The sequence below is a fragment of the Eublepharis macularius genome, chromosome 1 (assembly GCF_028583425.1).
Source record: "Eublepharis macularius isolate TG4126 chromosome 1, MPM_Emac_v1.0, whole genome shotgun sequence".
Classification (NCBI taxonomy): Eukaryota; Metazoa; Chordata; class Lepidosauria; order Squamata; family Eublepharidae; genus Eublepharis; species Eublepharis macularius.
Genome location: NC_072790.1, coordinates 24,827,115 through 24,955,332, shown reverse-complemented (window position 1 = coordinate 24,955,332; position 128,218 = coordinate 24,827,115). Strand labels below are relative to the sequence as shown.

The window sequence follows — 128,218 nt, the reverse complement described above, 5'->3', positions numbered from 1 at the left end:
CATTAGAAGAATTTTCACTGCGTGAGTGAAGGTACACTGTGGCCATTCTTTCCTGGCTGGCTCACCTGTGTCTGCGCCCACCTTGGTGTGTCAAAATTACAAAGGGGCCTGCAGGCTCGAAAGGTTGAGGAGTCCTGAACCATTTATTTCTTAATGTTATTGGATTTATAGTCCACTTTCCCTGCAAGCAGGATCAGAGCGGATAATAATAAACTAAATACATAAATAGATAAAATAGTAATACCATAAAACAAGATAAAAGCATCAATACAGTTTGTTAACAGTTTGCAAACTAGAGTTTGAGATGGGATTTTTCACAGAGAGTCTAAGGAGGGTGCTTTGGGTCAGTGGTGAACACAGTGAGCAAAAGTGAGCAAAGAACTCAAGCAGGGTGTGACGCGTAATGGGAACAGGAAGGTCTGGAAGGCTGCAGAATTGGAAAGGAGACCTGGAAGGGGGACAAGGGCAGGATTTTTGCTTGAAAATAGAGGAAGTGGCTCATATCAAACTCATGAAAGCATAAGTAAACAGAGGAGCTGAAACGAAGGATAAATATACAGATGGAACTGATTCAGTGATAGCTACACATCTCCTAGAAATAATTAAAATTTAAACTATTTAATGCCACTATCTCTACTCCCAGGGGCTGTCTCACAGCCCTTCTCCTACCCCTAGGGTCCATCATTCCACTCAGGGGCCTGTCATTCCAGTGCTACAGCCCTTCTGCAATGCCCTGAGGATGTCCTTGGAACCAGGGGCCTATCATTCCTCTATCAGAGCCCTTCTGCTACACCTAGGGGCCCATATTCCATTCAGGGGCCTGTCATTCCTGTCCCAGAGCCCTATGACTGCACCTAGGGGCTGTCATTCCACTCGGGCTTGTCATTCCAGTCCCAAAGCCCTACGGCTGCATCCAGGGGCAGTCACTCCACTCAGGAGCCTGTCATTCCAGTCTCAGAGCACTTCTGCTTCATCCAGGGGTCATCATTCCACTCAGGAGCCTGTCATTCCTGTCCCAGAGCCCTTCTGCTACACCCGGGGGCCATCACTCCATTCAGGGGCCTGTCATTCCACTCCCACAGCCCTTCTGTTACTCCCAGGGATCGTCTTTTTACTCAGAGGCATGCCATTCCAGTCCCAGAGTGCTTTTGCTACACCCAGGGGCTGTCACTCCACTCAGGGGCCTGTCATTCCAGTCTTGGAGCACTTCTGCTTCACCCAGGGGTTGTCATTCCACTCATGAACCTGTCATTCCACACCCAGGCGCTGTCACTCCACTGAGGGGCCTGTCATTTCAGTCCCAGAGCCCTTCTGCTATTTCCAGGGGGTGTCGTTGCACTGTCTGGCCTGTATTTCCAGTCCCTATATAGTCTATCTGGGCCCAGAGATCTTCCTAGAAAATCCATTCCACATTTTGTTTACAATTTTTTTTTTTGCTGTAATGTATTTCAATGGAGCCCATGCAAGCAAATTGGCGTTCTTGTTTCCCATAATTTACAATGGGCCTTCCAGCCTCTCCCATTATCCCGCCAGGGAGCATCATTTCCCTGTAGGGGCTGACCTTCCATTCTCAGAGGAAGATTTTCCCACTCCATCCCAGGTTTTCTTTACAACTTTTGGGTGCTGCGACACGCGAGCAATACCAGCCAGTTCTCTTTTGCAGCTCCTATTCTCTGTACTGCTGAATTGGAATTCATATGTAAATTTGACTCAGTCAAGCTGGGATTGAATAGAGACTATGAATGGTTATCTCATTATGAGAAGTAACTGACTTCCTTAACAGAAGTAAACTGATCTCCACATCAGAAGCTACTATTTGCATCTACCCCTCCGTCCCCTCTCCTCCTCTATATCTGACCAGTTTCTTCTTGCCCTCCATGCATCTGATGAAGAGAACTGTGGCTCTCGAAAGCTTATGCTACAATAAAGTTGGTTAGTCTTAAAGGTGCTACTGGACTCTTTTTGTTTTTGCTACTACAGACTAACACGGCTAACTCCTCTGGATCTATTCTCTGTACTAGAAGTTTCCTTGGGGTGGCTGTTTTGGGGGGCTGTAACTCAGACATCCAAAATGCAATCTTAACCAAACTTGGAAGGTGGATGGAGGAGAGGCTGTCGAAGATTCTATGTGAGTTTGGGCTGCCTGGGTATGAAGGGGGCAGAGCCAGGGGCCCAGAAGTTATGTAACCCAGTTCACGAACCTGCTTCATGAACCGGGCTGGTCAGTTTAAAAGTTCATGGTCTGTGGTCCCTGAAAATCAATGGACCATGGACCAGTGGTCCATGCCCTCTCCCCGGTCCTTGCCCACCTCTAAGCATAAGCTAAACACAAACAGCCTTAATCAGAGAAAGTACCTGCTAACAGTTCTTCATCTTCCATAGACTGAAGTTCAGTTTTAGCCTCCAGTCAGCTTATTACTGACTTCACACACATTCAGCATGTGCCTCCAAAAACATTTGACTCCAGTGGAAGGGAGAACTAGATCGCAGGCATCCTGGTTCTGACGGCATCTGATTCCAAATCTCCAGACAACCTCAGCCTGTAGTTTTCATGTAGATACTGTAGCTTGGGAAACAAAAACAGAGCCCTGTGGAAATCTGTAGTATATCTCTCAAGGATCAACCAAACTGCTCCCATGCTTTTCTTTTGGCCTTTCAGTTTTCATGTTGGATTCAGCACTGATGCTGGAGGTCAGTAGAATAGCGATGTTTAAGAGAGAGGCTTTAAAACTCTTTAATTCGGACAACCAGCCTCTTGCAAGTTGATCTTGAGCTGAAGAACACATAAAGTCATCAAAGTAACTACATTATTAGAGCATTACTAATAGCATTGCTTTCTCCCGTTTATCTGAAATTTCACAGGCAGGTGGATCCCTTAGATATAGGAATATTAGTCACTCAGAATTTTATCCCAGCTGCAAATAATTAGGATTCTGATTTCTCAACTAAGTTTTTTTAACTGCGTCACAATGCTTTTGGCTGAGTCTTGAGCTGAAGAGCTTGTTTGCTTGCTCAGTCTTATTTTATTATTTTATTGTTATTATGATAGTATCTGACTGGATTGCCTGTGTGGGTGATTTATCCAGCGGATGGTTAACTCTCTGTTTACTCTCTCACTCCTCTGTTGGAGATGGGGAATGGAATTTGATTTATAAGCCGTACCATTCACCTCTGTTCTTATTCCTGTTCTTTTCTGTCTCCTTAGAAGTTTAGGCAGAAAGAAAGATCAACAGCAGTGGGCAGTAAGAAGAAGAGGGTACTTATCTAACATCTGTTTAGGAAAGAGGGGTGGTTATTGGGTGTTTCCCGGCTGAGTTTTAGCTAGCTTATTTTGCGGAGTCCTTTCCCCAAATTTTAAAGTTGATATGATGAGTTGCAAGAGAGTGCCCTTTTAAAGACAAAATCAAAAAGAGTCCAGTAGCACCTTTAAGACTAACCAACTTTATTGTAGCATAAGCTTTCGAGAATCACAGTTCTCTTCGTCAGATGCATGGAGGGCAAGAAGAAACTGGTCAGATATAGAGGAGGAGAGGGGAGAAGTAACTGATTTCCTTAACAGAAGCAAATGGATCTCCATATCAGAAGCAGCTGTTTGCATCTACTCCTCCCTCACCTCTCCTCCTCTATATCTGACCAGTTTCTTCTTGCCCTCCATGCATCTGACGAAGAGAACTGTGATTCTCGAAAGCTTATGCTACAATAAAGTTGGTTAGTCTTAAAGGGGCTACTGGACTCTTTTTGTTTTTGCTACTACAGACTAACACGGCTAACTCCTCCGGTTCTTTTAAAGACAGTAATTCTGTAGCTACTAAACTGAGTAAGTTTGATCAGGATTTTTTAAGTAATGTGAAAACATCTAATAGATTCCCTTTACTACAGGATCTAGAAGAAGACAGTGATTGCTCTTTTTGTTCTCAGAAAGACAAAGTTATTGATTCTCTTAATGAAGATCCTAACACATGCCCCCAAGGCAAGAGGGATCAGGCAGCATCTGAGAATTACTACCTGCTTGCAACACAAACAATGTTGGTTGTTGTGGCTCTCAAAGAAATTTATGAGAAGCTTGATTTTTTTGGCTTCTTTGGTCCAGTGTATTATGAATAGTAATGAATTCTGTAAAAGACTTAACTTGTCCTGGTGGGAACCAATGTTGATGTGTAAAAGAATAGTGAGAAATCACCTTGAAAATAACAGCTCCCAGCCAGGCTTTAAACTTTTTCATATGTTTGCGAATGTGTAAGTTATCTTCATGTTCTAGTTATGTATTGTTATATGGTGTTTCTGATAGTCATGTTGGGTATTGCTTAGCACACTCTTTCCACAATTAACCTGGTATAACTGATTGTAATTCAATGTTCTGTGTTTTGTTCCAGTGTTTTCTGTAAGCTACAAGTTGTAATCTTTATACTCTGTATTTTGTTTCGTCTCAATAAAATCTAACAAAAAAAATGCATAGTAATGAATCTAAAGGAGCTGTTTCCCAGGAAGACAAAGTTCAAAGAAATCCAGAACCAGCTAGAGCTGGGAAATATAATATACATAAGACAAGATAAATTAACCCATTTATACCTTACTATAGCGTTGTGCTGAATATCTACCCATTTCAAGGGTGTATTATCAACTGGGATAGCAAAACTGGGACCGTGAAAGAACATCCAGGAACCCTGTTAAATAGGCGCCCTGTGACAATTGATTTGTGTTATATCAAGAGAATTGCAAACTTAGCCAAAATGACTAAACTAGTTGTTTTTCCCCCATAATACTAGATTTCCACCCTTAATATTGGCGAACCAAGACTGGTTAAAGAAATATGGCATTGTGGCACAAAGATCATTTTAAAGTCTTAACAGAACTTCATTGCTGCCCACTAAGTATCCTTTAAGGTGCCTCGGCCCTTGAGATTTTCATGCTGGAAAGCAAATCACTTTTCTTTTGGCCTTTCAGTTTACAAGTTGGAGGTCAGTAGAATATTGGTGTTTAGGAGAAATGCTTTAAAACTCTTTAATTCTGACAACCAGCCTCTTGCAAGTTGATCTTGAGCTGAAGAACACATAAAGTCGTCAACATAAATACATTATTAGAGCAGCAGACTTATAACCTCTAAAAATGATGGCCCCCAGATTTACCTGGGGGGGGGCATATTGTGGCACACGGGGTGGTGGAGAGGCGTGAGGCATGGCGGCTGCCATGTCTTTCTCCTGGAGGCCTCTGCAGGGAGGCACACACCTGGGAAATTCAGGCTCCCCAGTAAACCAATCTGGTCCAGCTGGGCAGGCTGGCTGAGGGGCAGGGCCAGTGCTGGACTTTTGAGACATAGCTTCCTCTTAGGTCTGGAAGCACAGTTTTTAACATCCACTGGCCCCGCCCCTCTTCATTTCATGCTCAGGCAGTGAGGAGCTGCAGGCTGGTGCTGAGGATCTTATCCTGCAACTGGGAATTCGGCGGCAGACGGCAGCAGCTCCTGCAGTGAACATAGTCTTTGACCATCAGTCCATTAGTAGAAAGATTCCCTGGAAGTTCAAATAAAATCAAGCTTGATTATCTTTTGTCTGATCGGAATCACCAGACAACACGTCAAGTAGCAAGATTCTGTGTCCAGGTCTGCAAGCAACATAAATCACATAAGGCAGACTGAATGTATTTTAACCTTTTAAACAACTAATTTATGATGATCTTATTTTTTTTACTCATATATTTATTCATTGTTCTTCTCCTGTATCCGGTTTCAACTGTTTTTAAACTGATTTGCAAAATAGGTACTGGCCACAGACTGTAATAATAAACTTGACTTGACTTGAAAGGATGAGGCAGAGGCCTCCAGCAGCGTGCGGCGGAAGCCTCAGTGAGAGCGGTGGTATCGATGGTATGGTGCAGAGATCAGGCAGCAAGCAGTGGCAGCTCCAGTGGCAGCCCAGTGGGCTGGCGGTGGTCCCGAGGCCGCTTTTGTCAGCGAACCCTGCAGTCTCAAGCAATAGATTCTGGTGGGGCGGCGGGGAGGTGACTCAACATTGGCAGCAGAGTGTTTTAGTGGCTTTGGCCCCTTTCTTTGAATTTACTCATCCTATACAGTAAAGCTGATCCAAGCTGAAAGCTGCACCTTCGAAGACGAGGACTGAACTTAGCTCTTCCAGTGGTTCCACCAGGGCTGGTCCAACTCAGCCTCTACAGTAAAGGTGGGCACGAACCGGGAAAAAACTGAACCGTGCGGTTCATGATTTATCCCGTTTCATGAACTTTCATGAACTTGCGCCAGTTCATGAACCGGCTTAAATGGCTTAAACACCCCTTTCTGTGCTGCTGCAGTGGTATGGAAAGGGGCATTTCACCCCCGCAGGCTTGGATCAGCTGTTTGTCAGGGAGATCCCGCTATAGCAGAAATCTGATGGGAAAAAAAATGAACGTGATGTTGTTGTCGCGCCTCGGGGCGCCCCCTGGCGGTAGCGGCAATGGGTCTGGGGGGGTGGTCCCAGCGGGTCCGTTCTGGGCGCCTCGGCGGGGATGGAGGGTACCCTGGTCGACGGAGGCTCCTTCCCAGGCGGCCTCAGACACACGGGCGGCCCTTATCTGAACCGGTGGGACCGGTCAGCACTTGGCTCCACCCAGGCCAGCTGCACCTTTCCTGCTCAGGGCAGCCTGACCTCCTTCACCAACGTCAGCCACGCTCTCACTGGCAAACCAAAACCTTCCTCCTCGGCCCGCCTCCTTAAACCCCCCTTCACCCTCAGCTCCACCCCCGCTCCCAGGTGCCTCCACCCAGCGTCATGCCCACCACCTGGGCCACTTGTGGCCACGCCCACTGCACCCACCTCCCCCTAGCCCATTGGTGGGTAGCCTGTAGGGTTGTCTCGTCCCCCTCTGATATATTCACTGTGAATTACTACTTACCTTGTGGTTTTCCTTGGAAGCTCTACACCAGTTGGACTTTCATACAAATCATTGATTTTGTATATAGAGGGGATAGTTTTTGTATATCAAGATGGCATCGTCGAGATAAGCACCTGTTGGCGTTCTCCGCAAGTTAACTTTTATTTACTTACCTTTTCATCAGACTCCACTATTTTCTTTTTCAGCTCTCCAAACAATTTCTGCTCTCTTTATCCTTGCCTTCAAAAAAACTGCAGTCAACACAGGCTCTGAAATCTTATCTTAATTCTTATGTGGGAGTAAACGCCTGGTGTTTCAGAGGCTCAGAAACAGAGAGGCTGAAACGTTGAAGCTGCTGCAAATTAAAGCCACAAGCTATATACTCTTAAATAATCAACCTCCTAAAAGCAACATTAGTTGCAATATTAGTTTTTCCGCAACATATTTTATCAAGAGAAGAAACCTGTAAACTATCGAAAGATGAGTCCTAGTAGAACAACTAACAACCACCAGCAAGGTTCTCTGGCAGTCTAAACTAGCAAAGCGTCCGTGGGACTTGGAGGACAAAATTATAACCCTCCATGCAAGCAAAAAAAGAGTTGAAGACTACTTCCCAACAAAAGAGACTGCTGTATTTAGTATCCCCCCACTGCTAATCCGTATGCATCCCTGGCCAATGCACCTGCCCTTGAAGGAAAGCAAGATGGAGAAACAATGGCAGATGACAACATTCCACAAGCCGAGGGGGGGAATGCGGAAACTGATAATGTTTTGAAAGAGCTTTTAACATTGACTGCTAAGACAGTGAACTATATATTCATATTCTTGCACCAAATTAACTCCAATATTGAGCAGCTCACAAGGGCAGTGACAAAGGTATGTGGACTAAGGAGCCCAACAACGGAGTCCAGACTGATACCAGCCTAATGTCAACAGGATATAAGCCAGGAGCAGGCCTGGGACAACACAGCTTAAGGGAGGAGCCATTTAAAATGATTTTACAACCAAGAAAAGTCTGTCTAACCATCTGCCGATACAAAGGCCAGTCTATCATTTGGAGCTCCAAAAGGCAAGCTGTTAGGCACCCAAGAACCCTCTTTCCAAAATGCTCTTAATCACTACACCAAACTGGCTCCCTTATGCTTTTGTAATTTCCAGCTTCACAGCTGTAGTTCCTTCATTTGGGGGCTGTCTTTGAAGATGTTGCTGTAACTTCCTAATAGTAAAGAGAGGAGGTCTCCTTGAACATCTGTTCTTGCAGGAGAATCTTTGTCTTTCCTGCCATGCGCTCTCACGTGAGAATCTGATTCTTCAACTCCTTACATTCTCATCTTTTCACCCTCTCTAGACCCAAAACCAAGAAGGCGGTAGCTCTTCCGGAACAGGCCTCCTAAACAAAGCAGCTCATCCCAGACAAAGAGGATGAATACTGCCTATTGAAGAACAGACATAAAGATGCATCCCATTTTCATCTTACAAGAATGCATAAAAGAGTGGCTTGAAATGAACCATTTTTTTCCTTCAATCCCCGATGCTCTTACATTCTGCATTCCTCAATTTCCCAACATATTTGGGACTCTGACATGTCTAACCAACCAGCCTCTGTACAAAAGCAGGTCTTCTGCTTGTCATAACACTTGATCTCACCTGATGCTGGTTTCTATTGTAGAAAGATTAAATTGATATAGTATTCTGAATCAATACATAACATTGTGCTGTTATATTGATGCAAAGAAGGCAACAGTCTTGCTTCCCATGGAGGGGCTATATTTATGTTGGGCTGTTGTCTTTCATAACAGTTTCTTCTTCCAGAGAAATGAATAAAACTGTTTAAACACAATGGTATTCATCACTGTACACCTTGATGCTATAACAGTGCAATTGTAAGCAGAATCAAAAAGAGTCCAGTAGCACCTTTAAGACTAACCAAGTTTGTTGTAGCATAAGCTTTCGAGAGCCACAGTTCTTTTCGTCAGATGCATCTGTGCAGATGCATCAGATTGCAGTGTGAGTCACCCATCATGCATCTGACAAAGAGAACTGTGATTCTCAAACGCTTATGCTACAATAAACTTGGTTAGTCTTAAAGGTGCTACTGGACTCTTTTTGATTTTGCTACTACAGACTAACACGGCTAACTCCTCTGGATCTATTGTAAGCAGAGTTACTCCAATCTAAGCCCACTGAAGTCAATGAGCTTACTCTGGAGTAACTCTGCTTAGGATTGCAGTGTGAGTCACCCATCCTGACAAACTTATACCTCAAACCATCTTATAGTCCATCCTGTTGTGCAAAGCGTGGCATAAGTGTGATTACTGAAAATAAAGGGTTTTTTTGGTTTTCTTCCCTGGTGGCCTTTCTGATTTTTTTTTAACAACAAAGAAAGGGAGTGCAGGCTGCTCACAATCTAAGCAGAATCATCTTTGGTTTAAAGCCACATGTGCCACTGCAGATAAAACGGGTGCACAGATTTGATGTTAGTCCTGTGACAATAAGGTATAAGCGTACACATGTTAGTGATATGCAATTCTCCCAAATATCCAGTTACAGTACATTAAACTTTATCTAATGGACAAAGGTCATGAATTTGTGGTGTTTTTCTTCCCAATTTCTTCACTCAATTCAAAAAGGACGATAAAACCTTGTTTATAACCCGACACAGATTTTATCTAAGTTGTGTAAAACTGGATCTGCCACAGGTATTGAAATATATCTGAAGGTAGGAGGAGTCGAACTTAAAGGATTATTATTTTTTCATTGTTGGAGTTGGGTGTGATTCTTTATCCTGTTGGATTACTTTTAAACAAAGATTCACACCTGGTTCTTCACAGGTTTAAAGCTAGCAAATAACAAGATTAAGATATGATCTCATTTATTTTGGAGTTGTAGCATTGAGTTGTCTCTTTCATTCAGTTTTGGAGAATGAAACCAAAATGAGTATATTGTACATCTGGTTTGAATTCTTCATATTTGTTCATTTTTCAAAAGACTACAGATTAAATTTAAGTGGCTTTTCACAGCACTAGTGGAGATAGTGCCTTGACGTTGGGAGGCTGCTGAATGGCTTTATTTGTTTACAGATTACTGGTCTCTTTAATGAGGGAAATTAACTCTGGTCTGTAATCCGCAGAGAGCTCAATGCTGTGGTTGCTATGGATGGGACATGGAAGCTTGTTTTTTTACACAAGATAAGGTTTTGAGTTGGAGTAATTTTGTCTAGTTTAAGCTTACATGTGCTGCAAATAAAATCCCATCTGTATAAATTAATGAAACATTCAGGACTAGTAGGTCTCTCAGTCCTGAAAGCTTTACCATATAAATCTGCCATGTTTTCTCCTACACACTCACAGGTGTTTCACTCCAAGATTTGTGTTCACAATTTGTTGCATGTTCATGCTCCGGGGTGGTGACTGTAGATCTTGGATCAACACAGGGGTGAATTTGAGATGTGTGCCTGTTTGCTTGTTGTGGGTCTTCACTTGGAAAGGCTTTGTGATCTGACCTACCTCTGGACATGTAGCTTTTGAAGCATCATAGGATTTCCAAATGTTTCCAAATTTTGCTAACTTGCAGGTCATTTCAGACAAACAAGGTCATTCATAACGAGTCCAGTAGTACCTTTAAGACTAACCAACTTTATTGTAGCATAAGCTTTCGAGAACCACAGCTCTCTTTGTCAGATGCATCGTCAGCATCCAAGAGCCACAGCTCTCTTCGTCAGATGCATTGTCAGCTTTTGAGAACCACAGCTCTCTTCATCAGATGCCTCTGCATCTGATGAAGAGAGCTGTGGTTCTCAAAAGCTGACAATGCATTTGACGAAGAGAGCTGTGGCTCTCGAAAGCTTATGCTACAATAAAGTTGGTTAGTCTTAAAGGTGCTACTGGACTCTTTACTATTTTGTGACTACAGACTAACATGACTAACTCTTTTGGATCCAAGGTAATTCATGATCACACTGACTTTGTTCAGCACTCTGAATGGGCCGCTAATCTGTCTAGAAGAGCAGTATATAAGCATATTATTAATAATAAATTACACAAATGGAGGAAAAGAGAATAAGTCTTTTTCCAAGTAAAAGTAAAATTCTCACCTCTACCTCAAAATCCATTTTTCCAGCACTCTGGTAACTTGTATACTCAAATAAGAGTGTAAGGAGAATTAGAGATACATTGGTGAGTATTTCACATATTAAAGAAAAGAGGTGGTTAGGAAGGAATTTTCCTCCAGGCCAGATTGGCTGGGTATCCTGGAAGGGGTTTTTTGCCTTCCTCTGGGCATAGAGCCAAGATCACTAGGGTACATGGTGTGTGTGTGTGGGGGGGGGGGGAGATTTTGAATTTCCTGAATTGTGCAAGGGGTTGAACTAGATGACCCCTGAGATTCCCCCCAGCTCTATATTTCTATGGTTCTAGGTATTTGGGAAACAAGGAAGGGCACAGAAGTCGCATGTTTCCCAGAAGCCTCTCCTAATGTGTGCAATTTGACCCTCTGTCACACAGTGTAAAAGTCTGAAGTATAAATTAAGCATTGTATTTAATAATTCCCAAAGTACAAGGAAACCTGGTCATTTGTGGGAATGGATACAGGCGGATTGAGTGTCTCTCGGACAGTGAGTTTACCCCAGGATCTCTGACCTTCACTACGCCCTTTTTTAAAAGGCTGCTTCTTAAGCCTCTCTCTCCCACAGGGTTGCCTTTGCTTTGTTTCCCCTCATCCCAGAAGACCTGTTGGTAATCTAAGGCGTTACTCCTTGCCTGTTTCTTAGTGCCCAGCTGTATTAACGGAACAGGCTGGAAGGGCAGCAGCAGGTACGTGATCTCTCTATATGATAACATATGAATATATTGAGATGGCTGCATATTCTCTTTAGAAGGATTTTCATACACAACTGGAAAGGCTGCCAGAGCCAATCAATGTGCTTTTTGGAGCTACAAAACTTTAAATGACTTGTGCTTGCCTGGAGATGTAAAATGTCCAGAAATTTGGAAGCCATGGAAAACATTTTCCGCCATGGGGGGTGGGGGAAGAGGTTTGCAGAGAATGAATGGGAACTGAAATAAATGCAATTCTTCCCTACTGAAATATTTTACTGATTAAAAAAATAAAATGCATAATTTATAACTGAGAATCAAACCACACGAGACAAAATACACTTGAATTACACTCAAATACACTTGAATTACGAGTGTATTTTGTCTCGTGTGGTGAGACCCATAGTCAGCATATACAATTGTTCTCCTTGGCATATTTATGGAATTTTAAAGTATAAATATCTTCCGATTAGTTTCTTCATTTTGTATAAATTGTTAGTATACCCAAAACTTGAGAAAGTTGCAAACTGCTGCACCCCATGCTGCTATAGCACATAACCTTGCCCTAAGAAGTATTTTGCAAATTTTGAAAGAAAATATTCCATAGGAGTTTCTTCTCTATGCTGCTCAAATTTTGGAAGAATTTGAAAAAGGCTTTGAAGTTGGACTCCCCCCTGCCCTGCAAAAAGTTTCCATTTCTTTCTGTTCTCTCACATCTCTACGCTTTCTAATTCAAAGAGACTTGCCTTTTCACCTATACATGGTTGGCAGGAGAGTTACTAATTAGCTGATTACACAATATAGTCTTTGGATCACTAATTTTAGAAGGGCTTCCTTACATGCAGGGCTTTTTTTCTGGGAAAAGAGGTGGTGGAACTCAGTGGGTTGCCCTCGGTGGAAATGGTCACATGGCTGGTGGCCCCGCCCCCTGATCTCCAGGCAGAGGGGAGTCTCAACTCACCTCTGTCAGGAGATCAGGGGGCGGGGCCACCAGCCACGTGACCATTTTCTAGAGGTTCCAGAACTCCGTTCCACCGCGTTCCCCCTGAAAAAAAAGCCCTGGCACTCTGGGCCGTACTCAGAATTAGACATGGTTGCTGCTAACTTTTGTCCCCTTTCATAGATATACTGTTTAATTTCTGCCTTCTCTTTTGTCACTGAATATTTTCTAGAGAGGAGGCTGAGAAGTTTTATGAATTAGGCAGTTAGCCAAGGACTGAGTTAATGGATTGGGAAAAGGAAGTGGGCATACAATGATCAATCTGCCAATTGGATGGTAGACTGTGCTCTTCGCATTCACAGGGTCCAACTCCCAGGCTTTGCTATCTCCAGTTGAGGTATCTTGGGAGATAGACCTGGAAAAGCTGTGTCTTAGATCCAAGCTACAAGTGACAAATTACACTTGCCTGGAAAGTGAACAGACTCACGTGTATTCCTCCCTGTTCACTTGCCCTCCACTTGCCCTCCACGTGATCAAGTGGAGGGCAAGTGGAGGGCAAGTGAACAGGGAGGAATACACGTGAGCCTGTTCACTTTCCAGGCAAGTGTAATTTGTCACTTGCAGCTTGGCTCTTAGACCTTGGAAAAATGTTGCCAATCACAGGCATTGCTATCAGATGGATCAATGGTGTGACCATCTCACCTCTGAATAAGGCAACTTCCTGTGGTGATTTCGACTGCAAAAAGAGAAGGAAGCAAGAAGCTGGGGGCTGACAGAAGTCCTGTCCCATGATGACCTCAAGCAGTCCAGTTGGACACACCCTTACATTTTACAGGGTGTAGCAGGTGTGGCATGAAATTTCCTTGGCAGTTCCCCATCACAAACACACTTTTATAAGGAATGCACCAAGTCTGTTCTAGATATTTATATAGTCCTTTTCTCCCCAATGGAGGACCTAAAACAGCTTGTATTATTTACTTTGCATTGTGCTGTATAATGTTATTAGTGTATGTTCTGTTAATATATATATAAAAAATCTCTTCATAGGAATTTTATTCCTGGATGAAATCAATGAACTACAAGTAAATAATTTATTTAATGTAGAAGTACAATGGATGGGTTATTTCTGAGCCTGCTTCAGGCTTGCCCTTCTGCAATGCAATGCAGGCTTGCTTCTGTGAATTGCCCTTACCTGCTGACCTATCCTCATTCATATCTAGGTGGATGTTAACCACTTCCCAGAAGATGTTGGTGCTGAACTGTTCCACAAAGCTGCAGAGCCTGGAACACATGTTGATGAAGTATTTCCCTGAATCCCTCAAGGTAAGGCAGATGAGTCATTAGAAGGGCACCAGAATACTGGGCAAGAAGAAAGGCGGGAAGCTGTGAGTGGCCAACTCCATCCTCTTCCATTTGTTTGGGCCTTTGTTGAAAGCTTGAGTTGTGAGTAGAGATGGGCACAAACAGCAATTCGAACTAAAAAAAGCCATGAACAGCCCAATCAGCTCGTTGTGAACAAGCTGTTTGTGAGGCCCCATTCTAAACAAACTCTAAACAAACAGGTGTTCGTCAAGGCAGACAGTCTGGCACCTGCAATCAATTCCCTTGGCAGCTGGAGGCAGGGACTGCCTGAACTCTGTCTGAACTCCTGCTGTTGCCCTGGAAACCCCAATCTAAGCCCAATTTAGCTTGATAGGCAGGTCTTCCTTTCAAGTGTGGAGCTCCAAATTTGTTACAAGGAAGCAAAGAGCAGGAGGGAGGGGGGCTCCCAGCTCTGCTTTTGCAGACAGTGAGGGAGAGAAAGTCGCTGTTGGCATTTTGAGAGAGAGAGTGCATTGGAGCTTGAATTTCCTTTGTGTGTGGTGGGATAGGGATCTACTTCAAGTTCCAAGGCTGCTGCCAGGCTCTCGGCCAAGCAATTATTTATTACTAGTACCTTTCCTGCTGCCTGCTCAGGTAAGGTTTCTGGGAGTGGTGCAGTAGGGATCTACTCCTTCAAGTTCCAGGGCTACTGCCAGGCTCTCGGCCAAGCTATTATTTATTACTAGTACCTTTCCTGCTGCCTGCTCAGGTAAGGTTTCTGGGAGTGGTGCGGTAGGGATCTACCCATTCAGGTTCCGGGGCTGCTGCTGGGCTCTGGGCCCAAGCTATTATTTATTATTGGTACATTTCCTGCTGCCTGCTCAAGTAGGGTTTTTGGGAGTGATGTGGTAGGGATCTTGATGGCTGGAGGAGAGCCTTCTGGCTCCCACGAACAACAAACAATAAACATGTTCATGAACAGGTTGTGTTCATCAGTGTTCGCTGTTCATTGTTCGTGGATGGCAACGAACAATGAACACCATGTTTGAGTTTTTTTCTGTTCATGCCTGTCTACTTGTGGGTTTGGGCTTAGAGCAGCTGGAGTGAAAAAAAAGAAATCTGCAACATCGAATTGAAGATAGTAGTTTCAGCAAATAACAGGGCAAGGTTGAGGGTACTTGGCAAGATGCACCAAGAGCAAACAGTAGCAGTAGCAGCACCTCCAGGCCTCACTGCAGTTGCTTGGGTGGGAAACGGCTTTGTTAGCTGGGCAAAATGGGCAGGTGAGTCACTGCTCATCACATATATCTGGAGTTCCTTATTCCCTGATTTTTGCTCTTAGTATTGCTTTTGCTCCATTTATTTCATTGTTGTAATCAGGGCTGATATTGTAACAACAACAATATTTGATTTATATACTGCCTATCAGGACAACTTAATGACCACTCAGAGCAGTTTATAAAGTATGATGTTGTTATTATCCTCACAACAATCATCTTCTGAGGTGGCTGGAGCTGAAAGAGTTCTGAGAGAGCTGGGACTGACCCAAGGTCACCCAGCTGGCTTCAAGCAGAGGAGTGGGGAATCAAACCTATTTCTCCAGATTAGAGTCCTGCCGCTCTTAACCACTATACCAAACTGACTTGTAGATTCAGGCATGTTCTGCACAAATCCCAGAAGGGAAGCCATATGAGTCCACTGCAGCCAAACGACAGCATCTTGTGATTAAAGATGAATGAATTTTTTTGTGAAATAAGTTCACAAAACATTTGATTCATAAGATTATCACAAAGGGGTAGCAGTGTGAGGCTGTCATCACAAAATAAAACAAAAGTTCAGTGGCACCTTAAAGACTAACATTTATTTCAACATTTATTGCAATCATAAGATGCCGTAAAAATGTGTCAGTCTTTATGGTACTGCAAGATAGATCAAGAGCCATGTTAGTCTCTCTGTAGCAGTAGAAAAGATTAAGAGTCCAGTAGCGGCTATAAAACTAACAAAAGTTGTGGTAGAGTATGAGCTTTTGTGAGTCACAGTTCACTTCTTCAGATCAGGTACTGCAAGACTTTCACATGTTGGACAATCGCACTCAGACTTAATAATGTAATAACTTATATTCTGTTTTGCTGCTCACACCTGGAAGATAGCTGGCACAATTTTGCATAAGACAATTTCAATCTGTCCAAAATTATAACCCATAACAATTTATTCATGTCAATGGCGATGATAATCTGACAAAAAAACGTAGGGGTAGACTTGGACTTTTCTTCAAACACCAACTTTGCTGATAAAGCACTTTTAGTCATATTGTTCACATACAACATTTCTGAGCACTTTACTCAAGGTGATAAGAGCATATTAATTATTATTAAGCTCCCCAACTACCAGCTTCTTCCGCAGCTGCCTGGCTCTAGCTACTGACTCCGCCCTACTGGGCTAAACCAATTAGCTCATGGGGGTTACATAAGCATGAGTGGCCAGGATTTTCTAGGTAACGAGTGCCATTGTGTAATTGTTTACTATGTGATAAGTTGCCAACTGTAAAGAAGGGAGTGGATTCTAGTTTGCCAACCTCTCTTCAAGCAAAACGGCCCCATTCAATGCTATAGCTAAGGAAGCAAAGTAGGCCTCAAAGGCAGGTAAAATGTACCTTCTTGTTGAAACACTTCTGAAAGTTTTTTTACACAGGTATCTTTCAAGTGCAGACAAACTGGCCATTCCATGTCTCTTCTGTGAGAAGTTCTTCCTTTCAAAATTTTTCAGTAAACACAAAATATTATAAAGAATTTTGGAGGGTGACATTAAAACAGATTTAAAAGCTGCTTTTGTGGCTCATTTAATTTGTTGTTTTTAGAAAACAGTGCTGCCTTCCTTGTTTTCCCTTTGTTTTGGCTGAGCGCAGCATTTGATTGATGCCATTTGAAATGCTTAAGGTGAGAAAAAGTAGATAAATTCTGCTCTGTCTGCTCCCAGAATCAAGGATGAGGCTGCCACTAAGTTCCTAGTGAAAGTAGATCTTCATTTGCACGGGAGATTCGTAGGATGCGAAGGGAAGAGCATCTTCCTGGAGCACCAGAACCATACCAGTGTGGTATGTTGGTTACAGTGTTTAAGCTTGGGCAAGGAGACTTGGTTCAAGAGCCCTACCCTGTCACGAAGCTTGCTGTGCAACCTCAGGCAGTTCACATCTCTCCTGAAGCATCTCCTGTGGTGGTTGTGAGGTTCAAAAGAGGAAAGGAGAGCCAGGGCTTTTTTTCAGGGGGAACGCGGTGGAACGGAGTTCTGGAACCTCTTGAAAATGGTCACATGGCTGGTGGCCCCGCCCCCTGATCTCCAGACAGAGGGGAGTTGAGATTGCCCTCCGCACCAAGTGGCGCGGAGGGCAATCTTAACTCCCCTCTGTCTGGAGATCAGGGGGCGGGGCCACCAGCCATGTGACCATTTTCTCAACCCACTGAGTTCCACCACCTCTTTTCCCAGAAAAAAAGCCCTGAGGAGAGCCATGTGTGTTACACTGAGCCCTTGAAAGGAAGGGTAGGACAAAAATAAGTGAGTTTCTTGTCAGGATGATGATTTAAACAATTGTGATACAAAAAGACCCATACTCACACCCCAACCTCTGAAATTAGCTGATATTTTTCTCTGTGGAAGGTGTATGGAGCAGTGCTGAATATCAACCGAGGAAACCCTTTCAAGAAGGAAGTGGTGGTGGACTCATGGCCAGAATTTAAAGCTGTCATTACTCGCCGGCAGAGACAGGTACAGCAAGGGCTGCAGTCTAGGCTTGTTCCACCAAAGCACCTCTTATTTTTCTGGGTATTATGAATTAGAAAAAGTAACTAGAGGAAGCCATATCCAAGGCTGTCATTGCCTGAAGAACCAGCATAAAGTTTTTCTAAATAAATACATTCTCAGCACTAGGAGGTTGATTTCTGCGCATTAATTAATATGGCGTACGGGTGTAGACCTGCATAAGAAGTGTTAGTTCTTTGAAGTATGGCCCATCTCTGTGAATGTGGGTGGTGATTTATCTTCCAGATGTTGTGAATGCCCCCCCCCCCCCCGTATTTGGGGGAGGTAAAAGGAAACTTCAACACAAATTTCTTTAGAGGGCAACAGAGCAGAATATTCTAATATTACCCACTCTCTTAAGCACCAGAGGGAGGCAAATAGAGCCTCAAAGAGATGATCTTCTATGGTTATCATTTATATTCTGCAGTGTTTGGTTTATTATGGCCAGTTGTTCCCCACAATTTTTTTCATAGTCCTTTTTAGAGTTAAAATGTGATGGATGTTGGGTCTTTGATATGGCCAGGCCTGGGAACTCAGGGAGATTCTCCCTGTACTAAACTGTGGCTTGCCTTCTGAGCTGGAGGATCAAGGTTTGAGTCCAGGAGCAAAGAATTTCCAGAGTCTAAGCTTTCAAGAGCCAAGCTCCCTTCACCTGCTACAAGTAGGAGTGGTGATATGGAGGAGGGATCTGGCACTGCCCTTTACTGATGCTAAGGTGGTAAAGGCCTAGTCAGTGCCTGGACGGGAGTCTACTCAGGGACTCCAAATTTGCCACCTTGAGGTCTTTGATGGAACGAAAGTAGGTTATAAATGTGTATAAAATAACCAGCTGTTTTTTTTTTGCAAAGAACTATCTCTTGCACTGGATGGGATTCCTGGATTGGGAGTAAGGCAGAGAAAATCTGATGGCTTCTTTCTGCACCAAGTTGCCCAGCTGGATGGATAGCAGCAGCTCTAGAAACTTGTATCTCATACAGTGGCATTCGACTGCCCTCCTGTTGCCTGACTTTCCAGGCAGGGTGATTGGGATTGCCCCAGATGGAGCTGAACACAGTTCCTTTCTCTGAGCATCAGTCCTGGTAGTGCAGGGCCCCTGTTCAGAACCGTTTTGCTTGCAAGAACATGTGCGCAAGAGAGAGACTTATAAATTGAATTTAAGTGTGTTGTTTCTTTTAAACCTAGGCTGAAAGTGACGATCTAGACCCCTTTACCAATGCTTACGCTGTTTTCTACAAGGATTTACAAGCATATTGGGCATTGCTGGAGAACCCAGAAACTATAAACTGGGAGCAAGTATTCCAGATACAGGGTAAAGCCTATTGTTTGCTGGGCAAGAGACGCAAGGAAGCATAAATGCAACATCAAATTCTAAAGAAAGGTTTTCATATACAAGGCAAAGTATTAGAAGATCTGGTGAAGGAGACAGATTTAGCAAGGTGCTTCCTTCCTGTGTCATGGCGTGAGCATGTGTTCCTTTTAATATGGATTTAAAAGGGGGTTAGACAAATTTATGGAGCGGAGGTTGATGGCTAAACGGAGCCTCCTAAGCTAGAGGCAGAATGGTTCTCTCAGTTGCTGGGGAGCAGTCAGAAGGTTGACGGCTTTTCTGCAGCATCTGACTGCTCCATTGTTAGAATCAGTGGGGAGCTACAGGGACCTTTGGTTCTTAATTGTCTCCAAGCATTATCCAACCATGGGTTTGATTCTTTCAGCAGTTGGTTGGTAAGAGATCCTCTTCTTTAAATAAAATAGAGCGAGAAAACGGATTGTATATTTAATCTGCATAATTCAGTGAACCATAAATGAGGTTGTTCCATGTAATTGCTGCCAGTTTTGACCAGCCGACCCTTGCTGCCCCGTCTGTGGCACGTTCCACATGGCCACTTCGGTATAGTCCCAACTCATGAGATCGCGTCGAGTGGTCTCCCAATCTTGGGTGTTGTCGGCCCCTCGGGGGTCCCACTCCTCCATCTGATCTAATTCCTTATTCCACAAAAACCAGGGTTGATTGCTGGCCCGTGCCTCAATCGGCGTTTTGGACCATTTGGGCAACTCCCAAATGATGCTAGGTCCTTCTTCCATAGACGGATCGACCGTTCGTCTCACATCGATGAGCGACCGGGAGAACATTGTACTTGCTCTCCTCTCCCTCGCTTCTCTAGGCCTGGAGCCCCACTGCCTTGGCGTAGGCAGCGATATCAGGGGTTCCGCCGCCGCCCGCGGTCGAGCTCCCAACTCCCTCTGGACGTCCTGGGTGCCAGCTCTTGCGGTTACAAGGGGATACACTGTAACAGGACCAGCTTCCGTTCCCCCTGGAACGGGTTGACTTGTTGTAGAAGGTTCCACTCCTCCCGGGCTTGAGACATATGGATCAAACAAAGGGTCCCTGTCAGGCACGGCCTTGGTATCCGTCACCTCCGGCCAAGGCATTGGAACAGAGGTGATTCGTCACAAAATGTCAGACTGTGGCTTGCTAAAAGTTGCAACTCAGCCTCCCTCTTGCAATAAGACAAAAGTCCTTTGGTTTCAAAAGGCTTTACTAGAGATAGTCAACCATTAGAGTACACATTCCAAGATACACGGATCTTAGCTGAACTAGGAAATTGTTACGAATGCCAAGCAAAGGATGAGGTACAGAATAAGCAGTTCCCTGTAGGCCCCACCCTCCCCCACAGTTCTCAAAACAAACAACCCGAGGGTGAGAGAATGAAAATTTCTCAAGGGTATCAGGAAGGCAGATGTATGTAGACACCACAATCCTCTTCTCTCTGTAAAGGTTCCAGCAGTAGTTTCCCCACCTGCAAAAGAAACACTTAACACACACTGACAAGATTAAAATGGAGTCTCTTTGGCTTAAACACAATCAGAACCTGACAAAAGACAAGAGAAATGCAAAGTGAACTTGGGAGTTCTTTCTAGGCTGAAAGAACGGGGGAATTTCTGAAGAAGCCCAAGAGTTTTTGAGAACTCTGGTCAGTTTCGTACTTTGCGAGATAGTTTTTTCTAGATTTAAGGCACCAGGAATTAATGTTAATCGAACTTTTCTGCTGGATAGATAAAATATGTACTTTTGTACATACAGGGTTACAGGATGGGTTATTCGAGGTTTCCAAAGCTGTTGCTGGGCCCAAGCTCGTGGACGTGAAGCAGTCGTCTTTCCAAATGGTGATCCATCCGGACCCAGATGCACTCCCAGAGGTTAAACTTAAGTATGTCTGATCATTTCCCATCGCAATACTGATGCTGGATTCATGCCAGAGTAAAGAATTAAATGGTGTGGGTCTGCTGCATTTTATTTAAAAATCCCCCAGCCTGCTTCATTCTAACTGCATTGTATAAATACGCCATGTGACACCTGGAGTTTGTTCTTGTCTCTGCATATTGCTTCGGAAGTGCTGGGGAGGCACCAGAGTTTAAATCCAGCAATATGCCGAAGTTACAGCCTTCATTTCTGCCAAAGGTAGGCAAGAAAGCAGTGCGGAGAGAAGGGGGCTGTGTGGATTGGGAGGAGGCACATAGTCAGAGGAGCCTAAGATCCGGGGTGGGGGTGGTGGTGCATGAAACAGGGCAGGCGGCATAGGATGCTGAAGAGCATACAAAAAGAGGGTGGAGGGGAGGGACAACACAGAAAAAGTGGAAAGCTGGGGAGGGACAACACAGAAAAAGAGGAAAGCTGGGGAGGGACAACACAGAAAAAGAGGAAAGCTTAGAAAGAGGCACAAGATTTCTGAACATCTCACAAGAGGGTTCCAGGACTTATCTAGCGACTAGTTTGCAGCAATGGCAAAGGCAGGACAAAGGAGAAGGGTGGGTGCTACCCCATTCTCCCCTTTTTCTGTGGTCATTCTTGCCACACAGAGAGTCTTGGGGGCGGGCTCTTCCACTTTTGCCAGAGCAGCCATGGTGGCACATGCTGTTTTCACCAGACGCCCAATCACAGCCTGTCTTGGTGAGGCAGGAGAGGACTGGAATGGTGCTTGGAAGGGCTCATAGATATGACCTGGGCCCAGTATTGCCCACCCTCCTTCCCTCTGTCTATAGGTACATATAGGTCCAGGGCACTTGGTTACTAGTTAATTGCCTTGTCACAAGTTACTGATAGTTGTTTGGAGCTCTGAGTTGGATCCATTAGGGGAGAGAGAGTGCCAGCATGCTGCCTTACCACATTTTAGGGATCTGCTTAAGAGATCTTGGGGGAAGCCACTCAGGGAGTCACACAGCTCAGGGGCCATCACCCACTCCCAGGGGGCAGGGCAACCACATAGTGGGATTACATCACTTGCCATCTCATACTAGGCTCCCAACAGATGGGCTGGGAAGTGGTGCCATTGGACAGCAGTTAATCTGATGGCGGGATCCATGCCCTATGCCATACCAGTGGATATAATCAGTAAAGGTATGGCCATGTTTTCACGAGCCCTGTTTGTTCTCATAGAATCATAGAGTTGGAAGGGGCCATACAGACCATCTAGTCCAACCCCCTGCCCAGTGCAGGATCAGCCTAAAGCATCTCTGACAAGTATTCATCCAGCCTCTTCTTGAAAACTGCCAATGAAAGGGAGCTCACCACCTCCCTAGGCAGCTGATTCCACTTTTGAACTACTCTGACCGTGAAAAAGTTTTTCCTACTATCCAGTCGGTACCTTTGTGCATGTAATTTAAGCCCATTGCTTCGCGTCCTACCCTCTGCTGCCAACTGGAACAGCTCCTTGCCCTCCTCCAAATGACAATCTTTCAAATACTTAAAGAGCGCAATCATGTCCCCCCTCAACCTCCTCTTCTCCAAACTAAACATTCCCAAGGTCCTAAACATCATCCAAGGTTCTCCTTCACCTCCTGCCCTCCCCTCTTTGTGTCTGGGAGGGACCACAAACCCTCCCTGTCTAAAGCATACTGCTCTCCAAGTATATGTCTCCTCTTGCCTTTTTGGCACCATCCTCTCAAGTAGCATTCTTAATTTCAAACTACAGTGATCCTTGCAATGCAGTTAAAGTGGAGCCCTTTTTTTTTAGGCTAAATCCTGCACCAAGACTGGCTTCTCTTGACGTGTCCCATGCCAGCCTGCTGAATGAAACCTGGTCCCGCGGAGGCAGTGAACAGTGCCGGAAGTACCTGGTCAACCTGATTTGCTGCTTCCCTAGTGTCTGTGTCCTGGATGAAAATGGAAGTCCCGTTTCCTGGGGTCTGACTGACCAATTTGCTACTATGATCCATGGCTATACCCTACCTGAACATCGTAGGAAAGGGTACAGCCGCCTCATTGCAACAACCCTAGCTAAGAAATTGCATAGTAGAGGCTTCCCAGCTCAGGGGAATGTTCTGGAAGACAATCTACCATCAATAACACTGCTGAAAAGCATGAACGCTCAGTTCCTGCCCTGCCCCTTTGTGAGACTGACCCATACCCCATTCCAGTTTTTAGCTGCCTCTAACTTGTAGCTTTTGTGATTGTGGGGGCATTTCCTGACTGTGGATGGATGGTCACATACTGCAGTCATTTCTGGGTAGAAATCCCACTCCAATTTTTAGCCAGAAAATTAGAAAACATTAGGGCCCTTTCTCATCTTGTCCTGGAAATGCTGGGGCCAAAATTGCCTTTTCTGTAGTCAACAACAAAATTCCTGGCTGTTGTGGGTTTTCCGGGCTGTATTGCCGTGGTCTTGGCATTGTAGTTCCTGACGTTTCGCTAGCAGCTGTGGCTGGCATCTTCAGAGGTGTAGCACCAAAAGACAGAAATCTCTGTCTTTTGGTGCTACACCTCTGAAGATGCCAGCCACAGCTGCTGGCGAAACGTCAGGAACTACAATGCCAAGACCACGGCAATACAGCCCGGAAAACCGACAACAGCCATCGTTCTCCGGCCGTGAAAGCCTTCGACAATACAACAAAATTCCTGTTGATTTGATTAAAGTTCTGACTTGGATCCCTGCTAGTCCATAGCTCATCGGATCCATGAGCCTTGCCAGGTGTCAATGTATGGCTGAAAACACATCCCTATTTGTATGCATTATTAAGCATCATTCAATCGATGGATGTCTCTTTGGATGGAAATGAGATGGGCATCTCATTGGAGGAGAGGATGTGAACATCTACTCTATCACCTCAAACCTGGTGAGATTATAACACGTGCTACTATGAGTTCATATGACCACCCAACCCAAAAGATAAGGAGCACCTTTGCCCTTTAGGCTTTAAGTACCCTTCTGAGACATGTAGGAAAGGACTTTGCATCTTTAAAACTTCAGGAATGCAGGTAAATGCATTAACTAGGCAACCAGTGTGCATCTGTAATATTTACTGACATTTGTACATTTGTATAGGCGGTTGATTCATTTGGTTTATGCTGCTTGCCTTAATGATCACCAAGTGTATATGTAAACATATTGATCACCAAATGTATATTTATTCCAGGTGTTTCAAATACAGCCCTATGTGGCTCTTTAATCCCTTTGCTAGAAACATGTACCTTCAGGTATTTTCTGAAACAGAGCTACACTTTGTCATATTTAGTTGTGTGTTTACATTTGTATTCAGTCTTTCTGCTCCAGCCAATATTTTGCCCCATAGGGATCTCCAATGTTCAGCTAACAATGTCTGCCTCAAAGTCGGCTTTCAACACCCTTACCTTCAAACGTTTCCCTTTTTAGCACCATAAATTTTATAGGCAGATTCATTAAAATAATTCATACAAAGTTCCTTATTTAACTAGTTATATGGCCCTTGATTTGCATATCTGGTTACTTTATAGTCACATTTCCATTTTTATCATATTATCCCCAAACATAAAAAAATTGTAGATGCTCTAAGCATCATAATAGCTATACTTTTTTTAAAAAAAAGCTAAGGACTGTCAAAACCAGTAATGTCAAAATAACTTCTCTGGTGCCCGTATTTTCTATGGGCAAGCCAACTGGGTGTTGGTCTCTCTGCATCCTGTGGTTTAACCGGAGATCTTTTTGAACCAAACAAAGCCTGATCTAACTAAAACCCATCCCAGCTTAGAAGCTTGGTCACATCTTTGAGACTTTCAGTTGGTTCTAATAAAAAGTATTTGTTGGGCAAGGGTTTCTTTCCTAATAATGGAACAGGAGTGAACTTTAACATTTAGGGGCACTTTACTGTCTGCTTCGGCTAATATCCAGTACAGGCTTGATTGCTTTCAAGCCAACTAAAAACAATTAGCAGACGTGAACCTAACACTCCTGCATTGTTATATTTGATAAGATTTAGAAATATTCAGGATAGGGGAATAAAAAGGCCCATCTTAGATATGAAATGGTGCTCTGAAGGGAGTCTTGATAACAGACCTAGTACCGTTTCAGAAGTTCAGATATGCTGAAGCTGCTGTCTGACGAAGAGAGTTTAATTATTTGAGATAGCAGTTTAAATTACACAGCCTTACCAAGTCAAATTCAGTGATTCTTCCTATCCCGATGTGTTGATATTGTTGAAAACCTGTCAACAACTCACAGTATATAAATGGAAGATCAAAGATGTTCTTCACCTATGTGGAAATGAAAAACCTTACAAAAGGACATCCACTGTCCCTTTTTAGATTCTTACCAACGCAGGGCAAGAACTTATTGTCCAGTTGTAGAGACTGAGATTTGATTTTTCCTCATATGTAACAAAAGAATCTGAAATTATGCCAGGTTCTTTTTGTGTTTTGGAGGATGGTAACAATAAACAAATAAACAACAACAACAAAAACCTAAGCTTTCTTGTATAGTTTTAGGTGGGTAGCCATTTTGGTGTACAGTAGGACAACAGGATTTGATTCCAGCAGCACCTCAGAGATTTTTCTTTCCTCAGATAGAGGGAAGGGAGCTCTGACTCTCAAAAGCTTATTCTCTGAAAATCATGTTGGCCTCTAAGGTGCCGCTGGACTCAGATCCTGTTGTTCATGCATAGTAGCACATAAAACAAAAAGCATGCCCACTTTCTGTGCCAGGCAGGCTTCCAGAAGTCAGAAGTCAGTTCCCTCCTCTATTCAGTCACAGCTTAGTGAAACGAAGAAACAGAAGCCAGACTGGGCCTGGGCAGTTGAGGGGACTGAGGCTGTGAAGAGAGGCATAGGCTTGATTCTCAGTGGCTGGGGTCAGAGGTTGCGGATTTGTGACAAAGCATGGAACAATTTTGTCATGGGTCTACTGCTCTAAAACGGCAGGTAGGAAAGGCTGGTGATGTGCTACGTAACACAAGGATCAGTTGTGGCACCTAAGTAACATAGCAGCATCAGTCTTATGAACGTGGCAAAGCACAGATATGATAGGGCATCGGAGGTGTAGTAAACCCAATATCAGGGGTCAGGTCCAGATCTTCTTGAGATGTCCCAGAAGCTGGCTGGAAAGTAAATCTCTGCAGAAGACTTGCAAAGAAAAGGAAGAGCTCCATTTTGGCAAGGGTCTCACCAGCACACATTCGCCGACCTGTGATAATGCAGATGCAGGAGGGATGCTTGGTTTATTTAATTTCTAAACTTTTTCAGACTGCTGTCCCATGAAATGACACCCAACATAATTTGCCATAATCCTCCACGAGTTAAAAAAAAAGACTAAAATCCAATTATATATATAAAAGCAAGTGTCCTGATTGACTCATCAATGCCCAGCCCAAACCCCTGGACGTAGAAACAAGAAATTTGGGGAGAACATTCCTTTCATGATGTAAACACCCTCTAAGAAGGGGTTTTAAGAAATAACCCCCTAAGGGGGTAAAAAAAGGGTCAAATATGTTTTCCCAAAGGGATACCACTTCCCCATCCACTGCCAGCTTGGCCACTCTTCCCTGATTGGGCCAGCCTTTCAAGGACATTTGCATATGAGGCCTGATTGCTCCTTACCTCCACATTCTAAACAGTATGCAGTTGCTATTGGGAGTCATTCAATGTGTCCTGAGGTAAAATGCACCTCCCAGTCTTCCCCTAAAAGTTCACTAGGGTTGCCAATCTCCCTATGGGTCTTAGCTTTCCTGTGTGGCTGGCAGGCTCCTGCCTGCTTGCATCTCCCTCTCTCTGATTTGTCAGCTGTGGAACTCTTGTATTCTGAGGTAAAAATCAGGTCAAGGAAACTGCAGACAGTTGAAGAAAGGCAGTAACTGGATTTAAAGTAGTTAAATACCGTAGCGAAGCATGGGTATCAAGCTAGTCCTATTATATCTCACCCAGCTGAGATCAGATGCAAATAAGGTGGCAATATCCGCCCACCTTTTACTCAGTGGGATCAGGAGCAGAGCAGGTGGCAATGCCCATCCCCTCTTCACCCAGATCAGATCAGGAAGAAAGCAGATGGCAATGACTGCTCCCCCTTTTATCCGGCTGAGATCAGCAGCAAAGCAGGTGGCAATGCCCACACCCCACCTTCTCCCAGGTGGGATTAGGAGTTGAGCATGTGGCAATGTCCACCCCCTACTTCACCCAGCTGGGATTAGGAGTGGAGTAGTTGGCAATGCCTTCCCCTCACCATTACTCAGCTAGGATCAGGAGTGGAGCAGCTGGCAATGCCTGCCCCCTACCTTCACCCAGCTAGTATCAGAAGTATATGGCAGGTGGCAATGCCTGCCCCCCATTCAACTAGCAGGGATCAGGAGTGGAACAGGTGGAAATATTTGCTCCTCCTTCACCCAGCTGGGATGAAGAGTGGAGCAGGAGTCAATGCCCATTCCTCCCTTCATCCAGCTGGGATCAGGTACAATGCAAGTGGTAAAGCCTGCCCCTATTCACCTGGTCAGAATCAGACACAGAGCAGGAGACAATGCCCACCCACCCCCTTCACCAGTCTGGGATCAGGAATGGAGCAGGTGGCAATGCCCTCTTCCTTCACCCAGCTGGGATTAGGAGTGGAGCAGGCAGCACAGCCTGCCCCCCAACTTCACTCTGCCAGGATCAAGTGCAGAACAGGAGGCAATGCCCGCCCCCATTCAACCTGCTGGAATCAGGAGCAGAGCAGGCAGTAATGCCCTCCACCACTTCACCCGGCTGGAATCAGGTGCAGAGCAGGAAATAATGCCCACTCCCTCTTCACCCAGCTGAGATCAAGAGTGGAGCAGGTGGCAATGCCCTCTCTGCACCCAGCTGAGATCAGGTATGGAGCAGGCAGCAATGCCTGCCCCTTCACCTGGCTGGAATCAGGTGCGGAGCAGTAGGCAATACCTGCCCCCTTTCACCTGGCTGGGATCAGGCACAGAGGAGGTGGCCATTCCCGCCCCCCCACCTTCATCCAGCCAAGATCAGTGACGGAGAAGGAGGGAATGTCCGCCTGCCCACCCTCTCATTTCTAGAGCCCATTATATTTTTCCCCACAATGGGCTTTGTTGCTAGTATGATCAATAATATTTGGAAGAATATTAATAATAATGAAAGCATGAAGTGTTTCCAGTATGAATTATGCTATGATGGTAAACTAGGATGTATAAACAAGAAAAATCTAAAGGTAAATACGAAAATAGATTACAATAACAAACAAATGATAATTATAAAAGGAGTTACCTGCAGAGAAAGGCATGAAGGCATCTCTCTTTACAAAATTTCCTTCGGAATCCAGGAAGTGCTCAGGGTAGAATTTATAAGGTTTTTCCCACTGAGATTCATCATAAAGCACGGAGTACAGTAATGTAATAATATGAGTTCCCTGCAAAGTCAAAGCGATGAGTTATTAAAATGAAGACAGTATATCAAGCACACAGCTATCCCTCAGACTAAGAAAATGCCATCCTGCAAACTGAATCATGTGGGAAAGCAACTGCAAGGAAAGCAAGAGAAAAAACTAACTTGGATGGCCAGTGTTTTCAAAAGTTTGAAGTTTTTGGCACAGTCCAAGTAAAGTAGACACGTCCAATAAGAGAAATCAATGAGATGTAGAATCATTTCCTTAACTGGATCTGATATTCTGTGGAATTAAGTGTTGTTTGCAACTAATGCACAGATATATTCAACAATATTCAACTGAGCAATGTGTGTAAATGTCAGAATGTTCACCTTTGGAATGAAGTAGCCCCCAAGAGTGACATCCACTGTGGTGGCATGGGGCACGCTTGTAGGGAGAATATTAGCAAACCTCTGAACTTCATGAACCACTGCATCGGTGTATGGCAGTTTGGCTCGGTGTTCAATCCGTGGTTCAGCGGACCCAATGACCTTTGTTATCTCTTCTTGCACTTTCTCTGAGAAAACAGAACAATTTTTTTCTCCACTAAGGAAAATTTCTGTTTCAGATATCAAATTATTCCCTAAATATCCTGGGACCATCTTAATTACTATGGATGAATCTGGCATGCTGGTCTCGAAAAACGGTTACCAGATAGTACTTAGGAATTCAGCGCTAGAGAGGGCCTCCGTCTTCAGCCATGAAATGCGATGCAAAAACAGAGTTTGGGAAAGCAAGAGAAACAGCGTGAAACCCACTTGACAGTTTTTAATTTGGGAAAGGAGAACACTGAGCAGAAGGCTTTAGGGAAGCAGAGGGATTTTGCCCTAGAAGTCTGATATGGGATTAATTGCCAATTGAAAAGTGTTGTTTGGCTTCGCAAACAACAAACTAGTGTTTAGACAAAACTTGAAAGCACATGTTATGACTGATCTAAATATCCCCATTTTTCATCAAGCAAGTCTCTCTAAATGAGAAGAAGTACACGCGGAGGCTCATGCAAAGTGAGGCACAATGCTAGCTGGGAAACTAGGAGTTTAAAAGACAGAGCAAAAGGCTTTGTCAATTCTCTCTCTACAGAGCAGGCAAAGAAGACTGCTGCTCAGGGGGGTTTGTTCATTTCCTATCTGCCTCCCGGAAGGTTCTGTCAGTTTCACCTCCCCTTCTGGGACCTTGGGAAGAGATAAACAAACCCCCTGAGCAGTTATCTTCTTTGCTGGCCTTGTAAAGAGGGAAATTGACAAAGTCTTCCAGTCTGTCTTTTTAGAACTCGTCTTCCCAAGTAGCAGGGCTTTTTTCAGCTGGAACGCGGTGGAACGGAGTTCCAGAACCTCTTGAAAATGGTCACATGGCTGGTGGCCCCGCCCCCTGATCTCCAGATAGAGGGGACCATTTTCTCCGAGGACAACCCACTGAGTTCCACCACCTCTTTTCCCAGAAAAAAGCCCTGCCAAGTAGCATTGTACCTCTCTTCAGCTGAGCCTCTGCATGTTCTTCCTCTCGTTTTGGGAGACTAGCATGAACCTGCAAGAAGTCTGGTATCATCTCACGAGGCTTTCATAAAGCCTTGGGATTCCCCAGTCATTACTTGGGGTCAGTCAGTTTAGCAAAACTATAGAGACTATGGGCCAAGCTACAAGAGATGAATGACACTTGAACGGCAAGTGAACAGACTCATGTGTATTCCTCCCTGTTCACTTGCGCTCCACTTGCGCTCTACTTTTTTTTTTTAATTTGAAAAGTATAATTTATAATTGAATCAATCAAAAATTAGAAATAATAATAATAATATATGATTTATAACGTTACTTTCCACTTAGCTTACCAATCCCGTAAACCACACCAAATAAAGCCAACAACCCTCCTCTACTGTACAAACCCACCCCCTTAATTTTTTTTAAAATAAGGACAAACACAGAAGTAATCACGTTTACTAATACATTAATGAGCAATCCAATTGATTACAATATTAATAATAAATATTACTACTGCCAAAATATTGATAATTAATTATTAATAGGAATTATTGTTATGACTAGAATTTATATTGACAGTGGGTAGAAACGTAACTATGTCAAAATCTATTTTATAAATATAGAGAAATAATCGCACAGCAAGAGTTCCCTCCCTAAACTCAGACAAACCTTCTTCTATTTCCTCTTCAATAATATTTTGTCCCCTTATATCACATATATATATGTGATATTTTGTCCCCTTATATCACATATCAAGTGGAGCACAAGTGGAGCGCAAGTGAACAGGGAGGAATACTCATGATTCTGTTCACTTGCCGTTCAAGTGTCATTTGTCACTGGTAGCTTGGCTCTGTGTTAATCCCAATTACTGCTATTGTGAATAGTCTAGGTACTTTTCTTAACCACATTTACATTTTTTGTGGTTAGTTTGCACTCTGTGTTTCTTGTATTTCATAGCTCTTTGACTGTGTTGCTTACATTTTTAATTTATGAACATTTATCTGTCTATTCACAAAACTTTATGCTAGAATAAAAAATTGTTAATAACAACATTTGATTTATATACCGCCCTCCAGGATGACTTAACACTCACTCATTATCCCCACAACAACAAGCACCCTGTGAGGTGGGTGAGGCTGAGAGAGCTCCTAGAAGCTGTGACTGACCCAAGGCCACCCAGCTGGCTACAGGTGGAGAAGTGGGGAATCAAACTCAGTTCTCCAGATAAGAGTCCCATGTTCTTAACTGTTACACCAAACTGGCTCCCTTTTTTTGTGCTTTAAGGTGCCACCAGACTACCGCTAATTTAAATATTATCACACTGCCCCCACATTTTATTTATTTATTTTGATATTTATTTACTTTTATTATTCATTTATACCCTCCTTTCTCCCCAGGGGGACCCAGAACAGCTTACTTTGTTCTCTTGTCTTCCGTCTTATCCTCGCAACAACTTTTGTGAGGTAGGTTAGGCTAAGAATGTGTGACTGGCCCAAGGTCACCCAGCAAGAGTCCATGGTAGAATGGGGATTCGAACTGGGATCTCTCTTATAATCACTATGCTGCCATCATGGTACCGTAAAATTCTGGGCTAGTATATTGATACCATGCAGTCACTTCCAACAACCCCGTGGTTTCTTAAGAATAAAGTGTTGAGTGGAACTCTCCCATTCACTGCTAAGTTCAGGGTGGAACTCTGTATGCCCAAAGGGGTACCCTCTAAACATGTCTGGGGGATTGGGGAAGGTCACAGCAGATGCAATCTGTAGATAACTTTATACCAGCTGGGAAAAAACAGGAACTATAGCTCACTGGTACTTCCTGCTCTCCCTCATTCAGATAACAATGGAAGCAACCTAAGTTTTCTTTCTGTTCTTATTGCTATGCATAACTGGAATCAAGCTGTCCTAGAATAGTGGAATAATGGAAACCAACGAATAGAAAGCACTCACTCTGGATTTCAGGGTACTTCATCATCAGCAACAAACCCCAACACAAAGTAATCGAAGTGGTCTCCGTGCCTGCACCGAATAAGTCGTTCACGATAGCCTTTAGGTTTCCATTATGGAAAAATCCATTAATCTTGTTCTTCTCCTAGGGGACAAAAAGAAAGAAAGGATTAAACACAGAATACACATGTGCATAAGAAAATGAACACCAAGAAGGACCTGAGGATTTCACAACAGTGAAGCTTTCCCTTTACACTAGAGGAGAAAAGCTATAGACAATATCTTCATTATCCATCAAACTATGAGAAGAAATAAAGGAACATGAGCAAAGAAGGTGCTCTTGTTCTATTTGTATGAGAAATGTGAATTAAATGAATGAGCAACGCATACATTCCATCCTCTGCGCATCTTCCTAGTTCAATGTGTAGGTTTTTCACAGAGCAGAAGGCAAAGTGACCATTCTAACAATAACAGAAAGTGAAAAGTCCTACGAATAAGTGGGACGGAGTTCAAAGAATACTGAGAGGAAACTGTAATCTACGACAGGTGCCTTTTTGAGATCGGCTGTCATAAGGGTTGCACAATGTGAAGCAACCCTGGGGTCATACTTCAGCCCCTCATGGCATCAGGTTTGCACCAACAGTAATATACCCTCCTTTCTTCACATACATTTATTATTTTAAAAAGTATTGAGCATATTTGCCTCCAAAACTGAAAGAAAAGTCACAATGAACAACTCCAATGGTAGAAATATGGAGCAATCTCACATAAGCAGAAAATCTTATCCAATCTGGACACCCAAACAGACGCTCAGATATTAATACTCATAGTTCCCAAATTAGTGCCCAGGAAGCAATTCCTGGGCCAGACCAAATAGTTGCTAAAAGAGAGAGAGAGAGATTTATGTCACTCATAGAAAGAAAATGGAAGGGGAGGACATTCACAGCTTTTGAGCCTCTCATACCCCACCACTCTCTCTACAGTAGCACCGGAAGCAGCGTTCCGTTCTGTGATGCTAGGATGGTGACGGAGGTGTGGGCCCTTCAGGTATCATAAGCTGTTGCCATGATCTCTTATGTGTGTAAAGTGCCGTCAAGTTGTAGCTAACTTATATTGCCTACCTCTGCTTTAGTGACCCTGGTCTTCCTTGGTGGTCTCCTATCCAAGTACTAACGGGTGCCAACCCTACATAGCTTCTGAGATCTGACGAGGTCAGGCTAGCATGGGCAATCCAGGTCAGGGCCAAAATCTCTTAACTCATCCACTCATCCACAATCTCAGCTTTCTTTTTTTTTTTAAAGTAAGTCTGTAGCCTTTCTGTTGCAGAGATATAAGGGAAAAGGCAACTAGGGAACTGGACAAAGTGGAACTACGTTTGTGCTGTATATTCAACTTGCAGATTTTCTTGTCATCGTGAATTTGCAAAATTTCTTCCTGACTTGCAGATAATCTCTGTGTCTACATAGATAGTATCTGTAATACATTAACAATGATTGGAGATTAGGAAATCTTAGCTAGTCGATTAGATTCCTTGCCAGTGGCCAGCTGGCATTCCTTGCCAGCTGAGTGTTCACATGCAAGCAGACTTCTAAACTGTGGAAGAAAAAAGTTCACCTGTGATTACTGGCATGTTTCAAAGACTGTTACCTCTTGCTGTCGGGTTAGAAAAGCATCAATAAAGCTCCTCTGATCGTTCACGTCCAATTCCTTGAGGTGTTCAATGAAGGTGTCCTGTATGAAGTTGTCCAGTTCCATCTTGTTGTTAAGAACAATCCTGCGACTGCCAAAAAGAAAGCCCAGAGCAGGGAACATGTTGTACAGCTAAAAGAGTAACAGATAAGAAAGGAAAAGATTAAGAAAGCCCCAAACCCTGCTGCCGAGGCAGAAATCTCAAAGCATTTTTGCTCACATTGAAAACAACAGTGACACAGCAAAAGTCCCATATTAAGCTTGGAGCTCTGCCTGGTAAATGCTGGGTGATCTATCCAGCAGAGGTGTTGCATTGTACCAAGCAGGACTTCCTTGGTGTTCATTCTAGAAAAAAATAATAAGACCTTCATACTTGTGATCTGGTCTCTCAGCCAGCAATGGCTATCAGCTGCCATTATAATCAAGGTAGCATTCTATTTTTTGAGAAATGAAGGGAAGGTACCCAACCGAACCATTTAACGGAGATTTCTGAAGAATTTGAACAGGAACGAAAAGAAGACATCTAATTTAAATATTATGATGTTTATATACATAACACACAACACTTACTATTAGGTTTCCCAGTTCCCTGCCCCACCCTCCAGCCCCTGCCCTCACTTATCTAGCCTGTCAGGGAAAAGGCGGAGGAACGTGGCTCCCAGGGGATGCTCCTGGGCAGTCTGGTGCGCTCCCACATGCCACAGTGGGTCAATTTGGGCCCCAAACAGATCAAATTAGGCATGTTTGGGGCCCAAATTTGGGGTCCTGCCCTTGTTTACCTGGCTGGTGGGGGAAAAGGCAAGGGGACCCACCTTCTAGTGTGTAATCCCACATGCTGCAGTGGGCCAATTTTGGGTCCTAAACAGGTCAAACTGGGCTCATTTGAGGCCTAAACTGGCCCTCTGTGAAGGGCAGCAGCTCGCCAGGGCCTGACATGCTGTCCTGTATGCCACAGTTGGCTGATTTTGGCCCCAAACATGCCCAATTCGGCCCCAAACAAGCCCAAATTAGCCTGCTGCGGTACGCAGGAGCACTTCAGGGCCTGTCACACTGTCCTTGCAGCACTCCTGCTTTCTGCTACTGACCGCAGGAGCACTCCCAGGCGCAGCACGTGGTCCGCGTGATGATGTCACTCTTGGAAGTGATGTCATTGTGCAGCCCTGGAAGTGCTTGTGTGCAAAGCTCATGCATGAAGACTTCTAAAAAGGTGAGTGCCAGGTAGGGTTGCCAGTCCCCTGATGGGGGCAGGGGATTCCCTGATCCCACCACCCTGCTTACCTGGACAGCGGGAAGAAAAGGTGGGGAACGTGCCTCCTGAGTGCACCCCGGGCACTGCGGCACACTCCTGTGTGCTGCATCTGCCCAGATCGGGCCTGAATTGAGCCCAAAATGAGGCTGAATCAGCCCAAATTGGGCCACTGCAGAGAGCAGCAGCACTCCTACAGAGTGGCTGACCAAAGGCCATCTGCTGTGCTCATGGCAGGAGTGAGATTCAAACAAGCAAAGTGCTGCATCACAGCCCAAATACTTAACCACTGCAGTACACCAGTTCTCATAAAGAAAGTCAATCAATGAAGAAATCAGAAAAAAGAGTAGGGGAGGTGAATCTTATTCAACTAATAAAATAAGCTGTAGATCAATTTTCATAATGTTTCAGTACATGGTAGAATTATAGCTTTCCACTGATACAGGTAAGTTGTTTGGCAGTAAGAGCAGCCCTTAAAGTCCAAGGCTTCTGGCCTGAGGAGAGCTCCAACGCGTAAGGCACATGGCCTAAGAGAAGGCTGACAGTGGAAAATTGAAAAGCTGAGCCCAGGGCAAAAAGAATCCATTTCTCTACCTCTCACCTGAGTGGTGCTGATAGGACAAGATGATCCAGCAGAACATGGCGTCCCAGAGAGGAACATCGATTTATCAGTGTTTGTTTTATTTTTTACTTGTTTACTTCACAGTGCAGATTGCCAGTCTAAAAAAGAAACAACTAGGGGCAGGGATGGAATAAGCAGCACCTGAAGGCCTACCTTTTGGCCAGCTGAAATTCTACTAAAAGCTAGCTTATAAACCTTCAGCATTTTCAGTCTTTTTTCCCCAGAATACAAAGGGCAAGAATCTTAGACCTCTCTGCTTACAAAGCGGTTCTGCGAAAGCCATTCTGAACTGAAGGGGAGCTGAACGATGGTACAAAGATTATGAGGCTGTCATGAAGAAAGCCGGCCTAGAACCCTCCTTCTTGATTGCTGTCTTCACACTGCATGGAGTTTTAGATATGAGAAAGAACACATGTATCCATCTACTTTTGTTTCAAAGTGGATTGCCAAACTGTGCCTGGGAACCACCAGGAGCCTGTGAGGTTGGGATACGCGGGGGATGCTGGCATTACATGACCAACATATCACATCCAGGAAAAACAGGAAAAGATGTCACATCGACCTAGGAACTGCTGAAAACTCTACGGTAAAAACATCATCTTTCTAGCAATTCCTGAATGATATAACATCACTTCCAGTTTTCCCCTGGAAGTAATGTCACAGAATGTGTGACTCCATATTTTAATTTTTCTTCCTCCTGCTGTCTCTCAGAGCCAAGCTACAAGTGACTTTTTTCACATGGAGAACACTTGATTGTTTTCACAAGTTTTCCTGGGAACTGAAGTCCAAGTGTCCTCCCCCTCTCTGCTAGAATTGCTACCTGAAGAGCCAGGGAAAGCCGGCGGCAGCAGCAGCTTTTGCAAATCATTCCTCCAGTCACAAGCCTGCTGGACAAGAGGGCTCCCAACAATCGTTTGGGGGTGGGCAGCTGCAACTTTCTCCCTGGGCGTCCTGCTCCTTGGGAGCTTCACCGACACGGCAGCTTTCTCCAGAGCAGCAGGCTTGTGACTGGAGGAACAATTTGCAAAAGCTGCTGCTGCTGCCGGCTTTCTCTGGCTCTTTAGGCAGCGATTCTAACAGAGAGGGGAAGGAACTCTGGGACTTCAGTTCCCAGGAAAACTTGTGAAAACCATCTAGTGTTCTCCTTGTGAAAAAAGTCACTTGTAGCTTGGCTCTTAGAGCGACAGCAGGCAACAACAGCTCCCTGTAGGGGGGTTCCCATCAAAGAAACAGACCTGGCAACTCTAAAAGTGGTATAGGTTTCCAAGCGTTGCTCCATAAATTTTCCTAAATGTTTCAAATCAGTTGCAACTTCTCAGATCAAGTTCTGCATCAGCCATGAAGTGTTGTGTGGTGAATCCTTAAATACACACAACCCTGCCTATATTCTTTTTATTGGAATTTCAACCATTTTAAAACCAAATTGAAAATAATTTACCGTGACCGAGGGACTTCCAGCAAGCCGGGTGTTTTCATTGAACAAGTTCAGTAGTTTCACAAATGAGGGGTCTTCATATTCATATCGCTTGCCAAGCAATATGGACACGATAATATTGGCAACAGCAGCATTTAAGACTGTAGTATTATCGAACGGTTTTCCTGTATGTAAGATATTAAAATGATAACATTGCATTATGGAATAAGGATCGTTATCACTTGTGCCTCGTACATTAGCTTGCATATGCTTGGTTAGTATATGCTTAGGGGCTTGTGGTGAAGTGGCCAGTTTATTATAATGGATTTCTTTCTTGGCAACATGTTCTTTGTCCTGCAAAATGCTTGTCACATCATGTAGCACTAGAGATTGCAAATCTCATGTTCTGACCTAGACAAGAGATAAGACAGTGCAGTTAGATAAACAAGTGAACTTGTAGTTCTTATCTGAGCTCAACAGATAAAGAAAAGCAATATGATTTATCACTGCCATTACATATGAGTTCTTTTGTCTGTAAAGGTATTTAATGTATGCTGAAAAATTGTATGGCACTGACAACTTGTTGGCTTCCTAGGCTGATAGAGTTGTAAGTCCACAACTGTGAAATTTTGGTGTATGTGTATATTATTCTGTATATTATTCTGTGTAGCTCTGTCTCTTTGTGAATTTCTGTTTATTCTGAGCTTGTTCCTGTTCTCAAATCAAAGGTCTTTCACAGATCACCATTTTCAGGTTCCTGGGTTAAAAACTGCCACTACAGTGGACTGGGCTACGTCGAAGTATGTATCAGGTCTTTTTGATACCTCCCAAATGCAAAGATAAAAATGCCTATTCACCTCCAAAAGATTCAAACTTCCGTATTAGGGAATGGCACTCTTCGACAATTCGGTCCTCTATGGTCCTCCTGCCCATTCCATAGTCACGCAACGTGGTTAGCGCAAACCGCCGCATCACTTTCCAGTTCTCACCATGGGCAAAAACGACTCCTGAAGAGGGATATTAGCATGCACAACAATTGTAATTATATAAAAGAATACCCTCTATTATCATGGACTGCATGTTATATGAAAAGCGGTCCAAACATGTTATGCAACCTGACTGTCATGGAGTGGTGGTGATACGGTTACAAGTGTAGTACTCTTCAGGGAAACCATTTATTTTCTCAGAAGAAATTTATGGATGATCTGGGGAAGACCATCAAAAGTAAACCTATTTCTGCCTGTGGTGACACCAGAACTTGAGGCTGTACTTTGCCCCAGTCAGCATTGTCCAACTGAGAGTCAGTTTGGTGTAGTGGTTAAGAGCACGGGACTCTAACCTGGAGAGCCGGGTTTGATTCTGCACTCCTTCATGAAGCCAGCTGGGTGACCTTGGGCGAGTCACAGTTCTCTGGAGCTCTCTCAGCCCCACCCACCTCACAGGGTGATTGTGGTGGGGTAATAATAACACTTTGTAAACCGCTCTGAGTGGGTGTTAAGTTGTCCTGAAGGGCGGTATAAAAATCGAATAACAACAACAACAACAACAACAACAACAATAAACACAGCACTTGGCTCCTCATTCTTTAGCTCTTGGACTATTTAAGACCCATCAACCTGGTCAGAGAAGCTGAACATTCACCCACCAGTGGGGACTAATACTGGGAATTGGGGGGGGTGGTAGGGAAGATGTTCTTAGTTGTACAGGAATACAGTAAATATATAAGACATTTAACAGGTCCCACTCTTTGTCCCTGAGAACTGAGCCAGCTACCGTCCACATAACCAAGCATGGACACCCCACTAGGGTGGCCAAGGTCTCCCAGAATCACAACTGATCTCCAGCCAACAGAGATCAGTTCCCCTGCAAAAAATGGCTGCTTTGCAGGGTGGAATCTATGGCATGGTATCCTGCTAAGGTCTCTCCCCTCCCCTCCACAAACCCCAACCGCCCCAGGCTCCACCTGCAAATATTCAGGAATTTCCTAACTTGGAGTTGGCAACCTTGCAGTACAAGAGACCCCATGGCCCTCCTCTTGATTATGCTACTGAGACGGGGGGCAGATACGTTTTCTTCTCACTGAGCTCCAACCCAGCTACTCTGCACTGCTGTTTCAGTTGTTTAGAATTGTTCTCTCTGGCTGTGCAATCCACCCTCATGCAAGGCTAGGGCTGGAGCACTTCTGCACCCTAATGGTCTCTCCATTCCTGATGTGAACATCAGCAGAGCTGCCCCTTTTCTCTGTCCCTGCAACCAGCCTCCCGCTTCATCATTTAGGGACTGGAGATTGTGCTACTGCCACTGAACTATGAGTGCAACACTCAAGATATTTTTAAAACCAAGACTCTTTCATCATATAGAGCAAGTCAAGGAGCCACATGTAGGAAGTCCTCATATGATGAACAGATAAATCATCTGCCAAGTTTTTGGGTGCCTGTTTTTGAACCCTTTCCTGCTGTGCTACTCTCATCATCTCAGTTCTTTGATATATGCTTGTATCAAGACAGTTTAAGCCAGTTTAGTTCTACGCAAGCCAGATTGGCTACATTTAGGGTTGCCAGTCCCCCCGCTGGGGGTGGAGGACTCACTCCCCCCCCCCCCACACCACTTATAGTGTCAGCAGGGGAAAAAGCAGGGAACGATCTCCCAAGGCACACTCCTAGGCAGTGCAATATGCTTCTGCACCCCACAATGGGCTGATTTGGGCCCCAAATGGGTCTGATTCAGCCCACTGCGGAGTGTGGGAGTCCTGCTAGGAGGGTTCAGGAGAGCTCCTGCTTTTCACAGCAGGCCAATTTAGACAGAAATGATTCATCCCTAAACGGGACAAAATCAAACTGCTGCAGAGCACGAGAGCACTCCCACTGCACGATGATGTCATTTCTTGGAAGTGACATCATCATGCAGCCCAGGAGCATGTGTATGCTTTGTGCCCGTGCAAACCGCACAAAAACGATGAGTGCCATGTCTCCTGCCTCCCACCTGGAGGATGAGGAGACCTGGCAATGCTAGCTACATTTCAGAAGCAATGTCCTCACCGTAGCCTTTTTGATAGTCTTCCAATATTGGGACCATGGGCCTCTCTGCAAATGCATCTGCCTGGTTCACCAAAGCCTCCTTTACAGTCTCGTAGCCCGCCAGAACTACCATTTTCTGGAATCCCGTTTGTAGGCTGAAAACCGGGCCATACTGTTTAGAAAGCTGAAACATAATCAAAGGAAAATGAGAAACAGTTCCTAGCACCCAACCTAAACCTTCACCCAAAGGATATGCTAAACAATATAGAAAATATTACTTAAGTATAAAAACAAAGTAGTGAGAGCAAGATAAATACATACAGCAACCAGACAATACATCCTCTATGCAGTAGTAGAGTTCACGGTCACATTCCCTTTATTAATTCTATTTGATCAGCCTTTATTTACATGTAACAAAGAAAACAGGATGGTACAGAGTAAAAAGAACAAAATATAATATAAAAATGTTGAGTGATATCAACAGTTATTTCTGAAACTTCTCCTGGTGCAGTTTTATAGCAAGTTGTAAAAAGTTTGCTACCTTCTCAGTTATATTGGAGGAGAAATCATTTAAAAGACAGTGAATCTTGTGGGAATCAGAAGAATCCGTCATATTAGCTAAAATATATCTTAAATATTTAAAATGAATATCGGCATTAAAAGGACAATTGAAAAGAACATGTGGAATTGTCTCGATCCAGCTGGTTTTATAAAGACATTCCCTTTATTAAAGCACCCTCTTGAACTATTCTGTTATAATATAGCCCTATTACCTTTAAAAAATGCTCTCCTCCTGAACCAATCAGGTTTACATAGTTCACAGAATGACAGAAGCATAATACATCCAGATAAAACTTGATTATTTTTAATTGTCTTTTCAAGATCCTCCCAGGTACAGACTAGAGATGGGCACGATCCAAAAAAAATTGCTGATCCAGCTGATCGTGGATCGGCACCAGTGACTATCCCGACTAAATGATCCACACCGATCATCTCCCGTTCCCAATCTGCGGATCGTGGATCGTGGAGGCCAAAGCGGGGCGCGCTGCTATTCCCAGCTATGTGGGAAGGTGGGTGTTGGTGGCGGCCACCGGGCCCGGTGGGCACGGGGAGACAGCGACAAGCCACCTCCCCTCGAGGGGCAGGGGGTCTGGCCACTCGCCGGTGGCACCCCCCATGTGCCCGCCCGCCAGGCCAAAAAGGAGCGCGCTAGCAAGAAAAGAATGGTGGGTGATGCCGGCAGCATCTGTGTTTGTGTTTGGCCATCTGTGTTTGGCTGTCAGAGCTGCTTATCAGGGTTTGCAGGGATGAGATTGGCGTGCCCATGGCTACAGAACATCCCCTTCCCCCTCCCTTCCCTGGCTGTCTTCTCCCAACTGGTGACTGCTTTGCTGCTCCGTGCTTGGAAGGATGCCTTGCTGATCAAGGAAAGCTGGGCTTCTATTCGGGTTTCCAGGGCGACAGGAGGGGAAACACAGCTCAGGCATTCTCTTGGCTCCGTTGCCCTGGGAATAGATTACTGGTGCCTGAGTGTCTGGCTTCCCGATCAGAGCATGATCCAGCCCCGATCCAGCCCCCTCCCGATCGCTGGATCGTTGCCCGTGGCCGATCACAATCTGCTGAGTCATGATCACGCAATAGCCATTATCGTGGTTTTTTTGGGATCGTAATGCGAATTGTGCCCATCTCTAGTACAGACCCCTAAAAATCTTCTTTTAATAATAATTCCAAGGGGGGAGCCATGTTAGTTGTTGTAGCAAAGTTACACCGGAGTCCAGTAGCACCTTTATGACACTTGATTGTTTTTAACTGTCTTTTCAAGATCCTCCCAGGTACAGACCCCTAAAAATCTTCTTTTAATAATAATTCCAAGGGGGAAAGCCGTGTTAGTCTCTTGTAGCAAAGTTACACAGGAGTTCACTAGCATCTTCAAGCCAAAATTTATTTCAACATGAGCTTTTGTGAGTCAGAGTTTACTTCCTCAGTTGCATAGAAATGTACATCAACCAAGCTGGGTTATGTACTCAGAAGTGTGTATCTGTGCCCGGCCGCGTGTTTGTGAACCTGCTATGAACTTTACAGGGACCTTATAATTATACAGGGACAGTATAATTTGTTCCTACATTCGATTTTTCTGGTCGTTCTGCTCTGTTGTTGTTGGCTGAAAATGTCTCATGTCTGTTTTAAATGAACTGCATTCTTTTTCTGATTAGATCTCTTTTTTTTGTGTCTTGTTTTGCACTGGCCTTTCTCTATAATCTACCTTCCCTTCTTCTATGTATTTAGCCCAGCCTTTCCCCTTTAGCCTGCAGTCTTTCCCCTTTGAATTTCTTGTGCTCCTGCACTGGAAATCCGTTCAGGTTAGACGGATTTGCTTAAATCAGCATTTGCACACAATCACTCTCTGCACTTCCCCCATGCCAAGAGGTCTATTTAACTCTTAATATATCATGATAGTTGTGAAATACCAAGTTCTCCTCAGAATTTCCTTATCAGTTCTTCGGCAGTATTCTCTTTTTTTTTCAAAATAGTATATGAGTTGTCTCATAATTTTCTCAGGACTATGTGCTGGTTTTCCAGTATATTATAGAATCAATTTCTTCTTATAATTTCTTGCAGTTTTTGTAGGAATTTACCAGGTTTATTATCCAATTCAATGAACTTCTGCTTTGTACAATTAACAGCTTCTGCCAGTGTTTTACTCTCGACATTTCTATCTCTTGAGACACTACCAATAATTTCATATATACCCCTGAGCTCAATGTAATATATTGGGTTTTTACTTATCTTGTTAAAATCTCCTCTTTCTAGGTTTTCCAGGTCCCTATATCCTCCCAGTGGGAGGTGGGGGACCCGGGACTTAACCTGTTGTAGCCTTTTCATGCTCTCCTGGAGATATGTGATGATGTCACTTCCAGGAAGTGATGTCATCGTGCTGGTTACAGGTGTGGTCCTATGCTTTGCACAGAGCATATTCAGCCCATTTGGGGACACAGGAGTACAGGAGAATGCCCGTTTCTGGCGCAATGACATTACTTCAGAAAGTGCCATCATCGGGTCCCACCGGGACCATCCCTGGTGCATGCTGTCTTGAGTCACCTGCCAGTGGTAAGCGACCTCCAGGGAGCAACCGGTCAAACCCCTGGGAGATCGCCTGCCACTGGTGGTCAACTGGGAAGCCAACCTATTCCTTCTTCCTTTTTATTTGACTTGTAGAAATTTGTTGGCAAAATAAACAAAACTGCCTTCCCTGCATCTCAAATTACACCTCAAGGCATTCCTGGGGTGGTAAAGCAAAGAAACAACACATGATATCACACTAGGCACAAGAAACAAACTCAATTACAAGTAAATACTCAAGAGTCATCCAAGGAGTGTCATACAGTCTCAAATTACAATTTACTCTAAAGTTATCAAGAATCAGTTCAAACAAGTTTCTGTGTAGACAAACAATATGCAGCTTACATCACAACCAGGAACTCCCTCCTTAAAGTGGCCTGTGCTAGCTAATGGTTCATAATAAAGTGGTAAGTGCAAAAACAAGATCAGGTTACTTCCTGAAATGGGCAGCAAATAATCCAGTAGATAAAGTGCAAGTGCTCCTATGACATTTCACAACTGATATATGCAGATAATAAATAGTATATTGCTCCATTCCACTTATATTGCACAAGTCCACCTTTAAGGTGCTCAAACATTCATAATGAAGAGCTTCCAAAGTCCATGCACACTAGTCCTTGTTCTAGTGGTAGTTCCATGGTGAATGAAGAAAGCTTTAATAGGTCGTTTTGCTCCAAACTGGAGAGGCTGTGATAATATACTTGCTCCTATGGGTCATCTAGATCCACATTCTCACCTCAAGGCAATCCTGGGATGGTGTCAATGCAGATCTAGTTTCAGTCATAACCAGGGCTTTTTTTCTGTGAAAAGGGTGGTGGAACTCAGTGGGTTGCCCTCGTAGAAAATGGTCACATGGCTGGTGGCCCCGCCCCCCTGATCTCCAGACAGAGGGGAGCTTAGATTGCCCTCCGCGCCGCTGAGCGGCACGGAGGGCAATCTAAACTCCCCTCTGTCTGGAGATCAGGGGGCGGGGCCACCAGCCATGTGACCATTTTCAAGAGGTGCCGGAACTCTGTTCCACTGCGTTCCTGCTGAAAAAAAGCCCTGGTCATAACCAATGCCATTCTAAGGCTGCTGTCCTTGCAGTAAGCTCCACTAAGTAGATCTGAGCAAGATTCTGAGTCAACCTGCTTTGGATTGCACCCTAATTCTTCATGTTATAGTAATAAAGTATTAAATATTCAAGATCTTGGCTGATTCACTTGTACATGATCTACCTCAGACAACTTTTACTCCAGCTGTCTACATTTTCATTTGTATTAATGCCTCCCCTGATTTGCTCTTGAATATGTTCCATGAGAATAGCCATTAAGAGTGAAACCCTTTTCAACTAGATTACATATTCTCCAGGAATATCTCAGATTTTTATCTTCTGGGCTCTGGGAGGGAAAAGATTTTTTTTTTAAAAAAAATATTTCAACAACTTTTATTAATTATAGAACGGAGACAATAACAATAAACATTAAATAGCAAATACATGGAGTAATATAGTGGTTATACAAGATTGCAGGTTTCGAAGAAAAACATTTAAAACACTTGTTTACTGTAATTTGTAGTTCACACACCACACAAAAAAATTCACAATATATTGGGGAGGGAAAAGATTTTTGAAGCATGTTTAGTTTTGTTGGTTGGTAGAAGTCTATAATTTTGTTGTTTGCAGGCACAGCAATGATTTAATTAACTGAGTTCAGTTCTGGCAGGTTTTTCACGTCAAGAGATGAATGGAAACCATTGCCTACCTCTGCATAGCGATCCTAGATTTCCCTGGTGGCCTCCCATCCAAGTGCTAACCAGAGCCAACCCTGCTTAGCAGCCAAAATCTGACAAGATCAGTCTAGCCTGGGACATTGAGGTCAGGACAATACATCAAGTACATTTTATTAATGAATAGACAAATTATGCAACGTATATTTGTTTGCACATTCATGCTTTCCTTCTTGATGGATAAGCTGATGGTCTCTCTGCCCTACAAGACCAGCACAACACAAAAAGAGCAAGAAGCTCACCTTTAACAGGGTTCTGTAAGGCCTCTTCAGGTCCATTAGGTGGAGGTTTCCTATTATTGGCAATGGCTTTGGTCCTGGTGGAAGATTTTGGCTGCTGCTGTTCCAGAAATTGTTCATTTTCCAAAGGAACGCAATTGCCAGGGAAAATAGGAACAACACAGAAAGAGGATCCATCCACTCCATTTCCTATTAATGAAAAGTTGCCTGCAGTGGTTGCAGCAAAATTTGCAACGTAATTTGATCAAGGGCAGTGTCTGCCAACTGAAAAGAGCAGCAAAAATTCTTCAGATAGATGCAGCCTCATATAAATTCTCACTAATTATTTAATCCATCCAATTTATGAGAACTATTCCCATTTTTGAGGTGTGTACTCCAGCTATATGACTGGGTGGGTGGAGTCTAATTCAAGAAATGACCAGAATAAATCTAAACTCTCTTGACACCTGACTGATGGCTCAGCACAATATTATCTGGAAGGTTAGTCTAGTTAATTATATACCAAGTCCAAAGAGTAACATTGCCAAGAATTAGCGGGATTACCTACTGATTGTAGTTAGTGAGAATTTTTCAAAAGTTGAACATGCCTTTCTGAACTGTTGTCCCGTTGAACAGAAGGCAAATATCTTAAAAGAAACGGAAGGGACTGCCCCCATTTCATCCTCTCTAGATACCAGGGATGCAGACGGAGGGAGATCTGCTTTGGTCCGTAGTGCAACTGGAGTCATCATCACTGGAGCTGTGTGATGTGCACAAAAGGGGGAAAAACAAGAGCCACATCCACCTGGGTGTGTGTGTGTGGAGGTAATACTACAGATGAAAGAGCAGAAGCGCTTTTTATTAAAAACCATTGGGAGGCCCAAAGGGGCCCAAGACTGGATGCGCTTCCTTTACCAAATCCCCCAAGCTGAAGTTCTCCTTTCTCCCCCTATGATCTTGATTCCTTGTGGAATCATTACAAAGCGTCAGATTATTCTTTCCTGCTTTGGATCCAGAAGCACCTTGCAGAAGAACTTGTAGTAAGATGTCCAGATGCATAAATCCGTGTGTACATCACGCTCCTAACCTCTTCTCCATTGATCCAAGACTGTAGGAAAATATATGGCTCACTCCTGATTCCTCTTTCTATTAGTCCAAAATAAGTTCCCACTGGCAAACTGATGAGTGTCAGGGGACTCTCATTTAGACTCACTCTATTTATCCATGTGGAAATAGAAAGGAAAATCTTCCTAAGTTAGGGATATTCCGGAGAGGTGGCTGACACTCTCCTAGCATCCAGAAAACAGTTCATGGCCAGAATTTTCCAGTCCTCTTGGAAAGCCCTCACTCCGTGGGGCATGAGGAAAGCACTGGACATTTTACGCAGCCCTGACCAAACATCCATTTGAACTGGTCAGAGACGTTTCTCTGAGAAGGCTGAGAATGAAGACCATCTTCTGTATTGTGGTCGTGTCTGCCACAAGAATCGCAGAACTAAGCACACCATCAGTCAGCCCTGAACATTGGCCGATTCCACATGACTTACTTGAACCTGGGATGTTGCGCTACGTTGCGGATCATGCTGGGGAAAACTCGTGCGAGAAAACGCGATATTTCACATTTTCCCCAGCATGATCCGCAACGTAGTGCAACGTCCCGGGTTCAGGTAAGTCGTGTGGAATTGGCCATTGTCTCTTTCACAACGATAAGGTGATACTTCATACTGTCCCCATCTTTTTTCCAAAAGTCTATTCCAAATGCCATAGATTGCAAGAGCTAAAGCTACCATATTTCTACCTGTACCCTAAATATCCTTGGGAAAGGCTCTGACACAACCTAAAAATTAGAAGGAAGCTCAAGGCCTATCTGCTCCTAACAGTGCAAACTGGAAAGTCCGACTTGCTGTTCATCAATATATCTCCCCTCTATTAGGGAAAGAAAATTCCTTCAGTAGCCATAAGTGCCAATAGCAAAACATACACTATTGAAGCTCCCAAAGCTCTCATTGTAGAGGTTCCTAATGGACTAACAGCTCACTCTGTGAGGAGAGCTGCTACCAAAGCAGCATTACACAGGAATGCTTCTGCAGAAGAAGTCTGCAAGGCAGCAACATGGTCGTCAGTCTTGACCTTAGTGAGATGCTACAAATTAAACTTGTATGTTTCAGCTGACACTGCCTGCGGTAGAAAAGTACTGCAGCACATGATCTTGGACAAAGACCACATCCCACCCAGAAAGTGGAAACTGCTTTGGGAGCACCCAAGATGTCCTCCGCCTCAGTGGGAGAACGGACCTTTGGATACTTACCATGAAGGGTCCTTCTCCTCTGAGGAAAGGAGGACATCTTGCTCTCCCCGGGTCTTTGTCCTCCTGTACCCTGCTGCCTCATTCTTCTACCACCTCCAGGTTATGCTTTATTTACAGTACCTGTTAATGTAACAGGTGTTTTTTCTCTCAGTACTGACAGTTAATGAATGGTAAATTCAATATTACTGCTTTGTGGAGTCACCGGAACTGAAGAGAGGGCGTCCCACATGCCAGACAAGAAGAGAAAGAAAATTGGTTCCTGCTTCCCTTATTGGATGGTGGGAATCCAGTCGAGCCTAGGTAAGAATCCCAGGTAAGGTAATCCTTGCCACCTCCTTGTGCTGCCTCAAGGTCTTGGATCCCCCCGCTTGTCTGTGGGCTACCCATGGGGGACAGGGGCACTGCTTGAAACTGCTGCTTGCCATGGCAGATCCTGATGTTGAGGTCGGGCAGGAAGGGAGCTGACAGGGCTGGGTTAGGTGCTTCTCCGCCTTTGGTGCCCTTGGTGTGCTTTATGGATGGGCCAGCGCTGCGCTAAGATCTCTTCCTTTTAAATTAATGGCTTAAGAATGGCTTCACTGGCTGGTTCTGAAGTTCAGGTAGCCATAGAGGTTGGACTAGAAAAAGTAAAACTACAAATATAAATAACTAAAACACAGGTGTATAATTTAATTCAACAAATGAGCATGCCATAGTATGATTGCATGGCCACCAGCCATGTGATCATTTTCTCTGAGGGCAACCCACTGAGTTCCACCACCTCTTTCCCTGGAAAAAAAGCCCTGCCCGGGCCACTGTGTATCATGTAAGCTGAAGCTGCTTCTTGCTAGGCTTTGTGGGGGCGAAACACTTTCCCTCTCTTAAAATGTGCAAAAGGTTACTTTCACTGCCTGGGCTCCTCATAGCCTTGGATTGCTCTGCATATCTAAAGCTGCTGCTTCTATGGGCTTTTGTTCTCCCCCTCTGTTCTGCTATGTGTAGACAGGTGTCTTTGACTCTCCCTTTGGCAGCTGCTCCTTCCTCCTTTACCTCCATCTATTGTGTGCATATGTCTTCTCCCTTAAGGGGAGTATGTTCTTTGGTTTCAAGCATAGCATTGTGTGTCTATGTGTATATTGCAAATGAATTTTCTCAATAGCAAGCTTACGTAATAGGCATGTCAATCCTTCTTTAAGGCTGCTTTCTCTCTTTTGCCATTTGCAGGTGCACTTTAAAACCACCAGTGTCAAGCAGTAGTGTTCTAGGGAATATTGTGCTTATATTAGTGCTTCTACCTGGCTTTAACTGCATATTACCAATAAAATTGCATAGTGTTAAATCAGGGCTTTTTTTCTGGGGAAAGAGGTGGTGGAACTCAGTGGGTTGCCCTTGGAGAAAATGGTCACATGGCTGGTGGCCCCGCCCCCTGATCTCCAGACAGAGGGGAGTTGGGATGGCCCTCTGCGCCACTGGAGCAGCGCGGATTACGTAAAAAAACCCAACCCCCCCCCAAAAAATAACAAGCCGTGAAATCTAACTAATGAGTGTCTCTATTGTAAATCAATCAAATTAAAGCAACATTATAGTCAAATTAAGCAAGATAAACAGAGAATATATATACACACAGTGTAGGTGATTACAGAAGGCAAAGCATCATATATAAATAATTAAAATATAATTCAACAGGATTACCTATACAGTATTAAAGTGCTATGTGCCTAGAATTGACCAGAGGTCTGAACAGTAATCACCAAAGTCCCAGTAAGTTTTAATGAAACAATGCCAAAAGGTCTTCAGTGCAGTAAGTTTCTATTGGAGAAACAGTGTATATGATCTCATATGAAGACAGTGATAGGCGGCAATGAAGAATGGATACACAACTGCGACGGGAAGCCAGCAATCTGCCCGTTTCACCTCTTCATCCTGGCAGTCGTTATATCACAGGCCACGCCTAAGAAGTCCATCATATAATCAGTTTTATACATATGAGACAAAAATTAACAATATCAGTTGCAAAGGTACTCACATATACACCTCCACTAGTCATTTGATATTCTTTTAGCCTTTAGCATCTGCCTTCCATTTTGGCACGTGTGAAAAGCAAGACCTTAATTGCAGTATATCAAGGGACTGGGGGAAAAATGCTCAAGGCACATTCAGAAAGTAATTGAAGGGCCAGAACTGTTAGCATTTACAAGTAAGGTGTAAAGTCAAGATCAATGTTCAGTCCTCTAGGATGGACTGTATTAAATTTAAAAATCCACCAGGTCTCTTTTTGACACAGTTCTCTCTTAATGAATTCAATTTCCTTATGATGAGATACAAAGATAACTGTGTAACTTAGATCCCTCTCTCTATGTTGTTCTTGAATATAGTGATTAACCAAGGGGGCATCTGCTGTTTTACAGCGTATCCGTGATAGATGTTCCTGTAGTCTTATTTTTATGGATCTTGTTGTATTTCCAATGTAAAATTTATTACAAGGACAACGTATCAAAATATACTACGTTCTGTGTATTGCAGTTCGTGAAAGGCAATATTGTTAAGTTCAAACTAGATTCTTCAGTCTTAGGCATCACCAAATTGCATGTTGAACAAGTGCCACAGCTGTGATGACCTCTAGGTAGATTATTAATTGGAGCCACTTGTCGATGTAAGTCAGAATGTATGAGTGTATCCCTAACATTCTTGGTTCTCCGTAGTGCTATTCTTGGTTGTAAATGGCAGCCTGGAATGTCCTGAATCAGTGGCCAGTATTTGAGTAGGTCTTCCTGATGGGATTCACTAAAGGTGAATAGTCTAATGCAAAGGCCAATCTATTTTCTTTTTGCTTCTGTTGGTCTATTAGAATGTTTCTCCTATCTCTGGTGTCTGCACATAGTTTACACTCCCTCACAACTGCACTTGGGTATCCTTTATCTAGAAACTCATTTTCTAATCTATTGCTATTGATCCTATAGTCATGTATGAGGGTGGAATTCTGTTTGATTCTCAAGAACTGACTATCAGGTAAATTACGTTGTAGGTGGAATGGATGAAATGAACGAAAATGTAAAAAAGGCATTGTGATCAATTGCTTTACAGTATGGTTTGAATCCCACAGTGCCATCTAGTGTCCGAAAGACAGTAACGTCTAGATAGTTCACAGCCTCTTGATTAATTGTCCAGGTGAATTGAATATTAGGATGTATAGTATTCATCCAGTGACATAAATCTATAGCAATGTTCTTATTGGAAACTATAATCAATAAATCATCAATAAAACAACGGAAAATGAGAATTGTAGACATAAAGGGATTGGCTTCTTCATTGCAGAAGAACTTCTTTTCCAAGAGGCCCATAAAAAGGTTAGCAACACTTGGAGCCACTGAACTCCCCATAGCAACTCCACAGATTTGAAAGAAAAATTTCTGGTCTAATTTAAAATAATTTTTCTCCAAAACAATTTCTAGTAATGAAATGAGAAATTCTGTGGGTGGCATTAACGAGGCCCTGAGATTAAAAAAATGCTCCACTGTGGAGAGTGCCTCCTCATGAGGAATGTAGGTATACAGAGAAACCACATCTAAGGTAATTAGTGCTGCATCCCTGGGCAGCTGTATGCCTTCCAATGCTGTTATCAAGGCTCTGGTATCACGAATGTAGGAGGGTAATTCCCTAACAAATGGCTGGAGAAAAAAATCTAAATATTTGGCCAAAGGTTCTAAAACTGAATTAGACCCAGATATAATTGGGCGGCCAGGGGGAGGAAAGCTGTCAGGTTCTGATTGTGTTTAAACCAAAGAGACTCCATTTTAATCTTGTCAGTTTGTTAAGTGTTTCTTTTGCAGGTGGGAAGCATATTACTGGAAGCTTACAGAGAGAGGAGGACTGTTGTGTCTACATTTATCTGCATTTCCGACACCCTTGAGAAACTTTCACTTTCTCACCCTCAGGCTGTTTGTTTTGGGAACTGTGGGGGAGGATGGGGCCTGCAGGGAACTGCTTATTCTGTACCTCATCCTTTGCTTGGCATTCGTAACAATTTCCTAGTTCAGCTAAGATCCGTGTATCTTGGAATGTGTACTCTAATGGTTGACTATCTCCAGTAAAGCCTTTTGAAACCAAAGGACTTTTGTCTTATTGCAAGAGGCAGGCTGAGTTGCAACTTTTAGCAAGCCACAGTCTGACATTTTGTTACGAATCACCTCTGTTCCAATGCCTTGGCCGGAGGAGACGGATACCAAGGCCAAGCCCGGCAGGGACCCTTTGTTTGATCCATATGTCTCCAGCACGGAAGGAGTGGAACCTACTATAACAAATCAACCCATTCCAGGGGGGAACGGAGTCTGGTCCTGCCACAGTGTATCCCCTCGTACCGGAGAGAGCTGGTACCCAGGACGTCCGGAGGGACTTGGGAGCTCGACTGTGGGCGGCTGAGGAACCCCTGGTATCTCTACCTACACCGAGGCAGTGGGGCTCCAGGCCTAGAGAAACGAGGGAGAGGAGAGCAAGCACGATGTTCTCCAGGTCGCTCATTGACGTGAGACGGTCGGTTCGTCAATGGAGGAAGGACCTAGCATCATTTGGGAGCTTCCCAAACAGTCCCGAACGCCGATCGAGGCGCGGGCCAGCAACCAACCATGGTTCATGTGGAATAAAGAGTCCGATCAACTGGAGGAATGGGACCCCAGGGGTTCCGAGAATACCCAGGACTGGGAAACCACCTGACGCGACTTAATGAGCTGGGATTACGCCGAAGTGGCTATGTGGACGGGGCAGCGCCAATCAAATAATCAAAGTTGGCAGCAACTACAGGGCCGAACTCAAGCTGTAGATGCAGGAATTTCAGCAGTAACGGGACTAGCGAAAGGAATCCTTGCTGGGATATCGAAGGAAGGGGAGACTACCGGGGCCACCGGAACGGGTGAAATTCGACATTGGTCCCGTGCTACCACCTCCTCTGAGGATTATGTGGATACAGTGCAATTCCCGATGGAAATGCCCCAGGAAATGCCGTATGAGGATGTCAATACCTCGGTGCCAATTCACGTGCAGAGACTGGAGGATAGAATTGGTACCATGGAGGAGAGCTTGGCCCACGCAGTGCATCTACTATCGGTGCTAGTCATGGAAGGGAGAGGTGAGGGGCCGCAACCAGGGGCTGAGGAGCATCCTAGAGCTTCAATGAGCTGAGGTGTAGCAGCCCTACAGCAGTTAGTGCAGCAGCATTCGGTGCCTATCCAGAGGGATCTGCCAGTTATAACGCCGGCACAGGGTCAGGTCCCCCCTTTGATCAGAGAACTACTGACAGTACTGGAGGATGATCAGCAAAGACCGGTGATGCTCCCGCCTGACCCTCCACAAGAACCACCGGACGTATTACCAGATGACCATCCACAGGGGCCTCCTCAAGACAATAATCGTCAACCGCCAGGACCCCCGGGAAATGAGAACCAGGAGAGACCTCGAGAGCAGCCACCTCTTCAACCACGGGAGCAACCACTTCAGCCGCAAGAGCAACCTCCAAGACTCCCGCCACCGCGAGGACAACCACCTTGTCATCTCCTTCCAAGAGGTCCAGCACCGCAACCATTTCGTCCACAACAAGTACCTCAGGGTCCACTACGTCCTCCACAGCCAAAACCCCAACTACCGCCAGTACAACCTATCCCGCGGCAACAGGACGCACAGCCCAGATCGAGGCCAGTGCCATTACAGTACTACCCGTTACCAGTACCAGCCCCAGTCGCTAGACCTCAGGAGTTACCGATGGGGTGGGTAAAGTTGGAAGCTACGTTTGACAGAGATCCTTCAAAACTAGGATTCTTCTTAGTACAAGCGCTTCGGTTTTTCAACCATTGGGGACACTTGTTTGAAGACGAAGCTAGTCAAATCGAACACCTAGGATCCCAGCTGCAAGGAAAAGCGGCAGAATGGTATGTAACTTTATATGAATTGGGGGCCCCGGAGTTAGATACCTTGCAAGGCTTGGTAGCGGCTCTCCGGGCGCAATATGAGGACCTGTTAGAAGAAGATAGAGCCCGAACGGAACTGCAAACCATTAGGCAAGGCAATCTGTCGGCCAGAGACTATGTTACTAAGTTCCGGCAGTTAGCAGCCAAATGCCCGAGATGTGAGGAGTCCACAAAAATAATTCTGTTTAAACAAGGCATGAACCCTAAACTGCTAGACCGGGCTCTTATGCAAGACAATCCCCCAACTTTATTGGGTTGGATACAATTGGCATGTGAAGTGGAAAACCGTATGCAGGAGGTACGTCTTGTAGAACAACAGCAGGCAACGGGACACCGAAGAACATTGATAATTGTTCGAGGGGGAAGAGGAGCAGGATATGAGGCTAGAGGAGCGACAGAAGCTAGATGGCGACAAGGACTGTGCTTACATTGTGGCCGAAGTGGCCATTACGCAGTGCAATGTCCACTCAGGCCTGTGCAACGAGCTCCGCTCCAGTCAGTACGTACAACCTCTACCACCCTTCCCCCACCGTACCGCCCAACGTCCACTCCCCGAACTAGAGGACGCAGTGCAACCCGCAGAAACTCTCCTGAGAAAGGATTAGAATTAGAAGAAGTCATGGACTTAGACTCAGTCGCTTTAATTGGAGAGGAAGGACCAGAGAGCCCGAATTCGGGAAACGAGATGGATCTGTCGTAAACGGACCCAAACGGCAGATCAAAAACCAGTCTGCTCCCATAGTGGAAAGACCACGAGGGTCCATTCTATTCATGCCAGTTACCTAAGTCAACCCACAGCGGAAAACTCATATTCGTGTACAAGCACTCATTGATTCCGGATATTCCAGAGATATTATTGCACCCGCTCTGGTCAATGATGGACTAGTGCTTCCAATGATGGAACTAGAAACACCTGTCATCTTCGGACAAATGGATGGCTCCAACATGAACCCAGTAACCACCGAAACCAAACCTGTACTCACGGGAATGGGACAGCATTGGGAGACGAGGTCTTTTGTGATTAGCCCTACCGCCAAATACCCTCTAATTTTAGGTAGCCGATGGTTATGGGATCACAACCCAGACATTAACTGGCCGGTCGGGAGTGTTACATTTCGGCAAGACGGTTGTAGGAATCACCATTGGAACCAAAATTGGGGAACCGATCCTACCCAGATGGAAGAAGCCCTGTTAATCCAAGAAGAAATCAACCAAATACCAAAAGAGTACCGAGCATATCTACAAGCCTTCACTGAAGAAGCAAACGCCTTACCTCCTCATAGGAGAACAGATTGTGCAGTAGAAATCCTCCCAGGAGCCACTTTGCCTAAGGGCAGATTATATCCAATGAGTCCTATAGAAAGGGAGGAACTATGCAAATTTATTGATACCAACTTGGAAAGGGGATTTATCCGACCTGCTAATAGTCCTCATGCAGCCCCAGTACTGTTTGTAAAAAAGAAAGATGGGGGGCTAAGACTGTGTACTGATTTCAGAGGACTCAATGCTGTCTCCTCCACGAACGCTTATCCAATTCCCCTTATCAGAGATTTGCTCAACGTCGTGGCCCAAGGTAAGATCTTTACAAAATTGGACTTAAAAGATGCTTACTTCCACGTTCGTATGAATGTTTGGTCATGCCCTTTGGCCTGTCTGGAGCACCTTCGGTTTTCATGTCCATGATCAATGAAGTTTTACATGAATTCTTTTATAAAGGGGTGGTCGTTTATCTAGATGATGTGTTAATTTATTCAGAAATGGAAGAGGAACATGTAAACTTAGTACAACGAGTATTAACCACCCTCATGCACAATAAGCTACCCATCAAATTATCCAAATGTGAATTTCACAAATCAGAACTGTTATTTAGGATACTGCATCTCCAAAGATGGGTTGAAAATGGATCCAGGCAAAATTAAAGCCGTACAAGAATGGCAACCCCCCACTACCCGTAGGGAACTGCAATCCTTCCTGGGGTTTGCCAATTTCTATCGAGAATTTATAGAAAATTTTGCCCAGATAACTATCCCCCTCACAGAATTACTAAAAACAAAGAACAAAGGAGAACAAGCCAAGAAACCCACATCCAAATTATTGTGGACCCCAGAATGCCAACTGGCTTTTAACCTTTTAAAGCAAAATTTGTATTGGAACCTGTTTCGCAGCACCCCGATGAAAATCGCCCATTTATTGTACAGGTAGACGCCAGCGATACGGCGATAGGGGGAGTCCTCTTGCAAAAGGGGGAAGACAATAGCCTTAAACCTTGTGCTTATCTTTCACGCAAATTCTCAGAATCGGAGAGAAATTGGAATGTCTGGGAAAAAGAAGCGTTTGCGGTCAAAGCAGCGCTCTCCACTTGGAGACATTGGCTGGAAGGGGCCCGTCATCCTTTTGAAGTGTGGACAGATCACAAAAATTTAGAAGCATTGCGTAGCCCCAGGAGATTGAATGCCAAACAATTAAGATGGGCCGAATATTTCTCCAAATTCAATTTCACCCTAAAGTTTTTGCCCAGCAAAACTAATTTTTTAGCTGACGCCCTGTCGCGCATGCCCCAACTAAAAAGCAAGCGGGAGGAAACAGTAGACACAGTATTTTCGCCTACGCAACTCGGAGGCGTGGTTAAAATGTGCAGTCGCGCGGTGCAGGATACTCGGGCAGATCAAGGGTGGAGACAAAAACTAAAAAGCGAAGTGGAGAAGGAGGGGGAGGAAATACCCAAAGAAAAACTATCTCAATCTGAACAAGGGGAATGACTATGGAACGATCGTTTTTATATACCGGCTAGCCTAAGAAAAGATGTGTTACAGCGTTGTCATGATGCCCCAACTGCTGGCCACTATGGGTATTTAAAAACACTTCATTTGTTACAAAGACAATTTTGGTGGCCAGGTTTACGCAAAGATGTTTCCCAGTACGTTGCTTCCTGCCCCACTTGTCTAAGCGCCAAGACTAGAAAAGGAAAGCCTCCAGGACTGTTACAACCCCTTGAAACCCCAAGCAGACCTTGGGAAATCATTTCTATGGACTTTATCACTGACCTCCCTCCCTCAAAGAACCACACCTGTATACTAGTCATGGTGGATTTATTCTCTAAGCAAGCCCACTTCATTCCTTGTACCACCATACCTTCTGCAAGGAAATTGGCGGACATTTTTATGAAGCATATTGTAAAATTACACTCTTTTCCATTAAAGGTGATATCTGACTGCGGCGGACAATTCGTTGCCAACTTCTGGCGGGAGCTTCTCCAACTTATGGGAGTGGAACAAGGACTTGGCTCCGCCCACCACCCACAAACCGACGGACAATTGGAAAAAACTAATCAAATATTAGAACAATTCCTCCGTTGTTATATTAATTTTCAACAAGATAACTGGGCTGATCTGTTACCTTTGGCAGAATTTTCCTATAACATCAGTGTACATGCCCCTACAGGAGAAACACCCTTCAAAGAAGTATGTGGTTATGTTTTTAAACCTTTTCCTTTTGAAGCTCTCCCCCCTCCAGCAGCGCCCAAAGATGTAGCAGAGTGGTGGGGAGATGCGGCGCAACAATGGACTCTCATCCAAGCAAATCTCGAAAAAGCCAAACAGGATTATAAAAAATACGCTGATCGCTATCGTGTGGCCGAATGGGAATTACATCCAGGAGATCTTGTTTATCTTTCAACAAAAAACTTGAGAGTTACTCAAACAAGCCGTAAATTAGCTCTTAAATTTGTGGGACCTTTTCCTGTCCGCAAAGTAATCAATAGAGTAACTGTAGCACTTGACTTACCAAAAAATTTATGTCCAGTCCATCCTACATTCCACATTAGCTTGTTAAAAAAGGTTCCCCCTCCAAATCAATGGCACACCACCAATCCCTACTTTAATTGATGACCAGGTCCATTATGAAGTGCAAGAGATTCTGGATTCCAAGATTCGACACAACAAGTTGTTTTACCTTATTAGATGGAAGGACTTTGACTCTGGACATGACGAATGGGTAGAATCTATCCATATCCATGCCCCTTAATTATTAAAAGCATTCCATACCAAATATCCTCTTAAACCTGGGGGAGGAGCATTTTAGACGGGGCAGAATGTCAGGTTCTGATTGTGTTTAAACCAAAGAGACTCCATTTTAATCTTGTCAGTTTGTTAAGTGTTTCTTAACAGGTGGGAAGCCTATTACTGGAAGCTTACAGAGAGAGGAAGACTGTTGTGTCTACATATATCTGCATTTCCGACACCCTTGAGAAACTTTCACTTTCTCACCCTCAGGCCGTTTGTTTTGGGAACTGTGGGGGAAGATGGGGCCTGCAGGGAACTGCTTATTCTGTACCTCATCCTTTGCTTGGCATTCGTAACAATTTCCTAGTTCAGCTAAGATCCATGTATCTTGGAATGTGCACTCTAATGGTTGTTTATCTCCAGTAAAGCCTTTTGAAATCAAAGGACTTTTGTTTTATTGCAAGAGGCAGGCTGAGTTGCAACTTTTAGCAAGCCACAGTCTGACAAAAGCCAGGTTTATGGATCTTTGGTAAAGTATAAAAAATGGGAGTCCTTGGGAATGGATTTTGTAGTGCTCTATAAGTCTTATCATTTATAAATCCCTTAATTAGGGCGTCTTGCAGGACTATTCTGATGATAGTAGTGATATATTTAGTAGGGTCTTGTTCTATTTCCTTATAATTATGATGGTCTGATAGTTGGTTTTCAATTTCTTGTATATATGCTGTTCTATCCATAATCACCACTGCTCCTCCCTTATCTGCCTCTTTGATCACTATAGACATGTCTTGTTCTAAGTTTTTAATTGCAATACGTTCCTGTCTATTTAAATTTTGCCATCTAGGATGAAAATCTTTTTCCAATTGTGTTATTTCTTTAATAACCATCAATTCAAAGGTAAGAATTTTGTGGTTCATTGAGGATGGGGTAAAAGTAGAACGTGTTCTGAGATTAGGGCCAGGTTCCAAGGGAAGAGACTCACCAAAGTGTTCTCTGAGCTTTAAAGTTCTCACTAATTTAAATACATCTAGACGGGTTTGAAAGGGATTGTAACGAGGGGTAGGGACAAAGCCTAATCCACGGTTCAATAGCTGTTGTTCAAGCGGAGTCAATGCCTGGGAGGATAAGTTAACCACTAGGTTTTCCTCCCTCTCCGTATGATGCCTCCTCGTAAAAAATTCCCCTGTATATTTCTGGTGGTGCGGTTTGTCCTGGCATTTCTATAGGTGTTTTCCTCTATTGAAGTATCAGTTTCATCTCCTTCTGAGGTCTCTAGTTCTGAGGGGATCTCAATTGGATCAGACCAAGACACTTTCTTACGTGTCTTATTTTGTTCACCCCACCAGGAATACACCCTCCCTGTGGTGTAGTCTCTAGCATCTCTATGAAATTTTTTAATTTTGATCTCTCTCATTTTCTGTTCAAATTGAGCTACTTGTATTTTTATTTCATCTAATTTTTTGTCAACGTTTGTTTGTATAGAATGTCCTCGAATAGTCTTCTCTACCTCCTTCATAGTCTTCTCTACCTCAATTTTTGACTGTTCAATCAGAAGGATAATAAGATCTGTGGAGCATTTGTTCAAGACTGCAGCCCATTTGCTTTTAAACTCATCTGAATCTTGGAACATGCCTGGTAGCTTAAAGATCCTGAGCCCCCTAGGGATCCTATTTACTCGGAGGTAATCAGTAAGGGTTTTACTATTTACTCGGAGGAAATCAGCAGCGCGGAGGGCCATCTCAACTCCCCTCTGTCAGGAGATCAGGGGGCGGGGCCACCAGCCATGTGACCATTTTCTAGAGGTTCTGGAACTCCGTCCCCCCGCGTTCCCCCTGAAAAAAAGCCCTGGAGTTAATAAAGACACTTAAAATTTTCTACTCCATTAAATTCATCCACATCAAGAGGAAGATTGTGTCCGGGGTCTGAGTCCCAGCCCCCAGACTTGCCAGAAGGGAGCAGTGGGAGGCAATTGGGAGGCAGTGGTCCTACCACCCCAGCCAGCAACCAGTTCCAGAACCTGCCCACTCCAGGGGGAAGGGGTGAAAGGCCAAAGCCTCAGAGGGCTGGAGGGAGCAGGGAGAGAACAGCCAGTCCCACCCTCCAGGGGGAAGAGAGGGAGCTAAGCAGGACAGAGGAAAAGGGCCAAGGCAGGGGGAATAGGGACCCAGCAACAGCCCAAACAGAGCCCTTACCTTCCAAGGAGGAGAAGCAGCCACTACAGCCCAGAGCCACACCCCGGCTAGAGGACAGCAGCCTGGCTCAGGAGTTGCTAGGAGCCAAGCCCCTCCAGGTGGAGCTGCCACAGGCATTCTGGGGGAGGAGATGGGCAGCCCCGCCCAGCATCAATGAGCAGGCAGCCCAGAAGCTGGCCAGGGCAATTCCTTTTTTTTTTTATTAACTACATTAACTAACAATACAAAGGAAAAGAAGGGAAACAAGGGAAGGAAAGAGAAAAAAACCCCAAACAACAACATATAACATCTACACTATACAGAATGCTTTCCCTTCATACTGCCATTATTAAAAACTAAAGCTTTGTATAATATTGATGGAGTGGTCGACCTTACAAAATGCAAATTACAATTCAAATTCAAATTAAGTTTTCCTCCCCCTCCTGGGTCCCGGACGCAGTTCTCTCTGAGCAATTGCAGCCGCAGTGCTCATTTCCTCCCCCCACCCCTCAGACTTCTCGTTTTCTTCTTGCTTGGTGTCTCGCTGGAATTCCGGATTTTTATCCTCAAAATCCCTTAGTTGATCTTCTGATAATATCTTGTAAGCTTGATCTTTGTAACTGAACCAGATGCCTTCAGGGAATAACTGTTTGTACTTTATTCCACGTTCCCTCAGAAGAGCTGCAAGCTTTTTATACTTAAAACGTCTTTTCCGGACTAAAAATGGGACGTCTTTCAATATCTTGACCTTGTTACCCAAAAAGTCCAGATCCGCATTGTATGAGTTGTATAGGATGATGTCTCGGATCCTTTTAAATGAGAAATCGATGATGATCTCGCGAGGCAGCTGACGCTTCGTTGCATATTTTGAAGAAGCCCTACAGACCTCCAAAATGGCGCTTTTAACCTCTTCTTTAGTTGCCTTTGCGGGTGTCGCCAATAGTTCTGAGACCAAACCCCATAAATCCTCATTTTCCTTCTCTTTCACATTCATTCCACTTGTAGCCCGATCAGCTGGTTCTCCACCAGCTTTAACTCTTTATTCGTAGCCTTCACGAGTGACGCACTTTCCTGAGCAGACTTCTCTGCCCTCCCCGCTGCTTCCTTAATGGTTTTCACTTCGCTCTCAATTAAGCCCACCCTTTGATCTGTTTCGTTCATCTTGTCAACAAAGGGTTTTATGGCTTCGGTAACCGACCTCCGCACCAATTCTTCGAGCGACTCTCCCTTCCCCTGCAGGGCAGCCGTAATTGACTTGCCCAGGGCGGGACTCTGTTTTTTCGCTGCCATTTTAGGGGGGGGGACCACCAGCCAAATTCTGAGACTCAGCGAGGGGGAAGAACTAGCCTTCTTAGCTTCAGATCCCACCACTCCTTCGCGTACGCTTGTAATAACAGAAGGGATTCGCTTACTTGCAGGCTTCCGCCTAATTCTGCTCTTTGCCGTTTTCCATGGCCCGGCAGCACACGAGGCGCCACGCACGTCTCCGGCCTCCATAGGGACAAACGGGCAATTTACCCCCCGCATAGGTTTCGGGGGGCTCTTCCCGCAGCGTCCCGGACCCTGCCTCCCTCCCTGGGAGTCCTGGGGGCTAATCTTCGCAGATCAGCCGCCCGGTCAGGGTGCTCGGGCGCTTCCTCCCAGACCTGCCGAGAGGAGCGTCCGACATGGCCGGGAAAACGAAACCGAATCCCTGGCCAGGGCAATTCCTCGCAAGCAAGGCCAGGTAAGCTCAGCAGCACAGAAGCCGGCTGGGGCAGTTCCTCGTGAGCAAGGCCAGGCAAGCTCAGCAGTTCAAAGGCCTACTGGGGCAGCTCCTCGTGAGCAAGGTCAAGGAGACCTCAGCTGGGGATGGCTCGCATTCAACCCCACCCTGCCAGCAAGGCAAGGAAGCCTAGAAGGGATTAGTGGTAGGAGGGAAACACCTGAGGGAAGGCACAGCTGGGCCAAGTCAGGAGAGGGAACAAGCCTAGAAGGAGGGTGGGGCGGGGAAAGGAAACCCTATATAAGGTGGCTAGGAAGAGCCCTGAGGTGGTGGGTGTGAGTAAGGAGTGATGGTGTGGAGTGAGAGCAGAGCAGTGCGAGAGCAAAGGCAAGGAGGAGAGTGGATGAAGGAGGAGGAGATGGCAGAGGCCAAAGAGGGTGACTGGCACAGGTTGAGCAGGCCAGCGAGTGGATTGAGAGGGAGTCTGGGTGATGTATACCGCCCCTCCTTCCACAGAGCAGGGTCTTGCAGTATCCCTGGCCCCCCCTTTGATGTCAGGAGCAGACCGCCCAGCGCCCCGCCCAGCAGCGGCCGCTGCCAGTCCTGACAGAGGTTTCTTCTGGTGAGAGTTGACGGTTTGTCAGATTGCTGAAAATGTGTGCATTGTCGAGCATTGGGCTTGTCTGTCTTTTTTCCTGTAATTTGTTAAACTTCTGCTTCTGTCTGGATATGTGGCTGGTAAAAACTTGTTCCATCTTTCTGTAAGTGAGATTATCGACCTTGTCCCAATCCTGACTTCTCATTTTCATAAATAACATACGGTGTCTTACAGCTTCATGGCGTCAGTGTAAGTTGTTATATCTGGAATCCAGATGGAAATTTAGGTCAAACTGTTTGAGTCTTTATGGTTAAATGGTACCGTGGAGTTCAACTGTGTCTTATAAGGTAAAATTCTCTACTGTCCCTTTAAACGACTGCATTTAAAAGAGGAGGCAAAGAGAGCGCCAGTTCACGGCGTCAGACCGTCCTGAGCTACCCATTATGTTGGTGTGATCCTGAATGTGAAAATATGAGTGAGTAGTTTTGTCTTTGGGGGCTTTCTTACTAAAAAGCTTTGAAAGAAAGGTATATTTAGACTTGTCATTTCACAGATAATATGAATTAATGCCGCCCATGAAGAAGTGATTGGACAAAACGGGGAGGAATCTCCATGCTGGCAAAACCCGTAGGGCGTGGCTGATCTTCACAACGCTTACCGGCCCAATACATTCATATATCTAAGGCTGATTACAGCAGATTACAGAGACTGTTTGTCCTGGAAATTATATGATGTGACTTGTCTTTACTCATGTTTGGATACCTTGTAGGCATAGACCACAGAGACTGAATATTTGACTGTTCATGTGCTTTTTGCAAATGTTTTTGCTATGTCCCATCAATGACTTGTGACCTGTGTTTACCCTGAGTAATTGAGTAATTGTATGTATTTTGATGACTATATAAACAAGTATTTGGCTGGAGGTATTGATATATTGGATATATTGTATTTATTCACTGTGAGCACTTTTGTATATGAATTATTAAATGAGATATATATTTTTGTTGATTTTTTTGTAATATACTGTTGCTCCAGATAGCCTTTTTGGGTTCTTTATATTTGGTGGGGCAGAACTGGCATCTCTGCCTCAGAGACAATAGCTTAATGGCATGATACTAAAAGTAAGAAAAGTGACCGATGACCCACGATTGTTGGATAGGAAGGGCGATCAGATCCCTGAGTAGTCTGATTAGGAAAGTGGACAAGGGAATATCAGAAGGGTGTGGAGGAGATTAACTCCGAAATTCCTGGAAGACCTCTTTTGTCTTAAGTTTTTGCACATCTTCGGTGTGTGGGGTAGCTAGCCAGTCTTGCCTTTGACTCACATTCCAGTGATTTCCCCATCAAGTCCGGTGAGTTCATTTGACCACTCAACCTGACAGACCCAAAAGATAAGGAACACCTTTGCCCTTTAGGCTTTAAGTACCCATCTGAAATGTGTAGGAAAAGGAAAGGACTTTGCATCTTCAAAACTTCAGGAATGCAGGTAAATGCGGGCAACCAGTGTGCATCTCTAATACTTATTGATTTCTTAACATGTTTAAGCTGTACATCTGTATAGACTGTTGATTCATTTGGTTCATGCTGCTTGCCTTAATGATCACCAAGTGTATATGTAAATTTAATGATCAGCAAGTATATATTTATCTCAGGTGTTTCCAATACAGCTCTATGTGGCTCTACACTCCCTTTGCTAGAAACATGTACCTTCAGGTATTTTCCCGAAAACCTTGTCATATTTAGTTGAGTGTTTACATTTGTATTCAATCTTTCTGCTCCGGCCAATACCACAGTGTCAGGTCTGTTACCCACAGTCGTTCCACATTGCTTGCACTGCTGTATTTTTCCTGATATGTGTGTGTGTATTAGCAGAAGCAGTCTGGTTCCCAAGACAGCCTTATCTGAGATGGCTCACCGCAGCAGCCTTGGGACAACTCCTTTTTTTCTCCCACCAACTGTACCAGCTGGGTAGACACTGTGGGTGGAGGATGGTGTAAAGGGTTAGATATACTGTAGCAAGCACTTAATACGTCATTCTCAACAAGGGATCTATGTACAGCCAGAAGCTTACTATAACCTTCGGATAACCTATGAACATATATACCTTCTGATTCTATAATCTCTCAATAAAGAACCTTTGACTCAAGAGAACTTGGATTTCTTGCTGCAAGGGGTGGGAGAAGGATTCAGAGTATCCATAGACTGACACACAGCTTACAAGTTTAAAATATACTAATAACCAGTATAGGACGATTAAAGTAAAATAGAAATCAGTGCTGAAACACACATTTCTCACATGTGAAACAGCAATTTGTGAGCCTCAAAATCATGTTGTAAACTGCCCTGACAAATCCGTATGCACATTGGTAGGTCATCCTTCCACCTTTATCTGCCGTGAAAACGTCGTGATGTGATGCCCCCCCCCATGGGGCATCACCTCATGGTGAACCCACACATTTACCTATCTTTAAACATTTCTCTTTTTAGCACTATAAACTTTGTAATATTCTGTGGTTACTCCTGATAGGATCCTAGCTGGAACTGAAAATATATTACAATATCTTCCCAGGAATGGTGATTGCCTTGACATTCACTGGAGTTGGGCACCCACAGAACATTCCCGTGCTACAGTCAGATAAATCTCAGCACTGTTCTTGTCATTTGTCAGTGTCCTTTCTAGCCATCCCTCTCTTTCCCCCTTCTACACAGGCACAACGCACCTGACCTGCCTGTAAACCATTCTAAATCTTTTTCATTTTCTTTTTTTTTAATATGGGTTTGTTGAGAGGCTGAAATCATCCAGGTTTCCCCCCAATGTCTTTCTCCTTTTAAAAGTGAGAAAATCTTTAGTCAATCTATTGTTCATAAAAAGGAGAAGGAGCAGAGAGAGGGTAAGCTCTATTTTATTATAATAATAGTAGAATGACAAGTTGAATTAATGTGTTGGATGGCTCCTGGTTCTAAATTAAACAAGCCCTGCAAAATGGAAAAAAAATTACCTTCCTTCTTTTAACTAAGGTTTATGAATGAATATCATAACAAAATAAGCAAGTGAAAACTTCCAGCACCAAGTCTGAACAAGCTCTGTTTGCACATGTACAGTGAAATCCTAAGCAGAGTTACACCAGTCCTTAGCACAGTCACTCCAGTCTAAGCCCTTTAAAATCAATGGGCTAAGACTAGAATAACTATGTTTAGAATTTTACTGTCAGTACCTTGTGTGAAATTCATTGATTCCAAAAAACTATCAGTTTGAATGTAACTATCCCAAGATTAATTGTTTCAAGACATTTCTTGTAAACGCCTTCATTTGTTGCAGATCTTCCATTTTGAATATGCTACTCAATAGTTTGTTGAATAATTTTGCTATCAGTGTGGAACCTATGAAGCATGTAACTCACTACAACTGCCTCCTCCCCCTTCCAATAAGGTAAAAAAAGGCAGTGGGACGCTTGAGAGCAGTACTTTTCTTGCTGTTTGCAAACAGCATGAAAAGTGCTATGGCTGCTGCCGCTCTATCCAACCTTTCTGAAACGCTCCAAAGTTTTCGGTAAGGTTTGCTTTGGTATTTCCGAATGGGCTCAGCAATGCTTGGGCTGATTTGAAAATACCGAATAATTCCTAAGCAGACCCAATTCAGGTAAAAAACCCAAATCAGAAACCTGAAACCCCCAGCCCTGAACAACTTGTGAGATAAGAACTTAATGTCCAGTTGTAGCGTCCGAGGTTTAGTTTTAAGCGTAACAAAAAAACCCTTTGTGTTTTGGAGGATGGTAAGAATAAACAAACAACAAACAAACAAAAACAATAAACAAAAACCCTAACTATTCATGCATAGTTTTAAATGGGAAACCATGTCAGTCTGCAGTAGAATAGCAGGATTTGAGTCCAGGGGCACCTTAGAGACCAACAAGATTTTCCTTTCCTCAGACAGAGGGAAGGGAGCTCTGACTCTCAAAAGCTTACCCTCTGAAAATCATGTTGGCCTCTAAGGTGCCACTGGACTCAAATCCTGCTATTCATACACAGTCACACAAAAAACAAGCATGTCCACTTTCTGTGCCAGGCAGGCTTCCAGAAGCCAGTTCCATCCTCTATTCAGTCACACAGCTTAGTGAGACCAAGAAACAGAAGCTAGACTGGGGCTGGGCAGTTGAGGGCTGTGAAGAGAGGCATAGGCTTGATTCTCAGTGGCTGGGTCAGAAGTTGCGGATTTGTGACAAAGCATGGAACAATTTTGTCATGGGTCTACTGCTCTAAAATGGCAGGCACAAAAGGGTGGTGTACTACATAACACAAGGATCAGTTGTGGCAGCTAAGTAAGATGGGAACATCAGTCTTATGCATGTTGCAAAGCACAGATATGGTAGGGCATCGGAGGTGTAGTAAACGCAACATCAGGGGTAAGGTCCAGGTCTTCTTTAGACGTCCCAGGGGCTGGCTGGAAAGTGAATCTCTGCAGGAGACTTGCAAAGAACAGGAACAGCTCCATTTTGGCAAGGGTCTCACCAGCACAGATTCGCCGACCTGTGATAATGCAGATGCAGGAGGGATGCCTGGTTTATTTAATTTTTAAACTTTTTCATACTGCTGATACCCAACATAATTTGCCATAATCCTCAGCAAATAAATAAAAGCCTAAAATCCAATAATATGATAATATTTGGAGAAATACCAATAATAATGGAGCATGAAGCTATTCCAGTATGAATTGTGTGATGATGGTAAACAGAGACATATCCTACTATCTTCTACATAAAAGGTGAGCCATATTGTCAACGACTCACCTTTTATCCTGACGCAGGTGAAGTGAGAGCTCTGGGTGCACTTGCACCAGGCCTCTGAGCGGCTGAAGAGGTGATAGGAAGGCCTGGCAGCCTGTCCCAGTTGCCCGGCCTAGCGGCCCAGCATTGTGCAATGCGGAGTGGAGTGTTGTGTGCATGGTGACCCAGGCACAGTCGTCCAGGTGTGGAGCAGTGGCCGAGGACAGTGGCAGCCCTGTGAGGCAAGGTGGCTCAGCCCAGCAGAGCAGGGCAGCGTGGCAGCACAAGGCCCTCCAGCAATAGCCCGTTGTATTGTTTCATACCACAGGCTCTTGTGCTAGTAAACAATAAAAATCTAAAGGAAATATGAAAACAGACTACAATAACAAAGAAATGATATAGCCACAGTGGCAATTATAGGAGTTACCTGCAGAGAAAGGCATGAAGGCATCTCTCTTTACAAAATTTCCTTCAGAATCAAGGAAATGCTCAGGATAGAATTTATAAGGTTTTTCCCACTGAGATTCATCATACAGCACGGAGTACAGTAATGGAACAATATGTGTTCCCTGCAAAGTCAACGAGACAAGTTATTAAAGAAAATGAAGATAGTATATCAAGTAACTAGCTATCCTTCTGACTAAGAAAATGCCATTCCACAAACTGAATCACATGGGGAAACAACTGCAAGGAACGCACTGAAAACTAACTTGGATGGCTAATGTTTACAAATTATATGATGTGACTTGTCTTTACTCATGTTTGGATACCTTGTAGGCATAGACCACAGAGACTGAATATTTGACTGTTCATGTGCTTTTTGCAAATGTTTTTGCTATGTCCCATCAATGACTTGTGACCTGTGTTTACCCTGAGTAATTGAGTAATTGTATGTATTTTGATGACTATATAAACAAGTATTTGGCTGGAGGTATTGATATATTGGATATATTGTATTTATTCACTGTGAGCACTTTTGTATATGAATTATTAAATGAGATATATATTTTTGTTGATTTTTTTGTAATATACTGTTGCTCCAGATAGCCTTTTTGGGTTCTTTATATTTGGTGGGGCAGAACTGGCATCTCTGCCTCAGAGACAATAGCTTAATGGCATGATACTAAAAGTAAGAAAAGTGACCGATGACCCACGATTGTTGGATAGGAAGGGCGATCAGATCCCTGAGTAGTCTGATTAGGAAAGTGGACAAGGGAATATCAGAAGGGTGTGGAGGAGATTAACTCCGAAATTCCTGGAAGACCTCTTTTGTCTTAAGTTTTTGCACATCTTCGGTGTGTGGGGTAGCTAGCCAGTCTTGCCTTTGACTCACATTCCAGTGATTTCCCCATCAAGTCCGGTGAGTTCATTTGACCACTCAACCTGACAGACCCAAAAGATAAGGAACACCTTTGCCCTTTAGGCTTTAAGTACCCATCTGAAATGTGTAGGAAAAGGAAAGGACTTTGCATCTTCAAAACTTCAGGAATGCAGGTAAATGCGGGCAACCAGTGTGCATCTCTAATACTTATTGATTTCTTAACATGTTTAAGCTGTACATCTGTATAGACTGTTGATTCATTTGGTTCATGCTGCTTGCCTTAATGATCACCAAGTGTATATGTAAATTTAATGATCAGCAAGTATATATTTATCTCAGGTGTTTCCAATACAGCTCTATGTGGCTCTACACTCCCTTTGCTAGAAACATGTACCTTCAGGTATTTTCCCGAAAACCTTGTCATATTTAGTTGAGTGTTTACATTTGTATTCAATCTTTCTGCTCCGGCCAATACCACAGTGTCAGGTCTGTTACCCACAGTCGTTCCACATTGCTTGCACTGCTGTATTTTTCCTGATATGTGTGTGTGTATTAGCAGAAGCAGTCTGGTTCCCAAGACAGCCTTATCTGAGATGGCTCACCGCAGCAGCCTTGGGACAACTCCTTTTTTTCTCCCACCAACTGTACCAGCTGGGTAGACACTGTGGGTGGAGGATGGTGTAAAGGGTTAGATATACTGTAGCAAGCACTTAATACGTCATTCTCAACAAGGGATCTATGTACAGCCAGAAGCTTACTATAACCTTCGGATAACCTATGAACATATATACCTTCTGATTCTATAATCTCTCAATAAAGAACCTTTGACTCAAGAGAACTTGGATTTCTTGCTGCAAGGGGTGGGAGAAGGATTCAGAGTATCCATAGACTGACACACAGCTTACAAGTTTAAAATATACTAATAACCAGTATAGGACGATTAAAGTAAAATAGAAATCAGTGCTGAAACACACATTTCTCACATGTGAAACAGCAATTTGTGAGCCTCAAAATCATGTTGTAAACTGCCCTGACAAATCCGTATGCACATTGGTAGGTCATCCTTCCACCTTTATCTGCCGTGAAAACGTCGTGATGTGATGCCCCCCCCCATGGGGCATCACCTCATGGTGAACCCACACATTTACCTATCTTTAAACATTTCTCTTTTTAGCACTATAAACTTTGTAATATTCTGTGGTTACTCCTGATAGGATCCTAGCTGGAACTGAAAATATATTACAATATCTTCCCAGGAATGGTGATTGCCTTGACATTCACTGGAGTTGGGCACCCACAGAACATTCCCGTGCTACAGTCAGATAAATCTCAGCACTGTTCTTGTCATTTGTCAGTGTCCTTTCTAGCCATCCCTCTCTTTCCCCCTTCTACACAGGCACAACGCACCTGACCTGCCTGTAAACCATTCTAAATCTTTTTCATTTTCTTTTTTTTTAATATGGGTTTGTTGAGAGGCTGAAATCATCCAGGTTTCCCCCCAATGTCTTTCTCCTTTTAAAAGTGAGAAAATCTTTAGTCAATCTATTGTTCATAAAAAGGAGAAGGAGCAGAGAGAGGGTAAGCTCTATTTTATTATAATAATAGTAGAATGACAAGTTGAATTAATGTGTTGGATGGCTCCTGGTTCTAAATTAAACAAGCCCTGCAAAATGGAAAAAAAATTACCTTCCTTCTTTTAACTAAGGTTTATGAATGAATATCATAACAAAATAAGCAAGTGAAAACTTCCAGCACCAAGTCTGAACAAGCTCTGTTTGCACATGTACAGTGAAATCCTAAGCAGAGTTACACCAGTCCTTAGCACAGTCACTCCAGTCTAAGCCCTTTAAAATCAATGGGCTAAGACTAGAATAACTATGTTTAGAATTTTACTGTCAGTACCTTGTGTGAAATTCATTGATTCCAAAAAACTATCAGTTTGAATGTAACTATCCCAAGATTAATTGTTTCAAGACATTTCTTGTAAACGCCTTCATTTGTTGCAGATCTTCCATTTTGAATATGCTACTCAATAGTTTGTTGAATAATTTTGCTATCAGTGTGGAACCTATGAAGCATGTAACTCACTACAACTGCCTCCTCCCCCTTCCAATAAGGTAAAAAAAGGCAGTGGGACGCTTGAGAGCAGTACTTTTCTTGCTGTTTGCAAACAGCATGAAAAGTGCTATGGCTGCTGCCGCTCTATCCAACCTTTCTGAAACGCTCCAAAGTTTTCGGTAAGGTTTGCTTTGGTATTTCCGAATGGGCTCAGCAATGCTTGGGCTGATTTGAAAATACCGAATAATTCCTAAGCAGACCCAATTCAGGTAAAAAACCCAAATCAGAAACCTGAAACCCCCAGCCCTGAACAACTTGTGAGATAAGAACTTAATGTCCAGTTGTAGCGTCCGAGGTTTAGTTTTAAGCGTAACAAAAAAACCCTTTGTGTTTTGGAGGATGGTAAGAATAAACAAACAACAAACAAACAAAAACAATAAACAAAAACCCTAACTATTCATGCATAGTTTTAAATGGGAAACCATGTCAGTCTGCAGTAGAATAGCAGGATTTGAGTCCAGGGGCACCTTAGAGACCAACAAGATTTTCCTTTCCTCAGACAGAGGGAAGGGAGCTCTGACTCTCAAAAGCTTACCCTCTGAAAATCATGTTGGCCTCTAAGGTGCCACTGGACTCAAATCCTGCTATTCATACACAGTCACACAAAAAACAAGCATGTCCACTTTCTGTGCCAGGCAGGCTTCCAGAAGCCAGTTCCATCCTCTATTCAGTCACACAGCTTAGTGAGACCAAGAAACAGAAGCTAGACTGGGGCTGGGCAGTTGAGGGCTGTGAAGAGAGGCATAGGCTTGATTCTCAGTGGCTGGGTCAGAAGTTGCGGATTTGTGACAAAGCATGGAACAATTTTGTCATGGGTCTACTGCTCTAAAATGGCAGGCACAAAAGGGTGGTGTACTACATAACACAAGGATCAGTTGTGGCAGCTAAGTAAGATGGGAACATCAGTCTTATGCATGTTGCAAAGCACAGATATGGTAGGGCATCGGAGGTGTAGTAAACGCAACATCAGGGGTAAGGTCCAGGTCTTCTTTAGACGTCCCAGGGGCTGGCTGGAAAGTGAATCTCTGCAGGAGACTTGCAAAGAACAGGAACAGCTCCATTTTGGCAAGGGTCTCACCAGCACAGATTCGCCGACCTGTGATAATGCAGATGCAGGAGGGATGCCTGGTTTATTTAATTTTTAAACTTTTTCATACTGCTGATACCCAACATAATTTGCCATAATCCTCAGCAAATAAATAAAAGCCTAAAATCCAATAATATGATAATATTTGGAGAAATACCAATAATAATGGAGCATGAAGCTATTCCAGTATGAATTGTGTGATGATGGTAAACAGAGACATATCCTACTATCTTCTACATAAAAGGTGAGCCATATTGTCAACGACTCACCTTTTATCCTGACGCAGGTGAAGTGAGAGCTCTGGGTGCACTTGCACCAGGCCTCTGAGCGGCTGAAGAGGTGATAGGAAGGCCTGGCAGCCTGTCCCAGTTGCCCGGCCTAGCGGCCCAGCATTGTGCAATGCGGAGTGGAGTGTTGTGTGCATGGTGACCCAGGCACAGTCGTCCAGGTGTGGAGCAGTGGCCGAGGACAGTGGCAGCCCTGTGAGGCAAGGTGGCTCAGCCCAGCAGAGCAGGGCAGCGTGGCAGCACAAGGCCCTCCAGCAATAGCCCGTTGTATTGTTTCATACCACAGGCTCTTGTGCTAGTAAACAATAAAAATCTAAAGGAAATATGAAAACAGACTACAATAACAAAGAAATGATATAGCCACAGTGGCAATTATAGGAGTTACCTGCAGAGAAAGGCATGAAGGCATCTCTCTTTACAAAATTTCCTTCAGAATCAAGGAAATGCTCAGGATAGAATTTATAAGGTTTTTCCCACTGAGATTCATCATACAGCACGGAGTACAGTAATGGAACAATATGTGTTCCCTGCAAAGTCAACGAGACAAGTTATTAAAGAAAATGAAGATAGTATATCAAGTAACTAGCTATCCTTCTGACTAAGAAAATGCCATTCCACAAACTGAATCACATGGGGAAACAACTGCAAGGAACGCACTGAAAACTAACTTGGATGGCTAATGTTTACAAAAGTTTGAAGGTTTTTGGCACAATCCAAGTAAAATTAGACACATTCAGTAAGAGAAATCAATGAAATGTAGACGCCTTTCTTTAACTGGATCCGATATTCTATGGAATAAATTGTTTCTTGCAACAAAAGCACAGATACATTCAACTACATTTAACTGAGCATTGTGTGTAAATGTCAGAATGTTCACCTTTGGAATGGAGTAGCCTCCAAGAGTGACATCTGCAGTGGTGGCACGTGGCACATTTGAAGGGACAATATTAGCAAACCTCTGAACCTCATGAATCACTGCATCGGTGTATGGCAGTTTGGCTCGGTGTTCAATCCGTGGCTCAGCAGATCCGATTACTTTTGTTATTTCTTCTTGCACTTTCTCTGAGAAAATAGAACAATCCCCCCAGCCCACTAAGACAATTTCTGTTTCAAATTATTCCCTAAATATCTTGGGGCCATCTTAACTACTATGGATGCATTTTGCACTCTGGTCTTGAAAAACTGCTGATCAGGAAGGAATGCAAATGGAAATTGACAAACTACACTGAATTTGCTATATGTAAGAAATCAAAGAGTTTCTGGTTGCAGATACAATCATCGATTCAGACGATTTTGAAGATTAAAATCCAGTTGAAACCATTGACTTGCTGGGAATGATGGACAGCCAGTTGGAAAGAAGCTTTGGAACTTTGTTTTTAAATTTATCATAGCAGCAAGAGTACTCCATGCACAAAAAATGGAAAACTCCAACATTGCCTACAGTGGAGGAATGGTGGATAAAAGTCTTGAAGTTTGCATCAATGGAAAGACTTCACTGATCAGAGAGAGACATTATTTACGGTTTTGTTGAATGGAAACCGTTTAGAGACTTTTTACATGAAATAGATAATAATGACTTCATGATATCTAGATTTATGGATTAAGAATCAAGAACAATAGCAAAAAAGAGGGCTCTTATGTTTAACTTAGAATAAGTGAGACTTTGAAAACAATATATATTTGTTACAGAGAAAATCAGAACTCAATTTGTAGCTTAGTTTTAATCTTTACTATTATTAGTAAAGGAACTTTACTAATGTCTTGTTATTGTATGTTTATATGTATTGTCAGTGTGGCTTTTTTAAAAAATATTCTGTTTATTTTTTGTTTTTACTTTTTAAGTTTACTATTTATAATTTAAATAAAGAAAATTCTTAATCAGAATGAATAGTCACTCAGGTGGAGGAGCTTCAATGAGGAGGGGGAAGGGAGTGAAATCAGAACACACACACACACCCCAATCCATATGTTTACCTTGGAAGCCTCATAAACTAATGTTTAGACAAAACTTGAAAACACATATTGTTACTAATCTAAATATCACAATTCTTCAGCAAGCAATAAATTTAAAGGGCGACTCTGGCATGAACCTGCAAAAAGACTCGGATCATCTCACCAGGAATTCACAAAGCCTCGGGATTCTCCAGTCATCATTACCTGAAGTGAGTCAGTTTAGCAAAACTATAGAGACTGTGTTATTTCCAATTACTGCTATTGTGAACCATCTGTGTACTTTTCTTAACCACATTTTTTGTGGTTAGTTTGCACCCTGTGTGTCTTGTATTTCATAGCTCGTTGACTGCGTTTACATTTTTTATTTATGAACCTTTATCTATCTATTCAAAAAACTTTATGCTAGAATAAAAATTGTTGCTTTTAAGGTGCTACTAGACTCTAGTTTATTTAAACTGTATCACACTCTCTCTGCATTATTTATTTATTTAAATTTTTTGATTTAATTATTTAATTTCTTTCATTTCTATCCTCCTTTCTTCCCAGCGGAGACCCAAAGCAACTTACCTAATTCTCTTGTCTTCCGTCTTATCCTCGCAATGACTTTGTGAGGAAGGTTAGACGGAGAATGTGTGGCTGACCGAAAGTCACCCAGTAAGAGTCCATGGTTGAAGGGGGATTCGAACTGGGATCTCTCTTATAATCCCTATGCCACCATGATGGTACCTTATAATTCTGGGCTAGTATATTGATACCAGGCAGTCACTTCCCACCCTTGATTTCTTGAGAATTCAGCGTTGAATGGAACTCTCCCATTCACCTCTAAGTTCAGGGTAGAACTCCGAATGGATACGGGATGTTTGCAAAAAGTTACCTCTTCCATTAAAGTAAAGCAAGAGCTGCTTTGGTGTGAGTGTACATTAAGGCATTAATATGGTCCTTCACCACTGCACAGATTTGGAAGCGGCACCTAATGGCTGAAACTTGCAAAACAATGTAAAGCTGGGGGCGATACTATGGTTAATTTATCTAAGACAGTTTGTAATGTGTCTTGTGAATGTTGTGAACCGGAGTAAAAAAGTGAGAGGCAGCAATTTTTAAACTGAACAGATGTTTGAATGCAGATTCCCCCCCCCCCCCAATTTTAATATAGAGGCCGATTCCACACGACTTACCTGAACCCGGGACGTTGCGCTACGTTGTGGATCATGCCAGGGAAAACGCGAGTTTCGCCTGACACTGCGCAAAACTCGCACGAGAAAACACGATATTTCACGTTTTCCCCGGCATGATCTGCAACGTAGCGCAACGTCCCGGGTTCAGGTAAGTTGTGTGCAATCAGCCAGAGACTAAGATCCTTGAAACACACAACTTCTATATGTAAGAAGTTTACGGAGAGGAGGGACATCTGTAGGGCATAATGCCATACAGTCCACCTTCCAAAGAAGCCATTTTCTCCAATGGAACTGATATCATCACCTAGAGATCAGTTGTAATCTCAGAAAATTTTCAGGCCCCGCGTCAAGGTTGGCTTGGAAAATGGGCCTAGAAAGGGTCACACCAGAGGGCAGGTGACAGCTTAGGAAATCAAACAATTCTTGCCTTGAATCTTACATTGAAAAAGTACTCTTAATACTTAATTTATATTAAGGTAAGCGCTCGTTAATGAGAGTGCTGAGATATTTTTTGTCCGTATTATAAAACAACCATTTCCCGTCTGCCTTGTGAGAAAAATATAACTTTTAAACTCTCGTTAAATTATGATGTAGATTTAGTGGCAGCCATGGGTCTGACCACCCACATTTTAGAGAATATTTTGACCATTTAAAAAATGCTACACCACACCCTGAAAGTATATGAAAAGGCATGGCAGAGGAAGCAAGATCACATAGTCCCCCCTGTGCCATGGGACCCCTCAGGATTAGGCCCTCTTTGCATTTTTTAAAATGGAAAAACTATCTCCATGGTTACCGTAATGTCTAGTTTGGCCCTGAGGGAGAGGGAGAGTGAACGGTCACTCTCTAAACATGTTTGGGGGATTGGGGAAGGTCACAGCAGATGCAATCTGTAGGTAACTTTATAACACCTGGAGAAAAACAGGAACTATAACTCACTGGTACTTCCTGCTCTCCCTCATTCAGATAACAATGGAAGCAACCTAAATTTTTGTTCTATTCTTATTGCTATGCATAACTGGAATCAAGCTGTCCTAGAATAATGGAAGCCAATGGACAGAAAGAACTCACTCTGGATTTCAGGGTACTTCATCATCAGCAACAGAGCCCAACGCAAAGTAGTCGAAGTGGTCTCCGTGCCTGCACCGAATAAATCGTTCACAACAGCTGTTAGGTTTTCATTATGGAAAAATTCATTAATCTTGTTCTGTTTTTTCTCCTAGGGTATAGAAAGAAAGAAAGGATGAAAAGTAAATAAACATAGCATACATATGTGCATAGGAAAATAAATATCAAGAGGAACCTGAGGATTTCACAACACTGATGCACTGATTAATCCTCTAGGCATTCCCTTTACACTAGATGAAAAAGAGCTACAAATAGACAATATCTTTGTTATCCATCAAACCTTGAGAAGAAATAAAGGAACAAGAGTAAAGAAGGTGCGCTTGTTCCTTTTGTATGAGCAATGAGAATGAAATACTGGACTATTCTAACTCCGGTGTTCTCAATGGTTTAGGCAATTAAAGAGCAACACATACATTCCATCCTCCGTGCATCTTCCTAGTTCACTGTGTAGGTTTTTCACAGAGCAGAAGGAAAAGTGATGATTCTAACAATAACAGAAAGCAAAAAATCTTATGATGGATGGGATGGAGTTCAAAGAATAATGAGAGAAAACTGCAATGTACGACAGGTGCCTTTTTGAGATGAGCTATCATAAGGGTTGCACAATGTGAAGCAACCCTGGGGTCATACTTCAGCCCCTCATGGCATCAAGTTTGCACCAACAGGAATACACCCGCCTTTCCTCACATACATTTATTATTATTAAAAGTATTCAGCGTATTTGCCTCCAAAAGAAAAATCACAACAACTCGAAAGGTAGAAATATGGAGCAATCTCACATAAAAGCAGAAAATGTTATGTAGTTTGGACACCAAAACAGGCAGTGGGCCAACAGATTCCAAGAAATCCAGAAAATATTTTTCGAGAAATAGATTAGTTAAAACAAGTAGATAAAAACAAACTGGTTACAATAACAACTCTGTTAGCAATTGCTAGGATAGAGATTGCCAAGAAATGGAGAAATAAGAAAGGGCCCTCACTACAAAATTCATACAATTCCATCTGGAACCATTTTGTATTGGGTAAAGTGGATTGCTCTACACGCATTCAGAATTTGGAAGCCTATCGAAAAAATTTCCAAGCAATATGGTTTCCTATTGCGCAATTTTTGCAGGAAAAAGAAATTCTTTCTTCTAACATTCATTGTCAAGAACTATTGAATTTCTAGATGTATGAAACTCCTTAGGAATTGTTATATTTTGGGTTTTGTATGGTTATGTTTTAAGTTAACGTGTAATAAATTTATTATGATAAAAAAATGGAGAGGATAGGACATTCCACAGCCTTTGGAGCCATCTGCCCCAAAGATCTTCTCATATCACACCACTCCCTTTACATCATCAAAAACAGTAGCACAGGAAACAAAATTTCAATCTCTGCTGAAGATGGCGATCCCTCGGGTATCATAAATTGATGCCATGATTAGAGATGGCCACGAACCGCATTACGAACTTCAAAAACCCATGAAATTGGCAATCACGATCTGGCGGTTCGTGATTGTCCACGGCCAACAAACCAGTGTTTGGAAGAAGCCTGGTTCGGTGCATTCGGGAAGCCAGACAGTCAGGTGCCAGCAAGCAATTCCCCTGGAAATGGAGCTGGGGGGATGCCTGAACTCTGTTTGTGCTCCTTCTGTCGCCCTGGAAACCCGAATGAAAGCCCAGCTTACCTTGATCAGCAGGTTTTCCTTCCAACCATGGAGCTGCAAAGCAGTTACAAGTTGGAAGAAGACACTCGGAGGAGGGAGGGGGAAGGGGGTGTTCTGTAGCCATGGGCACTCCAATCTCATCCCTGCAAACCCTGATAGGCAGCTCTGACGGCCAAACACAGACCTCCTGTGTTGCTGAATGGGTCCCATGCTTATAAACAGCCGTGGGCTCACAGGCTGGGTTTCACTTTCAGCGAGCAGTGGAGTGGGACAGAGCTCTTGCTTGCCACTTGCTAGCCTTTGGGGAGAGAGACAGAATATAATTCAGCTTGGATTTGGGGGATAGGGATCTAGCTCCTCTGGTTCCAGGGGTGCTGCAAGGCCCTGAGGCCAAGCTTAGTGGGCACCTTGGCTGAGGGCTCACAGTATTATCACTGCCTGATCTGGTGGTCAGGCTTGTGGGTGTGCTGCTGGGCTAGGGCTCTAGCCTCAGCTTCTGGTTCCAGGGCTGCTGCCAGGCCCTGGGGCCAAGCTCAGTGGGCACCTTGGCTGAGGGCTCACATTGGTTGTTATTGATCAGTGCCTGATCTGTTCAAGTCTGTGGGAGTGGTGGGCTAGGGCTCTAGTCCCTCCCTCCCTCTGGTGCCAGGGCTGCTACCAGGCCCTGGGGCCAAGCTCAGTGGGCACCTGGGCTGAGGGCTCACCAAATGATTCTTATTATTATCACAATCATTATCATTTTGATTCTTATTCTTATTATTACTATTATTATTCTTAGTCTCTGTGCCTGTTCTGTCAAGGCATCTTGGTGTGCTGGGCTATGGCTGTAGCCCCAGCCTCTGGTTCCAGTGCTGCTGCCAGGCCCTGGGTCTGGAATACCAGTAATACCAGCCCGCTGCTTTTTGGCCTGGCGGGCGGGGAAATGGGGGAGGCCACTGCTGCTAAGCAGCCAGACTCCTCGCCACCTCCCTGTGCCTACCAGGCCCAGTGGCCACAGGCATTACCTACCTCTCAGTCTATGCCAGGAATATGAGCGTGCTTCTTTTTGGGTTGGCGAGCATGCACATCGGGGGGTGCTGCCAGGAAGCAGCCAGACCCCCTGCCCCCTAAAGGAGTGGTGGCTTATTACCGCCTCCCTGTACCTGCCAGACCCCCCACCTCCCCATGCCCGCCAAGCCCGGCGGCCACTGGCAACAACCAAATTCCTGCCCTCGCTGGGAATACCAGCGTGCTCCTCTTTGGCCTGGTGGGTGGGCACCTGGAGGGTGCCGCTGTTGAGCGGCCAGACACCCCACCCTGAAAGGGGAGGCGGATCATTGCTACCTCCCCACCTTCCGGCCTGCGCCGGGAATACCTGCATGCTTCTTTTTGGCCTGGCAGGTGGGCACATGGGGGATGCTGCCAGAAAGCTGCCAGACCCCCACCCCCTAAAGGGGAAGTGGCTCATTGCCGCCTCCCTGTGCCTGCCAGGCCCGGTGGCCACCGGCAATACCCACCTTCTGGCCTGTGCCAGGAATTCCACATGCTCTTTTTTGGCCTGGCAGGTGGGCACACGGGAGGTGCCGCTGGCAAGCTGCCAGACCCCCACCCCCTAAAGGGGAAGTGACTCATTGCTCCCTCCCTGTGCCTGCCAGGGCTGCTGGCCGCTGGCATCATCCACGTTCCTGCCCTTGCTGGGAATACCAGCACGGTCCTCTTTGGCCTGGCAAGCACATGGGGGGTGCTGCTGGCGAGCAGCCAGACCCCCACCCCCTAAAGGGGAGGCAGCTCGTCACTGCCTCTCTATGCCTGCCAGGCCCAGCAGCTGCTGGCAGTACCCACCTTCCGGCCTGTGCCGGGAATATCAGCATGCTCCTCTTTGGCCTGGTGACCGGGCCCATGGGGGGTAATGCCAGCAAGCAGCCAGACCCCCCGCCCCATAAAGGGGAGTTGGCTTGTCACCGCCTCCCCGTGCCCGCCGGGCCCGACAGCCACCTTCACCACCCATTTTCTGTACATTGGGCCAACATCAACTGGTGGCTCTAATTGTATTGAGTGGGAGTTTCCTGGAGGCCTTGGATTGGAGAGGGTATAACTCCAAGATCGCTTTTGCAATCTTCTCCAAACTTGGGTGATGGCTGTAAGAGAGCCTCCAAAACACTCCCCGGAAATATGGGCTCTCTAAGTGCCATGGGGGCCATTACGCGCCCCACAAACCGCAAACTGCGAACAGGTTTGGCAATGAGAAATGTTTGTTGTGGTTTGCAACTTGGGGATCGTCATCAGCACCGAACTACGAACCTCTGGTTCATTAAATTTTTTTGGTTCCTGCACATGTCTAGCCATGATCACCTGTGTAAGTAAAATGATGTCAAGTTGCAGCCAACTCATTGTGACCCTGGGTGGAGTTTTCAAGACAAGAGACTAAAAGAGGTAGTTTGCCATTGCTTACCTCTGCAGAGTGACCCTGGTCTTCCTTGGTGGTCTCCCATCTTCAACTAACCAGTGCCAACCCTCTTTTGCTTCTGAGATCTGACAAAGTCAGGCTAGCACAGGCCATCCAGGTCAGAGTCACAATCTCTTAACTCGTCTGAATTCTCAGCTTTCATTTGTTAAAAAGTAACTGTGTAGCCTTTTTTGTTGCAGAGATATAAGGGGAAAGGCAACTGCAGAACTGGATAAAGTGGAACTATGTATCTGCTGTATATTTAACTTGATCTTCTTGTCATGGTGAATTTGCAAAATTTCTTCCTGATCTGCAAGTAATCTCTGGGTCTAGAGAGACAGTTCCTGTAATACATTAACAATGGCTGAAGAATAGGAAATCCCAGTTAGTAGAAGAGATTCCTTACCAGCTGCCTGAGCAATCCCATGCAAACAGACTTCAGAACTGTGGTAGAGAAAAGTTCACCTCTGATTATTAGCATGTTTTAGAGACCGTTACCTCCTGCTGTCGAGTTAGAAAAGCATCAATAAAGCTCCTCTGATCATTCACGTCCAATTCCTTGAGGTGTTCAATGAAGGTGTCCTGTATGAATTTGTCCAATTTCATCTTATTCTTAAGAATAGTCCTGCGACCACCAAAAAGAAAGCCCAGAGCAGGAAACATATTGTATAGCTAAAAGAGTAACAGACAAGGAAAGAAAAGATTAAGAAAGCCCCAAATCCTATTGCTGAGGCAGAAATCTCAAAGCAATTTTGCTCACAGAGAAAACAACAGTAAAAGTTCCATATTAACCTTGGAACTCTGTCTGATAAATGCAGTTTAATCTATCCAGGAGAACTAACACATTGCATCAAGTAGGACTTCCTCCGGTATGCTGCATTTGCCCCAAACGGCCTGTATCAGGACTGTATTGGGGTCGAATCAGCTCATATCATGCCTGAATCAGCTCTGAATCAGCCAAGTCGGGGCCAAATTGGTCTGGATCAGGCCTGAAAGGGCTTGCTGCAGAGTGAACCAGCACCTCCACACTCCACAGTGGCCCAATCTGGGCTGAATTGGCCTGGAGCAGGCCCAAATCGAGGCTGAATCAGCACAAATATGGTTGCTGCGGAGTGAATAAATGCTCTCATGCTCTGCAGTGGCCCAATCTTGTCCGAATCAGCTCAAATTAGGCCCAGATCAGCAAGATTAAGCCTCCTGCAGAGCACAGAAGCACTCGCAAGGTGGCACGTGGCCACTGCGATGACATCACTGTCATCATGCAGACTGGGATTGCCCACATGCTGTGCTTGCGCATGAAGGGGAGAAGACAAGGTAGGTGCCAGTCATCAAGCTGGCCTGAAACCCTTCTTCTTGATTGCTGTCTTCACATTGCATGGAGTTTTAGATATGAAAAAGAACACATGCAACCATCTATTTTTGTTTCAAAGTGGATTAGGTTGCTAAATTGTGCCTGGGAACCACCAGGAACTTGGGAGTTGGGGATATATGAGGGATGCCGGCAATACGTGACCAACACATCACATCCAAGATAAACAGGAAAACTCTATAGTAAAAACATTACCTTTCCAGTGATTCCTAGAGTGACAAGACATCACTTCCGGGTTTCCCCTGGAAGGAGTGTCATGGCATGTGTGACTCCATCTTTTAAATTTGTTTCTCTTGCTATCTCTCAGAGCGACAGCAGGCAAGAAAAGTTCCCTGAAGGAGATCTCCCACCACAGAAAGAGACCTGGCAAGTCTGGAAATGGCACAGGTTTCCAAGGGCTGCCCCATAAATTGTCCTAAATGTTTCTCAGCTGAAGTTTGGCATCAGCCATGAAGTGCTGTGTTGGTGAGGTGAATCCTTAAACAGGGCCGGTGCCAGAGGTTTTGGCGCCCGCGGCGGCGTGCATGTGCGCGCCCGCCACGGCCTGCGTGATGACGTCATCGCAGACGTCATCACGTGCCGCAGCGGGGCTGGGCGGCGCACGGAGGACTGCCGAGTGCAGAAGCTGCGAGCTGCTGCTGGAGCAGCGCGCGGAGGCTGCTCTGTGCGCCGCCCCAGCAGCAGCTCACGGCTTCTGCGCTCGGCTGGGGCGGAGGAGCGCGCAGCGGTGCTGGCGTGGCTGGCTGCAGCTGCTGCTGCAGCCATTCAGCCAGCTCCATGCCACCACCGCCGCCGTGCGCCCCAGCTGGGCGCAGAAGCCGCGAGCCGCTGCTCGAGCGGCGCACGGAGGCTGCGCCCAGCTGAGGTGAGTGGCGGCGGCGGCGGCAGCAACGGGCTGGCTGCAGCAGTAGCTGCAGCCCAGTCATGCCAGCTTTGCTGCGCGTGCCTCCGCCCCCAACACCCCCTCCAGCGCCCCTCCAGTGGCCGCGCGCCCGAGGCCACCGCCTACCTGGCCTCCATGGGCGCGCCGGCCCTGTCCTTAAATACATGAATGTACACACAGCTCTGCCTGTCCTCCTATTGGCATTTTCAACCATTTTCCAACCAAATTTAAAGTAGTTTACTGTGACTGAGGGGCTTCCGCCAAGCCGGGTATTTTCATCGATCAAGTTCAGTAGTTTCTGAAATGTGGGATCTTCATATTCGTATCGCTTGCCAAGCAATATTGACACGATAATATTGGCAACAGCAGCGTTCATGATTGCAGTATTCTCAAATGGTTTTCCTGTACAGAAGATATTAAAATAACTTTACAATATGGAATGTGGATCGTTATCACTTGGGCCTCATGCGTGAGCTTGCATATGCTTGGTTAGTATATGCCTAGGGGATTGTGGTGAAGTGGCCAGTTTATTATAAAGGATTTCTTTCTTGGTAGCATGTTTTTTTTTTGTCCTGTAAAATATTTGTCATAGGCAGCAGAGATTGCAGAGCTTATGTTTTGTCCTAAACAATAATAACATTAAATAACATTTGATTTATATACTTCTCTTCAAAATGACTTAATACCCACTCAGAGCGGTTTACAAAGTATGTCATTATTATCCCCACAACAAAACATCCTGTGTGGTGAGTGGGGCTGAGAGAGCTCTGATTGACCCAAAATCACCCAGCTGGCTTCAAGCGGAGGAGTAGGGAATCAAACCCGGCTCTCCAGTTTAGAGTCCTGCACTCATATAACCACTACACCGTGCAATTAAATAAACAGAAAATGAAAAATCAAGTGATTTATCTCTGCTTTTACATAAGAGTTCTTTTGTCTGTAAGGCATTTAATGCATACTGAAAATGTATATCGTACTGACGACTAGGCTGATAGATTTGTTAGTCTACAGCTGTGAAACTTTGGTGTACATGTGTATCTCTGTTTATCATTCTGTGTAGCTCTATCTGTTTCTAAATTTTTGTTTATTCTGAGCTTTTTCCTGTTCTCAAATCAAAGGTTTTCAGGTTCCTGGTTTAAAACTGCCATTACAGTAGACAGGACTGCATCAAAATATGTCCTGGATCTTTTTGATTCCTCCCAAATGCAAAGATAAAAATGCCTATTCACCTTCAAAAGTTTCAAACTTCTGTATTAGACAATGGCACTCTTCGACAATTTGGTCCTCTATGGTCCTTTTGCCCATTCCATAGTCCCTTAATGTGGTTAGCGCAAACCGCCGCATCACTTTCCAGTTCTCACCATGAGCAAAAACGACTCCTAAAGAGGGACATTAGCATGCATGACCATTGTAATCATATAAAGGAATACCCTCCATTATGAAAAGAGGTCCAAACATGTTAAGCAACATGCCTGCCATGGAGTGGTGGCAATATGGTTACAGTTGTAGTGCTCCTCAAGAAAACTATTTGCTTTCACAGAAGAAATTTAAGGATGATATGAGGAAGACTGTCAAAAGTTAAAGGAAGATTGTCAGAAGCTAAGATCTGAATAATTCTCTGGATTTCAAAAAAACAAACCAGGAAACTCAAAAAAACAACCAAGCTGTTCAAGAATCTAAGAAACAGGTGAAGGAATTCAGAGAGATCCATGAAAAATTGAATTAGTACAAGCATTACAAGCAATCCCATTGATAAGAGAGGACTCTAGAAACGGAACTTTGAAAATGGAATTCAGAAGCAATAATCTAGGGTTTTTCGGAGCATGAGAAATTTTGGATCATATGGACTTAGAGAGTGCATACCGAGGGTCAGTACTAGACTGTGTGAGGGTTCAAGGTGACTGACCCGGGAGGCCCTTTCTAACAAGATGATCCAATGATCCAATGGCTTTTTGGAGGCTGACCAAATTATTGGAATCAATTTAAGGCACACAACCTAGAAGAAGGCATGAAGAAAAGGAATACAAATGGAGATTGACGGGGAGACTTAAATAGACTAAAAGTTAAACAAAACTAATAGTTAAACAAGCTAAGATACTAAATATCAGGTTGAATAAAATGTTAAAAATGAAATGTTTAAAGTTTCACCTTGTTACGAACTCTAAAAATATGTGATTAGACATTCTATTCAGAAGTATTACAGTGGTGATGGAGTCAAAAATTTATTTTGAAGCTTATATATTTTGTTGTTTATAATGATTGTTGATTTATATAACTATGTCATAGAAATTATTAATTTTCTCTTTTCATCAATATTATTCTTATTATTATGTTTTTGTGTACTATTGGATGAATTTTCTATATATACAATAAGTCACTATATTAAATTTAGAATGTACAATTAATATCAAAATATCTAAGCCAAGTAGCTAAACTAATATATCAAATACTGTGAGGTTGAATATACTGTTGAATACAAAATGTTTAAAGTCCCACTTTGTTCTGAATCCCGCCCCCACCAAATCCTAAAAATATGTTATTGAATACTCCATGTAGAAGTATCACAGTTTATTTTTCCTTTTTTAAATAGTGAATTAACTAAGATAATTAAAACGATTAAAACAAGATGATTAAAAACGATTCCTGAAGAGGAACACAGGCATGCATAACAATTATATAAAGGAATAGCCTCTGGACAGTGTGTTATATGAAAAGTGGTCCAAACATGTTATGGAACCTGACCGTGGTGGAGTGGGGCAGTATGGTTACAAGTGTCGCACTCTTCAGGAAAACCATTTGCTTTCAGAGAAGAACTTTAAGAATGCTATGGGGGAGACTGTCAAAAGTTAACATAATTCTGCCTGTGTGACACCAGAACGTGGGGCTCTACTTTGCCCCACTCAACATTGTACAAAATATACAGCACTTGGCTCTTCATTCTTTGGTTCTTGGACTATTTAAGACCCATCCTGGTCAGAGAAGCTAAACATTCATCCACCAGTGGGGTCTAACCCTGGGAATAGGGGGTGGGTAGGGAAGATGTTCTTAGTTGTACAGAAACACAAAATCAGCTTGCAGCAGAACTGGAAAGCACTCCCAGGGGTGGCATGAGGCACTATGCATTGAAGTCACTTCTCAGAAGTGACATTATCGTGCAGCCCGGGAGCACATGCAAGCTTTGTGCATTGTCGTGAACAACACACAAACAGGGAGTGCCATGTCTCCTGCCTCTGACCCAGAGGATGAGGAGACCTGGCAACACTAGCTACATTTCAGAAGCAATGTCCTCACCGTAGCCTTTTTCATAGTCTTGAAATATTGGGATCATGGGCCTCTCTGCAAATGCATCTGCCTGGTTCACCAAAGCCTCCTTTACAGTTTCGTAGCCCGTCAGAACTACCATTTTCTGGAATCCCGTTTGTAGGCTGAAAACCGGGCCATATTGTTTAGAAAGCTGAAATGAAATAAAAGGAAAATGAGAAACACTTCCTATCACCTGACCTAAACCTTCGCCCAAAGGACATGCTAAACAATGTAGAATATATTTCTTAAGTATAAAAACAAAGGAGCGAGTGCAAGATAAATACATAAAGCAACCAGACAATACATCCTCTATGCAATAAAGTTCACGGTCACATTCCCTTTATTGATTCTATTTGATCAACCTTTATTTACATGTAACAAAGATAACAGGATGGTAAAGAGAAAAAAGAACAAAATATAATATAAAAATGTTGAGTGATATCAACTGTTATTTCTGAAACTTCTCCTGGTGTAGTTTTATAGCAAATTGTAAAAAGTTTGCTACCTTCTCAGTTATTCTGGAGGAGAAATCATTTAAAAGACAGTGAATCTTGTGGGAATCAGAAGAATGCAGCAACCCCAGCCACAGCCACCGGCTGCTATGGCTGGGTGCCATCCTTTGCCTGCCTGGAAGGAGAAGAGGTAGGCTCTCCTTCCTGGGCATCCAGGCATTGTGAGAGGGGGCAGAGACAGATACCTTATTAGGCAGCTCTGCCCTCCTCGGTACCCTCAGTCTGCAGTTCATGCTCGGCAGAGCTCATCTCAAGTTCTCTCAGTCGAGCTCCTCTGAGGCTGGTTTTACTGAAGGCCCTTAGGGCTAAAGAAGCTGTGATATTGCCCTGCTTGCTACCTTCAGACTCCAGGAGGAGAGCCAGGGCCCAGCGCCAGGCTCACTGGTTCGGCAGAGGCTTTTTTTCTCCTTATTTACATTTGGGGCCTGTTGTCTCAGCCAGGAGGGCTGAAGCAGGGTTATACCAGCCCTTGCAGGCCTCGGGCCTACCTAGGCTCCTCTCTTCTCCCCCCCGCCCCATTTTACTTTGTTGGGAGAGAGTCCTAGCAGTACTAGCAGCAGTAGCAATAGGCTTTGCTGTAGGCCAGAAGGGTGAATTGCAGCCATCTGAGGGCTGGATTAATTCATATATTATTGCTACTGACCTAGCAGGGTGGATGCTGGTAGCCCCCTCCCCTCAGCTAGGTTTTTCCAACCCCTGCCATTACACTTACTTGGGAGGGAGTATTGCCAGCAACAATGCCTTCAGGCAACAGGGGCCATTTTGGGGAGGGCTTTGCAGTTTATTCAGTTGTGTGCAACCATTTTGAGTGTGGCAAGCAGAGTCCTTCTTAATCTCCTGGCAGTGTAGCCATGTTATGAAGGCATCTACAATATGCATGGATCCAAGAGTAGCCATTTTGTGTGTGGTATTTTTGTGGCCTGCTTTGCCTCCTGCTTACAGCAGTAGCAGTCATTTGGTGGGGTTTTTGCAGCTTATCATGTGCTGGAGGTGGCCGTTTTGAGAGTGGCATCCGGTAGCCCCTCCACTGTTATTAGGCTTTCTCACTCACACCACCTGATAGCATCCACAATGGGAATGCAGAAACAATGTGTGCTACTAGCCCATGTGTGAAACAATCTGCCGCTCAGATAGCTGCAATCCACCCTGTGGCCTACATCAAGGCCTTACTGTTGCTGTTGTGTGTGTGGCAATGCGTATGTGGAGAGAAGCCTAGAAAGAAGCATAACCCCAGAGCTCCCCATGTGGTAGATGCCTTCACAACACGGCCACCAGAAGGGCGACACTGAGTTGGCATTTTGCCTCCTTCGGGCCCTGCCTGCAGACTCTTTGCTGCTGGGTTGTCATTCAAGGGCTCTACACGGTCACCTGTCTCAGGTGTGACCTTTGACTGCTTCAGCTCTTTTCTTGACAGAGCATGCAACACTCACTCATGGCTGTAACGAGGCCATGATTATTCCACAGTTTCCATATCTCAGTCTTAGGATTACAGCAGGCATGTGGGAGAACCTCCAAGTATGGGGGTTTCTCAACTCCTTTAACGGAGTCACTTTATGGAGGGAGGCCTGTTGTTAGTTGGTGTGCTTTAGGCCTTCTCCAATACCTGATTGAAGGTCTTTTGATGGCGGCCCTAGGTAGCTTGCCCTTGAGGCCAGCTGATCCCTGGCCCAGATTCCTCAGTATTCCCACCCCCCACCCCCCACCCCAGCTTGGAAAGCAGAGGTATACAGGGCAGTCTAGTTTACCATTTTACCCAGCACTCAACGGGCTTTCCATTGTGCTATACATCTATTTAAGTGGAGGGGAGGCATGGCAGCTTTGGTTTAGCGTGCCTCCCAGCTTTGATGTGACACCATTTCTTTTGGCTGCTCTGCCTTGTTATGGCCTAATCCCTTAAGGATGGGTCATGAGGAGCCTTTATGGCTTATGACACAAATCTTATAGGTGACACATTTGCAAATGAGCCAAAGGCAGGGAAGCTTAAGAGGCTATTGGGCCCCAGGGTGGTCGGGAGCTATGCCCAGGGGTTGCCTTGGCTGGTATGTGGAGGAGAGATGTAGTTCTCTGCCTCACCTCCTGGACATTTACGTGGGAGGTGATGACCTTGGTTAGTCAGAGCTTAGCCCTTTTGCTACAGGCTCACACAGGCTTGCACCGCCTGGGCAAGTACTGGCCTGAAGACTCAAGGGGAGGTGCAGTCCTCCACCTCACGTTACTTATTCACTGTGTGGTAATGACATTTGCTTGCAGGGCATGCCCCCTTTCCTTACAGGCTCACATAGGCTTGCACTGCCCAGGCAAGTAGTGGCCTGATTGTTTGAGGGGAGGTGCGGACCTCTGCCTCACTTTGGTCATTCACAACGTGGTAATGACCTTTGCTTATAGGGTGTGGCTCTTTCCTTACAGGCTCTCACTGGCTTGCACTGCCCAGGCAAGTAGTGGCCTGATTGTTTGAGGGAAGGTACGGACCTCCGCCTCACGTTCGTCATTCACCGCATGGTAATGACATTGGCTCACAGGGCATGGCCCTTTCCTTACAGGCTCACACAGGCTTGCACCACCCAGGCAAGTAGTGGCCTGATGGGAGGTGTGGACCTCCGCCTCATGTTGGTCATTCACCGTGTGGTAATGACCATAGCTTACCGGGCATGCCCTTTTCTTACAGGCTCACGCAGGCTTGCACCACACAGGCAAGTAGTGGCCTGATTGTTTGAGGGGAGGGGAGGACCTCTGCCTTACGTTGGTCATTCACCGCGTGGTAATGATATTGGCTCACAGGGCGTGGCCCTTACCTTACAGGCTCATGCAGGCTTGCAGTGCCCAGGCAAATAGTGGCTTGATGGGTGGTGCGGACCTCCACCACACGTTGATCATTCACCGCGTGGTAATGACCTAGGCTCACAGGGCATGGCCCTTGCCTTACAGGCTCATGTAGGCTTGTAGCGCCCAGGCAAGTAGTGGCCTGAAGGCTCAAGAGGAGGTGTGGTCCTCCGCCTGATGTTCTGGTTGTTCACCTGGGTGGTAATGACTTTGGTCTGCAACACTTCCGCATCATGTGTGGCGGGAAGGTTGGGTCCCTCTAGGCCTTAAGAGGGCTAGGCATATGGGAGGGCTAGGCGTATGGCCAACAGAGCCCTACAGAAAGCATATGGGGAAGGTCTGGGCATTTATTTGTTGCACCCCTGCTTAAAGGCCAAAGTTGCCAACCTCTACAGAGGTGATGAGAGGGTGCGGTGTAAGGCTTTGGGGGAAGGATGGGGTACTTATTTGCCCCATCCTAGCATAAGGGCCAAATTTGCTGACCTCTACAGAGGCGATGGAGATCATCTAGCGATGATGGGCAACAACAATTTTATAACTGACTTGCGGCTGGGGCTTCAGGTGGCTATATGCTACATATGGGGTGCCTAGGCCTAAGCAGAGGCTTGGCCTTGGTGGTGGCAGGTTAGAGTTGGGAAAGATGAGAGTGGGCCGGTGAGCACCCTTGGCATCTCCCCATTGGTGAGGAATTGGGGTCTGTCAGGAGCGGCTGTGGCTTCACGGCCCAACTGCAAGGGTAGACTGCCAGATGGGACCTCCTAGACAAGTCCTTCCCTCAGGCTCCACAGCTTGGGGTGTTTGGAGCTTTAAGGGGGGAACCATTTTGCCTGGCTAGCTGGGCCCAAGCCATGCCTCATGGATGGCTCGCACCTGGGGCAGTCAGTCTCGCCCAGACAGGTTCAAGGAGGAGGTCCCATTGTGACCGCTGGCTTGACCTGTACCGCTAGTTAGGCCCCCTTTGCCGCGTTAACTGTTTATGTTGTTGCTTTAATAAAGTGGCCCCTTATTACCCAAGCCTTGTGTCTGCCTCTTCATTCCGACTAGGGTGGCAATACGTCATATTAGCTAAAATACAGCTTAAATATTTAAAATGAATATCGGCATTAAAAGGAGAATTGAAAAGAACATGTGGAATTGTCTCGATCCAGCTGGTTTTCTAAAGACTTTCCCTTTATAAAAGCACCCTCCTGAACCGTTCTATTATAACATAGCCCTGCCCTCCTAAACCAATCAAGTTTAAATAGTTCACAGAATGGTAGAAGCATAATACATCCAGATAAAAGGTGATTATATTTAACTGTCTTTTCAAGATCCTCCCAGGTACAGACCCCTAAGCATCTTCTTTTAATAATAATTCCAGGGAGGAAGCCAACTTTGTCTGTTGTACGTGAGAATCTACTAGCTCCTTCAAGCCAAAATTTAGTTCGGCATGAACTTTTGGAGTCAGAGTTTACTTCCTTAGTTGCATAGAAATGTACATCCATCTAGCTGGGTCATATACTCAGAGAAATGTGTATCTGTGCCCACATGTTTGTGAACCTGCTATGGACTTTATAGGGACCTTGGATTCTTTTTCACTGCTAACTGGTTGTATGCTCACCTCTTACAGTGTAATTTGTTCCTACATTCGATTTTTCTGGTCGTTCTGCTCTGTTGTTGTTGGCTGAAAATGTCTCATGTCTGTTTTAAATGAACTGAATTCTTTTTCTGATTAGATCTCTTTTGTTTGTGTCTTGTTTTGCACTGGCCTTTCTCTATAATATACCCTCCCTTCTTCTATGTATTTAGCCCAGCCTTTCCCCTTTAGCCTGCAGTCTTTCCCCTTTGAATTTCTTGTGCTCCTGCACTTGAAATCTGTTCAGGTTAGATGGATTTGCTTAAATCAGCATTCCCAATCATTCTCTGCACTTTCTTCATGCTAACAGACCTATTTAACTCTTCATATATCATGATAGTTGTGAAATACCAAGTTCTCCTCAGAATTTCCTTATCAGTTCTTCAGCAGTATTCTCTTTTACTTTTTTTTCAAAATAGTATATGAGTTGTCTCACAGTTTTCTCAGGACTATGTGCTGGTTTTCCAGTATATTTATAGAAGCAATTTCTTCTTATAATTTCTTGCAATTTTTTCTAATAATTAACCACGTTCATTATCCAAGTCAAAGAACTTCTGTTTCATACAATTAACAGCTTCTGCCAGTGTTTTGGTCTCAACTCTCAACATCTTTCCCTCTTGCAGTACTTCCAATGATTTCATGTATACCCCGAATTCAATGCAACATATATTGTATTTCTACTTATCTTGTTAATATCTCCTCTTCTGAGGTTCCCAAGTCCCTATATTCTCCGGGCAGGCGGTGGGGGACCCGGGACTTACCTGTTAAACTCTCCTCACTGTCTCAGAGAGGCATGATGATGTCACTTCTGGGAAGTGATGTCATCATGCCAGCCATGGCCATGCTCCTGTGCTTTGCATGGGCAAATTCAGTCAATTTGGGGGTCAAAATTTGCCCAGTAAAGCACAGGAAAATGCCCGTGTCTGGCACAATAATGTTACTTCAGGAATTGATGTCATCATGCCCCACTGGGAGCATGCCAGGTGAGTGCTTTCTTGGGTTGCCTGCTGATGGCATGTGATCTCTGGGGGGGGCAACCGGGCAAACCCTTGGGAGATCACCTGCTATCTGTGGACAACTGGGAAGCCAACCTATTCCTTCTCCCTTTTTACTTGACTTGTAGAAATTTGTTGGCATGAAAAACAAAACTTTTCCCCCTGGATCGCAAATTAATTATCTTAAGTCATTTCTGGGGTGGTGTTAATGAAGATTTAATGTCAGTCATAACCAAAGCAATCCTAAGGATGCTGTCCTTGCAGTAAGCCCCACTGAATAAGATTCTGAGTGAGCCTGCTTTGGATTGCACCCTAATTCTTCATATTGTCGTAATAAAGTATTAAATATTCAAGATCTTGGCTGATCCACTTGTACATGTTCTTCCTTAGACATAACTTTTATTTGAGCTGACTTCATATTTATTATTATTAATGCCTCCCCCAATTCACTGTTGTATATGTTCCCTGAGAACACACATTAAAGGTGAAGCCCTTTTGAACTAGATTACAGATTCTCTAGGAATCTCTCAGATTTTTATTTTCTAGGTTTTTTGGGGAAAGGATTTTTGAAGAACATTTAGTTTGGTTGAAGTTGATAGAGGTCTATCATTTTGTTGTTGGCAGGCACAGTAAAGGTTTAGTTAACTGAGTTCAGGTATGACAGGTTTTTCAAGGCAAGAGATGAACGGAGACCATTGTGAACTTCTGCATAGTGATTCTGGACTTCCTTGGTGGCCTCCCATCCAAATATTAACCAGGGCCAACTCTGCTTAGCAGTCAAGATCTGACAAGATCAGTCTAGCCTGGGACATCGAGGTCAACATCAAGTACATTTTATTAATGCATAGATAATTTTTACGACATAGATTTGTTTCCACATTCATGCTTACCTTTTCGGTGGAGAAGCTGATGGTCTCTCTGCCCTACAAGACCAGCACAACACAAAAAGAGCAAGAAGCTCACCTTTAACATGGTTCTGTAAGGCCTCTTCAGATCCAATTGGTGGAGGTTTCCTATTAGTGGCAATGGCTTTGGTCCCGGTGGAAGATTTTGGCTGCTGCTGTTCCAGAAATTGCTCATTTTCCAAAGGAATGCAATTGCCAGGGAAAATAGGAACAACACAGAAAGAGGATCCATCCACTCCATTTCCTATTAATGAAAAGTTGCCTGCAATGGTTGCAGCAAAATTTGCAATAGATTTCGGTCAAGGACGGTGTCTGCCAATGAAATGAAAAACACAAAAGGTTTCTATAGGTTGCAGCCTCATATAAGTTCTCTATCCAGTTTATGAAAACTAGTCCCAGTTTTTTGTGTGTGTACTCCAGCTCTAAAAACCTTATATTTGACTGGCTGGGCGGTATCTAATTCATCAAATGAACACAACACAACTAAACTCTCTTGACTCCTGACAAATGGTTCAGCACACAATATTATCTGGAAGGTTAGTCTAGTTAATTATATACCAAGTCCAAAGTGTAGCATTGCCAAGAAGTAGCTGGATTGCCTACTGAATTTGTACTTAGTGAGAATTTTTCAAAAGTTGAACATGCCTTTCTGAACTGTTGTCCCGTTGAACAGAAGGCAAATATCTTAAAAGAAACGGGAGGGACTGCCCCCATTTCATCCTCTCTAGATACCAGGGATGCAGACGGAGGGAGATCTGCTTTGGTCCGTAGTGCAACTGGAGTCATCATCACTGGAGCTGTGTGATGTGCACAAAAGGGGGAAAAACAAGAGCCACATCCACATACGGAGTGGAAGTAATACTACAGATTAAAGGGCAGAAGCCCTTCTTATTCAAAACCGTTGGGAGGCCCAAATGGGCCCAAGACTGGATGCGCTTCCTTTACCAAATCCCCCAAGCTGATGTTCTCCTTTCTCCCCCTATGATCTTGATTCCTTGTGGAATCATTACAAAGCATCAAATCATTCATTTCAGCTTGGATCCAGAAGCACCTTGCAGAAGAGCTTGTAGTAAGAGGCCCAGATTCATTAATCCACGTGTAAGCCATGCTAAACAGACAGTAAACAAAAGGCCACAAGCCCCTCTTGTAGCCCCCTGAATCTCTCCTCCATTGATCCAGTGATCCCTTATTCAAGACTATAGGAAAACATGTGGCTCACGTTGAGCCACTCCAGGTTCCTCTTTGCATTAATCCAAAATAAATCCCCCCCAACAAACTGATTGATTGATTGATGTCATTAATAGTCTGCCTTTCTCACTGAGACTCAAGGTGGATTACACAGTATGAGATTGGTACAATCAGTATCAAGGACATTTCCATACAGGATCAAGGACATTTCCATAAACGATGCCATAGGTTAAGTAGATTCAAGTTTAAAAGACATAGCATTAGCAATGATCCAATACAGAGTAGAAAAAATACTGAAACAGGATGTAATCAATTCTAGGACTAACATTAGACAACATGGAGCACAGGTGGTCCATAAGAGTACATATTTAAAGCAACAGATAATATGTAAGGCAACAGAGTGATGAAGTCTATGGTTCCTAACTCATTACCAAAGCATCTGAGGCCCCATCCCTACAATACAGTCCTCTCATTTGAGTAAAAAGCCTTTTTGAATAGTTCGGTTTTACTTCGTTTACGAAAAGCCAGGAGAGAGAAAGTGCCTGACTTCCTCAGACAGGTCATTCCACAGGAGAGGGGCCACCACAGAGAAGGCCCATGCACGGGCTGCTGCTGACTTCACCCGTGTGCAGCCTGGCACCTGTAGAAAACCTTGTTCAGATGAGCGAAGCTGCCATGGAGGAACATAGGAGGCAGTCCCGTAAATGTGCTGGACCAAAGCCGTGAAGAACTTTGTATGTAATAACTAATACCTTGAACTGAGCACGGTAACTGATGGGTAGCCAGTGGAGCAAGTGTAGGATGGGAGTGATGTTCATGCTCCTGCTCGCTCCTGATAATACTTGAGAAGCCTTGTCTGACTATCAAAGATTAGTCTCTTGAAAAAAACCTGGCTCTTTTTTGGTTCATTTTAATGTTGACATTCTGTATTTTTATCTGTTAGAGATATTATATATATTTTTAAAAATTGCATTATTTATATGCTTCAACTAGCTCCAGATTTTGGGAGCCAGGTGAACATCACTCCCCTCCCCTGACAGCCGGACCCTGTCATTCCCGTTTAGGGGATGTGTGGGGCATGTTGCTTTCAATCATATTTGAATTGAAGGGAGAGGGATATAAGCCCTCCTATGCTGAAAGGCTTCAGCCATACTTCCATATTGCCCTTCCATCTGGCCTCCTCGATTCTGAAAAATCTCAAGGCTCCGCTCCGGATTCTCCTTTAAAAGAATCCCATTTCTACAACTGCCCCGTCCAGGCGCAGTTCACAATCTTGTTACATCCCCCAACGTGGCACATTTGGTGTGGACACAAAAATGGTTGGAACTCAGTTGTTGTTGATCAAACCTTTGATCTTTGAAATCCTTCTGCTTGGAGAAACAGCCCACTGGATCCAAGCCAGTACCTATAATTCTCAACATCTCTTTCTCTGCCAACAAAATGGGTTCACAAATAAGGCATCTGGTTTTGCTTACTCATTCAATGAACTGCAGTTGTTGTTTTCTATAACCTTTTCAGACTTAAGGCAGCATAATTGCTCAAAGTAGTTCCAGATTTAATGGGGTGGGTAAGCACATCCAGTGGCCTTATGTATTTGTAAAGCTAGTCTGAGTTCCAAAGCACAGCACTAATGAAATAAATGTGTTTTATCTACATTGCTAGTAGAAGAGCCCCGTAGTACAGAGTGGTAAGCTGCAGTACTGCAGTCCAAGCTCTGCTCACAACCTGAGTTTGATTCTGGCGGAAGATGGGATCAGGTAGCCGGCTCATGGTTAACTCAGCCTTCCATCCTTCCGAGGTCGGTAAAATGAGTACCCAGTTTCCTGGGGGTAAAGTGTAGATGACTGTGGAAGGCAATGGCAAACCACCTTGTAAAATGTCTGCCAAGAAAACGTTGTGATGCACCGTCCCCCCATGGGTCAATAATGACTTGTTGCTTGCACCTTTACCTTTTACATAGCTAGTATCATTGGATGAATATCACTTGGGAGTGGATACAACGGTAGCTCAACTTCATTGTTTTGATGAGCTGAAGACATCTCTAAGGGGTGAATACAAGAAATCAGTGGACACAAAAGCATTGTATACAGCAAACTAGCTTGATACCCGTGCTTCGTTCTGGAATTTAAGTACTTTAAATCCAGTTACTGCCTTTCTTCAACTGCCGCCCTGCAGTTTCCTTGACCTGATTTTTACCTCAGAACACAGAGTTCCACAGCTGACCAATGGGGGTGGTGGTGGTGCAATCGGGCAGGAGCCTGCTAGCCACTCAGGGAAGCCAGGCCCCACAGGGAGATTGGCAACCCTAGTGAACTTTGAAGGGAAGACTGGGAGATGCATTTTACCTCAGGACACATTCAATGACTCCCAATAGCAACTGCGTACTGTTTAGAACGTGTGGGGGGGGTGAGGACCAATCAGCCCACATATGCAAATGACCTTGAAAGGCTAGCCCAATCAGGGAAGAGTGTGTAGGGGCTTTATATATAGAGATGACTCAAGAAGACAGGTCCAAATTTTGAACTAAGTTATGCCTCTAGTCTACTTTGGTACGGTTTGACAGATAGTCATATGAAGCACCAAGGTTTGTGACAAAGCCCAGTCTGTTTCCACTGAGTCTGATATGATAAGGCAAGAAGGTACAGTAAAGTAGGGCAGTGTGCACATGGGAAATAAGCAGGGGTCATTTCATAGAAAAAGAGCTGGAGGAACTCATTAGCATAACTCATTAGCATATGCCACACCACTTGCCATTACTGGAAGTGTGTCATTAGCATGACTGATTTGCATATGCCACACCCCCTGACATCATCTATCCTGGTTGTTTTAGACCAAATCCTGGCCATTCAGGGCCAAAAATGGCAAAAGGGGCTGAAAATGGCTGAAAAGGGGCCCAAAATGGTCAGAGTTGTGCCGCTGCTGAGTGGGAGAGTGAACCACCACCCACCAGAGGCCCACCCAATTTGGGCCGTTTCGGCCCCAATCCAGGCTGAAACAGGCCCCAAATGGCTGAGAGTCAGATGGGAGGGGCAACCTGTCATGTGACCTCTTTGGGGAACTACTGGAACTGCGTTCCAGCGTGTTCCTCCTCAAAATGAGTTCTGGAGATAAGCATGGCTGGATATTAAGAATGTGGCAAAGCACAGAAACTGTAGTACATGGGAGGCGTTGTAAACCCAACTGCAGGGGAGAGGTCCAGGTCTTCTTTAGACACTCCAGGTGCTGGCTGTAAAGTGAATCTCTGCAGGAGACGTGCAAAGAACAGGAAGAGCTCCATTTTGGCAAGGGTCTCACCAGCACACATTCGCTGACCTGTAACAGTGCAGATGTGGCAGGGAAGCCCTGTTTATTTAACTTCATTATCATACAGTGATATCATTTTCCCCATGGAATGATGCCTCGTAATAATTTATCATAAAACATCAAACACCAAATATGAAAGCAGAGTAAAATACATAATAACACAAAGCTTAAGTGTAAGGAGGAATAATGCTAATCTTTCTTGAAAGAACAAGTGGAAAATAACCATCTAGGATATAATTCTTTCAAGTGAATGGACTTGGATACCCGATCTATTAATTAACTCCACAAAATAACTGTAAAAGAAGTTACCTGCAGAAAAAAGGCATGAAGGCATCTCTCTTTACGAACTTTCATATAGCACAGAATACACTAATAGAACAATATGAGTTCCCTGCAAAGTCCAAGCAACGTGTTATTAAAGAAAATGAGGACAGCCATCAAAGTCACAACAATCTTTCAATCAAATTTTTTTAAATTGCCATCCCGCATAGTGAATTAGGTAAGAATTCAAGTGCAAGGAAGTCAAGACAGAAATTTGACTTTAATGGTGAATGTTTAAAAGGATGAAAATTTAAAGATTCTGAAGAGAAATGGAACATGATCCAGCCAAGTCAGTTATGTTTCATCCCACATTATTTCCATCAGAAAGTTAAGATAGAACTTATGGTCTGATTGCACGTTACAAAAACCCAACGAGTTCTATTTCATCTTTGTAACTTTTCACAGGTGTGATTAGATAACATTTTGACAAACTTAAAATGAAGTGATGGTTCATCAGGAACTACAATGCCAAGACCACGGCTATACAGCCCGGAAAATCCACAACAACCATCGTTCTCCGGCCGTGAAAGCCTTCGACAATATATTAAAATGAAGCGTTTCCTTGTGTCAATGAGAGACGCCTCATTTGTAAACCTTACTGTTGGGAGGAAAAAAAGTATATTTGAACACGTTTCTCCTTCTTTAAAACAATTTTCCAATACACCTGATTTCTCTTTATCTGCATCTTCATTAAAAGGTAATAGTGTGTTTTAAAAGAAAAACATATGACTGTTGCTTTAATATTCTTCTTGTAAAAAAAAACCCCAGAGAAATGTTTATTGAAGTGGAAATTAAAGGCAAACTTGACTGCCTGGGAGATTGTGGCTCTTTGTTTACGAGGAGGTGTGAATTCTCTTCCTGTATCTTACAAGTAAACATGAGTTTGAGAGAAACACCCAGATGACACCTCGGGGGAAGCTGCTTGGGAAGGTGCCCAGCTCACAGGCCATCATCCACTCCGAGGTGGCAGGGCAACCACAGAGTGATATAATATCACTTGCCATCTCGTACTTTGCTCCCAGCAAGTGGGCTGGGAAGCAGTGCCATTGGACAGCAGACAGGTCATCTGATGGCTGGATCCATGCCCGATGCCTTGTCAGTGGATGTAATCAATAAAGGTGTGGCCATGTTTTCTCCAGCCTTAGAATCATAGAATCATAAAATCATAATTTCTGGTTTACATAGGGAACAATACCAATCCCACAATCTGATTTGTGATTTCTGACAAACCGCCATGAACTTTAAGATGGTTCGTTTGGTTCATTTTTTGGTTCATCACTGCAGACAACCTAGTGCCGATCAATCAGTTTCCTAGGCAACAGGGGATAGACTTCCTGCAGACCTTCCGCTGACCCGGAAGTGATGATTTTCTGACCTGGATATGATGTTCTCATGAACCAAATGAACTGGTTTGCGAACCAGGGGCAAGTTCGTGAAAGTTTGTAGTTTCTGGTTCTTGAAATTTGACAAACCACGAACTGCATGGTTCGTTTTTTTTCCAGTTCGTGCCCATCTCTAATTAGGTATACTCCTTTCTAGCCACCCCTCTCTTTCCCCCTTCTACCCTGGCACAATGCACCTGACCTGCCTGTAAATGATTCTAAATCATTCTCATTTTCTTTTTTTATATGGGGTTGTTGTAAGAGGATGAAATCATCCAGGTTTCCCCCCAATGTATTTCTCCTTTTAAAAGTGAGAAAATCTTTATCAAATCCATTATTCAAAAAATGAGAAGGGGCAGAAAAGGGTAAGCTCTGTTTTATCATAATCATTGTAGAATAAGAAGTTTAATTTATGCACTGGATGGTTCCTGGTTCTAAGTTAAACAAGTCCCTCAAAATGGAAAAAAAATTACCTTCCTTCTTTTAACTAAGGTTTCTGAATGAATATCATTATAAAATAAGCAAGTGAAAACCCTCTAGCACCAAGACTGAACAAACTCTATTTGCACACGTACAGTGAAATCCTAAGAAGAGTTACACCAGTCTAAGCCCATCAAAATCAATGGGCTTAGACTGGAGTAACTCTGCTAAGAATTTCACTGTTAGTACGTTGTGTGCAGTTCTTTGATTCCAAAAATTGTCAGTTTGAACATAAATATTCCAAGATAAATTGTTGCATGATTTTTCTTGTAAAATCTTTCAATTGTTGCAGATCTGCCATTTTTAATGTTATTACAATGGTTTGTTGCACTTAATGAGTGGGGTATCCTATCTGGGGGTGCACTCATCATGGGTTCAGAACACACACACACACAGTGAGCACGTGGCAGCACAGCCTCATTATAAGGCTAAACTTGTCATGGGGCAGAACTGGCATCTCTGCCTCAGAGACAACAGCTTAATGGCTATCTCCAGAAGTGAGACAATAAAATGGGAAAGGCTTGACTAAACTTTTCTGCGTGATACTAAAGGTAAGAAAAGTGACCGATGACCCACGATTGTTGGACAGGAAGGTCTTTCAGATCCCTGAGTAATCTGATTAGGAAAGTGGACAAGGGAATATCAGAAGGCTGTGGAGGAGATTAACTCCAAAATTCCTGGAAGACCTCTTTCGTCTTAAGTTTTTGCACATCTCCAGGGGCGGGGTAGCTAGCCAGTCTTGCCTATGACTCACATTCCAGTGATTTTCCAGCCAGATTGGGAACTGTTTTGCCTAGCCAGGCAACGGGCCACATGTTTGAAACACATGAGGAGAGGGAGTTATGATACAGCCGTATATCAAAAGATGCAGATTTACCCCTTTTACAAGTAGATAAAGAAGAAATATAAAGATTAAAATGTAATAATAAGGCAATACTGTAAGAAATAATAGAATTTACAGTCAAAGTTGTATTAGGAGAAAGTATAAGATTTGGAGAATTAGAATGTTGATATAAGCAAGTTTAATGAAAAGCTGTAAAATCCTTTGACTCCCTTTCTACCCTTTTATCTGTTTTTTCATTCTTTCTTACTTTCTATCTATCTGAAATAACAATAAAATATATATTTTTTAAAAAGTTGCTGATTTATATTTTAAAAAAAGTTGCAGATTTGTGACAAAGCATAGAATGATTCTGTCAGGGGTCTACTGCTCTAAAGTAGCAGGCAGCAAAGGGTGGTGATGTGCTACACAACACAAGGGTCAGTTGTGGCAGCAGAGAAAGATGAGAAAATCAGCCTTATGCACGTGGCAAAGCACAGATATGGTAGGGTATCGGAGGTGTACTAAACCCAACTGCAGGGGTCAGGTCCAGGTCTTCTTTAGACATCCCAGGGGCTGGCTGGAAAGTGAATCTCTGCAGGAGACTTGCAAAGAACAGGAAGAGCTCCATTCTGGCAAGGGTCTCACCAGCACACATTCGCCGACCTGTGATAATGCAGACGTAGGAGGGAAGCCTGGTTTATTTAATTTTTACATATTTTCATATGGCTGTCTCATGGAATGATATCCATACCCAACATAATTTGCCATAATCCCCCGGAAGTTAACACAAGACTAAAATCCACTGACATGATAAATATTATTTGGAGGAATACCAATAATAATGAAACATGAAGTGTTTCCAGCACAAATCACACAATGATGGTAATCAAGGATATATAACAACAACAACAACAACATTCAATTTATATACCGCCATTCAGGATGACTTAACATCCTTTCAGAGCAGTTTACAAAGTATGTTATTATTATCCCCACAATAAATACCCTGTTAGGTGTGTGAGGCTGAGAGAGCTCCAAGAAGCTGTGACTGACCCATGGTCACCCAGCTGGCTTCAGGTGGAGAAGTGAGGAATCAAACCTGGTTCTCCAGATTAGAGTACTGTGATCTTAACTAGGGGTGTGCAAGGCCTGCCTGTTTCAGTAAACCTGATTCGGTTTTCAGGGGATACCGACTCGACAAGCTGTTTTGGTATTCGCATTTCAGCTTGATTCAGCCATTCTTTTCTATGAGAAAACCTTCTCCCAGCTTCCCAGGAGACTGGGGGGGATTTTCTGTCTGCATCACACCAAACTTGGTGGAGACCTTCTCCTAACTCTCCTCTAAGTACCCCCCCTCAAGTTTCAGAAAGATTGAACTTTGGGGGGGGCATGTTATGCCCCCCCAAACAAGGTGCCCCCATCTTTCTACACTCTCCATGGTTCTCTATGGGGAAAAACAAGTCATCTTTCTAGGTGGCTTGGGGTGGCATTTTGCAAGCAAATTGCACCCAACTTTCAGGGGCCCTGCTCCCACCTGTCCTCCCACCCTCCACCAAGTTTCAGGCAGATTCCACTTTGGGGGGTCATTTTATGGCCTCCCAAAGAAGGTGCCCCTATCCACCTCCATTCCACTATTCCCTATGGGGGAAATAAGAGAGGCTTCATTACACAGCAGGGGGGCACACCAAAGGGCGTGCCAGCAGTATCTTACACAAAAATAACACAACTCACTTCACTGCTTTAGGTTACACAGTAGGAGGGCACAACAGGGCATGAAAGCAGTCTACTACACAAAATAACACAAATCACTTCACCATTTTTTCTTTCTGAAACTTGGGGAGTAGTTAGAGGAGAGTTAGGGGAAGGTCTCCACCAAGTTTGGTGTGATTCAGACAGAAAATGCCCCCCCCAGACACCTGGAAAACCGGGAGAAGATTTTCTCATTGAAAACAATGGCCAAATCATTTTGGTAATCTCTGTTTCGGTATTACCAAAATTTTTCAGTATTCAGAAAAAGTTTCAGTAATATTGAAAAAACCCGAAACGGCCCTGATTCGGTAACTTTAACCTAATCAGAATACCGAATTGCACACCCCTAATCTTAACCAGTATACCAAACTGGCTCTTAACCACTACACCAAACGATTAAAAACTAAAGGTAAATAAGAAAATAGACTACAATAACAAAAAATGATAAGTATAAAAGGAGTTACCTGCAGAGAAAGGCATGAAGGCATCTCTCTTTACAAAATTTCCTTCAGAATCAAGGAAATGACCAGGATAGAATTTATAAGGTTTTTCCCACTGAGATTCATCATACAGCACGGAGTACAGTAATGGAATAATATGTGTTCCCTGCAAAGTCAACGAGACGAGTAATTAAAGAAAATGAAGATAGTATATCAAGTAACTAGCTATCCTTCTGACTAAGAAAATCCCATTCCACAAACTGAATCACATGGGGAAACAACTGCAAGGAAAGCAAGATAACCAACTAAGTTGGTTGGCCAAAGTTTACAAGAGTTTGAAGTTTTTGGCACAATCCAAGTAACGTTAGACATGTTTTTGACACATTCCAAGTAACGTTAGACATGTTCAATGAGCTGTACATGCATTTCATTAACTGGATCTCATCTTCCATGGAGTTTTTCCCCCAGTTTATATACGACCCTTCAGGACAACACCCACTCAGAGCGATGGTTGTTGTGGGTTTTCCGGGCTGTATTGCCGTGGTCTTGGCATTGTAGTTCCTGACGTTTCACCAGAAGCTGTGGCTGGCATCTTCAGAGGTGTAGCACCAAAAGACAGAGATCTCTCAGTGTCACAGTGTGGAAAAGATGTTGGCAGATCATTTGTATCTACTCAGGAGGGGTGGGGTTGAGCTGAGTCATCCTGTGAGAGTTTCCCAGGGTGTGGAATGCTAATGGCGGGAGGCTTCACTATATCCTGAGGAGGTTCTTTTGCATATGGATTGGTGCTTGATGTGCTAATCTTCTCTGCAGGGCTATTGTCGGGTATACATCACTCAGAGCGGTTTACAAAGTATGTTATTATGGCAATCACCCTGTGAGGTGGGTGGGGCTGAGAGAGCTCTAAGAAGCTGTAACTGACTCAAGGTTACCCTGCTAGTTTCAAGCAGAGGAGTGGGGAATCAAACCTGGTTCTCCAGATTGGAGCCCCACAGCTCTTAAACACTACACCAAACTGGCTCTCTCTGGAGTTATAGTGTTGGTTGCAACAAATGCACCGATATTGCTATATTCAACTGAGCAATGTATGTAAATCTAAATATGTTCACCTTTGGAATGAAGTAGCCTCCCAGAGTGACATCCGCTGTGGTGGCATGGGGCACGTTTGTAGGGAGAATATTAGCAAACCTCTGAACTTCATGAACCACAGCATCGGTGTACGGCAGTTTGGCTCGGTGTTCAATCCGTGGTTCAGCGGACCCAATGACCTTTGTTATCTCTTCTTGCACTCTCTCTGAGAAAATAGAACAATTTTTCATCACTAAAGAAATGTTCTGTTTCAGATATCCAATTATTCTCTAAATATCTCGGGCCCATCTTAATTATTATGGATGCACCTGGCATTCTTGAAAAACTGTTGTCAGACAGCACTCAGGAATGCAGTGTTGGAGAGGGCCTCCGTTTTCAGCCTTGGAAGATGATTCCCAATAGAGTTCGAGAAAACGAGAGAAACAGTGTGAAACCCACTTGGCAGTTTTTAATTTGGGAAAGGAGGACATTGAGCAGAAGGCTTTAAGGAGCGGAGGGATTTTTTCCTGGGAGTCTGATGTGGGATTAATAGAGATCTTGATTCTTGCCACTTGGAGAGTATTGTTTGGTTTGGCAATCAAAATAATTATCCATTTTTAGTCTACGTTGGGCTCTCACCTATAGCAAAACCAAATTACACAATCTGGTTTATGTCCTAGGAAGTACTAACAGAACAGTGATTTCCCTATGTTCTTCCTCCACCCGGGACATTACTTTTGGGCCCCAAAAAGATTGTTTTTCTGGTCATGGGATTCCATCAAGGAATAGTCACTTGGGTGGGGGAGCTTTGTAGAGTACAAACTCATAGAGTACAAACTATTGTTTAGACAAAACTTGAAAACACATACAATTACTGATCTTAATATCACCATTCTTCAGCAAGCGATAAATTTAAAGGGAAATTCAAGTATGAACCTGCAAGATGTCTGGTATCAGCTCACTGGGCCTTAACAAAGACTTGAGATTCTGCAGTCATTACTTGCTGTCAGTCAATTTATCAAAACTATGGAGTCCGTCTTGTTCCCAATTAGTGCTATTGTGCTATTGTGAATCATCTGCGTACTTTTCTTAATTACATTTACATTTTGTGGCTACTTTGCACCCTGTGCTTCTTCCGTTTCATAGCCCTTTGACTGTGTTGTTTACATTTTTAAATTTATGATCTTTTATCTATCTATTAACAAAAGTTTCTGCTGGAATAAAAGATTGTTGCTTTTAAGGTTCCTCTAGGCTCCAGTTTATTTAAACATTGTCTCACTATCCCCACACTTTATTTAATAAATTTAATTAATTAATTAATTAATTAATTAAATTATTTCATTTACACCCTCCTTTCCCCCCCCCGCATGGGCCCAAAGCAGCTGACATTGTTCTCTTTTCTTCCTTCTTATCGTCGCAAACAACTCTTGTGAGGTAGGTTAGGCTGAGAATGTGTGATTGGCCCAAGGTCACCCAGCAAGAGTCCAAACTAGAATGAAGATTGGAACTGGGATCTCTCTTATAATTACTACGCCGCCATCATGGTACCTTCAAATTCTGAGCTAATATATTGATACCAAGAGGCGTAGAGTGGTAAGCACTACTAAGCAGCAGTACTGCAGCCTAAGCTCTGCTCACGAACTGAATTTGATCCCGGTGGAAGCTGGGTTCACATAGTGGCTCAAGGTTGACTCAGCCTTCCATCCTTCCAAGGTCGGTAAAACAAGTACCCAGGTTCCTGGGGGTAAAGTGTAGATGACTGGGGAAGGCAATGGCAAACCACCCTGTAAAAAGTCTGCCAAGAAAACGTCATGATGCGACATCCCCCCATGGGTCAGTAGTAACTCGGTGCTTGCATAGGGGACTACCTTTTCCTTTACCTATCTTGATACCATAAGTCAGCTTCCACGTTCCCATGATTTCTTAAGAATACAGCGTTGAATGGAACTCTCCCATTCACCTCTAAGTTCAGGGTAGAACTCCGTGTGCACAAGGGATGCCTGCAAAAAAGCTACCTCTTCCATTAAAGTAAAGCAGGAGCTGCTTTGGTGTGAGTGTACATCAGGGCATTCATACTGCCCTTCACCACTGCACAGATTTGGAAGCAGCACCTAATGGCTGAAACGTGGAACAAAGTGCAATGCAGGGGAGAGACTATGGTTATCCCAATTTTCAAAGATGACGGTGGTCAGCTCAGAAGTGGCTAATTTGCGTGAGAATGTTTGTAGTGTGCCTTTTGAGTGTCATGAATTGGAGTAAAAAAGTGGATGGCAGCAAACTTTAAACGGAATGGATGTTTGAATGCCTGTTTCCCCTCCCCCCCGTTTAATATTCACAGACAAACATAAGTTTCCTGAAATGCACAACTTCTATTTAGGAGTACCCACTCTGGGTTGGGGTACTCATCCCATAGGGCCAAGCTACAAGTTACAAATGACACTTGAATGGCAAGTGAACAGACTCACATGCATTCCTCCCTGTTCACTTGCGCTCCACTTGCACTCCCCTCAATCATGTAGTTCAAGTGTCATTCATCACTTGCAGCTTGGCCCATAGAGATCAGTAATTCCTTCCACAGAGGACAGGACTTCATGGCAAGCTCACTTCTGATTTTAATTTTGCTGATCCAGGTGAAGAGATGTTTCCTTGTTGCATACTGAGAGCCAAACTAGACATAAGAGGGCTCTTATGTTTAACTTAGAGTAAGTGAGACTTTGAAAACAATATATATTTGTTGCGGAGAAAATCGGAACTCAATTTCTAGTTTAGTTTTAATCTTTTTCTTTTCTTATATTTTTATACTGTTTTTTCCTTTATTATTATTAGCTACTTGTCTTGTTATTCTATGTTTATATATATTGTCAGTGGGTTTTTTTTTAGAATATTGTGACTATTATCTTTTGTTTATACTTTTTATGTTTACTATTTATAGTTTAAATAAAGAAAATTCTTACTCAGAATGAATGGTCACTCAGGCGGGGGAGCTTCAATGAGGAGGGGGAAGGGAGTGAAATCAGAACAACACCCCCTCCCCCCAAATCTGTATGTTTGTCTTGGAAGCCTCATAGAGAACAAACTAATGTTTAAACAAAACTTGAAAACATATATTGGTACTTTTCACACTCGGTTTTAGAGCGTGTTTGTACCTGTTCCACATCTCATGTTTGCAAGTTTTTCACACTTTCAAAGCAGTCATGGGACACAGTCCCACTTTTTGTCTGCTGTATCCCCGATTTTTCCCCCTGCAGACATACCATGATGTTTTTTTAAGTCCAGTTGGCAGCTGCCCGTATTTTGCTAATGTGAACACTTTTGCCCCCTTTTTGCTTCTCTCCCCCCCCTCCTTTTCCCTGGGAGCTGATTGGTTTGTGCAGAATTAACCACTCCCACCCTCCTCAGCTCTCTGAACTCCTTGTCCACCATTTTTTTTTTGTAAAGCGAGGTGAGGGTCATAAGGCTGCCTCTCCGTTGGTTTCCTTTCTCCTGGTATGCATGCTGTTTTATTTTTTTTCAAAAGCCAGGAATGATTCCTAAGCTTGCTGCTAATTCCCTGCTAGCTTTAAAATCAAGGAAAGTGTTAAATAGCTGCTTTCTCCTTCCTCCCTCAGGGTATGCACATGTACTTTTTTTTTTTTAAAGACAAGAATGGGTTGTAATGTTACTGCACTTTCTTCCTGGCTTTAAAAGCCAGGAAAGGATTAAATGGCTGCTTTTCCCTCCTTCCCAGGCATGTTTCAGACTTTGACAAAGAGAAAAAAAACCCCAAGCATTTTGCACAGCCCTTTGGAAACAAGCCTCAGCTTGCCAGGAGGGGATGAATTGGCAGCATTTTAACCCTTTCCTGGCTTGATTTAAAAAATAAATAAATGAGAGTGGTACATGTTTTCCCCCAGAACTCTGCCACCAATTGCCTCACCAGTGGGCAGGGGATAGTCCAATCAGAAAAAAGCAAGGGAAGGGTTCCAACATTGCAACATTACTACGCATGCTCAATTTTTTAAAAAAAAAGTATGACGTGAATTGCAAGGCCCCGAAAGCCCGAAACTGCACCGAGGCTTTAAAGTGAAATGAAGCACAGACGCCAAATCGAAACTGCAGTGTGAAATGAATGGGTGCAATGCCTAAGCCATTGCGATTGGGGCGAATGCTCATAAATGGTGGTTTAAACCGTAAGTGCAAAAAGGGCCATTGTTACTAATCTAAATATCACAATTCTTCAGCAAGCAATAAATTTAAAGGGCGACTCTGGCATGAACCTGCAAAAAGACTGGGATCCTCTCACCAGGAATTCATAAAGCCTCGGGATTCTCCAGTCATCATTACTTGAAGTGAGTCAGTTTAGCAAAACTATAGAGACTGTGTTATTCCCAATTACTGCTATTGTGAATTGTCTGTGTACTTTTCTTAACCACATTTACATTTTTTGTGGTTAGTTTGCACCCTGTGTGTCTTGTATTTCATAGCTTGTTGACTGCGTTGCTTACATTTTTAAGTTATGTATCTATTCACAAAACTTTGTACTAGAATAAAAAATTGTTGCTTTTAAGGTGCTACTAGACTCTAGTTTATTTATACTTTATCACACTATCTCTGCATTATTTATTTATTTAAAATTTTGATTTAATTATTTAATTTCTTTCATTTCTATCCTCCTTTCTTCCCAGCGGAGACCCAAAGCAACTTACCTAATTCTCTTGTCTTCCGTCTTATCCTCGCAATGACTTTGTGAGGAAGGTTAGACGGAGAATGTGTGGCTGACCGAAAGTCACCCAGTAAGAGTCCATGGTTGAAGGGGGATTCAAACTGGGATATCTCTTATAATCCCTATGCCACCATGATGGTACCTTATAATTCTGGGCTAGTATATTGATACCAGGCAGTCACTTCCCACCCATGATTTCTTGAGAATTCAGCGTTGAATGGAACTCTCCCATTCACCTCTAAGTTCAGGGTAGAACTCCGAATGGATACGGGATGTTTGCAAAAAGTTACCTCTTCCATTAAAGTAAAGCAAGAGCTCCTTTGGTGTGAGTGTACATTAAGGCATTAATATGGTCCTTCACCACTGCGCAGATTTGGAAGTGGCACCTAATGGCTGAAACTTGCAAAACAATGTAAAGCTTGGGAGATACTGTGGTTATCCCAGTTTTCAGAAATGGTTAATTTATCTAAGACAGTTGGTAAAGTGTGAATGTGGTGAACCGGAGTAAAAAAGTGGGAGGCAGCAGGAACTATAACTCACTGGTACTTCCTGCTCTCCCTCATTCAGATAACAATGGAAGCAACCTAAGTTTTTGTTCTGTTCTTATTGCTATGCATAAGTGGAATCAAGCTGTCCTAGAATAATGAAAGCCAATGGACAGAAAGAACTCACTCTGGATTTCAGGGTACTTCATCATCAGCAACAGAGCCCAACGCAAAGTAGTTGAAGTGGTCTCCGTGCCTGCACTGAATAAATCGTTCACAACAGCTGTTAGGTTTTCATTATGGAAAAATGCATTAATCTTGTTCTGTTTTTTCTCCTAGGGTACAGAAAGAAAGAAAGGATGAAAAGTAAATAATAAATAAATAAACATAGCATACATAGATCCAGAGGAGTTAGCCGTGTTAGTCTGTAGTAGCAAAATCAAAAAGAGTCCAGTAGCACCTTTAAGACTAACCAATTTTATTGTAGCATAAGCTTTCGAGAATCAAGTTCTCTTCGTCAGATGCATGATCCGAACTGGTCAAATATGATCTGAAATCGTGAACTTCCTCACTGTCAATAGCAGTTTCCTGAAAGTTGGGCACCTGTTCGCAGAGTGTCCCTCCATGTGGAGTGGACAGAAATACGTAGGCCGTGCTGTCGACTTCTGTGCTGATGGCTGCGCTGGCGATCTGACGAAGAGAACTTGATTCTCGAAAGCTTATGCTACAATAAAATTGGTTAGTCTTAATAGCATACATATGTACATATGAAAATAAATATCAAGAGGAACCTGAGGATTTCACAACACTGATGCACTGACTAATCCTCTAGGCATTCCCTTTACACTAGATGAAAAAGAGCTACAAATAGACAATATCTTTGTTATCCATCAAACCTTGAGAAGAAATAATATGTCAGACAAGTGCTGGAAATGTAAAAAACATGAAGGATCATTATATCACATGTGGTGGACATGTGAAGTAGCTAAACAGTACTGGGGAGAAATAATTGAAGTAATAAATGAGATTTTACAAATACAAATAAATAAGAACCCAGAACTGTTGCTACTGAACTTGGGAATGGAGACAGTTCCAATGCAGCACAGAACATTGTTATTTTACATGACAGCAGCGGCAAGACTTTTATATGCGCAGAAATGGAAGACACAAGAAATACCAACTGTAGAAGACTGGATTTACAAATTGCTGTACATGGCAGAAATGGACAAAATGACAAGGAAACTTAAAGATCTTGACCTAGGGCAATATATTGTTGATTGGGGGAAACTGAAACAATTTCTGGAAAAAAAATGGGATGTAAAAGGAGAACTGTGGCAGTTTGAAAATTTTTAAAGAATAGTGTTGTAATGATAAGAGAGAAGGGATCTTACCATTTAGGGGGAATGTAATTATAATCTAAGCTTATATAATGTTTAAGGGGATTTTACATTGAATATATGGGATAATGAGAAGGGGTAAACAGATATCTCGATGAGGTATACTATACATGATACATGACATAAAACAACGGGTTAGTAGATCAGACTCTATATATAATATGATATGTGGCTGTGTTGTGTGGTGATGTGTGCTGTGCTACATTGGTGGCATAGCATACAACATATATATAATATATTACTGTGATATATACTATATTGATAGTGTATTTGATGGAGTATATGTTGAAAAGAAAATAGAATAAGTTTAAAGTAAGAGATAGGGTGATCTTTGTTATATATTATATTAGTATGTTATATTGAGTTGAGATATACTATATTAATAGTAGGTTTGATAGAGGTTATGTAAAAATAAGAATGTGCTTAGAATAAGAGATATTGAATTAGAGTTGGTAGGGAAATATAAATGAAATAGATTTAAGTAATAAGAAAGGCTAGGGGTTGGAAAGCTGTTGGAAGTCAATAGGGAGGGGGGAGGAAAAGGGTGGGGGTTAGAGCAGGGGGCAAAATGGGATTATTTGTGTCAAATTTGCAAAATTTTCTTTGTTTTACCACTCGCTAATAAAAATTTTCATCCATCGAACCTTGAGAAGAAATAAAGGAACAAGAGTAAAGAAGGTGCTCTTGTTCCTTCTATATTGTTGAAGGCTTTCATGGCCGGAGAATGATGGTTGTTGTGGATTTTCCGGGCTGTATAGCCGTGGTCTTGGCATTGTTCCTGACGTTTCGCCAGCAGCTGTGGCATCTTCAGAGGTGTAGCACCAAAAGACAGAGATCTCTCAGTGTCACAGTGTGGAAAAGATGTTGGCAGGTCATTTATATCTACTCAGGAGGGGTGGGGTTGAGCTGAGTCATCCTGTAAGAGTTTCCCAGGGTGTGGAATGCTAATGGCGGGAGGCTTCACTGTATCCTGAGGAGGTTCCTTTGCATAGGGATTGGTGCTTGATGTGCTAAACTTCTCTGCAGGGCGATTGTTGGGTATAGAGTGTTTTGTTAGCATGGTGTTTTTCAGGACTGGAAACCATGCTCTATTGATTCTTAAAGTCTCTTCTTTCCTGTTGAAATTGTGCTTATGCTTATGAATTTCAATGGCTTCCCTGTGCAGTCTGACAAAGTAGTTGGAAGTGTTGTCAAGTATTTTAGTGTCCTGGAATCGGATACTGTGTCCTGTTTGAGTTAGGCTATGTTCAGCCACTGCTGATTTTTCAGGATGGCCAAGTCTGCAGTGTCTTTCATGTTCTTTTATTCTTGTCTGGATGCTATGCTTTGTGGTCCTGATGTAAACTTGTCCACAGCTGCAGGGTATATGGTATACTCCTGCAGAGGTGAGGGGGTCTCTACTGTCTTTTGCTGAATGTAGCATCTGTTGTATTTTTCTGGTGGGTCTGAATACTGTTTGAAAGCCGTGCTTTTTCATAAGCTTTCCCATCTGATCAGTGATTCCTTTGATATATGGCAAAAACACTTTTCCTGTGGGAGACTGTTTTTCCTTAGTTGTTTGATTTATCCTTGGTTTACTCGCTTTTCTGATTTCATTTCTGGAGTAGCCATTTGCCTGAAGTGCGTGGTTTAGATGATTAATTTCCTCGTTGAGAAAGTGTGGTTCACATATCCGTCTTGCACGGTCTACTAATGTTTTTATTATGCCTCTTTTCTGTTGAGGGCGGTGATTGGAGTTTTTGTGTAAGTACCGATCCGTGTGAGTTGGTTTCCTGTAGACCTTGTGACCTAGCTGAAAGTTTGCTTTGCGGATGACTAAGGTATCTAGAAATGGAAGTTTTCCCTTGGTTTCTTTCTCCATGGTGAATTGTATGTTCAGGTGGATGTTGTTGAGGTGGTCAATTCTTCCTCACCATGGCTCCAAATGATAAAGGTATCATCCACGAACCAGAACCAGACTGTAGGTTTGTGGGGTGCTGATTCTAGAGCTGTTTTTTCAAAAACACCTTGGTCATCCACAAAGCAAACTTGGTCATCCACAAAAGCAAACTTTCAGAGATCTCTGTCTTTTGGTGCTACACCTCTGAAGATGCCAGCCACAGCTGCTGGTGAAACATCAGGAACTACAATGCCAAGAGCACGGCTATACAGCCCAGAAAATCCACAACAACCCTTGTTCCTTTTGTATGAGTAATGAGAATGAAATACTGGACTATTCTAACTCCGGTGTTCTCAATGGTTAAGGCAGTTAAAGATCAACACATACATTCCATCCTCCGTGCATCTTCCTAGTTCACTGTGTAGGTTTTTCACAGAGCAGAAGGAAAAGTGATGATTCTAACATAACAGAAAGTGAAAAATCTTATGATGGATGGGATGGAGTTCAAAGAATAATGAGAGAAAACTTCAATGTATGACAGGTGCCTTTTTGAGATGAGCTGTCATAAGGGTTGCACAATGTGAAGCAACCCTGGGGTCATACTTCAGCCCCTCATGGCATCAAGTTTGCACCAACAGGAATACACCTGCCTTTCCTCACATACATTTATTATTATTAAAAGTATTAAGCGTATTTGCCTTCAAAAGAAAAATATCAGAATTAACAACTCCAATGGTAGAAATATGGAGCAATCTCACATAAAAGCAGAAAATGTTACTCAGTTTGGACACCAAAACAGGCAGTCAAAAAGTAATAGTACCCAAATCAGTCCCCTGGAAGCCATTCCTAGACCAGACCAAATGGCTGCAAAAAGAAAAAGATATTTACTTCACTCATAGAAAGAAAATGGAGTGGATAGGACATTCCACAGCCTTTGGAGCCACCTGCCCAAAAGATCCTCTCATATCACACCACTCCCTCTACATCATAAAAACAGTAGCACAGGAAGAAGAATTTCAATCTGTGCTGAAGATGGCGATCCTTCAGGTATCATAAATGGATGCCATGCTCTCCTGTGTATGTAAAATGATGTCAAGTTGCAGCCAACTCATTGTGACCCTGGGTGGAGTTTTAAAGACAAGAGACTAAAAGAGGCAGTTTGCCATTGCTTACCTCTGCAGAGTGACCCTGGTCTTCCTTGGTGGTCTCCCATCTTCAACTAACCAGTGCCAACCCTCTTTTGCTTCTGAGATCTGGCAAGGGCCGTTTCCACACAGTCTATAAATAGCGTGAGACTCATGGAAGGCTGCTGGCTTCCTCCCGTGATTTTTAACACCATCGGACTACAAAACGCCATAAATCACCGTTTGTGGCGTTTTGTAAACAGATGGCGTCAAAAATCATGCGAGGAAGCAGGCAGCCTTCCGTGAGTCTCTCGCTACTTATAGACAGTGTGGAAATGGCCCAGGTCAGGCTAGCACAGGCCATCCAGGTCAAAGTCACAATTTCCTAACTCATCTGAATTCTCAGCTTACATTTTTTCAAAAAGTAACGGTGTAGCCTTTTTTGTTGCAAAGATATAAGGGGAAAGACAACTGCAGAACTGGACAAAGTGGAACTATGTATCTGCTGTATATTTAACTTGCAGATTTTCTTGTCATGGTGAATTTGCAAAATTTCTTCCTGATCTGCAAGTAATCTCTGGGTCTAGAGAGACAGTTCCTGTAATACATTAACAATGGCTTAAGAGTAGGAAATCCCAGCTAGCTGAAGGCCAGCTGCCTGATCGTTCACATGCAAACAGACTGTGGTAGAGAAAAGTTCACCTCTGATTATTAGCATGTTTTAGAGACCGTTACCTCCTGCTGTCGAGTTAGAAAAGCATCAATAAAGCTCCTCTGATCATTCACGTCCAATTCCTTGAGGTGTTCAATGAAGGTGTCCTGTATGAATTTGTCCAGTTCCATCCAATTCTTATGAATAGTCCTGTGACCACGAAAAAGAAAGCCCAGAGCAGGAAACATATTGTATAGCTAAAAGAGTAACAGACAAGGAAAGAAAAGATTAAGAAAGCCCCAAATCCTATTGCTGAGGCAGAAATCTCAAAGCAATTTTGCTCACAGAGAAAACAACAGTAAAAGTTCCATATTAACCTTGGAACTCTGTCTGATAAATGCAGTTTAATCTATCCAGGAGAGCTAACACATTGCATCAAGTAGGACTTTCTCCGGCATGCCGCATTTGCACCAAACGGCCTGTATCAGGACTGTATTGGGGTCGAATCAGCTCATATCATGCCTGAATCAGCTCTGAATCAGCCAAGTCGGGGCCAAATTGGTCTGGATCAGGCCTGAAAGGGCTTGCTGCAGAGTGAACCAGCACCTCCACACTCCACAGTGGCCCAATCTGGGCTGAATTGGCCTGGAGCAGGCCCAAATCGAGGCTGAATCAGCCCAAATATGGCTGCTGCGGAGTGAGGGCCAAACTACAAGTGACAAAAGGCTGGACGCCTGACACAGGTTGGAGACTAGTCAGCTTCCCTCAAGTTTTGATGGGAAATGTAGGCATCCTGGTCTTACAGCTTGGCTCTCCGACTGCTGTCCAATGGACTTTTCAACTGCCACTTGTTCAACATTCCGCCAAGCTGTCAAAACTTGAGGGAAGCTGACAACTGTCCCACCTGTGTCAGGCGTCACTTGGCTCTGAATCAGTGCTCTCATGCTCTGCAGTGGCCCAATCTGGTCCGAATCAGCCCAAACTGGGCCCCAATCATCAAGATTAAGCCCCCTGCAAAGCACAGGCGCACTCCCAAGGTGGCACGTGGCCACTGCGATGACATCACTGTCATCATGCAGACTGGGATTGCCCCCATGCTGTGCTTGCTCATGAAGGGGAGAAGACAAGGTAGGTGCCAGGCATCAAGCCTTCTGCCTGGAGGGTAGGGGGACCTGGCAAGCCTAAACAGAGGGGAGGAGGGAAAAGAGAAGGGCCAAATAAAAACAATAAAAGTTCATTTGTCTGCCACTCTTCTGGGCAGTTTATTGCATGCCCAGAGCGGTGAACGAAGTCAGCATTGTTATTATCCCCACAATGCAGCTGGGGAGCTGAGGCTGAGAGGAGTGCCCTACCCAGGGCTTTTTTTCTGGGAAAAGAAGTGGTGGAACTCAAGAAGACCGCACAATGACATCACTTTGGGTCAGCTGGAACAAGGGGGGAGTTTTTTAAAGTATAAATTGCCCTCGGCAACTATGGTCACATGGCCAATGGCCCCACCCCCTGTTCTCCAGACAGAGGGGAGTTTAGATTGCTGAGCGGCGCAGAGGGCAATCTAAACTCTCCTCTGTCTGGAGATCAGGGGGCGGGGCCATGGGCCATGTGACCATTTTTAAGAGGTGATGGAACTCAGTTCCACTGTGTTCCCACTGAAAAAAAGCCCTGGCCTTACCCAAGGCCATCTGCTGAGCTCATGGCAGGAGTGACATTCAAACCAGTGAAGTGTGGCATCACAGCCCGACTACTTAACCAATACACTACGTCAGCTCTCAGAAAGAAAGATATTCAAGGAAGGAATCAGGAAAAAAAAGAATGGGGAGGTGAATTTTATTCAACTTATAAAATAAGCTTTAGATCAATTTTCAAAATGTTTAATACATGATAGAATTATAGCTTTCCACTGATACAGGTAAATTGTTTGGCAACAAGAGCAGAATCCTAGGATTCTGGACTGAGGAGAGCTCTAACACGTAAGTCATGGGGCCTAAGAGAAGGCTGACAGCGGAAAATCAAAAATCTGAGCCCAGGACAAAATGAATCCATTTCTCTTCCTCTCACCTGAATGGTGTTCGTGGAGCAAGATGATCTGGCAGAGCATGGAGTCACAGTGAGGAACTCATCCATTTATCAGTGTTTATTTTATTTTTTACTTGTTTACTTCACAGTGCAGACTGTCAGTCTAACAAAGAAAGAACTAGGGGCTGGGATGGAATGAGCAGCAACTTATTCCTCCTACCCTTTGGCCACCTGACATTCTACTAAAAGCTAGTTTATAAACCTTCAGCATTTTCAGTCTCTCCCCCATCCCCTGACCCAGAATTTAAAGGGCTAGAATCGTAGATCTCTCTGCATACAAAGCAGTTCTGCGAAAGCCAGGCTGAACTGAAGGGGAGCTGAACAATGGTATAATGCTTGTGGGGCTGTCATGAAGAAAGCTGGCCTGAAACCCTTCTTCTTGATTGCTGTCTTCACATTGCATGGAGTTTTAGATATGAAAAAGAACACATGCAACCATCTATTTTTGTTTCAAAGTGAATTAGGTTGCCAAACTGTGCCTGGGAACCACCAGGGAGCTTGGGAGGTGGGGATATATGAGGGATGCCGGCAATACGTGACCAACACATCACATCCAAGATAAACAGGAAAACTCTATAGTAAAAACAATACCTTTCCAGTGATTCCTAGAGTGACAAAACATCACTTCCGGGTTTCCCCTGGAAGGAGTGCCATGGCATGTGTGACTCCATCTTTTAAATTTGTTTCTCCTGCTATCTCTCAGAGCGACAGCAGGCAAGAAGAGTTCCCTGCAGGAGATCTCCCACCACAGAAAGAGACCTGGCAAGTCTGGAAATGGCACAGGTTTCCAAGGGCTGCCCCATAAATTGTCCTAAATGTTTCTCAGCTGAAGTTTGGCATCAGCCATGAAGTGCTGTGTTGATGTGAACATGAACGTACACACAGCTCTGCCTGTCCTCCTATTGGCATTTTCAACCATTTTCCAACCAAATTTAAAGTAGTTTACTGTGACTGAGGGGCTTCCGCCAAGCCGGGTATTTTCATCGATCAAGTTCAGTAGTTTCTGAAATGTGGGATCTTCATATTCGTATCGCTTGCCAAGCAATATTGACACGATAATATTGGCAACAGCAGCGTTCATGATCGCAGTATTCTCAAATGGTTTTCCTGTACAGAAGATATTAAAATAACTTTACAATATGGAATGTGGATTGTTATCACTTGGGCCTCATGCATGAGCTTGCATATGCTTGGTTAGTATATGCCTAGGGGCTTGAGGTAAAGTGTCCAGTTTATTATAAAGGATTTCTTTCTTGGTAGCATGTTTTTTTGTCCTGTAAAATATTTGTCATAGGCAGCAGAGATTGTAGAGCTTATGTTTTGTCCTAAACAATAATAACATTAAATAACATTCAATTTATATACTTCCCTTAAAATGACTTAATACCCACTCAGAGTGGTTTACAAAGTATGGCATTATTATCCCCACAACAAAACACCCCGTGAGGTGAGTGGGGCTGAGAGAGCTCTGAGAGCGCTGTGATTGACCCAGGGTCACCCAGCTGGCTTCAAGCGGAAGAGTGGGGAATCAAACCTGGCTCTCCAGATTAGAGTCCTGCACTCATATAACCACTACACCGTGCAATTAGATAAACAAGTGAACTTGTAGTTCTTATTTGAGCACAACAGAAAATGAAAAACCATGTGATGTATTCTCTGCTTTTACATAAGAGTTATTTTGTTTGTACGGCATTTAATGTATATTGAAAATGTATATCGTACTGATGACTAGGCTGATAGAGTTGTTAGTCCACAGCTGTGAAGCTTTGGTGTACATGTGTATCTCTGTGTATCATTTTGTGTAGCTCTGTCTGTTTCTAAATTTTTGTTTATTCTGAGCTTGTTCCTGTTCTCAAATCAAAGGTTTTCAGGTTCCTGGGTTAAAACTGCCATTATAGTAGACTGGACTGCATCAAAATATGTCCTGGATCTTTTTGATGCCTCCCAAATGCAAATATAAAAATGCCTATTCACCTTCAAAAGTTTCAAAATTTTGTATTAGGAAACGGCACTCTTCGACAATTCGGTCCTCTATGGTCCTTTTGCCCATTCCGTAGTCCCTTAATGTGGTTAGCGCAAACCGCCGCATCACTTTCCAGTTCTCACCATGATTAAAAACGATTCCTGAAGAGGAACATTGGCATGCACAACAATTATATGAAGGAATAGCCTCCGTTATCACGGACAGTGTGTTATATGAAAAGTGGTCCAGACCTGACCGTGGTGGAGTGGGGCAGTATGGTTACAAGTGTCGCACTCTTCAGGAAAACCATTTGCTTTCAGAGAAGAACTTTAAGAATGCTATGGGGGAGACTGTCAAAACTTAACCTATTTCTGCCTGTATGACACCAGAACTTGGGGCTCTACTATATCCCACTCAACACTGTCCAAAATATACAGCACTTGGCTCTTCATTCTTTGGTTCTTGGACTATTTAAGACCCATCCTGGTCACAATCAAAAAGAGTTCAGTAGCACCTTTAAGACTAACCAATTTTATTGTAGCATAAGCTTTCGAGAATCAAGTTCTCTTCAAATATTTGACCAGTTTCTGTACCATGCATCTGACGAAGAGAACTTGATTCTCGAAAGCTTATGCTACAATAAAATTGGTTAGTCTTAAAGGTGCTACTGGACTCTTTGATTTTGCTACCACAGACTAACACGGCTAACTCCTCTGCATCCTGGTCAAAGAAGCTAAACATTCATCCACCAGTGGTGACTAATACTGGGAATTGGGGTGGGGGGGTAGGGAAGATGTTCTTAGTTGTACAGAAACACAAAATCAGCCTGCAGCAGAGCTGGAAAGCACTCCCAGGGGTGGCACGAGGTGCTATGCGTTGATGTCACTTCTCAGAAGTGACATTATCGTGCAGCCCGGGAGCACATGCAAGCTTTGTGCATTGTCGTGAACAACACACAAACAGGGAGTGCCATGTCTCCTGCCTCTGACCCAGAGGATGAGGAGACCTGGCAACACTAGCTACATTTCAGAAGCAATGTCCTCACCGTAGCCTTTTTCATAGTCTTGAAATATTGGGACCATGGGCCTCTCTGCAAATGCATCTGCCTGGTTCACCAAAGCCTCCTTTACAGTTTCGTAGCCCGTCAGAACTACCATTTTCTGGAATCCCGTTTGTAGGCTGAAAACCGGGCCATACTGTTTAGAAAGCTGAAATGAAATAAAAGGAAAATGAGAAAAACTTCCTATCACCTGACCTAAACCTTCGCCCAAAGGACATGCTAAACAATGTAGAATATATTTCTTAAGTATAAAAACAAAGAAGCGAGTGCAAGATAAATACATACAGCAACCAGACAATACATCCTCTATGCAATAAAGTTCACGGTCACATTCCCTTTATTGATTCTATTTGATCAACCTTTATTTACATGTAACAAAGATAACAGGATGGTACAGAGAAAAAAGAACAAAATATAATATAAAAATGTTGAGTGATATCAACAGTTATGTTTGAAATTTCTCCTGGCATAGCTTTATAAGAAGTTGTAAAAACTTTGGTACCTTCTCAGTTATACTGGAGAAGAAATCATTTCAAAGACAGTAAATCTTGTGGGAATCAGAAGAAGATTAGCTAAAATACAGCTTAAATATTTAAAATGAATATCGGCATTAAAAGGACAATTGAAAAGAACATGTGGAATTGTCTCGATCCAGCTGGTTTTCTAAAGACGTTCCCTTTATTAAAGCACCCTCCTGAACCAATCAAGTTTAAATAGTTCACAGAATGATAGAAGCATAATACATCCAGATAAAAGGTGATTATATTTAACTGTCTTTTCAAGATCCTCCCAGGTACAGACCCCTAAAAATCTTCTTTTAATAATAATTCCAAGGAGGAAGCAATCATCGTCTGTTGTACATGGGAATCTACTAGCTCCTTCAAGCCAAAATTTAGTTCGGCATGAACTTTTGGAGTCAGAGTTTACTTCCTTAGTTGCATAGAAATGTACATCCATCTAGCTGGGTCATATACTCAGAGAAATGTGTATCTGTGCTCGCATGTTTGTGAACCTGCTATGAACTTTACAGGAACTTTGGATTCTTAACTCAGTTTCACTGCTAACTGTTTGTATGCTCAACTCTTACAGTGTAATTTGTTCCTGCATTAGATTTTTCTGGTTGTTCTACTCTGTTGTTGTTGGCTGAACTTTAAATGAACTGAATTCTTTTTCTGATTAGATCTCTTTTGTTTGTGCCTTGTTTTGCACTGGCCTTTCTCTATAATATACTCTCCCTTCTTCTATGTATTTAGCCCAGCCTTTCCCCTTTAGCCTGCAGTCTTTCCCCTTTGAATTTCTTGTGGTCCTGCACTTGAAATCTGTTCAGGTTAGATGGATTTGCTTAAATCAGCTTTCGCACGCAATCACTCTCTGCACTTCCTCCATGCTAACAGTCCTATTAACTCTTCATATATCATGATAGTTGTGAAATACCAAGTTCTCCTCAGAATGTCCTTATCAGTTCTTCAGCAGCATTCTCTCTCTCTCTCTCTCTCTCTCTCTCTCTCTCTCTCTCTCTCTCTCTCTCTCTCTCTCTTTTTCAAAATAGTATATGAGTTGTCTCATAATTTTTTCAGGACTATGTGCTGGTTTTCCAGTATATTTATAGAATCAATTTCTTCTTATAATTTCTTGCAGTTTTTCCTAATAATTTACCAGGTTCATTATCCAAGTCAAAAAACTTCTGCTTCATACAATCAACAGCTTCTGCTAACGTTTTGGTCTCAACATTGCTATCTCTTGCAAAACTACCAATTTCACATATACCCTGAACTCAATGCAACATATATTGTATTTCTACTTATCTTGTTAATATCTCCTCTTCTGAGGTTCCCAAGTCCCTATATTCTCCAGGCAGGAGGTGGGGGACCCGGGACTTACCTGTTGTACTCTCCACACTCTGTCCCAGAGAGGAGTGAGGAGAGGCATGATGATGTTACTTCTGGGAAGTGATGTCATCATGCCAGCCATGGGTGTGCTCCTGCGCTTTGCATGGGCAAATTCAGTCAATTTCGGGGTCAAAATTTGCCCAGTGAAGCACAGGAGAATGCCCGTGTCTGGCACAATAATGTTACTTCAGGAAGTGATGTCATCACACCCCACTGGGAGCGTGTCAGGTGCGTGCTTTCTTGGGTTGCCTGCTGATGGCAGGTGACCTCTGGGGGGCAACTGGGCAAACTTTCGGGAGATCACCTGCCACTTGCGGACAACTGGGAAGCCAACTTATTCCTTCTCCCTTTTTACTTGACTTGTAGAAATTTGTTGGCATGAAAAACAAAACTTCTTTCCCTGGATCCCAAATTTACACCTCATGGCTTTATGGGGGTGGTGTTAATGCAGATCTAATGTCAGTTATAACCAATGTAATCCTAAGGACACTGTCCTTGCAGTAAGCCACACTGAGTAGATCTGAATAAGATTCTGAGTCAAATTGCTTTGGATTGCACCCTAATTCTTCATGTGGCAATAAAGTATTAAATATTCAAGATCTTGGCTGATCCACTTATACATGATCTTCCTTAGACAAAACTTTTTTATTTGAGCTGTCTTCATTTTTATTATTATTAATGCCTCCCCCAATTAACTCTTGTGAAGCCCTTTCCAACTAGATTACAGATTCTCCAGGAATCTCTCAGATTTTTATCTTCTAGGTTTTTGGGGGAAAGGATTTTTGAAGAACATTTAGTTTGGTTGAAGTTGATAGAGGTCTATCATTTTGTTGTTGGCAGGCACAGTAATGGTTTAGTTCTCTTTATTATTACAGCACTTAGCCAGTACGTTAACCATAAAATTTAAGGAATGGTTTAGTTAACTGAGTTCAGGTATGACAGGTTTTTCAAGGCAAGAGATGAACAGAGATCATTGTGAACCTCTGGACTTCCTTGGTGGCTTCCCATCCAAGTATTAACCAGGGCCAACTCTGCTTAGCAGTCAAGATCTGACAAGATCAGTCTAGCCTGGGACATCGAGGTCAACATCAAGTACATTTTATTAATGCATAGATAATTTTTACGACATAGATTTGTTTCCACATTCATGCTTACCTTTTCCGTGGAGAAGCTGATGGTCTCTCTGCCCTACAAGGCCAGCACAACACAAAAAGAGCAAGAAGCTTACCTTTAACATGGTTCTGTAAGGCCTCTTCAGATCCAATTGGTGGAGGTTTCCTATTAGTGGCAATGGCTTTGGTCCCGGTGGAAGATTTTGGCTGCTGCTGTTCCAGAAATTGCTCATTTTCCAAAGGAATGCAATTGCCAGGGAAAATAGGAACAACACAGAAAGAGGATCCATCCAAGCCATTTCCTATTAATAAAAAGTTGCCTGCAATGGTTGCAGCAAAATTTGCAATAGATTTCGGTCAAGGACGGTGTCTGCCAATGAAATGAAAAACACAAAAGGTTTCTATAGGTTGCAGCCTCATATAAGTTCTCTATCCAGTTTATGAAAACTAGTCCCAGTTTTTTGTGTGTGTACTCCAGCTCTAAAAACCCTATATTTGACTGGCTGGGCGGTATCTAATTCATCAAATGAACACAACACAACTAAACTCTCTTGACTCCTGACAAATGGTTCAGCACACAATATTATCTGGAAGGTTAGTCTAGTTAATTATACACCAAGTCCAAAGTGTAGCATTGCCAAGAAGTAGCTGGATTGCCTACTGAATTTGTACTTAGTGAGAATTTTTCAAAAGTTGAACATGCCTTTCTGAACTGTTGTCCCGTTGAACACAAGGCAAATATCTTAAAAGAAACGGGAGGGACTGCCCCCATTTCATCCTCTCTAGATACCAGGGATGCAGACGGAGGGAGATCTGCTTTGGTCCGTAGTGCAACTGGAGTCATCATCACTGGAGCTGTGTGATGTGCACAAAAGGGGGAAAAACAAGAGCCACATCCACATAGGGAGTGGAAGTAATACTACAGATTAAAGGGCAGAAGCCCTTCTTATTAAAAAACATTGGGAGGCCCAAATGGGCCCAAGACTGGATGCGCTTCCTTTACCAAATCCCCCAAGCTGATGTTCTCCTTTCTCCCCCTATGATCTTGATTCCTTGTGGAATCATTACAAAGCATCAAATCATTCATTTCAGCTTGGATCCAGAAGCACCTTGCAGAAGAGCTTGTAGTAAGAGGCCCAGATTCATTAATCCACGTGTAAGCCATGCTAAACAGACAGTAAACAAAAGGCCACAAGCCCCTCTTGTAGCCCCCTGAATCTCTCCTCCATTGATCCAGTGATCCCTTATTCAAGACTATAGGAAAACATGTGGCTCACGTTGAGCCACTCCAGGTTCCTCTTTGCATTAATCCAAAATAAATCCCCCCCAACAAACTGATTGATTGATTGATGTCATTAATAGTCTGCCTTTCTCACTGAGACTCAAGGTGGATTACACAGTATGAGATTGGTACAATCAGTATCAAGGACATTTCCATACAGGATCAAGGACATTTCCATAAACGATGCCATAGGTTAAGTAGATTCAAGTTTAAAAGGCATAGCATTAGCAATGATCCAATACAGAGTAGAAAAAATACTGAAACAGGATGTAATCAATTCTAGGACTAACATTAGACAACATGGAGCACAGGTGGTCCATAGGAGTACATATTTAAAGCAACAGATAATATGTAAGGCAACAGAGTGATGAAGTCTATGGTTCCTAACTCATTACCAAAGCATCTGAGGCCCCATCCCTACAATACAGTCCTCTCATTTGAGTAAAAAGCCTTTTTGAATAGTTCGGTTTTACTTCGTTTACGAAAAGCCAGGAGAGAGAAAGTGCCTGACTTCCTCAGACAGGTCATTCCACAGGAGAGGGGCCACCACAGAGAAGGCCCATGCACGGGCTGCTGCTGACCTTGTTCAGATGAGCGAAGCTGCCATGGAGGAACATAGGAGGCGGTCCCGTAAATGTGCTGGACCAAAGCCGTGAAGAACTTTGTATGTAATAACTAATACCTTGAACTGAGCACGGTAACTGATGGGTAGCCAGTGGAGCAAGTGTAGGATGGGAGTGATGTTCATGCTCCTGCTCGCTCCTGATAATACTTGAGAAGCCTTGTCTGACTATCAAAGATTAGTCTCTTGAAAAAAACCTGGCTCTTTTTTGGTTCATTTTAATGTTGACATTCTGTATTTTTATCTGTTAGAGATATTATATATATTTTTAAAAATTGCATTATTTATATGCTTCAACTAGCTCCAGATTTTGGGAGCCAGGTGAACATCACTCCCCTCCCCTGACAGCCGGACCCTGTCATTCCCGTTTAGGTGTGGGGCATGTTGCTTCCAATCATATTTGAATTGAAGGGAGAGGGATATAAGCCCTCCCATGCTGAAAGGCTTCAGCCATACTTCCATATTGCCCTTCCATCTGGCCTCCTCGATTCTGAAAAATCTCAAGGCTCCGCTCCGGATTCTCCTTTAAAAGAATCCCATTTCTACAACTGCCCCGTCCAGGCGCAGTTCACAATCTTGTTACATCCCCCAACGTGGCACATTTGGTGTGGACAGAAAAATGTTTGGAACTCAGTTGTTGTTGATCAAAACTTTGATCTTTGAAATCCTTCTGCTTGGAGAAACAGCCCACTGGATCCAAGCCAGTACCTATAATTCTCAATATCTCTTTCACTGCCAACAAAACGGGTTCACAAATAAGGCATCTGGCTTTGCTTACTCATTCAATGAACTGCAGTTGTTGTTTTCTATAACCTTTTCAGACTTAAGGCAGCATAATTGCTCAAAGTAGTTCCAGATTTAATGGGGTGGGTAAGCACATCCAGTGGCCTTATGTATTTGTAAAGCTAGTCTGAGTTCGAAAACACAGCACTAATGAAATAAATGTGTTTTATCTACATTGCTAGTAGAAGAGCCCCGTAGTACAGAGTGGTAAGCTGCAGTACTGCAGTCCAAGCTCTGCTCACAACCTGAGTTTGATTCTGGCGGAAGCTGGGATCAGGTAGCCGGCTCATGGTTAACTCAGCCTTCCATCCTTCCGAGGTCGGTAAAATGAGTACCCAGTTTCCTGGGGGTAAAGTATAGATGACTGCAGAAGGCAATGGCAAACCACCTTGTAAAATGTCTGCCAAGAAAATGTTGTGATGTGACGTCCCCCCATGGGTCAATAATGACTTGGTGCTTGCACCTTTACCTTTTACATAGCTAGTATCATTGGATGAATATCACTTGGGAGCGGATACAACGGTAGCTCAACTTCATTGTTTTGATGAGCTGAAGACATCTCTAAGGGGTGAATACAAGAAATCAGTGGACACAAAAGCATTGTATACAGCAAACTAGCTTGATACCTGTGCTTCGTTCTGGAATTTAAGTACTTTAAATCCAGTTACTGCCTTTCTTCAACTGCCACCCTGCAGTTTCCTTAACCTGATTTTTACCTCAGAACACAGAGTTCCACAGCTGACCAATGGGGGGGCAGGGGGCGGTGCAATCGGGCAGGAGCCTGCTAGCCACTCTGGGAAGCCAGGCCCCACAGGGAGATTGGCAACCCTAGTGAACTTTGAAGGGAAGACTGGGAGATGCATTTTACCTCAGGACACATTCAATGACTCCCAATAGCAACTGCGTACTGTTTAGAACGTGTGTGTGTGGGGGGGGGTGAGGACCAATCAGCCCACATATGCAAATGACCTTGAAAGGCTAGCCCAATCAGGGAAGAGTGTGTAGGGGCTTTATATATAGAGATGACTCAAGAAGACAGGTCCAAATTTTGAACTAAGTTATGCCTCTAGTCTACTTTGGTACGGTTTGACAGATAGTCATATGAAGCACCAAGGTTTGTGACAAAGCCCAGTCTGTTTCCACTGAGTCTGATATGATAAGGCAAGAAGGTACAGAAAATTAGGGCAGTGTGCTCATGGGAGATAAGCATGGCAGGATGTTAAGAATGGGGCAAAGCACAGACACTGTATGGGAGGCGCAGTAAACCCAACTGCAGGGGAGAGGTCCAGGTCTTCTTTTGATATCCCAGGTGCTGGCTGTAAAGTGAATCTCTGCAGGAGACTTACAAAGAAAAGGAAGAGCTCCATTTTGGCAAGGGTCTCACCAGCACACATTCGCCGACCTGTAACAGTGCAGATGTGGCAGGGAAGCCCTGCTTATTTCACTTCATTATCATACAGTGATATCATTTTCCCCATGGAATGATGCCTCATAATAATTTATCATAAAACATCAAACACCAAATATGAAAGCAGAGTAAAATACATAATAACACAAAGCTTAAGTGTAATGAGGAATAATGCTAATCTTTCTTGAAAAAACAAGTGGAAAATAACCATCTAGGATATAATTCTTTCAAGTGAATGGACTTGGATACCCAATCTATTAATTAACTCCACAAAATAACCGTAAAAGAAGTTACCTGCAGAAAAAAGGCATGAAGGCATCTCTCTTTATGAACTTTCATATAGCACAGAATACACTAATAGAACAATATGAGTTCCCTGCAAAGTCCAAGCAACGTGTTATTAAAGAAAATGAGGACAGCCATCAAGTTAAGCTAGCACTTATGGTCTGACTGCACATTCCAAAGACCCCACCAGTTCTGTTTATCTTTGTAACTTTTAACAGGTGTGATTAGATAACATTTTGACAAACTTAACATGAAGCAATGGTTGTTGTGGATTTTCCGGGCTGTATAGCTGTGGTCTTGGCATTGTAGTTCCCGACATCCTGACTACAATGCCAAGGCTACGGCTATACAGCCCGGAAAATCCACAACAACCATCGTTCTCCGGCCGTGAAAGCCTTCGACAATATATTAAAGTGAAGTGTTTCCTTGTGTCAGTGAGAGACGCCTCATTGGTAAACCTTACTGTTGGGAGGGAAAAAAGAATATTTGAACACCTTTCTCCTTCTTTAAAACAATTTCCCAATACACCTGATTTCTCTTTATCTGCTTCTTCATTAAAATGTAATACTGTGTTTTAAAAGAAAAACATATGACTGGAAAACAGAGAAATGTTTATTGAAGTGGAAATTAAAGGCAAACTTGTCTGCCTAGGAGATTGTGGCTCTTTGTTTACGAGGAGGTGTGAATTCTCTTCCCGTATCTTACAAGTAAACATGAGTTTGTGAAAAACACCCAGATGACACCTCGGGGGAAGCTGCTCGGGAAGGTGCCCAGCCCAGGGGCCATCATCCACTCCGAGGTGGCAGGGCAACTGCATACTTATATAATATCACTTGCCATCTCGTACTTTGCTCCCAGTGAGTGGGCTGGGAAGCAGTGCCATTGGACAGCAGACTGATGATTTGATCCATGCCCTATGCCGTGCCAGTGGATGTAATCAATAAAGGTGTGGCCATGTTTTCTCCAGCCTTGTTTGTTTTCCTTCACCTTCTGCCTCCACCCTTTGCCCTGGGACCACAACCCCTCCCTGCCTAAAGCATACTGCTCTCAGACTCCCAGGACATGTCACCTCTTGCCTTTTTATCACCACCCTCTCAAGGAGAGGTTTTAGTTACAAATGCGATGATCCTTGCAATGCAAATAAGTATAGCCTTTAAGGCTAAATCCTGCACCAAGACTGGCTTCTCTTGACGTGTCCCATGCCAGCCTCTTGAATGAGACCTGGTCCCGTGGTGGCAGTGAAGAGTGCTGGAAGTACCTGGTCAACCTGATTTGCTGTTTCCCTGGTGTCTGTGACCTGGATGAAAATGGAAGTCCTGTTTCCTGGGGTCTGACAGACCAATTTGCTACTATGGTTCATGGCTGGAAGACAATCTACCATCAATAACACTGCTGAAAAGCATGAACGCTCAGTTCCTGCCCTGCCCCTTTGTGAGACTCACACATACCCCCTTCCAGTATTTAGCTGCCTCTAACTTGTAGCTTTTGTGATTGTGGTGGCATTTCCTGGCTATGGATGGAGGGTCACATACAGCAGCCATTTCTGGGTAGAAATCCCACTCTTGTTTTTAGCCAGAAAATTAGAAAACATTAGAGCCCTTTCTTATCTTGTCTTGGAAATGCTGGGGCCAACCTGCCCTATCTGAAGTCAACAACAAAATTCCTGTTGATTTGGTTAAAGTTCTGACTTGGATCCATGTTAGTCCGTAGCTCATCAGATCCATGAGCCTTGCAGATGTCAATGTATGGCTGAAAACACATCCCTATTTGGATGCATTATTAAGCCCCATTGAATTGATGGAATTAGGATGGAAATGGGATGGGCATCTCATCAGATGAGTGGATGTGAACATCTACCTTATCCCATCAAGCCTGGTGAGTTCATTTGACCACCCAACCCGACAGATGCAAAAGATAAGGAACACCTTTGCCGTTTAGGCTTTAAGTACCCATCTGAAATGTGTAGGAAAAGGAAAGGGCTTTGCATCTTCAAAACTTCAGGAATGCAGGTAAATGCATTAACTGGGCAACCAGTGTGCATCTCTAATACTTATTGATTTCTTAACATGTTTAAGCTGTACATCGGTATAGACTGTTGATTCATTTGGTTTATGCTGCTTGCCTTAATGATCACCAAGTGTATTAATGATCAGCAAGTATATATTTATTTCAGGTGTTTCCAGTACAGCTCTATGTGGCTCTACACTCCCTTTGCTAAAAACATGTACCTTCAGGTATTTTCCCGAACACTGTCGTATTTAGTTGAGTGTTTACATTTGCATTCAATCTTTCTGCTCCAGCCAATATCACAGCTGGCTTACAAGTTTAATATATACTAATACTCTAAAGCACATTTCTAACATGTAAAACAGCAATTTAAAAGTCAAAAATTTGCCCTCTAAAGCCCTCATGAAATAAAGCATATTTTGACTTCCCCCCCCGAATGCCAAAAAAGATTTTGCCCCATAGAGATCTCCAATATTCAGCTAACAATGTCAGCCTCAAAGTCTGGTTCGTTTGGTTATTTTTTGGTTCATCACTGCAGACAGCGTTGTGCCGATCAGTTTCCTAGGCAACAGAGGATGGACTTCCTGCAGACCTTCTGCTGACCCGGAAGTGACCTTCTGCTGACCTGGAAGTGATGATTTTCTGAACTGGATGTAACGTTTTCATGAACCAAATGAACTGGTTTGCGAACCAGGGGCAGGTTCGTGACAGTTTGTGGTTTATGGTTTGTGAAATCTGACAAACCACAAACTGCATGGTTCAGTTTTTTTCCGGTTTGCGCCCATCTCTAATTAGATATACTCCTTTCCAGCCACCCCTCTCTTTCCCCCTTCTACCCAGG

General features: G+C 43.6%; 4 protein-coding genes and 1 long non-coding RNA gene across 8 annotated transcripts; 1 reads left to right on the top strand and 4 right to left on the bottom strand.

The window, feature by feature from the left end:
• Positions 1-11,612: 11,612 nt before the first annotated feature.
• Positions 11,613-23,264, top strand: GLYATL3 (glycine-N-acyltransferase like 3). Its single transcript, XM_055001154.1, has 6 exons — positions 11,613-11,675; positions 13,839-13,941; positions 17,575-17,682; positions 18,898-19,024; positions 20,798-20,924; positions 22,728-23,264. The coding sequence occupies exons 2-6, from the start codon at positions 13,843-13,845 to the stop codon at positions 23,152-23,154; spliced, it is 888 nt and encodes a 295-aa protein (XP_054857129.1). The 5' UTR covers positions 11,613-11,675; positions 13,839-13,842; the 3' UTR covers positions 23,155-23,264.
• A 1,003-nt stretch (positions 23,265-24,267) lies between these two features.
• On the bottom strand, positions 24,268-45,298 carry LOC129344469 (cytochrome P450 2K4-like). 4 transcript variants are annotated; one of them, XM_055001121.1, is made up of 10 exons: positions 44,900-45,298; positions 39,792-39,954; positions 37,611-37,760; positions 36,778-36,938; positions 33,430-33,603; positions 31,786-31,927; positions 28,691-28,875; positions 28,202-28,343; positions 26,558-26,758; positions 26,057-26,144 (listed from the first exon to the last, which is right to left on the bottom strand). In XM_055001121.1, the coding sequence occupies exons 1-9, from the start codon at positions 45,080-45,082 to the stop codon at positions 26,595-26,597; spliced, it is 1,464 nt and encodes a 487-aa protein (XP_054857096.1). In that variant the 5' UTR covers positions 45,083-45,298; the 3' UTR covers positions 26,057-26,144; positions 26,558-26,594. The 4 variants fall into 4 exon arrangements, with proteins under 4 accessions (XP_054857092.1, XP_054857114.1, XP_054857105.1 ...); XM_055001117.1 differs by lacking the exon at positions 26,558-26,758 and having other exon boundaries at positions 24,268-26,144; XM_055001139.1 differs by lacking the exons at positions 26,558-26,758; positions 44,900-45,298 and adding an exon at positions 44,633-44,647 and having other exon boundaries at positions 24,268-26,144.
• A 19,182-nt stretch (positions 45,299-64,480) lies between these two features.
• Positions 64,481-67,067, bottom strand: LOC129344493 (uncharacterized). The gene is made up of 2 exons (XR_008598396.1): positions 66,784-67,067; positions 64,481-66,120 (listed from the first exon to the last, which is right to left on the bottom strand). It is a non-coding gene; the product is annotated as an uncharacterized LOC129344493 (long non-coding RNA).
• A 2,184-nt stretch (positions 67,068-69,251) lies between these two features.
• On the bottom strand, positions 69,252-92,373 carry LOC129344461 (cytochrome P450 2K6-like). Its single transcript, XM_055001107.1, has 9 exons — positions 91,959-92,373; positions 85,042-85,204; positions 82,980-83,129; positions 81,992-82,152; positions 79,997-80,170; positions 75,369-75,516; positions 72,047-72,231; positions 71,555-71,696; positions 69,252-70,891 (listed from the first exon to the last, which is right to left on the bottom strand). The coding sequence occupies exons 1-9, from the start codon at positions 92,139-92,141 to the stop codon at positions 70,704-70,706; spliced, it is 1,494 nt and encodes a 497-aa protein (XP_054857082.1). The 5' UTR covers positions 92,142-92,373; the 3' UTR covers positions 69,252-70,703.
• Positions 92,374-99,579: 7,206 nt separating this feature from the next.
• Positions 99,580-121,523, bottom strand: LOC129327046 (cytochrome P450 2K4-like). Its single transcript, XM_054975471.1, has 9 exons — positions 121,107-121,523; positions 117,975-118,137; positions 116,941-117,090; positions 115,913-116,073; positions 112,977-113,150; positions 108,029-108,176; positions 102,696-102,880; positions 101,611-101,752; positions 99,580-100,060 (listed from the first exon to the last, which is right to left on the bottom strand). Exons 1-9 carry the CDS (start codon positions 121,287-121,289, stop codon positions 99,873-99,875), a joined length of 1,494 nt encoding a protein of 497 aa, XP_054831446.1. The 5' UTR covers positions 121,290-121,523; the 3' UTR covers positions 99,580-99,872.
• Positions 121,524-128,218: the final 6,695 nt, after the last annotated feature.

Excerpts from the sequence above, each read along its gene's own strand:
- GLYATL3 (XM_055001154.1), top strand. The coding sequence starts at position 13,843 with ATGTTAACCACTTCCCAGAAGATGTTGGTGCTGAACTGTTCCACAAAG. Across the intron at positions 17,683-18,897 it reads TTACTCGCCGGCAGAGACAG|GCTGAAAGTGACGATCTAGA; the intron begins GTACAGCAAGGG and ends TTTTAAACCTAG. Across the intron at positions 19,025-20,797 it reads GCAAGTATTCCAGATACAGG|GGTTACAGGATGGGTTATTC; the intron begins GTAAAGCCTATT and ends TTGTACATACAG.
- LOC129327046 (XM_054975471.1), bottom strand. The coding sequence starts at position 121,289 with ATGGCTTGGATGGATCCTCTTTCTGTGTTGTTCCTATTTTCCCTGGCA. Across the intron at positions 108,177-112,976 it reads TTCTAACTCGACAGCAGGAG|GAGAAAAAACAGAACAAGAT; the intron begins GTAACGGTCTCT and ends TCTGTACCCTAG. Across the intron at positions 100,061-101,610 it reads CTTCATGCCTTTCTCTGCAG|GTCGGCGAATGTGTGCTGGT; the intron begins GTAACTCCTTTT and ends GCATTATCACAG.
- LOC129344469 (XM_055001117.1), bottom strand. The coding sequence starts at position 45,082 with ATGGAGTGGATGGATCCTCTTTCTGTGTTGTTCCTATTTTCCCTGGCA. Across the intron at positions 31,928-33,429 it reads TTCTAACCCGACAGCAAGAG|GAGAAGAACAAGATTAATGG; the intron begins GTAACAGTCTTT and ends TTTGTCCCCTAG. Across the intron at positions 28,876-31,785 it reads GAAGTACCCTGAAATCCAGA|AGAAAGTGCAAGAAGAGATA; the intron begins GTGAGTGCTTTC and ends CTGTTTTCTCAG.
- LOC129344461 (XM_055001107.1), bottom strand. The coding sequence starts at position 92,141 with ATGGAGTGGATGGATCCTCTTTCTGTGTTGTTCCTATTTTCCCTGGCA. Across the intron at positions 82,153-82,979 it reads GAAGTTTGAAACTTTTGAAG|GAAAACCATTTGAGAATACT; the intron begins GTGAATAGGCAT and ends TCTTCTGTACAG. Across the intron at positions 71,697-72,046 it reads GAGGCTACTCCATTCCAAAG|GGAACACATATTGTTCCATT; the intron begins GTGAACATTCTG and ends TTGACTTTGCAG.